The 107,975-nt window shown below is 48.6% G+C and overlaps 5 protein-coding genes across 7 annotated transcripts; 2 read left to right on the forward strand and 3 right to left on the reverse strand.

Annotated features, from left to right (window-relative positions):
* Window positions 1-13,429: 13,429 nt before the first annotated feature.
* Window positions 13,430-33,774, forward strand: THRAP3 (thyroid hormone receptor associated protein 3; the record flags this gene model as incomplete). 2 transcript variants are annotated; one of them, XM_084243900.1, is made up of 10 exons in its annotated part: window positions 13,430-13,611; window positions 17,855-18,757; window positions 20,521-21,231; window positions 22,004-22,176; window positions 23,534-23,645; window positions 24,653-24,737; window positions 26,624-26,811; window positions 32,483-32,678; window positions 33,124-33,267; window positions 33,553-33,774. In XM_084243900.1, the coding sequence occupies exons 1-10, from the start codon at window positions 13,475-13,477 to the stop codon at window positions 33,772-33,774; spliced, it is 2,871 nt and encodes a 956-aa protein (XP_084100026.1). In that variant the 5' UTR covers window positions 13,430-13,474. The 2 variants fall into 2 exon arrangements, with proteins under 2 accessions (XP_084100026.1, XP_084100027.1); XM_084243901.1 differs by having other exon boundaries at window positions 33,127-33,267.
* A 2,452-nt stretch (window positions 33,775-36,226) lies between these two features.
* Window positions 36,227-47,612, forward strand: SH3D21 (SH3 domain containing 21; the record flags this gene model as incomplete). Its single annotated transcript, XM_084242270.1, has 16 exons — window positions 36,227-36,230; window positions 36,386-36,543; window positions 36,631-36,694; window positions 36,923-37,041; window positions 37,283-37,373; window positions 37,537-37,592; window positions 37,678-37,723; window positions 37,872-37,972; window positions 38,101-38,187; window positions 38,341-38,383; window positions 45,738-45,837; window positions 45,933-45,985; window positions 46,111-46,205; window positions 46,361-47,319; window positions 47,409-47,472; window positions 47,541-47,612. The coding sequence occupies 16 exons, from the start codon at window positions 36,227-36,229 to the stop codon at window positions 47,610-47,612; spliced, it is 2,112 nt and encodes a 703-aa protein (XP_084098396.1).
* A 985-nt stretch (window positions 47,613-48,597) lies between these two features.
* Window positions 48,598-50,037, reverse strand: EVA1B (eva-1 homolog B). Its single transcript, XM_084243729.1, has 3 exons — window positions 49,984-50,037; window positions 49,489-49,586; window positions 48,598-49,192 (listed from the first exon to the last, which is right to left on the reverse strand). The coding sequence occupies exons 2-3, from the start codon at window positions 49,553-49,555 to the stop codon at window positions 48,756-48,758; spliced, it is 504 nt and encodes a 167-aa protein (XP_084099855.1). The 5' UTR covers window positions 49,556-49,586; window positions 49,984-50,037; the 3' UTR covers window positions 48,598-48,755.
* An 8,634-nt stretch (window positions 50,038-58,671) lies between these two features.
* Window positions 58,672-77,616, reverse strand: STK40 (serine/threonine kinase 40; the record flags this gene model as incomplete). Of its 2 annotated transcripts, none has more annotated exons than XM_084243038.1 (10): window positions 58,672-59,153; window positions 60,492-60,576; window positions 61,576-61,695; window positions 61,841-61,985; window positions 64,889-65,004; window positions 70,413-70,465; window positions 71,283-71,510; window positions 73,762-73,905; window positions 74,277-74,362; window positions 77,502-77,616. In XM_084243038.1, the coding sequence occupies 10 exons, from the start codon at window positions 77,611-77,613 to the stop codon at window positions 58,935-58,937; spliced, it is 1,308 nt and encodes a 435-aa protein (XP_084099164.1). In that variant the 3' UTR covers window positions 58,672-58,934. The 2 variants fall into 2 exon arrangements, with proteins under 2 accessions (XP_084099164.1, XP_084099163.1); XM_084243037.1 differs by having other exon boundaries at window positions 74,277-74,389; window positions 77,502-77,613.
* A 23,048-nt stretch (window positions 77,617-100,664) lies between these two features.
* On the reverse strand, window positions 100,665-101,036 carry LSM10 (LSM10, U7 small nuclear RNA associated; the record flags this gene model as incomplete). Its single annotated transcript, XM_084244255.1, has 1 exon — window positions 100,665-101,036. The coding sequence occupies one exon, from the start codon at window positions 101,034-101,036 to the stop codon at window positions 100,665-100,667; it is 372 nt and encodes a 123-aa protein (XP_084100381.1).
* Between the last annotated feature and the right edge of the window lie 6,939 nt (window positions 101,037-107,975).

Raw genomic sequence — 107,975 nt, forward strand, 5'->3', positions numbered from 1 at the left:
TTTCTAAATTTTAGATAGCTTTGAATGGTGCCTTAATTTTACATGGAAACAACAAGTTGGAGTCTTGATTTCTTCTGTAGACCCAGGTGTTCAGTAAAATCTGAAATGATAGCAGATCTTAGTCAATTTTGGTTTCTTGTGTGGAAGTATGTGTGTGTGTAAGACACCCCCCCCCCCCGCCCGCCCATTTACTGGTAAGTGTACATGTAAGTGAAAAGCTATCGGGCTCAACAGGAACAGGAAGGTCTTTGTGCATTGTAGAAACTGCTAAAGTAAATAATGAATTTAAAAGTGACTACTGTTAGGTCTGGTTGAGAATTTGAGCATTTGAAAAGACATTAATTGTCCTGTACTACTGTGCTGTCCAAGAGAAGTCTAATGTGAGCCACATGTAATCTTGAATTTCTAAGAAGTCAATATTAAAATAAAATAGGGAACTAATTTTAGATGTATATTATGTAATTTAACATAGCCAATACACACTCATCTCAACATGTAGTTAATGCAGTTAATGAGATGTTTTACACTCTGACTTTTGTACTAAATCTTTGAAATTTGTATTTATTTTACACCTATAGTTCACCTCAGTCACATTCAGGTGCTCTCAGTAGCCAAGTGTATATTAAACAGTGTAACTCTGAGATATTTCTGAAGGAAAGATAAATTTTAATGTGTATCGTTAAATAGTATCCTGCCTTGGGCCTCCCCAGTGGCGATGCGGTTGAGTGCTGGGTTGCGAAGCTGCCTGCAGCCTCTACAGGGCCGGTTCGATCCCCGGCTGCTCCCTGGCCACCGGAGGAGGGTCCCGCAAGGCGCTCAGACCTCTCCTGCCGCCCGCTGCTCCCCTCAGCAGTGTGCTTCGGTCCTTCTGCCTGCCCTGCTCCCCGCTCTGGCTCTGGTGAATTCTCTCACCCTCCCGCGCTTCTGACTGTACCCAGTGCTTGTATAAATAAGTAAAAATTAAATCTTAAAAAAAAAAAAAATAGTATCCTGCCTTGTTCCAAACACAATTCAAAGCAGTGATTGATTAACATAAAAAGGAAACACACACAACCCTGTGTGATAGGCTTGTTTGGGGAAGATAATTTGATCTTGTAAAGAGCAATACATATAAAAGATGTCAAATAACTAATTTGTGGGGTTGTAAACAAGCTTTATGTTTGAGCTCCTTGTAAAACAGTGGTGGATGTCTCTGTATAAATGTTGGGTTGATTACTTAATGGGAGACCACAATCCCAGTCCTTGCAATCTATAAAGAATGTCCATAACTGACTGGTTCTGAAGCCCTTACCAAGTTTCCTGAATCAGAATCTTGACAGACTTAAAACACTCTGAAGGTGATTGTAACATGTACCACTCTTTCAGCCCAAGGTCTTAGCAATGATAACTTCATTTTAAAAAATTGTTAAGTGTCACAATTGGCTGTTTAGCTTTTAAAAAGGTTTATCATGGAGAAACCCCACCGACTGGGAGAACATTTTTGCACACACCACTAATGATAAAGGACTGGTCACAAAAATCTGCAAAGAGCTGATGAGACTCAACAACAACAAAGAAAATAATCCTGTTAAAAAAATGGGCAGAAGAGCTAAAAAGAAACTTCTCTGAAGAGGAAATGCAAAGGGCCTACAGGCATATGAAAAAATGTTCAACATCACTTGTAATCAGGGAAATGCAAATCAAAACTACCATGAGATACCATCTTACACCAGTGAGAATGGCACATATTAAAAAAACTAGCAACAACAAATGTTGGCGAGGATGTGGAGAAAAAGGAACTCTCCTGCACTGTTGGTGGGAGTGCAAACTGGTCCAACCACTATGGAGAGCTGTGTGGAGATTTCTGGACCTGCTAAACATAGAGCTTCCATATGATCCAGCAATTCCACTCCTAGGTATTTACCCAAAGGACACAGAAACATCAATTCCAAAGAGCACCTGCACCCCTATGTTTATAGCAGCACTATTTACAATAGCTAAGCTTTGGAAACAACCCAAATGCCCAAAAATAGATGACTGGATCAAGAAGATGTGGTACATATACACCAAGGAATATTACTCAGCAATCAAAAAGACAAATTTATGCAATTTGCAGCAACATGGATGGCGCTGGAAGGGATCATGCTCAGCGAAATAATCCAGAAAGAAAAAGAAAAATACCGGATGGTCTCACTCATAGCAGGAATCTAGAAAACTTAAATAAGGGACCAGGAAAATGAAAATGAAAAAGAAAGTGAAAATCAAAATCAACAAACAACTATGAACCAGAGACACTCTATGGGGGGTGGGAGGGGGGAGGGATTGGGGTCAAAATAAGGGGATTGCAATTGTATGGGGAATATAAGAATAAAATTTATTTAAAAAGAAATAAATAAAAAGGTTTATCATAGAGCTGGAAGAAAGCCATAAGTCATTAGTTAGCATAGGTTGTAGAGCTTTAGTTAGAAAGCTTGACTATTCTAAAAATTGAGAAGAAAATACTCCCCAGTGGAAACACATACCACTTAAAACTGGAACTAAAATTACTGTTACTTTCCCTTGAGGATATAGGAGAGGAACCTCTGGGGTAAATCGAAGATTATTTAAGCTGCTGGACTATGCTGTTCATTCTGTTCTCTGATAATGAAAGATTAATTGCACAGTTGATCCTGAGTTTAATAGATACCTGTTGAACAAATTCTCAGGAGAAGATACCACGGGTTGCCCACACTGGGAATATTGTGATGAACAGCTTCTAAATGAGTGGTCCATGACCTTAGAGTGTGCTGTGTAGGAAGATAGCTGATTTCTTACTAATAGCAAGAAAATAGAATGATGATGAAATCTCTCTGGTCTCATAAAAGTTCCTAAGTGTTTCCTTCTCACCATGTAGGGGTTGTAACTAAGCATAGATTAAGGTGTGAACTCGCTGTGTGCAAGTTTGTATACACTTAATTCCTGTAGTGCTCTTTTGAGGTGTAAGATTGAGTCAGAAAGTATCTCATGTCTAGCTAATGAGTGAAGATATGAGCCCTGTTTTGTTTTGGTGCCAAAGTCACTTCTCACGCAGAACTGGCCAAGTTTTATAAAGTGACTCTCTAGGACTCTTGGTTTGGGAGAGAGCATTTTATTTTATTATTGTTATTATTATTTTTAAAGAAAGTCTTTTTAAGATTTATTTATTCATTCATACAAGCATTGGGTACAGTCAGAAGCGCGGGAGAGTGAGAGAACTCACCAGAGCCAGAGCGGGGAGCAGAACAGTCAGACTGACGAAATACACTGCTGAGGGGAGCAGCGGGCGGCAGGAGAGGTCTGCCCTCCATGTGGGACCTTCGCCGGCGGCCGGGGATCGAACCGGCGCTGCAGAGACCGCAGGCAGCTTTGCAACCCAGCACTCAACTGCGGCGCCACCGGGGAGGCCCTATTATTATTTTTAAAGATTTATTTATTTATGCAAGAACTGGGGTACAGGCCAGAGACATGGGAGGGTGAGAGGATTCACCAGAGGCAGAGTGGGGAACAGAACAGGCAGACGACTGAAAACACTGCTGAGGGGAGCAGTGAGACAGGGGAGATCTGCCTCACTATGTGGGAATCTCCCTGGCTGGTGGGAAATCGAACCCATGCTGCAGAGGCTGCGGACAGCTTCACAGTGCTGTGCTCAACCCGCTGCGCCACCGGGCTGTCCTGAGAGCATTTTATTTTATTTATTTATTTTAAAAGATTTATTTATTTTTTTATTTATGCAAGCGTTGAGTACAGTCAGAAGTGCAGGAGGGTGAGAGAATTCACCAGAGTCAGAGCAGGGAGCAGAGCAGGCAGAAGGACCGAAGTACACTGCTGAGGGGAGCAGCGGGCGGCAGGAGAGGTCTGCGCGCCATGTGGGACCCTCCTCCGGTGACCGGGGAGCAGCCGGGGATCGAACCGGTGCTGCAGAGGCAGCGGGCAGCTTCGCAACCCAGCGCTCAACCGCTGCGCCACTGGGCATATGTTTGACTTTCTGAGGGGGTGAGAAACAGCATTTTGAAATAATGAATAAAATTGTTTTTTTCCAGCATAGGTTTTTCATTATGTTGTTATTTAATATTTTCTCTAATATTCAAAAAATAAAAGCTTTATGAAACTTTGATCCTTTTGTGGAAATTAGGTTTGCATGCTGTATTCTGCGTGCTGTATTTTCTGCATGCTGTATTCTATATAGCATGAATTGAATTTTTCCTACCTTACCAAGTCTTTGAGAAGTTATATGTTCTGTTCCTTTAAAAAATGAAAGATGAAAGGGGTGGAGTTTGCCATGTCTTTGGGACATGAAACTAATTTAGTCACTGAAGAGTGGGAAGGAAATGTGACCTCTTACTAACTCTGTAATGGAAAGAAGCTAGCAGCAGTGTTCCTCACTGGATTTTGTAGCAGAGCCTGACTTGCTCTGTAAACTCAGTCTTTCCTAAGTAAGCTTGGTGCTGCCTGAGCTGGTATAAGTGGATTTTCCCGACACCAGTGGTAAGTTTGAGTGCAGGCAGAAAAGGTAAGTGGCCATGGTCCTGGTCAGCTTATACCTAAGCAGACTAGTATTATTAATATTAAGCAGAATGGCTAATTTTTATAAAGGAGTGGAAGATGATTAAAATTTTTTAAAAATTTATTTATGCATATAAGAGCTGGGGTGCAGGCCAGCTTCCTACTTGGTAAGGTAGGAAAAATTCAAATTATTTACTCTCATTTAAGGTACTCTAGTGCTTGTTCGGTATCCCCCCCCCCCCCCCCGCGCCCCCTCCCCCAGCTTTCCATTGCTCACCAGTGGCAGTGAAAAATATATTTTTCAGAGTTGTTGGAATGGGGTGTGGGTCTCCCCTGGTGGTGCAGTGGTTGAGCCCTGGGCTGCGAGGCTGCCCGCAGCCTCTGCAGTGCCGTTCGCGAGGATTCCCCCCCCCCCACATACACAAAAGATTTATTTATGCATACAAGAACTGGGGTATAGGCCAGAGGTGCAGTAGGGTGAGAGGGTTCACCAGAGACAGAGTGGGGAGCAGAACAGGCAGATTGACTGAAATACACTGCTGGGGGGAGCAGTGGGCGAGCCAGGAGAGGTCTACTGTGATATGTGGGCAGCTCCCTGGCTGGCGATCGAACTCCTGCTGCAGTGGCTGTGAATAGCTTCATAGGTTGCATCTTCACTCTTTGTGCCACCAGGGAGGCCCGGGTAATTCTTTTTTTAAAGCAAAAAGTTTAACCCTCACCATTTAATCCCATTTTTTAAGGCAGTAGGGATGTTCTGCACAGTTTGTGCAAACTTAAGTTTTATGGTTGGGAATTAAGCTGTTCCAAATCCTCATAGTGGAAACATAGTGAGGTGAAAACCCTTGCCACTAATAATTTCTGTGCTATTAGGATTATTAGTGTGTTTAGCTTTGGCTCCTCTCATTTAAGGTACTCTAGTGAGTACCTTAATACCTTGTTTGGTATTCCCCCGCGCGTCGCGCCCCCCCCCCCAAGCTTTCCATTGCTCACCAGTGGCAGTGAAAAATATATTTTTAGTCTTCCCATGGTGGGGAAGAAAGCAGTTTGCAGTAGCTAAACAGGAGGCTAGAGCAACATCTGTTTATTAGTTGATGGTTGATTTAAAATGATGGAAGTTAACAAGACTTTCTGAGGTGGGGCTTGCCCGTAGCCCTCATCCCCTTTTTAGAATATAGAGCACCAGGAAATTTTTGGAGCTCTTTGAGAACAGGTCTTGTTTGCATTTGGGAACCCAAAGCTTCCAAATAAGTAGCAATAATATCCAAATAAGTAGAAATACAATTACCCTTTTTCCTCAAGCTTAACAGCAAAAAAGTCAGTTTTTTCCTTCTTTTGCTGTGCAGTTTCAGTTGAATTTTCTAAGAGACAGATTCCTGTTTGCCATCAAAAGAAATACTGGTGCTGGGAAGGTCAGAACAGAGATCAAACTTTTTGGAGGTTTTGGAATCAAATTTTAGTGTATAAGAGCTGACTCAGTATTTCCCACACTGGCAATATTCTTGACGTAGGAAAAAGAAGCGCTTTTATTACGGTGAACAATCCATATGTATGTTTATATCAGGTTTGCTGTACTTTTAAACTACTTCAGAGCTTGCTTTTGGAAATTTTTTAATGTTCCCTTAGAAAAGCTATCTGTGTGTACATGGATAACTAACACAAGTTTTCTAATGTAGTGAAAACAATAGAGAGTTGGGGCTTCTTGTTTCTGCAGTTACCGTGATGACTCAAGAACCAAGGCCAGATACTGTTTCTCTGAGGGTGTGGGCTTGGCTTCATTGGCTGTTCTTTAACCCTCCAGTTTCTGAACACAAAGGGATCAATGTGAAATTTGCCTGACTGGTTGCTTCTTTGAATCTTCCTTCCAGTTCAGCAACTGTTAGGAAGGATAATTGAGAATTGGTTTTGTAAACAGGTCCGTTGTTAGAATAAGTGATATAAAATGCATGCTGTATTTGCTGAGGAAGTTATTTTCAGGAAAGTTGATAGTAAGACTAGCACAAAAACCCACTGGTAAGAAATCAACAATTTTAGGCCTCTATGGTGACCTAAAGGTTAAGTTTCAGCGCATCAGCCTGAGTTTGATCCTCTGCCTGGGAGCTAACCCTCTCCTGTTTCTCCTGCTGCTCCCCTCAGCAGTGTAGTTCAGTAGATCTGCCTGTTTGGCTCCCCACTCTGTCTCACTCCCCACACCTCTGGTCTACACCCCAGTTCTTCCATGCAAAAATAAATAAGTAAGATCTTCTAAAAAAAAAAAAAATCACAGTGTCCAAATGATTGCTCAAATGCCAAACAGCTGAACTGAGCTCACGGTTTTTACAGTAGCTTTTTGGACTCCTTAGAGTTAGAACCTTTAGCTTTTGGGGGGACTTGCTAATCGAAAAATGTAGTTTATGGAAGTATGTTTTCTCCTCTATCATAATTTTCTCAGCTGTTATGAAGTATTCACACTTCTAAAAACAAGTTGATGAAACAGCTCACTATGACGGTGATTTTGGACTGCTCATGTTATATAATTAGATTAAGGTTGCACTTTGGAATTTACTTTAAATGTGTTTGAGCTTAACTTGGAGTGATTGTTACTTGTGGATCAGTGATTCTCCTTTTAGACTTATTTGCAGAGCACACATGGGGAAGACTGTAGAGGTGAATCATTTGAGTCCTTTTATTGCATTTTTTAAAAATATGTAAGGAATTTCTTATTTTTTTAGAGAAAATGTATGGGAAAATAGTTTCAGAGATTGATTATAGCTCCTCACACATGCTAGGACTGACTAATTTTTGAAGCTACATGATTCGTACATTATTTTATAAATGCTTAACTCAATATTTCCATTAAAAAAACATTTTAGGGGCCTCCCCGGTGGCGCAGCGGTTGAACGCTGGGTTGCGAAGCTGCCCGCAGCCTCTGCGGCGCCGGTTCGATCCCTGGCTGCTCCCCGGCCACTGGAGGAGGGTCCCACATGGCGCGCAGACCTCTCCTGCTGCCCGCTGCTCCCCTCAGCAGTGTACTTCAGTCCTTCTGCCTGCTCTGCTCCCTGCTCTGGCTCTGGTGAATTCTCTCACCCTCCCGCGCTTCTGACTGTACCCAGTGCATGTATAAACAAAACAAACAAACAAATAAATAAATAAAAAAACATGCCTCTTAAAAAAAAAACAAAATCAAAAAAACATTTTAAAAGAATAGAACCCACTTGGCTGTAAGGTTGATTGACCTTTCTTAACCATCTTTGAAGTCATAAAAGAGTAAGATAGCTTCATTATAATTAGGTTCTCTGAAATACTTACGTAATTAAAATGCAATTTTATTTATTAGTGTTATGTGGAAATTGCTATTTTAGATTTTTTTTTTACTGAGAAGAATGTGAAATATTTGATATTTGAAATATTCTACATTCGAGGTGAAAGCACCATTGAATCTATGAATAGCAACATCTTTTGTAGAATAATGGATGGAAGTCACTTATGAAATCACTAGCTAAAAAATAGTTATATAATAACAGGTGCTTCTACCTGCACCATTTAGTTTCCCCCTCTTCTGCCCTTTCCTCCTCAGATCGTTCCAGCTCCATAGAGGTAAAACCACTGTAAGCAGTTTGCTGCTTGTACTTCTATACATATGGCTTATATGTACACCTGTATACCTGCATATTATACGTCTTTAAAACAAGTTCTGCCAAGTTTCATAGAATTCAATATTTAAAGTTTAAGAATTTTAGGGGGCCTCTCTGGTGTTGTGGGGGGGGTTAGGACGCAACCTCAGAAGCTATCTGCAGCCACTGCAGCATGAGTTTGATCCCTGGCTGGGGAGCTGCCCACATGGCGCAGCAGACCTCTTCTGACTTGCCTGCTGCTCCCCTCAGCAGTGTATTTCGGTCATTCTGCCTGTTCTGTTCCCCGCTCTGTTTCTGGTGAATTCTCTCACCCTCCCATGTGTCTGACCTATATCCCGGTTCTTGTATGTATGAATAAACAAATCTTTAGGGAAAAAAAATGTTTTAATACCACCAGACTAACTGACATTTTAATAACAGCAAATAATGAGACAAGCTTATTATTATGTCTTTAAGTTAAGCAATAAATTGCCATTCTCTCCAAAGGACGCCCCATGTACCCTTTTGGGAAAGTGGTTATGTATATGAAGGTATTCTCGTCTATAAATATTAAGTCCTCAGAATTGAAATTAGTATTATGTTTACAGGTTTTTTTTTTTAGTAATTTAAGACAGCTACTTAATACCAGAGTATGTATCACGGAGGAGAGTCTCAGATTAGGTTTCTTTGGGGATGTGAGGTCCTGGCAGAGTTACCCTAGTGATGGTCACAGCTGCTCTTGATTCTCTTTTCTTCTCCCTCTTTTACTCGGGAGAGGATAATCTCCAGAGAAAAGCCATAAAATAGTAAACATGTTTAATATTTCACCTGAACTCTTGCTTTCCTACCCCTCCCCTCACTATCCAAAGAGCATAAACCAGGCGCACTGCTTTGCTGCAATCCTTTATGAATGATAAATTTCTTTCTTGTCATTTTTGTATCTATATCTCATTTTGTGTGTTGTTCACCAGAAATATTCTATTTCAGAACAGTGGAACACACTTAATTTTATTCTGGAACTGGATTGTTAATACTTGAACCAATTTTTTTATTGTTCCTGTTTGTGTGTTGGAAATGATGGAGAATGATGAGTAAGTTTGAAAAAGGCTGTTCATTTTAAGCAAATACCAAGTGTTTACTCCCTGGCTAAACACTGCAGTGAAGATAAATTGGAGAACAAATCAGATAACCTCTTTGATCAGTCTGCCTGCTCTGCTCCCCGCTCTGGCTCTGGCGAATTCTCTCACCCTCCTGCACTTCTGACTGTACCCAGTGCTTGTATAAATAAATAAATAAATCTTAAAAAAAAAAAGATTATGGGAAGGCAAAGTTTCTCATCTTCTTAATTACAAAATTCAGTTTCAGTCAGTATCTCCTGGTACTGTTACTTTTAGTTTTGAAGGTAAGTAAATCCAGTGGGTCTGTATCATGTTTTTTTTTCAGTGTCTGGTATATTACAAAAACATCTTGTCAGCTAGCCAAAACAAGTGATTTCAGCCTCTAAAGATGACTACTACAAATAATAGATTCTAGAAATTGATCACCCCAACTCAGAAAACCAGTGCCACTTGTTGAGAAAAAGCAGATTTCCTTTTTGCTCTGTTTTCACACTTCATTAAGTGATTTTACATGTTGAATTTTGTTTTACTGTCTATTTCAATTTCTCATTACTGTGGTTTTCTATCCTATTCTGGTTAATTTTAAAAGCAGTGCTGTTCTGGAAAAGCCTGGTAGACAATCTCTACAGCAAAGAATCCCCTTAAAGCTGCCCCTGTGGCAGATGCCTTTCCAAGTATCTTTCATAACCCATTGTTTTGTTCATGTTTCTTGTTCCTACTCTCTTATTACATGAAGCTGTTTGTTCTCATGCTTTCCTACTTTAGACTCTAAATCCAACAGCAGAAACATTCCTGTTCCTTGGCAAGAGACTTATTTTTGCACTGGAAGTTCTGAGAGAGGTTTCAAGACAGAGGCTGTTTTTTCTATTTTTTGCATATGTTAGGATTTAGAGATGGGGAGGGGAGAAGAGAGCTCCGTATGCTTGAATAGTCAGAACCCTTCTATTAGATTGTCTAGTGTTAGTTTGTTTCCTAGCACTGCTGCTTTAATGTCTTATCTAGCACTGGTTCAGAAACACATATCTCCAGTGTCTTTTTCTGCTAATTTCTTTGGTATGGTGTCTGTCCTCTTATACGTAGACCTGAAGTTGAAACACGTGCTGTTCAAGGGTCAGCTAGCTGTATGTGACAGTGTGCTGTAGGTGTGACTCAGTACCATCACCAACTTCACCTGGCCCTGGTCTGGCTGCTGTGCCAGCTGAAAGACATCTGTAACTGGCAGCATCCCCTGCTCATGTGGTGCCAGGGCCTGGCCTCTATGAGCCTCTCTGGCCTGCAGCTGGTCTGGTTCATCAGGGTGAAAAACTTATTTTTTAAATGACTTTAAACATTGGGAAGACTTTAGGTCTGTTTAAATTATCTTGTTTTCAGGTTATAGATGTTTGCCTTACATTTTTATTTACTTGTCTAGTAAATCAGTTTTTCTATGAACAATTATGACACCTTTTTAGAGCTTTTCCTACATTAATGGATTGAAACAATAGTGTGATTGGTATGTAGCTGGTGGTTTAGGGTTGCTAAAAGTTGCAACCCTCATGGCAGCCTGTTAAGAGGTTATATATTTGCCGGAGCCTCCCCTGGTGGTGCAGTGGTTGAGTGCTGGGGTGCGAGGCTGCCTGCAACCTCTGCAGCGCCTGTTGGCTCCCCGGCCACCGGCGAGGGTCCCACAAAAAAAAAAAAAAAAAATATGTTTGCCACTTTCAGGAACCTAAACTCTTGCTAAATATGTTATCATTAGGCTATTTGCAGGGTTACAAACATGGGGCAAGTAGAATAAATACTCCCAAAGTGTTTGCTCTGGCGAATTCAACAAGCTACCTATCAAGTGCCAACCACAGTGCTGGCATCGTCATTAGGGACATCGAGAAGAAACTTCACAATCTGGAGTGAAGAAGGAAAGGAGTGGTTGAATTCTTCCTTATCTTTGATAGTTTTTTTATTTAGGAAGCTTGCTTTAGTCTCTGCCAGTATCATTCCTTTTTCTCAAGAGTTGAAAAATAAGATCTGCTCCAAATTAAAATATCTTTGACCTTGTTCTAGCGCACCAATCAGTGAGTCTTTGGGCAGGATCTAGAATGTGGGTCTTTGCTACCCTCGCTTAGCAACCTCTTATGCATCGCCCTTTGTTTCTGACTTGCTTGCGTTTTCTCATCCTCCTCTGAATCATGTCTCTGAGATTATGGTTATTTCCGTAAGGGCTGTTGAGCTATAGCAGCTCCCTGGACTTTGCCTTCCCGAATGCTCGTTAGAGTCCAGTCTGAAGCTTGAATGTGCTGATTAGAAACACCCTATTCCAGTTCGTCTGCTTACGCCCCCTTCACCAGATTCCAGATTTAGTAAGAGTAGAGGTTTGCACTTACTTATTCATTCCACAAGTTTACAGGTGCCCTTCTGAGTGATCTAGAGACACTGTAATAGTGGCGACGAGCACTGGCTTGGAACCAGGTTGCCTGAGTTCAAATCCCAGTTCTGCCACTTAAGCTGTGCCCTTGAGCAAGTGCTTCTGTACGTTTTGATCTCCAAATCTGTAAAATGAGATGTCATTGTGCATGCCTTCCTTGAGGATAAGATAAATTAATGAAAATACTGTTTAAGCATTTTCTGTTCTGGGCATTGAGGATACAGTAGTAAACTATAATGATGTGATTTTTGCTGGGGGGAGTCCTTTTATATTCCGCTTGGGTAAAAAAATAACAAAAAAGTAAATAAGACTGTTTCAAGTACTGAGTTCAGTGCTCTGGAAAACAAACAAAAAGCAGGGTACTGAACTAGACCCTGGAGAGTGACTTGAGTGGGCTATGTTAGCGTGTGTGGCCAGGCTAACCTCTGAGGAGATAACTTTTGAGCTGAGATTTGAATAACAAGAATCTGAGAGAGGAAGGTGAAGTGTTTCTTGATGGTTATTTTCCTGTTGAGCCAAGGGCAAAATCACATTAAAGCTGTTAACTAACTTTGTGATCTTTGACAGATCCTCTGTTCTGAGTTTTGAACTGTCCTTCAAATTTTTGCTGCACTTCAAATTTTTGCTTCTCAGCAGATGCTCAGAGTTCTGGTTAGGTACAAAAGAAAAATAGATTGTTTGATAGAGCACCTTGAAGCTCAAACCCAATAGACTTTTGTCAGGACAGTTCTGAAGCTGTTCTTTGCAGTGGAGAGATAAAGAAAAAGACAATCTTGTTTTCTTGGGGAAATGACCCTGAAAGAAGTTTTTTTTTTTTTTAATATATTATTTATTTATTTATTTATATAAGCACTGGGTACAGTCAGAAGCGTGGGAGGGTGAGAGAATTCACCAGAGCGGGGAGCAGAGCAGGCAAACTGAAGTACACTGCTGAGGGGAGCAGCAGGCGGCAGGAGAGGTCTGCGTGCCATTTGGGACCCTCCTGCGGTGGCCGGGGAGCAGCCGGGGATTGAACCGGCGCTGCAGAGGCTGCGGGCAGCTTCGCAACCCAGCGCTCAACCGCTGCGCCACCGGGGATGCCCAGAAGTTTGACTCTTAATGCTAATAAAGAGCTAGAAGAAAGTAACAGTTCTTTGCCTCATAAATTATGTCACTCCTATGTTTATGGATTGACACCCTATGTTTTACAGGATGTAGATAGATAGTGTATACTGTCATGAATATTTAATACTCTCACTTTTTTTTTAAATTTATTTATTATTTTTTTATTTATACAAGCACTGGGTACAGTCAGAAGCGTGGGAGGGCGAGAGAATTCACCAGAGCCAGAGCGGGGAGCAGAGCAGGCAGAAGGACCGAAGTACACTGCTGAGGGGAGCAACGTTGGCAGGAGTAGTAATACTCTCACTTTCTTAATTGTTTCTGTTGCATATCAGTATTATGGACTTGCCTGTGGCCTTAAGATTCAGGGAGTGATGCAATGGTCACATATGTTACAAACTATAATATCATTGCATAGGTTTTCGTTTGTTAGAACCAGGAGCCCTCTCTCAGTACTTTATAACTGCTGATTTAACCCACAAAACCTGCTGCTTATAGAGAAAAGACTGAACTAAACTAAGTATAGCTTCCTTCATTTTTCCCAGGATTTCATAGGTTTTCCATTTGCTACTACAACCTCTTCTGTTTAGGATTGTGCTGCTCAGAAATCTCTTTTGTGGTGGTGTCTTTTTATTCAGTCATTTCATATTTTTAAGCATTATTTTTATGTGTTCAGAGGAGTTTGAGTTTACGAAAGAACTCTCATTTGTTTCGATCTATTTTCTTACATTAGGTGTAATTGAAAAGTGACCCTTTCTTCAGAGATGTCAAAAACAAACAAATCCAAGTCTGGATCTCGCTCTTCTCGATCAAGATCAGCATCAAGATCTCGTTCTCGTTCATTTTCAAAGTCTCGGTCCAGAAGTCGATCAGTCTCTCGTTCAAGGAAGCGCAGGCTGAGGTAAGTGGGTGTGGTTGTATGTTGACACAGTCATTTCATTGGTCAATGTGAGGCTTTAAATATTTTATTAAACTCTTTCAGATGGATGTGGGGGGTGGAGGATGAGTTTGACTTGAGGTTAAGAGTTGAGGTGTAATTTCCAGGTTTCTTCAAACATTAAAATCCAAATCAGCTTTGATTGCGATGGTGTTTGCCTAATTCTTTGTCTTTTCTGCCATCACATACTGTTTCTCATCTACTTTGGAAGAAAGAACGTTTAATTTTATTTGAACTGCTTCTTTCAAATGCTCTCACCTGATTATTTTTCAATGAAACACTTTTGGAGTCTTGAATCAAAGTTTATTTGCCTTATTAGCAAAAGAAATACAGCTAAGAGTATTAATAGTATGATCAACATTGCAGAGAAGTTATAACCCACTAAAATAGATGTTAAAAAACTCACCAGGAATCATTTATACCTGATGTTCTGATTACTAACAAGCTACATCTATTTAGTAAAACACATCTTAAAATTATCTAAAAATCACTATTATAGACACCACTTTGTCTTACTAAATGTACAAATTTTATTCATTGCCATTATTCTTTCAGTCAATTTTCACACCTTTAGGTGGATTTCCCTATTTCAGTTATGTCTTCGAATAGAATGCTAAACCTCCAGCATCTCTTCTTTTGATGTGTTGTGAGTTGGGTTTCTCATTCTTTAAAACTGTTTTCATTTTCTTTTGTGAGTAGGTAAGAACTTTTTGGTAGATACAATTTTCTCTATGTGAGGTAGGGAAATAACTCATAGTTAAATATCAAAAGGGGATCTTTGTATAACTTCGTTCCTTTTGTCAGAATTGCACTAAGCAGGGCCTCCCCGGTGGCGCAGTGGTTGAGCACTGGGTTGCGAAGCTGCCCGCAGCCTCTGCAGCGCCGGTTCGATCCCCGGCTGCTCCCCGGCCACCGGAGGAGGGCCCCACATGGCGCGCAGACCTCTCCTGCCTCCCGCTGCTCCCCTCAGTAGTGTACTTTGGTCCTTCTGCCTGCTCTTCTCCCAGCTCTGACTCTGGTGAATTCTCTCACCCTCCCGCGCTTCTGACTATACCCAGTGCATGTATAAACAAACAAATAAATAAATGAAAATACATGCCTGTTTTTAAAAAAAAAAAAAAAAAAAAAAAAAGAATTGCACTAAGCAAAGGTTTCTCATTTTTTCCAACTGGAACCCCTGCTATTTAATTCGGATGTGTTCTCTAGAATTCTTAAATGAATTATGAAATTTAAAATAAACCACAGGAAAACTAGTTACTAAGCTTTATTCTTGGAGGTTTCCATTCCCTTATAGTACTTCTGAAGGGTCTTTTAAACAAATGGTTGGTGGAATATCCTCTCCCCCAACAAGAACAAGTTAATTTTTAAATAGACACTGTATGAAGCCTGCCTGGAAATTAATTACAGATCAGGATTGAACAAAAAATATTTATACATAAATATTGATGACACCAATATTATGTAGCACATTATAAATTTTGTCTCTTCCTCAAATACTAAATTTTTTTTTAAAGCTAATACTACACCTTTGAGGATAAGCAGTCCTAGTTTTTTCCTCTTCCCCAGGCTTTTTGAGCATACTTACTCATGATTAAATTTTGATTAAGCCTGAGGCGAGACTCTTGCTCAATTATGTCAGAGTCTATGTAAGAAAAATTCTATCCCAGCTTTTAACACCCTCTAAAAGAAGAGGGAAAACTTACTAAATAAATTTAGTTGCTGTCAAGGCCTTGGGGCTGAATAGGACCCTTAGTATCTCCTACCTTGTATCCAGAGTCTTTTGATTTGAACTATTTAAAATGCAGTTTTAGCTCAATTGGTTCGAAAGGTAATGTTTTTAAACAATCTAGTAAATGGAAATTAAGTTCAAAAACAAGGTGTTATATAGACAAAACTGAGACAGAAATTGAACTGATAGAAACCAAATTGAGAAATGTTAATAAACTTTAAAGTATTTATGATAATTAGAATTCTGAGCAGATCTCTCTGGACAGATCTCCTTGTTCTACAGATCATTTGGCATGGTCAGTGACTTGGCAAGTGAGGGGCAGATGTCTTAAGCAGCAGTTATGTGCTGGGTGGGTCTAGAGCCACTTTATGTGCTATCTTATACCTGTACCTTTAAGATTGTTATTTTGGAGGGATTTTTCCACTAGAAAACATGTTTTAATACTTGATTCTAGTTGACATCTCTGTTTTTTAGAAACAGATAAATTTGCCACTGGATGTTCAACTTTTGTTTCTGGCTTATCTGTTTCATGATTTTTTTTCCCCTTCTGTTTTCCCTCCTACAAGGAATGTATACTATCCAGAGAGTTTGAGAAACCATGTCTTTAAATTAACTTAACTGCTGAGTTCTACAGAATTGGAGAAAATTGATTGTTTCCTTGTATTTCACAGGCTGTATCCTTTTAAGTGACTTCTTATAAAAAACTTCACTTGCAATCTGCAGGGATTCATGTTCCTGCATCTGCGCAGTGACTGTGGGGGTTTGGATGCAGTATGCTACAGGGTCCTCACTAGTAATTGATGACAGAAGCATCAGTGGCCTCTGAGGTTGGGAACATGAGTTAAGCCTTTCACCTTAGTGCTGGTGGTGCATCACCTCCTTATGTGTAGCCATTTCATTGGGTCTTAATCAGTTTTGTAGCCTGCATCTGCCTCTCCCTTCTTTTCTTTATAATGTTACTATTTTCAAATGAAAAGTGTGGAAGGTAAGGTTTTTTTTGTTTGTTAAATTGTTCTTAAATAGCAGCCATTAACAAACAGCAATAAGATGTCTTTGCCAGTTGCTACTGTTCTTGAAATAGAAGAGCCTAAGCATTATGGGTAAATATGTAGTAGTAAACCCATCTCACTTTATCTTCGTTAGATTAAATAAAAATTTAAAAATACTGCTTTGTTCAGTAATTAAAACTTGTCACATTTGCAAAGTGGAGTTACTTATAAAATGAACAAACAAAATGGATCTGTTCCCATTCAGGCTTGGAGTGAGAAAGCCTGCCAATTAACTGAACAGTTTTTATTCTATATGTAAAGAGTAATTTTGGAAAGAGTACTAGTAACTTTGCACATTTCTAGCTACTTAGGAGTGGTGGTGAATGATCTATTCTTTGCTGTATCACAGCTATCAAGACTAGCAGGATCCAAGTCCCCAGTGAATTTTTATACCAGCAAATAGTATTCTAGGTTTTTTGATGGAAACAAAACTCCCTGTTATTAACAAGCCTGACATTCATGAACCATAATTTTTACAAAGTTAGGTTAATGTTGAATCCCTGTGATTCTGGAATTGTACCTTGCTAAAAGAGTTTTATATTGTTAAATGAAGGAAAACACAATGCTAGCTTTATGTTGACTTGAAAATACATAGACGAGGAGGGCTTGCTTTTATAGTTTCTCTTTGCTAACCCCCGGGGTGCTTGGGTGTCAAGATCGTCATGGTCAGATGGTGCCCTCTGGTGGCATCTAGGTAATATCTTATAGTTCAGTCACAGAAACTTGACCTAAATAATGAGACCATTTCCAGACTCCAGTAAAAAAAAAGTTGTTATTTGTATGCTTTGCTGATCAGATTTCAGTAAATTATTTTATACTTTGAATAGATGCATCCTACAAGCCCCCTTTTAAGTGTTCTTTCGTTTAGACCTGCTGTAATTGTACTTTTACAGTCTCTATATCTTTTAAGAAATTAGCCTGGCACAGAAATGGGTAGAATGGGGAGTAGTAGAGTATTATAACAGTGTAGGGGGTCAAAGGACCTAATAATTACCTGTCTACGTACTACACCTTACAGGTCTTCTTACTTCCAGTGAGCTAGGATGGGTAAAAGCCCCTGTGCCTTAAGCAGTTAGTATACTATATGAAAATGGTCTTTATTATCTATCAGTTTATGACATTAAGGACATAGATATTCTTTCACTGTAGAGTTATATCATCATTTAAGATATGCTGCAGTGTTATTGAGGAAGTCTTGGGTGTCTAATTTTTGAAATGATTCTTACAGTTTTATACTTAATATGGACCATAAGCAGTGAGATTTTTGTTCCCTTCGAAAACAAAACTGAAAATAAATGATACATAAGTGCAGGGATTTCACAATGTTACTTATTTGTTGGCAGGTTTTTGTTTTATTAATTTTTTAAAATTAAAATGCTTGTCAAAAATTCAAACATCTTCCCCCCCTTCCCCCAACTCCCCCTTTCAGTTCTAGGTCTCGTTCCAGATCCTATTCTCCAGCTCATAACAGAGAGAGAAATCACCCAAGAGTGTATCAGAATCGAGATTTCCGAGGTCACAACAGAGGCTATAGAAGGCCCTATTATTTTCGTGGGCGCAATAGAGGCTTTTATCCGTGGGGCCAGTATAATAGAGGAGGCTATGGAAACTACCGTTCAAATTGGCAGAATTACCGGCAAGCATACAGTCCTCGTCGGGGCCGTTCCCGATCCCGGTCCCCAAAGAGAAGGTCCCCTTCACCAAGATCCAGGAGCCATTCTAGAAACTCTGATAAGTCTTCCTCGGACAGATCAAGGCGCTCTTCTTCTTCTCGTTCTTCCTCCAACCACAGCCGAGTTGAGTCTTCTAAGCGCAAGTCTACAAAGGAGAAAAAGTCCTCTTCCAAGGATAGCCGGCCGTCTCAAGTTGCCGGGGATAACCAGGGAGATGAGGCCAAGGAGCAGACATTCTCTGGAGGCACCTCTCAAGATACAAAAGCATCTGAGAGCTCGAAGTCATGGCCAGATGCCACCACGTACAGTGCTAGTTCTGCATCACGGGCTTCAGCTTCTGAGTTGAGTCCCCGGGAGCGAAGCCCTGCTCTTAAAAGCCCCCTCCAGTCTGTGGTGGTGAGGCGGCGGTCACCTCGTCCTAGCCCTGTGCCAAAACCTAGCCCTCCGCTTTCCAACACATCCCAGATGGGCTCAACTCTGCAGAGTGGTTCTGGGTACCAGGCTGGGACACACCAAGGTCAGTTTGATCATGGCTCTGGGTCCTTGAGTCCGTCCAAAAAGAGCCCTGTGGGTAAGAGTCCACCGACTACTGGCTCCACGTATGGCTCATCTCAGAAGGAGGAGGCTGCTGCTCCAGGAGGAGCAACCTATACAAAGAGGCAAGTATCTGTCTCTGCTGCCTTTTTGTGTTTTCATCTCACCAGCTGGCAATTTAATTGTGATGTGGCCTAAGTTAGAGCTCTGATTAGCGGTAATAAGGCAATCCCCATTTCCTAATTTTTTCATTAGCATACTTTAAAAGCATTACCCCAGGAAACCTTTAACTTCACTCTAGCTTTCCTACCTTCCTGAATTTGTATTGTAGTATAGAGTTACTTTAGACTACTCAGTGATGTTTTCACATTTAAAATTTGCCTCGGGGCCTCCCCGGTGGTGCAAGGGGTTAAGATGCAACCTATGAAGCTATCTGCGGCCACTGCAGCATGAGTTCCATCCGCAGCCAGGGAGCTACCCATATGGTGCAGCAGACCTTTCCTGCCTGGCCCGCTGCTCCCCGCAGCAGTGTATTTCAGTCAGCCTGCCTGTTCTGTTCCCCACTCTGTCTCTGGTGAATTCTTTCACCCACTGCACCTCTGGCCTGTACCCCAGCTCTTATATGCATAAATAAATCTTTAAATAAAATAAAATTTGCCTCGGATTCTACCACTAAAAGCTGTAGAACGTAGAGATTTGTAGGTCAGCTATCAAAAATATGTCTTTGCTAAAATAAATAGCCATTGGAACTGTTAGATCTTGTAGGACCCAACATCTGTTGTGATCGATCTCTAGCCACACTCACACCCAACACCCTTAGCTGAGGAGTCTGGGCAGAATGGGAACGCCCAAGGCTTAGTCCAGAAGGCTTTGTTTTAAAATTATAAGGTTGCTGTATGTCCAAGTAGAAGCAAGTCAGGCTGCATGTTAGGAGAGGACATGACAGTGCTTTCGTCTTTCTGTTCTGGGGGACATGGTGAGTTGGAACCAGAATTTTTGTATAGTTGGTTGGATTGGTATGGTGGAGATTTAGCAGGGAAGTTGCCCCTGGGATCAGGTTGTCAGGAGGAACTTAATAGGCAAGTGGTTTCCTCTTTTCTTTTTCCCTTAATAGCATATTCTTTGATGCCCTGCTGTCCTTTGAATCTTCTTTGCCATAGTAATGCAGCTATGATTTGATTAGACTTTCTCCATTAATGGTACAAATGAGATGTTCAGAATCTGTACTTTCCAGCCTCCAGTAAGTCTACTTTAAAATGTAAGTCTGTTCCTTGCCAGGACTGTGAATCTCAAAAGACTATAGGTATGAGCTCTGCTTTTCCATAAGAAAGAGTAGGATGATTTTGCCCCCTCCCCCAATTAACCTATATTTTGTTTTTATTTGTGTTTGCAGTATATTTCATATTAGATCTTCTAGGTGACTTGAAGCAAATTTGAAGTCTCTTTTGAGACTTGTTTTTCCAAATGTGAGTTGTATAAAGCAAAACTGTCCAAGGTTGAACATTCTATGTTAACTTTGCTGAAAGCAGATTTTAAGTGACTGAGTGAAGGTTGGATAAGACCTTAATTTTTTTTTTCCTAGACTACTTACAGGTAAGTAAGTTTTTATTCTTTAGTATCCTAAACATTACCTTTGCTGTTTGGTTTTTGGTTGCTTTTGTAAGACACAACTATGTGGACAATATATTTTTCTTTTAAATGCCAAGTTCAATGAAGCGCAATTATTCAGAAATTATTAGAAAGTCACCAAGTAGAAAGTCCTTTGGTAACATTGGAATCCACAAGACATGTTTATTCAGAGAACCAAAAACCCAAGACCATATGGTATTGTTTTAGATCAGGTTGCTTAAGAAGCTCTTGTGTGTCTCCCTTTTGTTTTTATAACTAGGTACCTAGAAGAGCAGAAAGGAGAGAATGGAAAAGATAAGGAACAGAAACAAACAAATACTGATAAAGAGAAAATGAAAGAGAAAGGGAGCTTTTCAGACACAGGCATGGGTGATGCAAAAATGAAATCTGATCCTTTTGCTCCCAAAACTGATAGTGAGAAGCCTTTTCGAGGTAGCCAGTCTCCTAAAAGGTATAAACTCCGAGATGACTTTGAGAAGAAGATGGCTGACTTCCACAAGGAGGAGATGGATGAGCAAGATAAAGACAAAGCTAAGGGAAGGAAGGAGTCCGAGTTTGATGATGAACCCAAATTTATGTCGAAAGTCATAGGTGCAAACAAAAACCAGGAGGAAGAAAAGTCGGGCAAATGGGAGGGCCTGGTATATGCACCTTCAGGGAAGGAAAAGCAAAGGAAAACAGAGGAGTTGGAGGAGGAGTCCTTCTCAGAGAGATCCAAAAAGGAGGATCGGGGCGGGCCCAAGAGAACCGAAAGTGGGCACAGGGGGTTTGTGCCTGAAAAGAATTTCCGAGTGACTGCTTACAAAGCAGTCCAGGAGAAAAGCTCATCACCTCCTCCAAGGAAGACCTCTGAGAGCCGAGAGAAGCTGGCAGCCAAAGGAGACTTTTCCACGGGGAAGTCTTCCTTTTCCATTACTCGAGAGGCGCAGGTCAATGTCCGGATGGACTCTTTTGATGAGGATCTTGCAAGGTGAGATGTAGTTCTTGATCTCAGGGCTTTAGTGGCCTAAGTCATGTCTCCAAACCACCCCTCATGCCCCCACTTGCAGTGCACCACCCCCCCACCCCACCCCACCCCCGGAGATTGTCGTGCATTGCCCTTAGGAAATTCTGGAACCAGATCAGGCCTTTTTTGTGGGACCCTCGCTGGTGGCCAGGGAACGAACCAGCGCTGCAGAGGCTGTGGGCAGCCTGGCAGCCCAGCTCTCAACCGCTGTGCCACCAGGGGAAGCCCCAGGCCCCTCTTATATTTCTCCTGCTGTCCAAGTTTCAGTGCAGTACCTGTTTTCAGTAGAAAGTGTCATTGGGTGATTACGTGTTTGGATTAGTATCACAGCAGCGGTGAAGCTTTTTTTTTATTCTTTAATCACTGGCTCTCTTGCTGCTATGTACCCTCTGCTTCTCTCTTGCCAATCCATTATACCCCTTCCCATCCCAAACTCCCCGCCTTTCCAGCCCTACCCTTGTCATCCTGTTTCTTTGTATATGTTCCGATGATGTCCTTTTCCTTTGGAGCTATCCAGGATCCATTTCTCCATTCTTAGCCAGGTCACCAGAATCTTAATTACATGCCTCTACCATCAAATAATAGAGTAGTTTAGAGTTGGACTAGGGAAGTGGGGGCAGAACTTTAGGAAAGAATGGTGAGACCCAGGCTGGCTGTTTTGTATTTTTAAAGTTTAAATCTTTTGACTTTGTGTGTATCTTGTTACAATTGGGCCTCCCTGTGATTTCTTTTTCAGACCCAGTGGCTTATTGGCTCAGGAACGCAAACTTTGTCGCGATCTAGTTCATAGCAACAAAAAGGAACAGGAATTTCGTTCCATTTTCCAACACATACAGTCAGCTCAGTCTCAGCGGAGCCCCTCAGAACTGTTTGCCCAGCATATTGTGACCATTGTTCACCATGTTAAAGGTGAGTGTGGACCCAGCCTGCTGCCAGCCTCCTTCCTGTGCACTTAGTGAAAGGATAAGTAAGGGCATTGGGGCTCTTTATCTCATGAAAAGGGCCTTTGAAGTTAGGGACTGACTTGAAGGAGATTCTTCCCAGGGAGGAGTTTCCTTTTTTTAGAAAAAGATAGATCTATCTATCTATCTATCTATCTATCTATCTATCTATCTATCTGTCTATCTATGCAAGAGCTGGGGTGCATGGGCAGAGGCGCGGGAGGGTGAGAGGATTCACCAGAGACAGCGGGGAGCAGAGCAGGCAAAATGATCAGAAGCACTGCTAAGGGGAGCAGCGGGTACAACAGAAGTCTGCCACACCATGTGGGTATCTCCCTGGCTGGCTGGGGATGGAACTTGCGCTGCACAGGCTGCAGACAGCCTCACAGCGTTGTGCTCAATCCGCTGCGCACTGGAGAGGCCTGTGTTCCCATTTTTTTTTTTTTAAATGCTGTATCAATTTTTTTTTAAAGATTTATTTTTATTTATTTATACAAGCACTGGGTACAGTCAGAAGCAAGGGAGGGTGAGAGAATTCGCCAGAGCAAGGAGCAGAGCAGGCAGAAGGACCGAAGTACACTGCTGAGAGGAGCAGTGGGTGACAGGAGAGGTCTGTGTGCCATGTGGGACCCTCCTCCGGTGGCCAGGGAGCAGCTGGGGATTGAACCGGCGCTGCAGAGGCCGCAGGCAGCTTCGCAACCCAGTGCTCAACCGCTGCGCCACTGGGGAGGCCCAGTGTGTTTCCATTTTTTAATTATACCGCTGAATGTTTAAAACTAAACGTTTTAAAAATCTGTGGTCATGAGAATAGGTAAAATACTTCATGTGAAGGCTTAAAATGCATGAAGAAAGAGGGAAGAAAATTGGCTTTTCCAGTATCTCTTGTCTTTTTCTGTCTAGCAGGTGGAAACCTCTACAGTTTTCTTGTGATATGGTTCTTCTACACATTATTCTCCCATTTCCTAGCCCCATGGAGGTGGGCAGGTTGGGGGATGGCGAGAAAGAGTGACTTCGAAGCTGGGTTAGGTCAGTTACAGGTTCCATCTGAAATTTCAATTCAAAGAGAAGTTAGTGCTGGGATTCAAAGGGATATAAGATCCAGGTTTTGCTCGTGTATATTCTAAGATATGGGAGTTGCAATGGAAACCCAGTGCCCAACATTGAAATATGTCTGAACTGGCCTGTTTTCCTTCATCTTTTCAGTACGTTTGTTGTATGGATTTGACTAGTTAAATCACATCTCTGCAGCTGCAGGTTCATGCAGAAGAGTTGGAATAATATATCTGCCGTTGGTAGAATAATGTGTTTTCTTTGTATTCCCACAGAGCATCATTTTGGGTCCTCAGGAATGACATTGCATGAACGCTTTACTAAATACCTAAAGAGAGGAACTGAGCAGGAAGCAGCTAAAAACAAGAAAAGCCCAGAGATACACAGGTGAGGACCTTGCCTTCCACTGGAGTTGTCATAAAAGACTGCTCATCAGATGTTAAAGTATCTTATTTTTGCCATGTTAAGTACATTAGCAGCAAAATTTAGGGTAGCACTTTCCAGACTACTGGATAGCAATTGGTACTTGTAGTTGTGAGTTGAAAGGACATGTTTTGATGACCGGTTTCTCACCTTGGGCATGAAAAAAAAATCTCTTTTGACATACATGAACCCTTGTATCTTTGGGAGCTGACAAATGATAACCCAGGGTCACTGTGAGGTAGAGGAAATGTTTTTTAAGAGACTGCAGTTATTTTGGGGAAAGAATTTGTAGTGGGGTGGGGTCCAAGGGTGAGGGAGCTTATAGGATTATGTCAAAAGAATTTAAAAGCCCATCCAGCATGTTTAAAGAATATCATATTTGGTTATGGGAATCTTTTCAGCAAATAGGGACTTTGTTGAGAAACTAAGTTGGCCTTAATCTTAGATTCCTTAATAGTCAACTTTTGAATCTTGCAGTAGGTAAAGATTTTGAACAACAGTCTTAGATTTAGGGGCTTTTGAGTGGTGTGTATATGCCAGGCAGTTGTTTTTCTCATCTAGAACTAATTCCATAGGTGATTAATGGAAACTGTACTTACCAAGATGATTCTCTTTGAGGTTAGCAGGCCATAGATAGCTGTGATGTGAACTTGAAATTATAGGCACAGGTCTAGGTGAGTGTGTCTTCCTGGCTGAGAGGGAGTAAGAAGTTTCTTTTGTTTGAATTTAGACAGTTTGCATTTTGTGTGTGTGTTGGGGTGGGGGGTAGGTTGTGTATGCACCCATGCACGCATATATACATGCAGGTCGATGGGAAAGGATAAGTATAAAGCAAAGAATATTAGTAATACATATGTAAGTCATGAAACATAATAGAAAGGAACACTTGCATGATTCTGTTACCCAACTTACCAGTCGAAATTCATTCACACTGTGGAATATTAAACAGTTTTTTGTGTTTTTAATTTTAGGAGGATAGACATTTCTCCCAGTACATTCAGAAAACATGGTTTGGCTCATGATGAAATGAAAAGTCCCCGGGAACCAGGCTACAAGGTGAACTGTTGCTTTGATCAGTAATTCCAACAAAATGAGTGCGTTGGGCATGAACTTGACAGAAATGTGTTTGTTTAAATTACTCTCTACTTAAGTTTGTGTTTTTCTTTTAAGGATGGGCATAATTCTAAAAATGAACTACAAAGGGTTAATTTTTATTAAATGTATCAACAACCTTTGTGAAGTGGTTAGAATATGGTAAATGACCCCAAAGTCTATTGAGGTGAGCTTGAGAAAAAAAAGAGAGGAGTTTTGGAACAAGTGCCCATGATGAGAGAAGAAACTTTTTGTGATATTTTTCTGCTTGTAAGTATTATCAAATCAACTATATACATGCACTATTTCCAACCATGATTTCAAAAAGACATGCATGTCAGAGAAGAGGGAAATGATTCATATCTTAACTTAGTAGACTGTTTTAAACAGCTAGTCCAGTTTTTTCTAACATTGTACCATATCTATCATCTGTTGGTTACTGTTACTTTAAAGCTAAACATTACTTTGATAACCCAACTACATTTGCAATGATGTGCACGTAAACAGTGTCATTAAGAGGTTAAAGCTTGTATGCAATCTTTTACTATGAAATACTAGATTTGGGTTTTTTTAAAATCTTAGTATTTATTGGCCTTGGTTCACATAGACCATTGAAACCTCTTATAGACTTATTAATTTTCAAGTTTCCAAACAAATTTGTCTTGTTTGTTGAATGTGATGAGAGGTACTCTTGCACAGTCTCTTTCCCATCCCCTTTTTCTTTTTTCCAAGTACCCACCAGCTTGGCACTACCCATGTGAAACCAAGGTTTTGAAACATGTGAAAGTCAAGGTTTTGAAACATCAGAAGAGATCTCGTCCTCTATGCCTCATAAAGCCAACTCATTAGAGGTGCTGTCTGCACTGCCTAAGGGAGCAGTGACCGCAGTTTTCCTTTTTTGTCTTTGGAGGATGCACAGATCCCATTCCCTGCGCAAATACAAAAGAACGTGATAAAATACAGTTACTATTCATTACCAACCTTATTAATTAAAATCAAACTATTTCCAAAAAAAAAACTTCTATTAGTCTGTAAGTAACATTTTAATGCAGAGTGGGCCACTCATTTCTTCATCTTTTAGGGAAGTTTTACTTCCAAGAGAAATCTGAGTACATAATGTCCCTAAAGTCACCTTGCATCCTGCTCTGAGTTGCCTAAGAACTTTAGGAAGCCGTTGTTAATGGTAGCTGGGGGCGTGGGAGGCCATTGCTGCTGCTGCAACTGGGTTCATTGTATCTGCATGTCAGCTGCATTCATACCCTTATAGTTATACTCCCTAGGAAGTTAGCAAAAAATGGTTTTTCTTTCTTCTTTTCCAAAATACACTTCAACCTGGTATTTTCACTTTATGAATTCCATGTTATGGTTTTTGCTATTCCCTCTTTAGAGAAATTTCTCAGGCTACTTAAGTCTTTAATTTCCAGTGGAGGAGAATAAACCCAGGGTGGCTGCTCAGTGTAGGTAGGGTAAGAATGCCTTGAGCATTTCCATTCCTTCTAGTAACTAAGCCTGAGGCAATTCGACCTAGTCACCTTCCAGAACTCTTGGCTATCTAAACTTGTAGCTTAGCCAGTCATTGCTGGGCCACAGACAAGACAGGCAAAGCAAGGTCAATATATATATGTAGCAGTTTCAGAAGGCTGTCATAAGAGAGCTGGTTTGGCCTTGGAGGGATCATCATGAAGTGACTTCAGTGGGACATCCTGTATCCCTCCCAGCCTTGGGTGAGGTACCTCACAATTTCCAGTCCTTCCTCTATACCACTCCATTGGAGTAGAAACCACAGTTGTGGGGTGGTTGAGATGATAGCCCTGAATCCCAAAAACCTTAATTTTGATTTCTGTTGGCAGACTGAGGGAAAATACAAAGATGATCCTGTTGATCTCCGCCTTGATATTGAACGTCGTAAAAAACATAAGGAGAGAGATCTTAAACGAGGTAAATCAAGAGAATCAGTGGATTCCCGAGACTCAAGCCACTCAAGGGAAAGATCTGCTGAGAAAACAGAGAAAACTCATAAAGGATCAAAGAAGCAGAAGTAAGCCCCTGTGTTTGACCACATCCAGACTCCTGAATGGCATTTCTAGTCTGCTCCCTTTAGGCTATACACCAGACCTTCCAAATCACAGAATTTTGGGGTTAGGAAGGATAGCAGTTTGTGTATTTTCTTCTTTCATACCAGGTAGCTTGAAAGCAAAACTTTTGCATTCAAGAAAGTGTGATCCTTGTCCACAGAATGTTCCCCAGGAGATCGACCATTAATTTGGCTATATGGACAGCATGGAGAAACATTTGGGGATTCCTTTTACAGTTGTTTTAAGCATACTATTTTTCATCACAAATCTTCATGGAGGGTTTGTGGGCTTTTTTTTTTTTTTTTTTTTTTTTTTTTTAACAAATGACTCAAAGTCTTCATCAGGTAATAACACTGTTTAGTCATAGAAGCAGGGTGGTACCAATAGGACAAGATTGTTGATCTTAAATGCCCTGTAAACAAGTTTCGTAGACACCTCCAAGAGGTTTTTAAACAAAGGTAGCATTGTTGATCATAGGGCAGCATTCATGCCAAGGTTCCTGTTGTTTCTGTTTATATTTTTGGAAGTTCCATGACTTTTCAGTCATGTCTCAGTGAATGAAAAAGAACTGACGTTCCATACCTTCCCATAGAAGCAACACTTCTGTTTCTGAACTTGAGCTGGCAAACATTTTCATGCCCATTTTCTGATTGCAATCCATTGAGACAAGTTATAACTACTTTGCCCATTTGAAAGATAAAGACGCTAAAGCTCAGAGTGATTTAAGATCACATAAGTATCAGCTGACATAACACTAAGATCTTGTGTTCCACTTAGTCTCACTTTCCACTGTGCTACTTACGTGTTAGGAGTCCTAGCAGCTTCAGAGCTGCACAAAGATAAAGACCTTGATAATCCTGAAGAGGGACTGGAAGTGATAGTACAGTAATCCTCAACACTGCTGTTTGTGGAAAGGAAACACAACCTTCCTAAGCATTTCAGAGTCGGATTTGAATTACTGATCTTGATTTCCTAGAACACATCCTTTCTACCATGGTATGCTATACCTTGAATGGATCTCTTGGAATCCTTGTGTTTGCAACTTTTATGATTGACACAAGAACAAAATTTGTGTTTTTGTTACATGGTAGTTTGTCACTCAGTATATATCACACTACATTTCACACAAATTTCTTCATGACTAAGGAATGATTTACCCGAAGTCCGTATAGTTAATAAGCAGTGCTAGGACTCAGTTCTCTGGCTTTTGTGATTTATTTTTTTCAATCGAATTTTATTGATACTCATTTACAAGACTATAGTTTCACAGGTGTAGTTTCACACCTTGATATGTATATATGTTACACTCACCCACCAAAGTTCTAGTGTAATTGCACTATCTTATCAATCTCCTATACCCATTGAGCTGTCCTGTCTCTCTTATAAGTCTTCAGTTTTTTGCATTTTTCTACAAGTGGAAGCTATCTGACTATTGCCTTTCATACTCTGGCTTGTTCACTTAGCATAATCACCTCAAGTTCCATCTGTGTTGTTGAAAAAGACAAGATTTCACCTTCGTTAATGACTGAGTAGTGGTCCATTGACATAAAACACCATTTTTAGGGGCCTCCCTGGTGGCGCAGGTGGTTGCATGCCGCACTGTGAAGCTGTCCGCAGCCTCTGCAGTGTAGGTTCAATCCTGGCCGGCCAGGGGGAATCCCACATGGCGAAACAGACCTCTCCTGCCTCGCCCTCTGCTCCCTGCTCTGCCTCTGGTGGATCCTCTCACGCCTCTGGCCTGTGCCCCGGCTCTTGTATAAAAATAAATCTTTAAAAATAAATAATTAAATAAAACACCATTTTTATCCAATCCTCCATTGATGGCATTTGGACCTGTTTCCATGTTTTTGGCTATTGTGAAAGTAGTGCTGTTAGGAACATAGGGTTGTATATATTTTTTCATATTGTGTTTTCATATTCTTCAGATAAATACATAAGAGTATTGCTGAATCATACAGTATTTCCATTTTTATATTTTTAAAAAAGATTTATTTATGCATACAAGAGCTGGGGTGCAGGCCAGAGATGCAGGGGGTGAGAGGACTCACCAGAGACATTGGGGAGCAGAACAGGTGGATCTAATGAAATACACTGTTGAGGGAAGCAGCGGGCAAGACAGAAGAGGTCTGCTGCACCATGTGGGTCACCTCCCTGGCTGGCTGGGGAATTGAACTGGTGCTTCAGTGGCTGTAGACAGCTTCATAGCGCTGCATCTTAACATCTTGTGCTACCTGGGAGGCCCCTCCATTTTTACATTTTTAAGGACTCTCCATACCACTTGCCATAGAGGCTGTACCAATTTACATTCCCGCCAACAATTAATGAGGGTTCCTTTTCGCCAAACCCTCACTAATGATTATTGTCTATAGTCTTTTTGATACTGGACATTCTCAGATGTGTGGTGATAACCTCATTGTGATTTTGATTTTTATTTCCTTTTTTTTTTTTTTGATTTATTTATTTATACAAGCACTGGGTACAGTCAGAAGCACGGGATGGGTGAGAGAATTCACCAGAGCCAGAGTGGGGAGCAGAGTAGGCAGAAGGACTGAAGTACACTGCTGAGGGGAGCAGCGGGCGGCAGGAGAGGTCTGCGTGCCGTGTGGGACTCTCCTCCGGTAGCCGAGGAGCAGCCGGGGATCGAACCAGCGCTGCAGAGGCTGTGGGCAGCTTCGCAACCCAGCGCTCAACTGCTGCGCCACCGGGGAGGCCCTCCCTTTTATTTTTTAAAAAGATTTATTTATGTATATAAGAACTGGGGTACAGGCCAGAGGTGCAGGAGGTGAGAGGATTCACCAGAGACAGAGTGGGGAACAGAACAGGCAAATAGACTGAAATACATTGCTGAGGGGAGCAGCGGGCGAGTCAGGAGAAGTCTGCAGTGCCATGTGGGTAGCTCCCTGGTCAGGGATTGAACTTGTGCTACAGTGGCTGCAGACAGCTTCATAGGTTGCATCTTAACCCCTTATGCCACCAGGGAGGCCCCTCGTTTCCCTTTTAATAGATGATGTTGAGCTGGTTTTTTTTAATGTGCTTATGTTCCAATCTGTAGGTCTTTGGAGCTATGTCTCCTTGGATCCTTTGCAAATTTTTTGATTGGGTGGTTTGGTTTTCTTGGCTATTCAATTGTATGGGTTATTTTTAATTTTTGGCAGTATGTCTGCATGAATGACATGCAGCTATTTTCTCAGTCAGTAGATTGCATTTTTGTTTTTGCAGTGGTTTATTTGACCATACAAAAGCATTTTAGTTTGATGTCATCCCATTTGTTTATTTTTGCTTTTGTTTCCCTGTTTGTTAGGGTTGAGTCTTCAAATACATCTCTAAGGTTGATGTCCAGGCATGTGTTGCCTGTGTTTTCTTCTGTTTTATGATTCCAGTCTTATAACCCATTTTGGAGTAATTTTTGTGTCTGGTGTTAAATAATGCTCTAGTTTCAATTTTTTCACGTGACTGTTCAAGTTTCCCAAAGCCATTTGTTTAGAGGCTTTTCTTTGTCATAGATTAACAGTCCATCTTTGTGTGGGCTTATGTCTGGGCTGTGTTCTTTATTCCGTTCATCTCTGTGTCTGTTTTTGTTCTAATACTTTACTATTTTGATTACTGTCACTGTGTAATATAGTTTGAAGTCACGGAGTGTGATACATCCATTTTTTCTTTTTTTCTCTCAGAATTGCTTTGTCTATCTGTGGTCTTTCATGGTTACATACATATTTTAGACTTGTTCTATGTCCTTGAAAAAATGTCTTTGGGATTTTGATAAGAATTGTGTTGAATTTGTAAGTTGCTTTGGGTAATACGTCCACTTAAGCAGTGTTTTTTGTTTTTTTCCCCTCAAGATTTATCATACAAGAACTGGGGTACAGGCCACAGGTGTGGGGTGGTAAAAGGATTCACCAGAGACAGAGTGGGGAGCAGAACAGGCAGATTGATGAAACACACTGCTGAGGGGAGCAGCGGGCGAGACAGGAGAGGTCTGCTGCTCCATGTGGGTCACCTCCCTGGCCGGGGATTGTAGCACAACCACTTGTGCTACAATGGTTGCAGACAGCTTCATAGTGCTGTGCTTAACCCCTTGTGCCACCAGGGAGGCCCCGGTGTTCGTTCTTTTATTTATGAACACGGTATTCTTTCGTGTCTTCTATTTTAAAAATGTTTTATATTTTTCAGTACTGTAACTCCTTTGTTTTGGAGTCTTTAGAAACTGAAATAGCATAGATTTTTAGGAGCCACTTACACATCTGATCTAAGAACACTTAGATCAGAAAATAACTTAAATTTTTCCTTTTTATAAGTAGATGCTAGAACTGTGGTAGGATTCACATATTTAAGTTCTTGAGGTCATCAAATTTGTGTGGAAAAGGATGGTTAGGACTGAGGGAGGGAGGACACCAGCAGGTTACTAACACTTGGCTGGTTTCTCCCTGTAAGTAGTCTATTCCTGGGAGCCTGGCCTTCCACCTTAGAGGCAGCTGGTAAACTCATCTACCAAATGGCAGGACTGGCACCGACCTCTAGAATATAGACCATGATTCATCATATTAAGACAATTTGCCCTAGTCTGTAATTTACCCCAGATGAAGGGAATGGAGGGAAATAACTCTGGGAAGAGTTTCTCCAGCTCCTGTGCTTAATAACATGACCTGTTTGAGCTTAGTGGGAGGTGGGGTGTGGATTAGTGGTATAATTAGAGCTGGATTTGAATCCAAGTTCTGTTTAGTTCTTTCACCTGATCCCTGTCTATAAAATGGATCTGGTACTGATTTATTTTACTTACCATTTACTGCATGCTTGCTACTTCATTGTAAAACATTTGAGTGCTTTGTTTAATCTTTAGAGTACCCCCACAAGACTGTTCTGGCTATAAAAAAGAAATTAAGGGCCTCCCCGGTGGCGCAGCGGTTGAGCGCTGGGTTGCGAAGCTGCCCGCGGTCTCTGCGGTGCCGGTTCCATCCCCGGCTGCTCCCCGGCCACTGGAGGAGGGTCCCGCTGCTCCCCTCAGCAGTGTACTTCGGTCCTTCTGCCTGCTCTGCTCCCCGCTCTGGCTCTGGTGAATTCTCTCACCCTCCTGAGCTTCTGACTGTACCCAGTGCTTGCTTGCATAGACAGATAGATAGATAGATAGATAGATAGATAGATAGATAGATAGATAGATAGATAGATAGATAGATAGATAGATAGATAGATAGATAGATAGATAGATAAGCAAGTAAATAAATAAATAAAAATAAGTAAATAAATCTTTAAAAAAAAGAAAGAAAGAAATTTAAAGCACAGAGTAATATATAACTGTCTCAGTACAAGATACATAGTGGTTCTCAGTACTGCAAAGTGCTAGTAAAATACTAACCAATATTTTAGTTTCCTTTTGCCTTTCTAATTCATGCTTGTGTACCAGAGGCCATGGGTTGTATTCTCCCTTCTGTGTATGTCCTGTATTCATAGATGTATCACTGAACATGATTGACAGAATTACCCTGGGAGGGCAAGATGGGGGTGAGTTGGGTGTTTTTAGGTTACTTATTCTCATCACCAATATATTCCTGATTGTTCTGTGCTGCTTAACCATGAGACCCCAGGCAAGGGCTGTACCACAGAGGTTTATTGATTTCCCTGCCTCTTCTCTTCCCATAGGAAGCACCGGAGAGCACGAGACCGGTCTAGGTCATCATCCTCTTCCTCCCAGTCATCCCACTCCTACAAAGCAGAAGAGTACACTGAAGAGACTGAGGAAAGAGAGGAGAGCACAACGGGCTTTGACAAATCAAGACTGGGGACCAAAGACTTTGTGGGTCCAAGTGAAAGAGGAGGCAGAGCTCGGGGGACCTTTGTAAGACCTCTCTCCTTCCTCCTCTTTAAGCCTCTGCTTCCATAATTCTTAACTATGCATTTCCCAGAATACTAGTTTTGTTGACCTTGATACAAATAATCCATTATAGATCATATTCTGTGACTCCCATTCCCTAGGCTTTCCAGTTTTAGTTGTTTCTCCGTTCATAAACATTTAGTTACAAAGCCTCAGGGTTTCGGGCATTGAAACTTCTCCCTTTGTTACTATTGTATTTAGGGAGGTCCATGTGCCATATCGACTGCTTATACTATAGACTTGAGTTGACGAGAGCAGAAAGGGATGGCTGGAAACCAGTTGGCCAGCACATGACTGGGGGATAACTGTATTCTGTGGCAGAAAAGTGTTTGAACAGCATGCAAGGATTTTTTCCCCTCCATTCCTGAGATGATTCTTTGTTATTTTTCCCCTCCATTTATTGCCACAGCAGTTTAGAGCCAGAGGGAGAGGCTGGGGCAGAGGCAGCTACTCTGGTAACAACAACAGCAGCAGCAACAATGACTTTCAGAAGAGAAACCGGGAGGAGGAGTGGGACCCTGAGTACACACCCAAAAGCAAGAAGTATTACTTGGTATGTATCTGGGGATAACCAGTGTTCAGTGGCGGTTTCATCACCACCAAGAAAGTTACATTGCCCAAGCCTACGTAGGCCTTAGAATTCCTGAGGCACCCAACTAAATACTCTCTTAGAGCTGTGCGAATGGCATTTGGAATGGAGGGCCAAGAGGAGGACAGAAAAGGAGCAAAGGGATGGCTGTGGCGTAATCTGCTTGGGAAAGGCACGTTTGGGTGGGTGCAGGGCAGAAGGTTCTAGCTACTCGTAAGCTTGCATTGATGGCGTTTTCTTCCCTCTCAGCATGATGACCGTGAAGGTGAAGGAAGTGAGAAGTGGGTGAGCCGGGGCCGGGGCCGAGGAGCCTTTCCCCGGGGTCGGGGCCGGTTCATGTTCCGGAAGTCCAGCACCAGTCCCAAATGGGCCCATGACAAGTTCAGTGGGGAAGAAGGGGAGATTGAAGACGACGAGAGTGGGACAGAGAACCGAGAAGAAAAGGACAATTTACAACCCACAACTGAGTAGGGTCCATTCTAATGGGAGCCCTGCCCAGGGGGGAGAATCGCTGGGAAGATGGCTGATGAGGAGCTAAACAGAGGAGCCTCAAGAAAATTGCGAAAATCCTATCTCTACTCCCCAGCAGCCATGCAGAATCCTATCATGAAAGTATCCCTGGCGCTGTGTCCCAGTGGATAGGGGTGGCTGGCAGTGGTCAGACCCAGCTCTTGAGCAGAATACAATACATTGGGCTCTCGCTGTTTCTCGTTTGTTGTTGGTTGTGTGGGGTGGGGGCTGGGTAGGGAGGGGAGAGCAATATTTGGGTTTTGGTTTGTTCCCTATTAGAAACCAACAGTTTTTGTTCTTAAATTTCATTTCATTTGGAGCTACGAGGAATAATTTGATGATTTTCAGTCTCCTTTTTCCTGATTTTAAAAGCCCCTTTTATCCTTTTCTTAGGCATATGTAGTAACATTAGCAGAAAGATTTAATTTGAACAACTTTGATTCTTAAAAAGCATGTGAATAAATATTGACGTGTTCACCTCAGTTTGGGACCAAACTGCTTGGATCTTTGTAAAAATCGGTTTTGTATGTCGAGGAGTTCAGGGCCTTTCTGACCACCTGTGTTCCCCTTTTCTGCACAGCCATGTGTCTTGTCACACGTGGTGTTGCTCCTAATCACACCCCATGTGTACACCCCCCCCCCCTCAGTATTTCTGATTTCTTCTGGGCTGGGCTTCCCATTCTCCACCAGCAACTCCAGTATCCCAAACTTTCTAGTCCTGCTGATCCTGAGCTCAACAGGGGTGGAAACTGGATGGCAGTTTCTGGTCTGTTTTCTAAGAAACTTCTGAATTCTATTATCTTTACAAATATAAGATGAGAAAATAATTTTTTCAATATTTTTTATTAATCTTTTTATAAAATGAAACTCCTATGATCGATTAAGGAAGGTGGTTATGGCTGGGTGGCTTTTTTGGTTTATTTTTGGTTTTGTTTTCTTTTTACCTTTTTTAACCTTAAGCTTTAAGTTGAAACATTCTCAGATGTTTGGGGGAAAAACATCCTCTTAAAATGGGTCCTTGTGCTTGCCTTCTGGGGAGGCGGTCCTGAGCAGGTGAATCATAAGGCATTTATGCATATGTTATATGCGGACTGCATCCACTTTGGCTCCCTCTCCGCGCCCCCCCCCCCCCAGCCTTTGCCTCTTGGGTTGTTGTGCTACTCTCCCTTACTTTGCTACATTTCTATAGTTAAGTTGGTTTTACTTGAATGATTCATGTTTAGGGGGAAAAAATGAAAACACCATTAAAATTTGTTTCAACTCCTCCTGCAAATAAAAAAATAAATGAAGTGGCAGATGTAAATGAGCTCTGGTCATTGTCATCCCGAGTGTGTGTATGCATGTGTGGGTGGGTATCTCCAGGGAACTTGAAAGAAAAAACGTCAGTGGGGGCCTGGCCCAGACTGTTACTCAGCCCCACACAGTTGTTAACCTGGGAGGAGCCTCAGCCATCCCTCTGCCAGCTAGTAACTCCTCATTCCCACCCTTGTGATTTTGCTTTATCCTGTACCTTGGACACCCCAGGAAGACCAAATTTATTCATTGTGGTGTCATAACCAGGGACTTTGGCTTCCAAAGTGGTGGGGGCAGGGGTCAAAGTGTGTGGTTAACAGGCTCAGCCTTTGGAGTTGACCCAACAAGAAGATTGCATTTAACTAGGCCCACTTGAGACTGGCTCTAGGAGGACCCCAGCCTTCAGTCCTTGCCAGCTCTGGGCTTGTCTGTGACCAGGAGGAACCTTATAAAGTCCTAAACTTTCTGCCTTACCCCAAGAATCCCAGAGGTGTTTTCGGAAGCCAGGGTACGTCCTTGTGGCTCGAAGAAGGGGCCTAGGGGTCCTTGGGTTCTTTCTCTTTAATCGGTAGTTGGTATTAGCCCAGCGAGGGATACACCTCCCAGGGAAAGAAGTTTGGAGTGCCTTTGTGTGCGCAACCACACCCTTCACCCACGGCCCCCGCCTTAGAGCGGTTGGTGCCTGCTGGTGCCTCCCCGCCCTCCCCCCCCACCCGCCCTGGTATCTGGTATGTGCCTCTCCCCACCTCTTAGCCTGCAGCTAAAAGCTTCCCGGCGGGTAGGCCAAGGAAGGCTAGTGCCGTTGGTGGGTGGGAGCCTCAGAGCTAAGACTGGACCTTTATTGACTAGACAGGGGAAAAGCACGTGGGAGCTGTGACCCCAACACTGGCCCGAGACCCTGGAGTCATCTTCACCCCCGGGTGGAGGGCCAAACCTGCTGAGCCGGGCCGCCCCCTCCAACACCCACTGCCGGCGCCTGGAGCCTGACCTATCGGCTCCTGTCTCCGCCTCCTTCGCTTCGTAATCTCACATCTCGTCCCACCCCACCCCAGCCCAGTACTACTCCGCAGCCAGCGGGACGGCACTGTCCTGCCAGCCGGACTCGGCCGCCCCGGAAGCCATGGGTATGTCCAGAAGGTCTGGGGTGGCCCCTTTGGGAAACCGTGATAAAACGGCAGCAAAAGCCTACATCACCACCCCCCTCCCGCTGCCTCTACACGGAGCCCGGGACTACTTGTGCCCTTCTGAGCCGCGCCTCCGCCCTGTCCTCCGTCCGCAGAGGTGCTGGTCTTGTCCGGATACCGTGCGCAGAAGGAGGGCGAGCTGAGTCTGGCGCCCGGGGATGTGGTCCGGCAGGTGTGCGAGGGGCCCGCGCGGGGCTGGCTGCGCGGAGAGCTGGGGGGCCACTGTGGCCTCTTCCCGGAGCGCCTGGTGCAGGTGAGGCCGGGCCGGAGGTCGGGCTGGGGGTCTCAGCGGGCGCCTTGCCGGGCTGAGAGCCCCACCCACCCATGCCCTCATTCCCAGGAGATCCCCGAGAGCCTGCGCGGTGCTGGGGAGCCCCGGAGACCGCGCTGTGCGCGCCGCCAAGGTGAGCGCCGGGGGGCGGGCGGGCGCGCAGAGCCGGAGGGACCTGGGCCGGCGCACGCAGTGACGGGCGCGGCTCTGGGCGGGGCCGTGAGCCCTCTGCGGCCTTTGATTGGTGCTCGAGTACAATGCTCCGCCCCGGAGGCGGGGCCTGTAGGTACTGCGATGGGCGCTCTTGACTCGCCCCCTCCCCGGGCACCGGGTTCAAGCTGCCTGACTCGTCCCTCCTTAGGTCACCTTGCTAAATCGCGGGGCCCCCAAAGATGGTGCAAAGTGAATTTCAACTACAACCCGGAGCAGGAGGACGAGCTGAAGCTGCAAGCTGGGGAGATTGTAGAAGTGATAAAGGAGGTGAGGGGATGAGCTGCTGAGAGGGTTTTAGGGGAGATGAGGGAGCATGGGAGGGGGTGGATGTAGTGAGGGTGTGGGCCATTGGATTGGCGGGATGGGGGGTGGGGAGGACAGAGATGGGAAAGTGGAAGAGCAAGGGAGGGGCTCATGGGGCAAAATAGGACAGAACCATGGATGTAAGATTTCTAGACAGACCCTTGGGGCAGAACCAGAAGCTCCTCCGTCCTACCCCCTTCCCCAGATTGAGGACGGCTGGTGGCTGGGGAAGAAGAACGGGCAGCTGGGAGCCTTCCCATCCAACTTTGTGGAGTTGCTGGACAGTGGGCCCCCAAGTGAGACCTGGACCCTGTGACCCCGTGAACCCCTGTGACCAGACTCTGCAATCTCCAGTGACCTGAGCCTGTGATCCATACCTGTCCTGCAACCCCTTTGACCTCTCCCATGATCCAAGATGCAAATTAAGACCAACTTTCTAATCTCACTGTCCCCCACCAGGCCTTGACAATCCAGACATGCCTTCAGTCAGCCCTGACCCCCAGCGACCTCCCAAGGTAATCTGGGTGGAGTGGGCCGAGGTGAGTTCTTCACAGGGCAGTGGGAAGCTCAGCTTGTTTTTGTTTCCCCTGCCCCCACTAGCTGAGCAGCCTGACCTATGACAGCCCTCCAGACTATCTTCGCACAGGTGAGCACCCAGCTCAAAGGGTCCCTGGGAATTCCTTCCCCCAAGCCACTCTGACTTGGGGGCTGGAGGGGAGGGTGCACCTATAGGTTTATGGAGGAAGGAGCTGCTCTGTGATTTGGACACGGTGATTTGACTCATCTTCCCTTAGTCTCCCACCCTGAGACCTGCAGGGTCCTGTTCGACTACCAGCCCGAGGCCCCGGACGAGTTGGCACTACGGAAAGGAGATGTGGTGAAAGTCCTGAGGAAGGTGTGAGGGCACAGGGCAGGGGTGGGTGCAGTGAAGGGCAGGGAAGGTTATGGTGAGAAGGGGTGGACCCCAGAAAGGAAGAAACTTAGGGACCTGACTCACCTGTACACCACATCCTTCTCTCACAGATCACAGAGGATGAGGGCTGGTGGGAAGGTGAGTCTCAAGGCAGAAGAGGAGTTTTCCCAGACAACTTTGTGCTTCCACCACCCCCAGTGAGTACAGAGTCATTCAGGTGGCCCAAGGGTGGGCTACTCTGGACTAAGTTGGGGGACATGTACTCAGAATTGGAAGGTTCTGCCAAAATGAAGGTAGACCTAGAAATGTGGGTGCTCCTCTTCAGATTCTGATACTTCTTTTCTGCACAGCTCAAGAAGCTGGCCCCTCGGAAAGTGGCATCTCGGAAATCTGGTAGGCCCCTGGGAAGCCTGGACTCATTCAGGGGAGGGGAATCCTCTCTGGAAGACCCAATATTCCAGCTGTCTATAAACAGCTGCAGCTCCCTAATGGTCCAGTATACCACTTAGGAGCCACTCCCTATAGATTAATGACCTGGTAGGAATGTATTTCTGTAAGTGGGAATTTGTCAGTTTATGTGTTAATATAGTTATGTTTCTGTGTGTCTTGAAAATGTAGCTGTCAATGCATTGAGATTTATTTCATTTTGTGAGATGGGTCTGTGAGACCCATCTGTGTGTGTGTTCACTTATCTTATGTCAGTGGATAATTATCTGTGGGGATGTGTATCTTTTTATTTTTAATGTAATATTTCACATGTGCCAAAGTATATGTCACATATATATTTAAAACTTAATAATGAACACTTATACACACCCATGGTCTAGCATCCAAACCCAAGAATTAGAACATTGTTGCTCCTCTTTCTCATTCTGCTACTTCCTTTACACCAAAGGTGATCACTATCCCAGATTTGGTGTTTATAATTCCTTTGAGCGTTAGAGTTTACTTGTATACTTTATTATATAGTTGTATACGACTTAATTTATTTTTCCTTTTTTTTGAGCTTTGGAAAAGTGATACCATGTTTACAATCTTCTGGGACTTACTGTTTCCAGTCAGCATTATTTCTAAGATTCATCCATGTTGTGTGTAAATGGGGTTAATTTATTTTTCTCTGCTATATAATATTCCTCAAAGGGAATTTACCAAAGTTTGTGTATCTGGCTTCCTGATATTGAACATTTTCACTTTTTCTGGTTTTTACTATTACAAATAGTGCTCCATGAACATTTATATGCCTGTCTTCTAGTATGTAGGGATAACTGCTTCTCTGGGATATAACGCTAGGAGTAGCACTACTAGATTATAAGTTATGTGGATATTCAACTTTTATGAGATTGCCAGCAGCTACAAGAAGCTAAGAAGAGGTACATTTCTTAACTAGAACTGTGAGAGTTTAAATATCTGTTGTTTTTTAAAGCACTCTCCCCAAAAAAGAAAGAAAAACATAGAACTTTAGCCATACTTGTCTATAACTATAAAATAAATTAAAGTAGTTTAAAATCTTCCCATAATAGGAAAAAAAACAAAGCCAGGTGAATTTACAAAGTTTTACTAATTCTCAAGGAAAAATGATTCCCATCTTATGTAAGTTCTACCAGATAATTCATTCATGGGACCTGTATGACATAGATAACCAGATGAGAACAGTAAAAGTAAGTACAAAAATCATAGGAAAAGGGGCCTCCATGGTGGCACAAGAGGTTAAGACGCAATCTATGAAGCTTACTGTAGTCACTGCAGCACAAGTTAGATCCCTGGCCAGGGAGGAGCAACCTCTCCTGACTCACCTGCTGCTACCCTCAGCAGTGTATTTCAGTCAGTCTGCCTGTTCTGTTCCCCTCTGTGTCTTGAGAATCCTCTCACCCCTCGCACCTCTGGCCTGTACCCCCATTCTTATATGCATAAATAAATAAATCTTTAAAAAAAAATCATAGGAAAAGAAAAATTGGGAAAGTGTTCCAAAGCATATGAAAAGATGATAAACCCTACCAATCTGAACTTATCCAAGGAATGCAAGACTGGCTTAATATTAAAATATTCTACAAATATCATTCATCATATTGACTGATTGAAAGAAAAACGCTTTTAGTCATTCCAAAAGATTCATATAAATAGAGAAAATTCAACACCCACTCTTGATAATAATTCTAAGTTAACTAGAAATAGAAAAGACCTTCCTAAGCCTGACAAAAAGGTATCTACAAAAGATCTAAGCAAATATCATTGCTAAGTGGGAAAAGTTAGAAGCATTCTGTTTAAAATCAGGGATATGTTGATAATGTTCAATATCACTACTTCAATATTGTTTTGGTCCTAGCCACCATAAGGCAATAAAATAATTAAAAGATATAAGGAGTGGAGAAGATAGCACAAAATTGTCATTACTCACAAACAACATAACTGTTTTCACAGAAAATGAAAATCTAGGGGCCTCCCTGGTGGTGCGAGGGGTTAAGTCTCAGCACTATGAAGCTATCCGCAGCCACTGCAGCACAAGTTCTGTCCCTGGCCACTACTCAAATGGCTCAGCAGACCTCTCCTGTCTCACCCGCTGCTCCCCCAGCAGTATATTTCAGTAGATCTGCCTGTTCTGCTCCCCACTCTGTTTCTCATGAATCCTCTCACCTCCCCCCACACCTCTGGCCTATACCCCAGTTCTATGAAAACAAACAAATAAAAAGAATTCAGTAGAGATAAAAACTACTGATGTGAGGAAACTCCCAAGATGTATATAAAAATAAATAAAATAGGTAAAAGCACTTAAAAAATGAAAACAACACTTTAATAAAGGTCTTTAAAAATATGTAAATGAAAAAACATCTACAAATGATAGCTTGGGGTGGGAAGGATTTCTTAAATAAGGAAAAAACCTAACCCTTAAAGATTAACATGTTTGCAGTAAAATTCAGAACTCCTGTTGATTAAAAAAAAAGACAAGCCACAAATTGAGAAAATATTTATAATATGTATAAGACAAAAGGTAGGTATTATATATATATATATATAAATCAACAAATTCTTACTAACTAGGAAAATGCAAATTAAGTCCACACTGAGATGCTAGATTCACAAAAATGATGAAATCTGATAATACCAAGTATTGAGGATAATCACTTTGGAAACCAATTTCTTAGCTTTTGGTAGTTGCTTCTTTGCTTCCAGTATCTGCTGGCAATTCATAAAAGCGGAATATCCATATAACCTACAGTCTAGGTAGTGTTACTCTTAGGGTTATATCCCAGAGAAGCAATTATCCCTACATAGCCTTGACTTGTAGATGCATCACTTCATTCTCTGCCTATTTCTTCACATGGTCTTCAGCCCTGTGTGTCCATGTCCAAATTTCCCTGTTCTGATAAGGACACCAGTCCTTGGATTAAGACCTACCCTCATCCAGTATGATCTTATCTTAATTTGATTACATCCGTCAAGACTTATACAGCTGCTCTTCAAATGATTTCATCTTGTAGCTCAGAGGGGAAGAAATCTTGTATCCTGACAAGACAGTATTTTGTCTTTTGCCCAGTCCCTGGGATAACAGTGTCTGGCCAAAAATCAGGCTGAAATTATTATTTTTGAAAGATTTATTTTTATTTATTTATGCATACAAGAATTAGGGATGTAGGTCAGAGGTGAGGGGTGGGAAAGTTCACCAGAGACAGAGTGGGGAGCAGAACAGGTGGAGCCACTGAAACACATTACTTAGGGGAGCAGCAGGTGAGACAAGAAAGGTCTGCTGAGTCATGTGGGTCAGCTGCCTGGCTGGGTGATCAAACTCAGGCCACAGTGGCTGGCGATAGCTTGATAGTGCTGAGACTAACTCCTGTGCCACTGGGGAGGCCCCAGGCTAAAATTCTTGAATCATTTTTAGTTATATTTTTAACAGTATCCATTTAGCTGATGTTTTTTAATTGTGTAAGCTGTTTGTAATATTCTAATTTTTTAGTCTTATCTGTTATCTGTAGTTGTAGACTTTTTTTGGAATAGTGTTTTTCTTCCCTCTATTCTTGTTCAGTGTCACCAGAGTTGTTAATATATTCAAAGAGGGGCCTCCCCGGTGGGGCAGCAGTTGAGCGCTGGGTTGCAAAGCTGCCTGCAGCCTCTGCAGCACCGGTTCTATCCCCGGCTGCCGGGCGAGGGTCCCACATGGCACGCAGACCTCTCCTGCCACCCACTGCTCCCCTCAGCAGTGTACTTCGTCAGTCTGCCTGTTCTGTTCCCCACTCTGGCTCTGGTGAATTCTCTCACCCTCCTGCGCTTCTGACTGTACCCAGTGCTTGTATGAATAAATAAATAAATAAATAAATAAATCTTTAAAAAAAGAAAATTAAAATTTAAAAAATATATATTCAAAGATTTTTAAAAAAACCTTTTCTATCATATCTTTGTGTTTTTTCAATTGAGGAAAAACAAAATCTACAGTGTTAACCATTTTAAAGTATACAGTACAGTAGTGTTAACTATATGTACATTGTTTGCAAAAACCTCTAAAAATTACCTTTGTTTTTTTACTCTAGTCTGTCAGTCTTTGGTGATAAATTGGTGAGTTTAGACTATATGAGCCATAATTGCTTTACAACATTTTTAAATGGTTCTTATCTTTATCTTATTTAAAATTTTCATTGATTTATTAAATTTGTACACTTTATTTTTATTATTTTAGTGGTTACCTTTGAAATTTCTCTTGTATAGCTAACATTACATATCTAAATTCATAGTCTTAACCTTCCTCTTTAACAAAATCTTGTTATTTCTTCTTTCAGTTCGATCAGTGTTTGCTTCATATATTTTGAGACTTTCTTGTGAGACACATACACATTTATAATTATCTCTTCCTGGTGTAGTTATCTGTTTATCATTATGATCTCTCCCTGTTTGTATCTAGTAATTTTTCTTGTCTTCAATTTTGTTTTATCTGATATTATAATCATACACTTATGCTTACCATTTGTGTGGTATCTTTTTCGAGCCTTTTACCGTCAACGTATTTGTGTCTGTCTATTGTACACAGTATATTGTTAGATCTTGCTTTTCTTATTTTGACAATCTCTGCCTCTTTGAGTATTTAGACCAGGAATTAATTAGAGTCTGTGGGCCAAAGCTGTTCCGCATCCCTTTTTCACTTGAGACAGTATTTTGAGATGTAATTCACATACCGTAAAGTTCTCATGTGAATTCAGTGGTGTTTAGTGTATTCATAGAGCTCTGCAACATCACCACAGTTGATTTTAGAACATTTTAATCACCCCAGAAAGAAACTCTGCATCCTGTATAGCCTTTACTCCACCAGTCTCTCCATTCTCCCCTCACACTCTTTGACAACCCATTAGTCTACTTTCTCTTGAGAGATTTGCCCTCATTTCATATACATGCTATCATATATGATCTTCTGTAATGGGCTTCTTTCATCTTACATGTTTTCAAGGTTCATCACTTTATTTTTTTTAAAGATTTATTCATTTATGCATATAAGAACTGGGGTACAGGCCAGAGGTGTGGAGTGGTGAGAGGATTCACCAGAGACAGAGCGGGGAACAGAACAGGCAGACTGAGTGAAATACACTGCTGAGGGGAGCAGTGGGCGAGACAGGAGAGGTCTGCTGTGCCATGTGGGTAGCTCCTTGGCCAGCTGGGGATTGAACTCATGCTGCAGAAGCTGCGGACAGCTTCACAGTGCTGTGCTTAATCCCTTGCACCACCAGGGAGGCCCTTCATCACTTTATAGTATATGTTGTACTTCACTCCTTCTTGTTGCCCAGTAGTAGTTCACTGTGTGAACGTACCACATTTTTTCCTCTCTCTGCCTAGGGTGAGCTGAGGGAACTGAAGCTAGGACGCCTGTTCTTTGTCATAGGCCCCAGGCTGAACATGCACACAGAGGTGCTTCTCACCACTTTCCTAGCCCCCTTTTTTTGTGGACCTCCCTTACAGTGCCTCAGAATTGTACCCTGAACAGGATAGAATTACTCTCTAGGGGGAGGGTCCTACAGAGCACCTAATTAACCATATGACAAGAAACATTAAGTCAAAGCTAATGTTTACTGTAGTTTCACTACAGCCATACCTCAGAGATATTGTGGCTTGGTTTTAGACTGCTGCAGTAAGGCGAATATTGCATTAAAATGGGTCACAACTTTTTTGGGATTCTGATACATATAAAAGTTATTTCCACTATATTTTAATCTCTTGAATCTGCCAAATCATTATATCACAGCACATAGTGTACATACCTCAATTAAAGGTGACACGAGGACATGAAGTGAGAACATTAGAAAAAATGGCTCAAATAGGCTTGCTCCATGCAAGGTCTCCACAAACCTTCAATTTGCAAAAACCTGTGAAGCAGGGTAATGAGGTATGCTTGTGTGTGCCATGCCAGACACCCTTCTGGGCACCTCACATGACTTAATAGTCAGTCAAGCCTCCCAACAGCCCTACAAAATGTGTAATATTTTTTCCATATTTTACCAACGAGGATGTTGGGGGTCCAGAGAGGTTAGGTTACCTACCCAAGTTCTTACACAACTGGCGAGTAATGCAGCAGAATTCATAGTCTGGTGTCTCGCCTGGTGTTCCATCCTCTTGCCCACTAGGACACGCTGTTGCAGGTTGTGTATCTGTGTGTGATGATGTGTGTGTGACTAAATGCCAGCATGTGTACAGATGCTAGTGACAGTTTGTTGTGTCCATGGATGTGAATGTCACTGTGTGTGACTATTCACTTTGCTGTCATCTGCTCAGTGTGGCTTTCTCTGACACCCCATTTCCAGTTGTACAATCCATGCATATATTGGTATTTCCTCAGTAACACTTAACAACTCTCTAACATGCACATGTCCTACTTCTTTTTTTTTTTTTTTGTCTGCTTCCCCAGAACGGGACCTCCCTCTGGCTGCTGTGGGAAGAACACACTATAGGCAGGGTGAGTGCAGCCAAAGCCAGGGGAGGGCTGTTTGCAGGAGTTCAGGGAGGGATCTAGAGTGCTTTGTGGTGGAGATGGGGGCAAGGGGTTGGATCCAGGACTTGTTTTGAAGGTAGAACAAACAGCATTTACTGATGTTTTGGAAATGGAGCCTAGGGGAATAAAAGGGGGTCAAGAATGACTCCTCGTTTTGACATCTGAGCAAGGGGGTGAATGGGTGACACAGAGAAAACTGGGAAAGGGGTAGGTTTAGGAGTTCAGGGGATGGGAAGCAAGAAATGAGTTTTGCGTATGTTAAGTATGTTGATGCCAATTAGCTCTCCATGTGGAACTATTGAGAGAGGTCACTCGGGGGTGAGTCTGGAGTTTAGGGAAGAGGAAGATCCGGGAGTTGTTGGCTTACTGATAATTCAACCCATAAGACAGGTGAGAGCTCTAAGGGAGTAGATGAGATAGAGAAGACAGAGGGTCAAGGGAAGGTGGATTGGAAGGGGAAGGTTATTGCTGTGGATCCAGGAAGGAGATGAAGTTTGAAACAGGAAGCAGCCATGGGCACAGGGGACAGGACTTACAAAGGTATAGATAAAAACCAGCAGGCTAAGGAGCCATCTCCCACATAAAGCCTGGTAAGTGCTAGGTGTACCTTCAGGGTGACACTTCAGGTCTCCTAGTTCCCATATGCCCATGCGGCCTCAGAGTGGTCTCCTGTGATTCATCTTCTGTCCCTAGTCCCCTGTGCACAGCACGGGACAGGGCCAGCAGCTGCTTGCTGGACAGATAAGGAGTGAATGGATACCATGCCCTTGTTTTCTCTCCCAGCTCCTATAAAGGAACCCAAACTGAAAAAGATGGTGCCCAAAACAACCCTCCCTACAGCCAAGAAGCTGGTCGCAGTCCCCACCGGGCCCAGCAAAGCCAAGTAAGGAGCAGGGTGAGGGTGGGAGAAGGAAGAGGGTATGGAGGAAATGCTGCTTCCTGCCTCCCACCCCTGGGTCTGATGGGGACATGTTCCAGGCCATCTGGGACACCCAGTGGAGATGGTCAGAAGCGCTCCTCCCGGAACCCTGGTAAGTCTTGCTGCCTCACTCCAGTGGGGTAAGGGCTGGGGTATAGGGATAGGGTGGTTGTGCGGAAGGAAAGAGATGGGGGAGAGACCCAGCAGGCTTGGGTCCCTGAGGTTCTGCTCTCCTAGGCTCCAGTGGCAGCTTCCTCAGTGGGAGTCCTGGTCACTCTGGTAGAAAGCGACTCAAAACCCAGGTTTCCAGGCAATGCCCTGCATCCAGTCAGGTGAGAGGCCCCAATACTCAAAACAGGAGAGGGGGTTGCTGGAAGAGTCTGGTTTGCCCAGCAAGGGTGAAGGTGTGGATCCCAGGCTAAGGAGGATCCGGACTCCGAATGTCCAAGCACCCAGTACTCAGCTGAGATCTCCCCCATCACCACAGGAAGAAGAGCAGAGCAGCCTCTCAGAGGCCCATCCTGTGAATAAAAACCCCACTCTGGATGAGACCCCCACCCCCAAGAAGACTCCACCACCAGAAAAGACCTCTACTCGAGAAGAAACCCTGACAACAGATCAGGTTCCTACCCCAGAGGAGACCCCAACTCTGGAGGACAAAGCCCCCACCCCAGAGAACCCCACCCCAGGGGAGACCCAGACTCTGGAGGACGAGACTGTCACTCCTGAAGAGGTCCCAACTCTGGAGAACAAAGTCCCTGCTCCAGAGGTGACCCTGACTCCGGAGGCCCAGGCCCCCACTCTAGAGAGGGTCTTTTCTGTGGAGGAGGACCCTGCCCCAGAAATCCCACCTAAAGATGAAGCCCTTGACCCAAAGGTGGCCCCTCTTGGGGATGAGGCCCTCACCCTAGAAGAGGTCTTGACCCCAGAGCAGGTGCTCCCTGAAAAGGTCTCCACCCAAGACAACACTGGGTTGCATCACTTCACTCCAGAGGAAGACCTGGAGAAGGTCAAGTCTCTTGTGGCCAATAAGACTCAACCTCAAGAGGAGGTCCACATACCAGAGGACCCCCTCCTTTCCATAAGGAAGCACTCCCTGAGTAAGAGGGACAATCTCCCTCTCCATTGTGAATGCATACCTGCCCATGGGACGGCCCAAACCCTCCTGGAGGAGGCTCCTTGGAAGGATGAAGCGATCCTGCAACTGGAGGTGCCCCCCAAAGAGAGGGCTCCCCCAAAAGAGGTGTCCCCCCAAAAGATAACCCCCACTCAAAAGAATCTGCAACCTATCAAACTGACTCCAGACTCCCAAGAGGCTCACCCCTTCCATTCCCTGGTCCCCCCAAATCCCACGGACAGCAGAAGTGACAGAGAAGAAATAATAATGCTAAAGGCCGAGGTGGAGTCTTTAAAGATGTCTCTGGAGCAGATGGGGGTGCAGCTGGAGTAAGTGGGGAGGGTAAGGAAGGGAGTTTGGAAAAGAGGTGGGGGCTGTTAAGTCGTCCTGCCTTACCACCCCCTTGTCTTGTCTGCAGAAGTAAGCTGAACAACATCTGGGAGGAGCTGAAGAGCGAGAGGGAGAAGCGCCAGTGGCTGGAGGTGGGTGGGGTGCAGGTCTGGGGTGGGGGCTGGTAGCTGGCCCTTCCCTGACACCCTCTCCTGACCAGGTTCAACTGAAGCAGAAGAGCCAGGAGGCCCGAACCAAGGGCTCCATCCACTCCCAGACGCAGACGCCCTGAGGGCAGGCCCGGGAGGGACTACTGTGGGACCTGATGGGAGCTCTGGCTGCGGCCACCCATGTTCTTGAAAGCCGACTTCGGGACACTAAAGTAAACTGTGGTGTACGCACGCGCGCAGCGCCTGCCTGGTCCGTGTGGGGGCGGGGCCAGGCTGGGGCGCCCAGCTCTCCGCATTCCTGGCGGTCACCCCCCCTCCTCGGCACATCTGGCCAACATGTGGCTCCCATTACAGTTCCCAAGGCCTGAGCACTGCTATTTTTATCCACCGGATGGGGGGCAGGGCTTGTGGGAGAGGGAGGCAGTGTCTCCTTGGGACGCCAGCCTCTCTGGAGCAATGACTGGCCGCTGGGGCCCTGGCTAGTTTACCCGAGGTTCATTCCGGAATCCAGCTGTGCGCTGGGGAGGGGCCTGGCGCTGGGACCCCTCCCAGTTCTGTCCTCTCTTCACCCAGGACTCACAGCAACGCACCTCTGTTCAGACGCACACACCATTACACTAGGACTAATGGTGCCTCCGCGTCAAGGTCAGGGTCCTGCAGCCTGGTGTGTAATTGCGTGAGGCCTGAGCCCAGGGCATTTGTAGGGACAGGGGTGACGCGTGCCTGCCCAGGCGGCTGACAGAAAGGAACGCATTTGTAAGGCTGCACGTGGTACTGTACTCTGAGAGACTGGTGAGGTGGTAGAGTTTGGGTGTGGGGGGGTGTTTTGCCCTCTGTGAAGTGAACACAAGCTTGTGTCCTGAGAAGTCAGGTGAGGGGCTGAAGGTGGTCACCCTGGTAAAGGAGTGTAGGGGGAGGTCTCAGACCAGGGATCCCCTGCATGACAGGACTTTAGGGGCAGAGGTAACAGAGGGAAACTGAGTCACTATGAATATAGCTTTCATTGGTCACTTCACCTCTTAAAGATCCCCCAGAGAGAGGATGGGGCCCTTGCTTCCTTCCCTCCCCCCAGGGCCTTCTGGCAGGAATGGATGAAGGGTGCCTCCCAGGGGGTGGGGATCCAAGCCCAAGAGCACTGGGGGGAAGCCGCGGGAGTGGGGCCTTTATAGCACCGTGCACAGGAGCAGTAGAAAGGTCCTGGGGCAGCTCTGAGCTCAAGTGCATGTCCAGTACCCACAGCGTCTTGCAGTGGGAGTGGGTGCCAGTCAGTAATAGTGCATGCGGCCCAGGGTTCCTGTGGCAGAAGGGCTGGGCCCAAGGGTGCCAGTACCCAGCAGATCAGGCTGCCCGGTGCGCCAGATCTCCCGCAGGATCCGTTCCCGCTCCTCTAGCCGCTGTGCCCGCTCCAGCTCCTCCGCAGAAGTGAAGACGTTGACACTGAGAGGCCCATCGGGTTCGGTGGAAAGCTCCGGGCTCTGTAGCATGTCTTCTGGGCCCAGCCGCGTCACCGTGTCCTCCTCCTCCTCCTCCTCATCGTCATCCTCGGGCTCCAGTGTGCTGCTGCGGGGGTCCCTTCGAGAGGCAGGACCCCGGGGCCTTGGGTGGGGCGCGCAGGAGATGGTGATGACTAGTAGGCACAGGGTTAGCAGCAGGCCAAAGCAGACGCCCAGCACGAAGTAGAGGCCAAAGCTCTCGGGGTTAGCTGGGGGTCAGAGGACAGAAGTTATGGGTGCTGGTGGTGGGAGGCATTCCATTCTGAAAAGACTCCAGGTTCTAAGTTTGGGGGCAAGGGACAGTGCTCCTATTTGAAGGACACTAGGTAGCCACCATCTGGCAATAAAGGACCTTGGGGATGGAGGAAATTGGGAGTAGGTTACTGGCTGGAGGAGGAAGGTTATAAAGGCAAGGGCAGGAGGGTGGGCAGAGGGGTGGAGTGGGCAGGGGTGGGGTGGGGCCTGAGTGGGAGTGAGGAATCCGTGCCAGGGGGGCCACCCTCACCACGGATGTGCGCGTAGGCCGCCAAGCTGTTGCTGAGCAATTCCATGTCTCTCCGGGGGGCATCCATGCTGCTGGAGTGTGTGGGGGGCTCCCCCGTTCTAAGAGGTCAGTTAGGACAGCTCCTAGTCCTCAGCCTGGGGCTGACGCTGACCCCACCTCCGCCTCCTGGGGCAGTTCTCTCCCTGGAAGAGCAACCCCAGGTTCCACCCTGGAGAGAGAGGCTCCTAACTTTGTTGCAGACCTTGGCCTGTCTCGGGAACTTTCCCAGGGGCACAGCCGCCCTTCCAAGCCAGGGGAGGGGGGCGCAGGAGGCGCCCCTTCCCGCCCCGTGGGATTCCCGGCGAGGCCGGGTGGCCGGCCCTCGGGCGGGATGCAGGAGCGAGGCGCGAGCGCTTCGCGGCTCCCTGGGCGGGCTCCGGGCCGGGGAAGCCGCCTCCCTCTCCCCTCGCGCCCGCCCGCGGGGCCCCAGCGGCTCGGGGGCCCCAGCTCACTCACCGTCGCCGTCCCGCTCCCCCGAGTCCGGCCGCCGCGCACCCCCGGGGCCCGGACGCTCCCGCCCGTCCGGTCCCGGCGCGCCCCACCCGCCCGGCTCGATCCCAGGCCGCGGCGGCGCGGGCCGGACACGGGCCGAGGGACCCGCCGGCGGAAAGTTTCCTCCGAGGAAAGAGGCGGGGCGGGGCGGGGCGGGGCGGGGCGGGAGGAAAAGGCCGCAGAGGAAGGGGAGAGCGCGGCCCGGAGGAGGGGAGCCGGCCCGGGGGCCGTCGGCGGCTCCAGAGGAAGCCGCGGGGGAGGCGGGCGGCGGGGACCCGCCCCCAGGCCGCTGCCGCCGCTGCCCTGAGAGCCGAGCTCTGCCCCGGCGCCCGGCGAGAGCCTAAGCCCTTTGCCATATTCTTTCATGGGATCGTTTCCAGCAGCCCTATAAGGGGGTGGGGGCACCATGATCCCCACCTGGCAAGTAAGTCAGAGATCGAACGACTTTCCCACAGTGGTCAGGATTTGAACCCGCTGCGCTGATCCTAGCGCCCGGCTGTGCCCCTAAGGACTTGCCTGTACCCTGCTCTTCCTCCTCTCTCAGGGGAGACGGCCCCCCTCCGTGGCCCACCCCCTTCGCGTCCCCTCTCGGGCCTGGCCGGGCGCTGGTGAGTGTGACCAGCTGGCAGGACCCTGGTGGCGCAGGGTTAATGAGTGTTGGACTCTGGTTTCCAGCCAGGGCCGGGCCAGCATTGCAGCACCCGGCTCTCCTGCACCACGCAGTTGATGAGTTTCCCATCTGGCCAGACCTGCCCCAAACGGGTTTGCATTTCCACCTGGGCAGTGTCTAGCATGATCAGAGTGTGCGGCTGGGGTCTTCTTCCTGACCAGACTCCCAACCCCCCCTTGCAGGAGGCCCCCTTCCTGGGCTGGGGTGAGGGGGAGGCCTTCTTGGCGGGAGCCTCAGAGAGGAGGAGGGAAGGAAGGGGGAGAGGAAATTGCAGACATAGCTGAAGGCGCTGCCTGAGGCCTGTGGGCCAGTGACCCCCCCCCTCTGTCCAGGATGGAGACCCCCCCACTCCCAGTCCTCAGACTGGGTTCATGGAGAGGGCAAATCTAGATGGGGAAAGAACTAGGATGGATGCTCCAGGGGATGAAAAAGGGACTCTGGTGTCCTTGCGGCTGGTCTGTCTGTTTTGGGAGCAGGTGTGGACTCACACTTCTGCCTGAGTCTGAATGTGTGTATTTTCATGTCACACTGCTTGGGCATTCTGGGGGGAGGTGTCCAAGCCCATGGAGCTGTTTGCTAGTCACAAACGCCCAGCACGGATGCCTGTACTTCCTAGTCATGCGGCTTCAGCAGTTAATAGGGCAAAGAAAAGAAATCTCTGCCCTCATGGCGCTGACAGTACATGATAAAGATGATCTTGGGTGGAGGGTGATGGACTAGAGTAATGGGGACACCAGGGGAGACTCTCAGGGGGAAATCTGAGGTGACACCTGACTTCCAAGGAGGGGGCAGGCACGCCAGGATCTGGGGGTGGGGGGCTGTCTAGACAGGACAGAGGCAAGGGCACAGGCCCTGAGGTAGGTGCAGACACCTTTCTCCCCGGCACCTGTGGAGAGTAATGGAGGAAGGAGCTGGGGTTTGTTGTAAGCAAGTAAGGAGCTTTTGGAGACTTTTAATCTGGAGAGAGTTGTGGTTGTGGTTCCTGGTGCACTTCAGAAAGATCCCTGGTGGGTGGGTGGGTGGGGTGCTCAGCTAAGATGAGCCACAGCAGGGCAGGGAGAGCAATGTGCAGGCTGGCGGCCATCCAGCCTAGCAACGGCCCAGGGCTGGGACAGGTGGGCCTAGTGGAGGGGATGAGACAGGTTTGGATCAGGTGGTATTCGGACAGGACAGGGTGCCTGGGATGTGGATGTGAGGGAAAGAGGCAGGTAGGCAACTGTTTGATATCTTCATGTCTGGCCTGAACATCCGAGGGAAGCTATGTGGGGAGCAAGTTTTGGGAAATCCAGATTTCACTTTACTTAGTTCCATTTGAGATGTCAGGTAGGAAGAGAGACCCCTTAGGAGTCTGGGCTGGGGACGTATTTGAGAATCCACAACACATAAGATGGCTTGACATCGGGCCTCCCTGGTGGCGCAGCGGTTGAGCGCTGGGTTGCGAAGCTGCCCGCGGCCTCTGCGACGCCGGTTCGATCCCCGGCTGCTCCCCGGCCACCGGAGGAGGGTCCCACATGGCGCGCAGACCTCTCCTGCCGCCTGCTGCTCCCCTCAGCAGTGTACTTCGGTCCTTCTGCCTGCTCTGCTCCCCGCTCTGGCTCTGGTGAATTCTCTCACCCTCCCGCGCTTCTGACTGTACCCAGTGCTTGTATAAACAAAAACAAACAAACAAACAAATAAATAAATAAATAAAATACGTGCCTCTTTAAAAAAAAAATCTTAAAAAAAAAAGAATTAAAAAAAAAAAAAAAAAAAAAGATGGCTTGACATCTCCCCACCACCAGCCAATGGATGAGTTCACCTAGGGAGCAAGGAGGGAAGAGAAGCTGCCAGATGCCTGAGCCCTGGACACTTCCCCAGTGGAAGGTCTCCTGGAGTCAGCCGGGAGAGACCAGTCAGGAGAGAGACCTGGCCGGCACAAGCCGCGATCAGCTTGTTACATCGGGCTGAGAAGCCTAGCACTGACTGATGGGGACGTGTCCCCATGGGGCTGCACTGCCATCTGAGAGGCTCCCATCCATGCGAATGCTGCTGTGTGCCATGACTGTGCTCATTTGACCACAGGGACTTGTGTTGAGGGACTTGTCCTCAGTTTGTGGGACACACACGTATCTCTGTTAGGTCCCACACATACCTCTCTGTATGTGGGGCTATGTGATTTTGGATATGTTTGTGTTGTTCCTGCACATGCCTTGAGGTCTTTGGGTGCCAGGCAATGTCTGGATTGCCATGTGGTATGTGTGGAGTGGGTCAGGTATGGCCTAGCCCTGGTGAAGCAGGTGGCCAGCTGCAGCAGGGTGGGGGGTGGCGGGGGGAGGTGACTGCTAGGCCCTTCAGAGAGGGGAATGCCTGCGGCCAAGCCAGGAGAGGAGTGGCAGTCTGGAAGGAGCCGAGGGCTGTGCCTAGAGGTCCTGCAGAGGTGCCCAAAGCTTTGTATCTTCCCCACTGCCTGCGGGCTTTCCTGGCCGCCTGCCTATCTGCTTTTCTGCCTGACTCTCCCTGACACTGACCCGCAGGCCTACCCTGCTGCCTGCTTTCTGACTGCGGTGGAATCTGCACATCTGTCACCTGCCTGCCTGGCTTGCATCCCACCTACCCACCTGTCGACTTCCTTTCTGCACTGTCTGCCAGTGAGACTAGAGATTCATCACTTTGGGAGGCACAGAGAGGGATGAAACACAGGGAAAAAGGACTTGAAGGAGGGGTGGAGGAGCCGAGACATCCAGAGCCCCTGGCAGTGGCTTTGGGGGACTGGCATATTCAGGGCCCAGTGCAAAGCCCAAGCAAGACTCTGCCCCCTTCCTCAGTGGCCAAGGGGGAGGCTGGCCGTGGTTGTTCTCTTCCTGACACCTGGGCCTCTCGCCCCTGGGACCTCAAGAGCTGTCTGGGTTTTGGATGGAGGGAGCTCACTCAGGCCTTCTGAGACCTGCCCAGTTCTCTGAGCGCCCTCTCAGCACCCAGGACAGCTGCTGGAAAAAGGGCACAGTGAACATTTGCAAAAGGAATGATAGTTATGGATATGGACTGGCGACTGGCACTCTGCAGCTCACTGTGCACACCCCGACTTTCAGACCCCCAGGGAAGCCTGTGTGGTCGGCAGCACCATCCCCCCTTGACAGAGAAAAAAAAGGAGGCTTGGGAGGTTAAGTCGTGCATGTGCGGTCACACGGATGGAAGTGGAACTTCAGAGCCCACACTGCCAGCCAGTCTACCACTAGGCAGCTCTGGGTCACCACTCTCCACCTGTCGGGCCCAAAGCTGTCTTTTCACACTTATGATACCTTGTTGTGTTGTACCCGCTGATGTTCCCGACATGAGATTTATGGCTAAAATGCCCACCTCCATCTATATTAATATATCTGTATCTAGTTCATAATGTAAAAGAAATAAAGGATAATGGCACGTTTGTAAAGCAGGCAACAGCAGGAGGTGACAGGTGCCTGTGCAGCTGACTCTGGGCTGTGATGGTGTCGCTGTCTGGATGGGTGGAGGACTCTCAGTGAAGTTCTGAACAAAAGTATAGGTTTCCTCTACTTTACACAGCAGACGCGTCCCCACAATCTCGGTGTATTTTATGTACTGCCACATCCTTTGTGTTTATGTGTCAAATGGAGTTAGATTCTTGGCTCTAGGAATTATAAACAAGTTTTCCATTTCTGTGCACAGGATGTGGAGTCTGCCTTCCTGTGGGGTTGTCTGGAGCCGCTGGCTCCCCATCCTGCAAGTGCCAGCAGCACCCCGCAGGCATTGTGATGACCAGCCCCCCTCCTAAACTTCCCACCCCCACATGGACACAGAAAAAAGATTACTGTTCTCATGAGGGACATATGGAGTAGGGGAGAGAGATAGTCATCAGATATATGATGTCAGGCTGTGATCAGCATAAGGAAGAAAAACAAAGCAGAATAAGGGGTTAGAGAACACCAGGGAAACCCTCTCTGAGGAGGTGGCATTTTGAGCAGAGGAAAGTGAGGGAGGGAGCCTTGTAAATAGCTAGTGGAAGAGCCTTCCAGAAAGAACAGCCAATCGATAGGGTAAACGAAGATGGTGAGGCTTTTACCCTGCTGGCCTCTGTGGCTATCACCTGTAGCCTTGAATGTAGAAGGCGTGGGGCACGTGTGCGTGATTGTGGACACCTGGAGCATGGGCGTGGGCATGCGCAGATGTGCACACCTGAGCCTGGAGGCTGAGAATAGGACGGCATCATTGAGAGACAGGAGAACAGCTATGGCGGGATGGCTGTGAGAGGGGGAGACCCCGAGAGAAAGCCAGAGAGAGTCCAAAGAGGAGTCAAGATTTGCCCAGGTTTGGGAGGCCTGCCTGCCTAGCCAGCCTGCGGGCTTGCCCCACAACAGTTGGCATAGAAAGAACATTAAACCCTGAAAAAGCCACTGAGGGCTCCAGGACTTTATCCATCTGCCTGAATCGATAGAGAACCTTGCTGCCAAAACACAGTGCTGAGGCCTTGAGGTGGAGGAGTGCTCGGTTCCCACAGGATCAGCAGGTAGGCCTGCGTGGCTGGGACCGTGAGTGAGGAGTGAGTGGTTCGAAAGTGAGAGAGGAAGGCGGGTGCGGAGCCCTTTCTAAGCTGCACCGGTGGGAAGCCCTCAAGGGGTGCAAACAGGAGAGGGAGAACTGAGCTTCCAAAAGCTTACTTGCTGCTTGTCTCTGGGCTGTTGAAAGGAAGAGCGGAAGACGTAGGGTGGTCGCAGGGAGCTGGGAGAAGTGGTCAAATTCTGCCCTGCTGGCTGTCAGGGTTAGCTGTGGATTGAATATGGGGTATGAGGAGGAAAGGCACCAGATGGAGCGGGGAGAGGCAAGAAGACAAGCCTAACTTGACTTTGGAGCCTGAACAATAGTCAGAGACTCCATTTCCTCACTTCCTTCCCCACTTCAGATAGCCTCAGAGCTGCAGTCTGGCCTCACTGAGGCTGTTCTCCCTGAGGACAGTGAGGACCATGCAGCGGCTAAACCAATGGAAACTCCACATTTCTTTGCGTTTTGGGAGCCATAGGAGGCTCCTGAACGTCATACCTTTCTGGAACGTTCCCTTTCCTCTGCTTCCAGGACTCTCAGTAAAAACTTGTGAAGTGAGATCTAAGAAGTTTAGATCAATAAACCAATAGTTTTGGAGTGTCAGCCGCATGCCAGGCCAGTTGTAGGTGCTGAGGATCCGAGGGAGCAAGACAAAGTCCCTGCCCATGGGCAACTGCTGGTATTGCCAAGTGTAAGCCTGACCGGGCGGGTGCCCCGGGGTATCTGTGCATGGAACAGGCTGACTGGGTTGGGGGACAGGGGGGAGGCTGCAAATGGAGACAAGAACCAGGGTGGCAGCTGGAAGAGCCGCAGTGTGGCTCTGTGGGCTGGAAGTGAGGGCGCCTGCTGGTTGTGCATCCCGGACAGCTGAGGTATGGGCCAGATGGAATGGGCAAGGCTTGTATCAGTGTGGGAGAGGCTGGGAAGATGGGTGGCCACTTGGCTGCTGGGGTCCATCTGGGTGGGTGGGGTGGAGGTAGGGACTAGGGGCCTGGGAACTGCTCTGAAGTGTTTGCGGAGAATCAGGGCCTTCTCACATCTTGGAGAGGTGCCACCCTCTCTTGCTGTGTGGACCATTGACTGGGAAGGGGTTCCGCCTACCTGAATGGCTCTCTACTCCTTTAGTGACCTGGACCTATGCGTGGGTTCCTGAACATAAAATTAGGCCTCCCATGTGCCATGGGGTGCCAGGGGTGGGCTAGCTACCTCTAGTTTCATTGCCCTGATGTTCAGGGCAAAGTCTAAATTTAGGTGAAGGAAGGAAAGAAGAAAGGAAGGAACCCACTTTGCTTCCTATGAAGGGCAGGGGAGGGAGGTGGTGCAGGAAAAGGCCAGGCCTGGCTCTTCTGCTTACCCCCCTGTCCTGGCTTGTGAGTACATGGATCCCCCACCTCAGCTGGGAGCTTGACAGGGAGAGGATCAATGTCTGCCAGGTGCGGCTGCTCTGGGTGCACGGGTCTGGGGCTAAGCCAATTGGGGCATCTCCACCTGGGCGCTTAGCTGGAGGCTGGACCAGTGGTGTTGGGAGAATGCTGGGTAGTCCTAGTCCCCTCCCCCATCCAAGACCGTGATGGCAGAAGAGCCTGCACTGTCTCGCTGGGGCAGGTGAGAGACGGCGCTGGGAGGCAGAGAGGGAGACACAGGCGAGGGGGCAAGAACTGCAGTCCATACAGGCCACAGTGGCTCCAGATCAGGAAGTTTTATTGCTAACATGCAGGAAGAGTCCCCATGTAGTACAAAAATATGTCTTTATACAAACTTTTTTGTGACTTTTTCCATTTGTTTTCTTTACAATAGGACTTCTCTCAGCGTGTGACACCCAGTGAGGGCAGACCCAAACTCCTCTCATTTGCTTTGCCAGAAATGTAATCAGACACATGGATTGACCTTGGGAGGGACCAGTCTGTCTGATAGGGCTTTGCAGAACCAGAGGATATTGCTTTGAAAAGGAGGAAAAAGACCACACGTGGCAAGCAGGCCCGGAGGGTCTGGGCAGGCTGCTGGCACAAGGGGCTCGGCCTGGCCCCTGACAGGACAGTCACAGGAGCCAGGAGCCCTAGGCCAGACTGCACTTCTACTCCCTTAGGAGACTTCTTTTTGAAATAAATAGAAAAGAGGGCATCCCCTACCCCCACAGCACGAGACCCTGGCTCTCAGCGGCTGTACTGCTGATGGAGGCAGATCCGGGAGCTCAGGGGTATAAGTGCTGGGCTGGGCTCAAGTGGGCTCCCACAGGCCCACTGAGGCAGAGGCACGAGACGCCCAAGTGCTGGGATGGGGGCATGGGGATGAAGGGGCGTGGGTGGCCCTGCTACTGCTGGCAAGAGGTGGCCCCATTTTTTCCAGATGGGGAAACTGAGGCACAAGGAGGTTTGGGAACTTGCCCAAGTCACTCACAGTGAGTCAGCTTTTGGGGAGGGGACAGCTCACACTCTGGGAAACAAGGTCCTGGAGGCCTTGGTCACCCCCCACTGGGGAGCAAGGACAGGCAGGCAGGGTCTGAGGACCCAGGGCTTCCTGGAGGGGTACACCTGGCCTCTCCGAGGTCGGGGGGCAGGGTCAAGTCCAGTGAGGGGGAGTGGGAGCGGAGGGCGTTCTGGTGAGAACAGCATTTCTGGCAAGACGGGCATCCACTTCAAAATCTCGGCTCAAAAAGGGCAGCAGGGCTGTTCTCAAACCAGGCAGGGCCCCCTCCCTCTCCCCAAAAGCTCCCACCCCCAGGGTCCACTGGGAGACACCATATCTTTTATGAGGCAGGGGCAATGCCCCCACCTTCTTTGAACAGAGTCGGGTGTTCTCTTGTGGGGAGGGTGTGCAAACTGGGCCACCTGTTCTCAGGCAGCCCCACCACCAGGTACCCCCCACGTCTCTGTCAGCGTTACCACGGTACCACGGTGAAGGGTGGGGAGGGAGGTCAGGGTTAATGCAAGTGAACAGCACCTCAGAGAAGCTACTGAGATGGAGAAAAGAACCAGGTCTAGAAAGGTCTCCCCATCACCAGAAACAAAGAGGGACTGGTGGCTGGAGGTGGAGGGGCCGGCAAGAAAGGGCTTCTCTGAGCCTGGGGGAGAGAAGGGGCCATCTGTGGGCCGTGAACACCCTGCTTCCAGACAGGCTGGGGGCAGGGAGTGCCCATGGGCTGAGCCACCTAGAGATGGGAAAGGAGGTGATTTCAGTACAAAAATAAATATATTTGAATTCCGCTTAAGATGAGGTGAAGGTTTCCCAAAGCTTGGACTGAGGGGTCTAGGGACGAAAACAGACTGTGGGAGAGGCCTGGGAGAGCAGTGGGGTGGGTATCATTTGGGAGCCAGCACTGAGCTGCACTTTCAGCTTATTTGGACTGTAGGGCGCAGCTGCCCCGGGTGGGTCAGGTGGGCAGGGTGGCTGACCAGGCCCCTGGGTGGGCAGGCGGGCTCCCTCCTCCTCCCTCTCACTCAGTCCAGAGACAGCATGGTTAAAGAGACAGAGGTAGATTAAAACGTCATGATTAAAAGCAGATTAGTTATCTAGGATTCTCAGATTAAAAACCAAACAATCAAGCAATCATTCCAAAAGGTAGCTTCGTGGTACCTCTGCTGACCCCATGTGTGACCTGGGCTGGCCTGCCTGTCCTTGCTGCAGCCTGGGAGAGAGTTCAGCACTACAGACCCGACAGCCAGGACACTGGCTGGGGGCTGGAAGAGGTGGCGGGTGGTGCCCCTGCCTGAGGCTACTTCCGCAGGTAGCGCTGTGCCAGGATGGCTGCGTCCAAGGGGTTCATGGGCTGCGCGTCGTGGCCAAGCCGTCGCACTGGTGGCACGCTGCCGAACTGCCGCTTGGGCACCCAGCTCCGGGCCTCGTGGATGGAGCTCTTCTCCTCGGCCAGCAGCAGCTGCTGCCGCATGTAGTTCTCAAACTCGTACTGGGAGCACTCCTCTGTCACCTTGGCCTGCGTGGGAGGGGAGGGAGAGGGAGAGGGAGAGGTGGAGCGAAGAGCAGGGCAGTGAGTGAGGGACAGCCTGGTCCTGAGGCCTCCCTCCCTGGGTGCCACACCCTTAGGCCTGTAGTCAGGCGGCTGACAGTGTGGGTCTCCTCTGGAGCCCTCCAAACCTGGAGCCTGCGCTGCTGAAGCACAGATCTGTGATCTGAGCTGCATGCTCCTCTTCCTAACTTTACTGACCTTGGGAGATGGCACGTTACCTCAGAAGTCTTGGCCTCCTCGCCTGTGAAGTGGGGCAGTAATCTCCTAGGGGTTCTCAAACCCCTGGGGAGCCAGGGCCTGTCAAGTGTTAAGAGCTGGGGTGCATAGCACCCAGGAGACCCTGTTTTTTCTCTTTGCCGAGTGCTGAGCTCCCTGGACTGGCCCAGTCAGAGAGTAATAAGCTGAAGTGCCAGGTCCTTGCAGGGCTCAGCGAAAGGGAAAGCAGGGCTTTGGAATCAGACTTGAGGTCAGGGTTCAGCCCCACTACTTGCAAGCTGTGTGACTTGGAGAATTGCATATTTCTCTGAACCCCAGTTTCCCTTTTTGTAAAACTAGGCAAAAAACAAAGGCCACACAGGCCTATAGTGAGAACTGTGTGAGATGCACTCATGGCATGCTAGGGGTGATTAATTTTAGTTGCTGAACTGCCCTTGGAGAGGGTGGGAACTGTGGGGTAGGACCTAGAACTTTCTTCTCAAGAGCCAGGAGCCTATGTTGTGGTTCCAGACTTGTCCTTTCTGGTTGTAACTGCCCTGTGCTTGGAACTTCAGAGAAGCCAGAGAAGGGAGGGCCTTTCAGCATCCCTTCGCTGGGCCAGGCCCTGCCTCCAGGGGGCACCCCTGCCAGGTGCTGTCTAGCACTTAGCTCTCGGCCCCCACCCTGGCCCAGCACTTTCTTCAGTGCAGAGAACAGGGGAGGAGAGAAAACTAGGAGAAAATGAATCATCTGAAAAAATGAAAAGCAGGAAGGGTGAGAGAGAAGCCTGTGAGTCAGAGGGGCAGAGAAATGTGACTGTTTAAAGGGCTAGCACGTGTAGAGTCAGGGCCTGGGCAGGGAAAGGAAGCTAAGAAGGGGCCAGGCTGGGCCATGGGGAGGCCTTCCTGCTGTAGGCCTCCTCCTCAGCTGTCCCACAGCCCACTCTTAGGCCACAGAAACTGCCTACTGAGCCAGACACAGGGTTATGGCCCAGGCTGAGGATTTATGTCTCACTTTTTTTGTGCCAAGGCTGGATAGCAGGCAAAGAGGCCCAGTGGTCTGCCAGAAGATGCTCCTCTGCCCCTGGGTGAGGGCCTGTCTCACACTCACCTCTTGGGAGCTGTCTGCACTGCTCATTTGGTCGTCGATGTCAGGAACCACTTGCAAAGGGCCACTCAGGGATGACAGAGACTGCCTGCAGGGAGGCAGATAAGTCAGCCTGGCTCCAGGACCCCTGCTCCCTAGGCCGGGCTATTAGGAGCCCAGCAAGGCCAGGTGCCCACAGCTTCCAGACTTGTTTGGAGTCAACAGCTCCTTTCTGACATGACTGACCTGGCTTCTCTGAGCTGCAGTTTTTTTTTTTTTTTTTTTTTAAAGATTTATTTATTGGGCCTCCCCGGTGGCTCAGCGGTTGAGCGCTGGGTTGCGAAGCTGCCCGCAGCCTCTGCAGCGCTGGTTCTATCCCCGGCTGCTGGGTGAGGGTCCCACATGGCGCGCAGACCTCTCCTGCCACCCGCTGCTCCCTTCAGCAGTGTACTTTGTCAGTCTGCCTGTTCTGTTCTCTGCTCTGGCTCTGGTGAATTCTCTCACCCTCCTGCACTTCTGACTGTACGCAGTGCTTGTACAAATAAATAAATAAATCTTTTTTTTTTAAAAAAAGATTTATTTACTTATACATATAAGAGCTGGGGTATAGGCCAGAGATGGGTGTGTGTGTGTGTGTGAGAGAGGATTCACTAGAGACAGAGTGGGGAGCAGAATAGGCAGACTGACTGAAATACACTGCTGAGGGGAGCAAAGGGCGAGTCAGGAGAGGTCTGCTGCGCCATGTGGGTTGCTCCCTGGCTGGCCAGGGATCGAACTCATGCTGCAGAGGCTGCGGATTGCTTCATAGTGAGGTGCTTAACCCCTCGCACCACTAGGGAGGCCCTGAGCTGCAGTTTTCTTATCCAATAAAGGGGCACCATTTCTACCTCACAGTCTGTGTTAACATGGTGAGCTAATGCCCATCCCATAGCTGGTATCCACTGGCATGCAGGAGATGCAGGAGATGCTTGACCTGAGTCCTGCCTTTACTCTCCCAATCTTGCCCATGTCAAAAAATCTGGAAATCTGACAGCAGACTAACAGGCCCACCCTCAGGCTGCTTTTTTGGATGGGATGGGCAGAACCCGGCCCAGCGCCGCCCACTCACCATGATGCAATGATGGCACTGAGGGCCTCCAGGACGTCGGTGGCAGCGAGGCGCTGCTGGGGGTCGAGGACTAACAGTTTCCGGATGAGACACACGGTGTTCTCGGAAACCCGCCCATCCCTGACGCAGGAGAAGGAGAGGGCTCAGGTGGGTGGGCTGGTGCTGGGGCTCCTACCCAGGACTCCGAGCCTCGCTGTGTTGTCCCCACTCCTCGAGCCGAAAGGGCTGGGCCTCCCTCCCGCCGCCCCAGGGAGGCAGGACTCACTCAGGGATGGTGTATTCGGCGGCCTTGATCTTGCGGAAGAGCTCCTGCGGTATGCTGTCGTAGAAGGGGAACTGGCCGTACAACATGGTGAACAGCACCACACCCAGGGCCCACATGTCGCTCGGCTTGCCCCGGTACGGCCGGCCTGTGGGCACATGAACACACACACACTCAGCCCAGTGTCAGGAGAGAGGATGGGCCTGCACGTCATCCCCTTGGGTACCGGACTGTGCCCGACAACTACAATCCCTCCTCTGTATCCCTCAGCCTCCAGGATGGCCTGAAGGTGCATTTGTGGCAGGGACATTGGGTCTAAAGGACTCCAGTACCCCTGAAGGTGAAGCAGTGTAGTATGCGTGCACGTGTGTGTATGTGTGCATGTGCCTGCGTACACAATACCATTATAGGCCTTGGCCTGTGCCTTTTGAAGGCCCCACAGGCCTCCCTCCCTGAACCTGCACTTCATCTTTACAGCTCTAGCAGGCTGCTGTGGGAGTCCGTTTCTGCCCCGGCTGGCATAGAAGCGGTGTTGTGGAGATGAACCTCTGCCAAGCTTTCTCCAAGGCTGCATTACCCCTGACCCTTTCCAACCCTTAAAGACCGAGAGCGGCTTGGGTGACCTGGTGCAGCTTGCCCTAGTCACTCAAGGGCAGTCGCTCCCCATGACCCCACTCTACCACATGCGTCCTCAATGCGGAGTCCATCAAGTCACAACTCTTGCTCTGTATGGTTTCCAGAAGGGCCTGCCCCACCTCCTCTGCAGCAGCTGGGAGGTGTTTCCTGCCTAAGATAGGATCATGGGCCAAGGAGGGAGGGTGCTGTTGCCTGGGGGGTGCGGTATGTGTGTGTGGACTCTTGGCCTGGGCCAGTCCACAGGGAGAGACCCACAACTTCAGTCCTGACTTGGAAAGGGATGATAAAGACAGGCTCTCCCAGAAGCTCTAACTGGCAGGCGACCTTTCCCTGAATTTCAGCTTTTGAGATCACAGAGCTTCAAGCTTTTCTTTTTGTGAGGCCAATGTTCATTGAGCCAGACACTAGGTAAAAGATCTTAATCCCACAGGGACCCACTGAAGTAGGGCATTTTATCACGACCATTTTATAGATGAGAAAACTGAGGCCAAGGAGATCACTAACTTTCCTAAGGTCACCCAGGTATTAACCAGACTATAAACCCCATGAGCACAAGAGCACGTCTGCCTTTTTGTAGCTCCACGTCCAGTGCCCAGGGCTGTGCTTGGCGCACAGAATATCAAAGTGGTATTGCAGCCCACATATCAGCACTTACACTTAATCATTCCACTCCATTCTCCTAACACTGCGGGAGGGAGGGCTGTCTTCAGCTTTTAGCCCAGGAGGAGTCTGAGGCTCAGAGAAGGCCAAGTCACACAGCTGGTTCAGTAGAGCCCAGATCGCTGGCCTCTCAGTGTAGGGCTCTTTCTGATGCAGGTTCCTTTGCTTCATCTTGCAAGACTTGACCAGAGAGAGGCCATGGAGGCCACCATAGCCTGGCACTGCTGAGGAGTCAGCCCTCCTCCCCTGGGCCTGACACCAACACAGACTCTACCTCACAGACCTGGGCTGAGGGAAGGACCTACTACTTCATCCTCCTGGCTCTGTCACCTACAGTGTGGCTCTGGGGACTCTCCTGGAGCATACAGGCTGGGCTGGGAGATGGAGAATTAGGGTACATCCCACATCCAGATCTCTCTAGCAGAGGCTGCAGTGACCCCAACCAAAATCCCCAGGCCTGGGAAGTGGCACCACTCGCTCTGCACATAGGAAGCCCCAGGAGAGGTCTGAATTCCAGCAGAAGCCTCTGCTGGGGTGCCAAGGGGGAAGGGAGAGAAAAAGCCTACAGTCAGATAGGCAGGAGGCAGACCTAAGATGGAGCCTCAAGCTACTAGTTTGTTCTTTTTTTTTTTTTTTTTAAGATTTATCTATTTATGTATACAAGAACTGGGGTACAGGCCAGAGGTGTGGAGGGTGAGAGGATTCACCAGAGACTGAGTGGGGAACAGAACAGGCAGACGGACCGAAGACACCGCTAAGGGAAGCAGCGGGCGAGTCATGGAGAGGTCTGCTGTGCCATGTGGGTTGCTCCCTGGCCTGCTAGGGATTGAACTTGTGCTGCAGTGGTTGTGGAGAGCTTCACAGGTTGTGTCTTAACCCCCTGCACCTCCAGGGAGGCCCCTACTAGTTTATTCTTAACTATGACTTTGAATAAGAGATGTGTTCTCTCCCTCTCCTGTGTAAAGAAGAGACTTGGAATATTTCCCTCACAGGGTAGCTGTGTGGTTTAACAGCACAAATCTCGTGTTCACACAGTGCCTGGGACTTAGTGATGTGGGCAGTAGGTAAGAAGTACACAAGTAACTTACTCGTTTGTGTATTACCTGTCTCAGCTCTTAGAAAGTCAGCTCACCTCTAAGGAGGCAGGGATGTTTGTGTGCCTGCTCACTGCTGTATCCAAAGTGTCTACAACAGTGTCTTGTACACAGTAGGACCCCAGAAAATACCAGCAGAATGACTGGACCAACGAACAAAGGGAGTTAAGTCTCTGAAATGAGAATCTTACCATGGCACTCAGGACCTGGTGAGTGGCTTCCCCCCGCGCTTGAGATAAAGGATGGTGTTTCTCAACAGGACCTCCCCGGGGCCTGGTGTGGGCTGGCACTGCCCACCTCTCTGGCTTCCCCTGAACCAGGCTCACTTTCTGAGCAGCAGCCACCCATGGGTTTCTGTGCCACCTCTGCCCAGCCACACACCTTAATGGATTCCTATTTCTCCTACAATCTCCGCCCAAAAGTGACTTCTTCAGGGAAGTCCTTTGAGTGCCAGTTATTTGTGCTCACAGAAATCATGTTTCTTTCCTTCTAAGCAATAATCACAGAGTGCAAACCTGCAGAGTGTGACAATGTTCTCTTCCTCCATGAGACCCCAAACTTTGTAGCAGGAGGTAGGGTCCCAGTTTGGCCCACTACTAAAGTCATGTCCCTGGTTTGTGGCATGAAGGAAATGCTGCAGAGCTTGGCACCACGCACATACCGCTGAGCACATCTGGACTGATATAGGCGGGGCTCCCCCTCTGGTCCTTCAGCAGGTCCCCCTCACTCACGAGATGCTTCCCGAGGCAGAAGTTGGTGATGGTTATCCGATGCGTCCTGGAGCGAGAGGCAGAGAGTGAGCAAACCTCTGTGTCTATACCCTTGGGTGCCCTGGCTGCCCCTACCCCTCATCCAGGAAGCTAAGGGATCAAGCCCATAGCCGTTTCTGCTCCCTGGCCCTCAGTATGGCTGCATGAAGAGTGCCACCAAGTGTGTTGACAGAGGCCAGTCACCCTGGGATGCCACCCCTGGAGCTGTTCTGGCAGGGATCTGAGTCATTGTGACCAAGTAGGTGTTTCAGGAGTGCCCTCTGAACCTGTTACCCTGGCATAGGACTTGGGGATAGCTTGCAGAGACTTCCCAAAATGACCTCACATTAATGCCCACATTGGAAACAACCTGAGATTTGTTCAATTCCCCCATTACACGTGAGCAAAAGGCAGGCCGCTGGACTGTGCAGCACGCTCGGGTATGACTTCAGTTCCCCTCTGCTGAGTCCTGGCAGAGCGCGATGCTACAGCTCGCTGAGCACTTGGGGGCTGCTCCCAACGCAACCTTCCACCTGCCTCACAGCAGCAGGGGAGGGGCATTCTCACTGCCCAGCTATTTCCCAGGTGATGTGACCCTGGCACGGACAAAAGGAGGCCAAGCTGAGGATCAAGCGGTTGCCGAGTGGTGTAGCAGGACCCAAACCCAGCCTGTACTCTGGGCTGACCCCTGCTGGGTACCCACTGTGTCCCTGAAGAGTGCCTGGGGCCTAACTTTCCCTTCTGCCCCATCCAAGTTGACTCATCTTGTCTTGGACTTTAGACTCTGCCCTGACTTAGAAACCAGGCACTCCCCCAACTCAAGACTTAGTCAGAGTGGCTATGGGTTATGACCCTTTCTAGGAAGCTTACAATATGAACAAAATAAGTGGCCCAGAGAGGATGCCTTACTCCCTACCCAGGAAGGCAGGTGGGCAGGCCCCCCTGAAGAGGCCCAGGGAAGGTTTCCTCACCCCGGGGAAGGACCTGAGAGAAAGGACACCTCCACCTCACAGGCGTGCTCCCTTGTCAGCCAGCAGGGCAGAAAAGCCAGGGAGGATGGCAGGAAGGGAAGCCCCATGAGGGCCCTGGGCCACCTCTCGCTAGAAAAGTCTCAGGTTGGAGAGGAAGCTCAGCTCAGGGGCCTCGGGTATGTGTGGCTGAGGGTGGAATTCCCCAGGCGTGGTGTCCAAGAGGCTCTGAGAGCCCTTTGCTATCTCGGGGAATTCTGCTGGCAGATCTTGCCTGGTGCAAAACAAAGGCCAGTCTGTCCTCTGCCTTCCAAACGGAAACATTGACTCTAGCTCTCCATACAGGCCTGTCTGGTCAGATGGCACAGAAATCTGACTGGTGGCCTCTAAGGTGGCTAGAGTCCCGGGGGGTAGGCAGTGTCTCTGTCAGGGATACTTGTACGCCAAGAAGTGGCCTGTTCCAGCTCTGACCTTCCATGTCATTGTGGAACGTGGAACTACTCAGGCCTCTTGGCCGGATGTCCCCATCGAGCAGCAACACTGTGCTTGCTCCCCAGTGAGAGATGGCCACTTGCGGCTGGAATGTGTTCTCCAAGGCGCCAGACGTGGGAAGATGGCTCAGGAAGTCCAGGGGACTTGGGGGTCAGATTCTTGGGTTTCTGTCCCAGCCTGGCCACTCCTGGCTGTGTGACCTTGGCCATGCTATTTTTCCTTTTTTTTTTTTTTTTTTTTAAGATTTACTTATGCATATAAGAACTGGGGTACAGGCCAGAGGTGGGGGGCGGTGAGAGGATTCACCAGAGACGGGGTGGGGAACAGGACAGAGCGAGGAACAGAACAGGCAGACTGACTGAAGTACACTGCTGAGGGGAGCAGCGGGCGAGTCAGGAGAGGTCTGCTGCGCCATGTGGGCAGCTCCCTGGCCAGGGATCGAACTTGTGCTGCAGTGCCTGCAGACAGCCTCATAGGTTGTGTCTTAACCCCTTGCGCCACCAGGGAGGCCCACTATTTTTTCTTTTTCTAACCTCAGTTCCATCATATGTATAACAGGGAAAATATTAGCACTTAGATCCTGGGACTGTGTTAGGCTTTAACAAGATAAGACCATCCCAGGAAAAGTACTGGGCCCAGCAACTGGCAAGTAGTAACTGATTACTTATGGTGACAAGCTTATATCCTCATCCCTCCTCAGATGGTAGGGGGGGTCCGGCAGAGGCTGCCAATGGGAGACCCCAACAAAGACACCACGTCCGAGGTGGCAGGTGTGAGGGGTCACACTGTAACAACAATCCACAAGGGTGTGTGGGCTCAGCTTTCTGCTCGATGCTGCTGGCATGACCTTCTGACCCTCTGTGCCCAGGGCAGGGCAGGCGGGGCTTGAGAAGAAGGTAGCTGAGACTCTGTAGTGCAGGGACATAGCTCTGAGCAGGCCTGTGCTGTGTGGCTGCGGAGGAGGCTGGTCTCTCCCAGAGGAAACCACATGGTCAGCCTTGAGACCTCCTGGAGCTTGGCTGCGCTCCCTGCACTGCCACCAACTCCCACCACATGCATCCAAGATGGCTGGGTGTGCACAGATCACCGGGTGTCCCAGACCCCCCAGTCTTGTCCTGGCAGCGAGGGCTCCTGGGAGAGAGCTGTGCGTCAACAGGAGCTGCTCTGAGTGAGTCATTCTTTAGATATGGCCCTCTGGGCTACCACAGTGTTTTTCTCCTTCTCTAGGAACTTGGTGTGCAACTTGCCTACCCAAAGCAAGGCGGAAGGAGAAAGAACCCACAGCAAACCTCACATAACCCCAAAAGGGGATTTCAGATTTCAACCTTTGTCTTTTATCCAAAGCAGGGTGAATGAACTCGTCCTTGGCAGCTGCCTCACAAACACATTTCCCTGTGTCCTCCCCGGGGGTAGACAAGGCTTCTAGCGTGTCTGCTGCAGCTCCGGCTGGGGCAAGGGCACACTACCAGGGCAGGAAGGTGCACCCCCTCCTCCAGATCAATCTTCAACTTCCAGGGATGAAAGTGAGGTCCTGGAGTAGGGGGTGTGGAGCAGGCACCAGCCATCATTGGGCACCAGCCATCCCTGCCCCATACCACCCTGCTTCGTCCTGGAGCACCCATGACGAACATGACAGGAGGCCGGACCTCTGACTGCCGCAGGACAAAGGGATTATTGGACTAAAGGGAGTGCAGCCAAGACGCAGGTATTGGTGCTCTGCAACCTGAGAAACACATGTGCACAGCGTATACGCACACCACACACACACGTGCACGCATGTGCACACACCGGCATTTCAGTCTACAAACAGCCTCCATTTTGTGCAGGTCCTTGTGGCACTTAGATGGGATGCCGCCTAATCCATGAATCATTTAATAAAGCCAATTAGACCTCTAAGAAAAGGACACAAACAAATGAACACATGCATGTCCATGTGCACACAGAGACAGACACACACCACACAGCAGAGTCACTAAGCTACACTGGCCATACTTGAAAGGTGTGACCTTTTGACTACATTCCCAGAACCTGGAGGCCTGGAAAAATGGTACTGGAAATAAACCCTCAGGGAGACAAAGGTCCCTGAGTGCTGGTGGGGTTAGCAGCTGGGAGCCTCAACTGTGTGTTTCTGTGACACACAGGGGATGCTCATTTAGAGCCACAGTTGCACAGAGGGCTGGGGAGGTCATGCGCTCAGCAGCCAGAGGACTGATGTGCCCTCTGTGCACAGTGAATTGCGGACAGTGGGATGGTGACTGGCCTAACTTCCTGCAGAAGTCCAGGCCCCAAGTCTCCTGACTCTTAGACAATGTGCTCTCAGGGAGGGGACAGTCAGCCTCCTGGCACCATTCAGAGTTGGGGCCGGGGCACCCTCAGCCACCCCCAAACAGTGGGCCTCCAGTCCCCGGCAGGTCTAGTATGGGAATGCGCTTATGACAGGCCAACCCTGTCAGGCAGTTTCATGTCGCAGGCTAATCTCTGCAGGGAGGGAGAACCACCTCCACCTTCATAGGTGAGGAAATGGAAGCTTTGCGACAGCAGCTTCTCAGCACATGAATGAATGAATTCATGGTCTCAAGGGTATTTATGAGGCAGTTCTGGGCTGCAAGCCAGGGTGACCCAAGTCCTGTCCCTCTCCTCCTTCACTAACTCTCTCAAACAGTGCAGAGTTGGAGCAACCCTGGAATTTCCGTTCCCTTCCCTTCTCCCTGTAGAGCACGACAGGTCACATTTTTATCACTTCTCAGCCTGGCAGATCTTGACTCATCTTTCATGAACTGATTCAGATGGCAGAGATGCTGCCTCTCCGCTCCACACGCCGACCCCCAAACGGTGCTCTCCGCTTTCTGGCCAGTGCCCTGTCGGATGCTGGGTTCCTGGACACGTGGAGATGCACTGAGGTACAGCAATGTCCTGCTAGCTTCTCAGGCTGGCGCTGCAGGAGCTGGGGCCCCCAAACCCCTTTCCAGAGGCCCATCTCCCTGCAGTTTCCTTTTCACTGTGCCTTTGGGCATTTCACTGGACAGTGGACCAAGGGTCCTGCCAGCGTCGGCAACCCATTATGGAACAAATCCCACCAACTCCTTCTGCCTGCCTGCCTGCCAACTGGTGAGCCCTCCGGCTCACTCTAACAGATGAGGGGCAGGGTGAGAGGCTCAGGGGAGCAGGTGAGGGAGATGTGCCCTCTCAGTTCTGCGCTTTGAGGGTGGAGGTGGCGCATAGAGAGGGGCCTCTTCCTGTTGCTCCTAAGCCTCTGCCATGCCTGGCTGGTGATCCTCTGGTGCTGCCCCAGATCACTGGGGAAGGGCTCAGACGCTGTGCCTGAATGGGATAGGGTGAGAGCCTGAGGCAGGGACCTCACGTGGTCTCCCTCTGTCACTGGTTCACCGAGGACACTGGGGTGAGCCCAGATCCCCTCCACGATTGCAAGATCATTCCTTCCCACGGCTGGGAGTGCTGGCTCTGTCCAGTTGCACCTTGTTCTTTTCCAGGAAGCCCCCTTGGCCAAGGCTATGCCCCACCCCAACACAGCCCACATTCACTGGCAGGTCACAGTCGGGGCACAGCACCCCATACCCCCTACCCTGATGTGGGACATCAGGCTCCCACGATGTCCTGTCATGACCACACCTCAGGTCAGTCACACCTCCTTCTCCCTGAGAGCACCCTCTAGTAAGTCTGCATGGACATCTCAATCTTCTCCTCAGAACTCACCAAAGCATGGCCTCAGTTTTCTCACTGAGAGCACGTGAGGCCTGACAAATGGATGGCATGGGGGGTGGGGGCTCTGAAATCTGAACCCATTCCCACAGTTCCTTCTATGGCCTTCAAGACTCCCATTCTTAGTGGTACCATATTCCCATAGGGCAGAAGACAGAAGCAGATACCCCATCCCTCCTGCTGGGATTCCTGGGAGAAGAAGCTGTTGGGGTCAGATCCCCATGAGGAACCACGGAAGAAGAAAGGCAAACCTTACCTCTTGTTGAGCACCATGTTCCCAAGCTTCAGGTCTCTGTGCACAATGTTTTTCTGGAAAACAAGAGGTACGTGGTTTGTTCCATGAAGGTGAGAGCTGTGGTGGCACCTGGCTAGCCTGTAAGATGGGGGCACTCCAGGTATTTGGGAAGGCAGGAAAAGTGCCAGGATATGTCTCTTTAGTGTCGTGCTTTGATCTGTAAGCCACAGGCAGATCAGGACCATGCTGAGGCCTCATTAGCCAGGTGACGAATTGGGTAATATGGGAGCCCGGGCAGTCTCCACCCCACCCAGGGAGGTTTCCCAGCTCGTCCTCCCTCAGGGCAGCTGATGAGGAAACCACCCCTCTCTTCTCTTCGACTCCACCAAACATCACACATCAAAGAAGCATCTGCTGGATCTGGGGTCAGCAATGAACTTTCAAGATTCTGGGGATGGGCCTGTAGAAACTGGCCCTCGAAGAGGTCCAGGCCCTTCTAACTTGTGCCTTGGGGTACCTTTCACCCCTAATCCTGGGAAAAGTTTAGACAGGCTGTGGCCAGTCGAGTGGCTATTTCATTGTTGTCCCCCAAGCTGGAACTATAGTTTAACCTTTCTGACGGGGAATTACTGTGCTGCTCAGTTGCCCTGGAGTGCTCCCTGGGAGCTGGGCTGCGGCTGGAGCGCTGGGCCTCAACTGGTGCGCATGTCACTCTGCTTTCCTCTGAACACTTAGCTGTAAAGCTCCTCTGGGTGAAGGCAGGAAAGAGCTGCTCCCACTGAGCTTCAGTAAGAAGGTGGCTTTCTGTATCATGTGGGGCCCAGAGGCCTTTGTCAGGGGGACCCAGGATGCCCTGGGCCAGAGGATGGGCTACAGGGGAGCGGGGCTCACCTGGTGCAGGGCTTCCACCACGCGCACCACGTCATAAAAGATGACCACGGTCTCCCGCTCGCTGAGCCTCTTCTCCTTGATGACGTAGTGCTGCAGGTTGATGAGGTCGGCGGTCTTGTCGCTGAAGTCGTGCGCACACAAGCAGTCTAGGACAAGGCAGATTCGCTTTTTCATCTTCTTAACCATTCGGCTGGATTCTGTGTCCTCAACAATTTCACACGTGCGGTCCTGGGAAGGAAGGGAGTGGACCAGGGTTGAGCTGCAGGCCCTGCAAGGACGGGGCTTGGAGCTCTCATCTGGAAGGCAGCACAGACCAGTGAGAGTCTGGAACAAGCTGTATATGGGGTGGTGGAGCGGTTGACGCCCAAGGCCTAGGCAGCATGGACCACGGGCTGTTCAGAATAGCCTAGTCGGTGGCTGAAGTTAAATCAGCAAGGGTTCAGGCTTCGCGCTTGGTTCCTAATACAGATTCTGGATCAGGAATGGGCATTTAAAGCCAAAGGGACTTTGAGCTCAGTGTGTAGGCAGCAAACTCAGGGCCCTGTACATCCTCCCCCGTCTATCACACTCCTGGGAATTCCAGCAATGACCAGTGTAAACTTCCTTCCAATGTCCATGACGGAAGAGGTCAAGTGTTTTGTGCATCCAAGAACTGCCTTCACATGGAAGCCAGGCTTCTGGGCAGCCATGTAACAGTGGTTTAAAGTGGCAGTGGCCTGTGACAACTGGGTTCACACCCCAGCAATGCCCTGTCCTAGCTGTGGGACCTGGGGCAGTTCTGCTCACCCCATCAAGTCGCTCATTGCTCCTCTGTAAAAGGGAGCTAGCAATGCCTACCTCACAGGTTGTTGAGAGAGTAATAAGACAACCAAGTGATTAGTCCTGTCCCAGCCAGGGCTCATTAAGGAGGCTTGCGAGTTCTGGATCCATTTCCTTACTGAAAAGGATCTCAAGTAAGGCAAAATCGGGTCCTGCTAGCTTGAAGAAGCCTTTGGTCTCATCCCCAGCAGGCTGACTGTGGCCACTGGGGAACTCCTGAGGACCAAATATCATTTTTCCCCTTAAAGCAGGATCAGGTCTCTTAGTCTTGATCTCCGAGAGGACCAGCCCAGAGTCTGAAACACAGATGAGTCTAGAAATACTGTTAATCATCCAGGTTCTCCTTCCCAAAATGACAAAAACCAAGGCCAAGCTTTGGAAGCTTGTCAGAGATGAAATACTAAGAAATCGGGCCTCCCTGGTGGCGCAGCGGTTGAGCACTGGGTTGCGAAGCTGCCTGCAGCCTCTGCAGCACCGGTTCGATCCCCGGCTGCTCCCCGGCCACCGGAGGAGGGTCCCACATGGCGCGCAGACCTCTCCTGCCGCCCGCTGCTCCCCTCAGCAGTGTACTTCGTTAGTCTGCCTGTTCTGCTCCCCGCTCTGGCTCTGGTGAATTCTCTCACCCTTCTGTGCTTCTGACTGTACCCAGTGCTGGTATATATAAATAAATAAATAAATAAATCTTTAAAAAAAAAACAAAAAAACGAAATACTAAGAAATCACAATCCCCCTCAATTTGAGTTCATCTTGAAGGGAAACCAATTTTTGGAGTTGCCTAATGATAATGAACTGCCTCTGGTTGGGGACATGTGTGTGAGTAGAGGCATTTTCTATTCATTTCAGAAAATCAGGTGGACAAGTTTTTATTGCCAGGAATAATAACGAGAGCATCTCGGGGTAGCGTGCTATTTGGCACTTTTCAGTCATCTTTCCCAGCACCTTCCGAGGTGGGCACCATTACTATTCCCACTTTACAGAGGAGGAATTAGGGGCTTAGGGGCCGGGACCACCACGACCTGAACCCAGGATTGTCGGTCCCAAAGTCTGGATGCCCTCCGTGATACCATCTGCCTCTGAAATTCCAGCTCCATCTTAGCAAGGGGCAGCCCGGTCAGCAGCCTGGCTCAGGGCTGTGCAGAGGTGCTGCCAGAGCCTGAGCTTGAGGCCCCTGGGCATTCTGAACCTGGTTCTTCATTTTACAGACACAATTTCAGTCCTGTCCGCAGAAGGGCTCTTTGCAGGGTACAAGTTGCTAGCTAGTACCTCTCCTCAGGGTCCTGGTACACGCAAGCACCAGGGACACTGTGGAACAAACTAAAATGCCTGAGCAAGTAAAAGGACTGCTGGCACCGAAACAACTGTGGAGACCTACAGGCAGCACCGAGTGCCTAGTCTTCCTCCTTGCCCTCCCTTTGACCCTAGCCGAGCTAATTCCTGACAACACAGCCACAGCCTGTGTCTTTAAGCGACTTCCTGCTTTCCTCTTTTCTTGGAAAAGCATAAGCTGTGGGTTATTTGCCATGGTGACCGTCAAGCAGAGGGCTGCAGTGCTAGCCCAGCCCCGGGCGGACCTCCTGCCCGCCTGCCCAGGAAGCCTGATGCACCCAGCCTGCGGGGGCACCAAGGGTTGAGAGGGCAGGGCGCGCCCTCTGCCACTCACCTGGAAGAGCCCATGGTGGTGAACCACGCCATCCTGCGTGTGGAGGAGGGAAAGCAGAGAGTACTCGGTGTGTAACAGCATCTTGCCTTGCCTTTCCTCTTGGCTTTCTATTCCTTGGTCCCCCCTCTCCTCAAGGGTAAGGATCTTTAGGAAGACACACACACACAAAAAACAAAACAAAACCAAAAACACTTTAGAAAGCAGAGCGAGGAGAACAGGAAAAGCAGGGGGTTCATGTTCCACCATGCAACACCCCCCCCCAACACACACACACTCACACATGCATACACGAAACTGAAGTTTTTCTTAATGTGACAGCAGTGTAATTTATGCACAGATAAAGCTCTTGAAATCAAGTCGTTCTGAGTGAGACTGTGTGAACTTGATTGCTTCCTGGGAAGAAACGGTGCTACTCTTGTTCACAAGTGGCGCAGGTGTGAAGGTGGAGAGGGGAGGATTCAGGCTGACAGGGCGGCCCCTGGACCCTGAGCTTCCCGGTTAGGTGTCTCACTTACCTTCAGCTGATAGAAGTCATCCGTGCCGTCTTTCCTCGCCAAACACTGCACAATGCTTGGCACCGGTGAGTTGCCCAGACGGGGACCTACAGCAAAGAGAAGCTGCTGGCTTACTTTCCAGGACCTGTGTTTGTGGCACCATGTGGTTTTTTGGCTAGATCTTCTCTTCAGGAGGGCACCACAGATCATGCCCACTGTAATCACCTCACCTCCCCGGCATAGAAGTTGTATGTGCATCTGCCTGAGGTACACCTGGCGTTTATAGGCACACTTCTCCAAAAAAGGGACTCCAGGTACATGCAGGAATCTCTGGGGAGCATGTGTTCAAAAAAGAAAGGTCCCAGGTGCAACTTGGATGCTCTCAATCAGCGGCTCCAGGGTGAAGATCCAGAACACTGTGGCTGTAACACGTTTCCCTGGCAGTTCTGATAGAACTGCCTGGCCCTTGTCCAAGTACCAGCTTTAGGAAACCCCATACTCCTGGAGACACAGACTGCTGGCTGTCTTGTGATAGTGCCCTGCCTGAAATTTCTGAGCATAAATCAGAAAATGTCACTGTCACCATGCAGTGAAAGTCTTATTAGAGTTCCGAGGCTCTTAATACATGAGCAACTCCTTTTTTGCATGATTTTGTTCTTATCTCCTTTCTAATTGATTGCACTTCCCCACCCCACCCCCACCAAGCTCTAGCTATACTGGGCTCTTAATTGCTAAGGCTTGTTTAATTCCTTTCCTGCCTCTGAGCTTTAGTACTTGCTGTTCCTTCTAGAGTGCTTTTCATGTGGCTGGCTCCTCATCCTGGGGTGTCAGCTCAGAGGTGACCTCCCCATACAGACCTTCCTGCCTACACTATCTTTAAGCCCTTTTAACACTCACATACATCATCTTGTTTACTTCCTTCCAGGCACTCAGTGGTCTGTGATGATCTTGTGTATTGTTTACTGTTTCTTTTTCCAGCTAGAATGTTAAGTTCAGTGAGGGTGGAACTTGTCTATCTTATCACTGCTGCAAACAACACAGGCCTGGTACACAGCACTGTTAACTATTTGCTGAATGAGTGGAGCTGTGCTCACAAATCCAAGGTGCTGCCCCAAAAATTCATGCCCAGTCTCTGGCTGCCAGGAGATTTGGGGTGCTCACCCTGTAACTCAGTTCTGCAGCACCAGAGGCCTTGGGTATGCAGATTGTCAGGGCTGAGATTCTCCGCCTATAGGCATTCCCCCTTTCCCAGTGCCAGCCAAGTTTGAGTGTGGGAGACCCGAGGCTCTGGGGGCATCCACTTGGACAGCAGTGGCAAGAATTTCCCTGCCTGTTGCTCAAGTGCGCTGCTTTTGGGCAGCGGTGGTTCCCATCCTGCCTTCTCAGGGCATGTAGCCCCACTGGGACTGCAGCTGCAAGGTCACACCTCCAGCAGCTGCTCCTGGACAGGTGTTGCTTAGAGGAGTGTTGGGCCCTGCTGGTATAACCCCAGCACCACAGCAAGCCGCAGGCACTAGAGGCCCACAAAATGCCAGGTCAACACGGTGGGCTCCCAGTGGCGCACTGGTGCACCCTGCAGTGGCAGGGACCTGTGTCCCAGTTCTGCTGCAGATTCTCCCACCCCACCCCCCGCCCCCAACCTTCCTGCATTGTTACACCAGGCCCTGCTGAAGGGGCTCTGGGTGTAGTGTACCTCTGGCCTCACTGAGGCTGGTCCTGGCCATGGGTCCTCCCAGCCCACCCATGAACCTACCCTAACCTCAGGGCCTGCCGAGTCTGTGCAGGCACTGGATTGTATTTGTGTTTGATCCCTGGATTGTAAATGGAATCGATTCAAGATATGAACCAATCAGATTTGAGTTCAGTTTGTGACTTAATTATTCTAATTGAAAAATCGAAGCAAACTGATTGGTGCCCTTAGGATTGAAAATGGTCTAATCAGGCTTGCAGTAGGGTAGGGAACCCTGAAAGAGTATATAAGGCAGGGCAGAAGCCAGCCTAGATTCATTCTACTCTAGGTCTCGGAAGAAAGGACTCAGGATCCAACCTCTAAAAGGATTCAGCAGATGAGCTCCAAAGAAGCATGGAGCAGACAATCTCTGTGGGACTCAGCAGACTTGCAGACCTCTGTAGATTGCAGAGACTAGGCTGTGGCACCTGCCTCTGACATTGCCTGCAGGGGGAACCACTGACAAGTGCTAACCAGTGCTACTGACTCTGTGTCTGGCCACCTTTGAGCAGTCCACCGCTTGTGATGTCCAGCACAACTTCCTGGTGCTGCTGCCTCCATTGCTGTCCAGTTCAGTGTCCAGTGCTGTCCAGCCCAGCCTCGAGACTGTTGCTGTGAGCTGCTGCGGTGTCACCTCAAGGGTCCCACCTGTGAGCACCTCCAGCTACCAAGGTGAGTTGGACTCTGGTGTACTGCTGACTGGTATGCCACCAGCTCCAGGCCCTCATCGACCGGATAACACCATCTTGCGCGAGTGGCCTTTGGTGGGGACTACTGAACGCTCTGGACACTATCTGGGATGACATAGCCAGCCACTTGTGGTCTTAAAAAAACTCTTTATTTCCCCAGCCTCCTGTTTGTTAAATATATCCCACTGTAGTTGCACCAGAGTATGAGTGGTCTTGCAATTGTTAGCACATAGGCAAGAAGCCACAGTAACCTGTCCCAACCATGGCATTGTCTTTGGCACTGTTTTAACCCACATGCAAGCCTGAGCACACATGACTGACCTCCCGGGCCTCTGACATCAAGCAAAAAACGAAAAGACTGTGGCTCTCTGGGCCACTGGGAACACCTATTCTACAGGATTTCTATGCCTATTTTACAAGCAGTTTGTGGGTTATATCACTTTGTGAAATGAATTCTGCCCTCCAAAAAAGTTCAAAGAGTACCCTGAATGGTGGCCTCGGGTTCTAAAGCTGCTGTCCACTGCCCCTGTGTAACACTGTGGGGCACACACAGGATTCTCTAGAGGAAGGGACAGAATTTAGTTCTCAGTTGAAACTGGTCTAAAGCATGCAGCTTCAACAAAAATGAGTGACCTAAGGTTCCAGATTTTCTGCCGACATAAATTATACTGCATTTAAAGTGGTGAAGCTAGGGCCAGGCTGAGGGCTGGTCAGGACCCCACGCTGTGCGAGTGTCATGCCTCGCTCTGCCTATCACAGTGAGACTGTGCAAGCCAGTACCCGCTCCTGCTCCCAGCATAACCAGCTCACCGGAGGGCAGAGGCTTACCAAGGATGAACGGTCCAGCTCTCTTTGCATTATTTCCGGAAATCCCACTTCCTAGAGCCTTCGCCCTGGCCGACGTTTCCCCAGCTCCTCTGTCTGATGCTCTCCGCTTCATTCTCAGCTCTAGACAGACAGAAAAGGGCCTTTTCACTGAGGAAGTCAGCGAATTTCCTTGTGCTAACCCAGCCTGAAAATCTCTAACTTGGAGATGTGTCACGCAGCTGCTGCTGCCACCTCCTCCCCTTCCTGGGGCACATCCAAGGCTCCCAGGGACAAAGAACTGCAGCTCCTTTACTTGGGGTTAACGGGAGGCTAAAGGTGGATGTGCTCAAGGCAGCAAGGCAGTAGTCTGCTCAGGCAGCAGAAAGTGGATTTGTGTAGCTGTTACGGCCAGACGGGCCCCAAGAAATTGCCAGACATAGGAGAGCTGATGTGACTGTTCCCAAAAATGAGGCCTCCTCCCCCAAGCCCCTAAGCCGAGGGGCCCGAGGGGCGTGCCACTTCCTGGGTTCCACTGCACCTGTACTGATTTCGTCTCTGGGGAATGGTGGGAACTGGGCCCGGAAGTGGCATGAGGACATGAGTCTTGCGGAGAGGCGGGGTGGGGGGTCTTATATCCATGGAGTATGGATAACTGCCCTGAGGGTCTCCGCTCTCAAGCTTTCCTTCACTCTCTGGTTCTCTCAGACAGAAAGAACACCTCCAAATTGTCAATGAGGGTTTTACTCTCTCTTCCCTCACTCCTATTTTCAGTTTTTCCTTAATTACTTGTAAGGGGAAAAATACATATTGTGCATGTATATGAGTAAGTCCCAGTAAGTCTCTTTTCCCTCAGAACACGTCCCATATTTTAAGATTACGTATTTATTCGTATATTTGTATGCTTAACATCTGTCTACCACCACTAGGGTAAAAATTCCATGACGTAAAAAAGTAAAATAAAGCCACTGCACACCAGCAGACAGCATCGTGGCCTGGCCTGGCCCAGCAGACACTCTGTGAATGGAGAGAAGTCTTCCCTTGGGTCTGGTGACGGTTCTTCCCTGCTCAGCGGTCCTGTGCCTGTGGGCTTCAGGCAGCTCCTGGTAAGTTGGTTTCACTACCATTCCAGCCCCCGTCTGTCTTCCCTAGAGCATCAAACCTCCTCTCCCTTCCTGGTTCCCTGGAGAGCAGCATGGAGGCGTGTCACATCTGTGTAGACGCTGCCTGGGCGCCTACGCACAGGCTCGGTCTAGACAACAGTTTGCCGGGAGCAGCTGCAGCACAGACAATGAGTGGGCTCAGCCTGACCCCACCCGCCCCACTCAAGATTCAATACAAGCAAATGGCATGGGAATTGCTTCAAAATGTAGATAGACAGAAGGACGGGGCAGAGGGGCAGGGAGAGGGAAGGAGGCTGGCAGGAGAAGTGGGAGAAGGTTGCTTCCCTTCCTGGCCATCCCCTCATGTCACCCAGAGCTGGAGGAAGCAGCGTGAAGAGACAGGCCTGGAAAAGTGGAAACTGTAAGCAGGACCACTGATGGAGTGAGCAAAGTCAAACCCTGCTGGGGCCACTCCTGTCCCCTGACCCTGCTGATGCACAGGGAGGGTGTGCCCCACCCTTACATCTCCCAGACGAGTTTCCCTCCAGAGACACACCTGCAAACGGTCCACAGATACTCCCAGGGGAGGCCACTTTGAGGGCTGCTGCCTTCATACTAAGATCTGAGATTCTCAGGCTCTGGTTACCCTGGTCTCAGGACTTGGGCCCAGAGACACTGGTGCTCAAACTGGAGTGAAGGGCTCTGACCGAGCCTGGTTTGGCCCATGGCTCAATCCCACAGGAACTCTCAGTCCAGGCTTAGAAGTTTCTGGAGCTTTAAATCTGTCAACTATTCCATGTGCTATCCTCCCAAGTCAGCCCCAGTGACCTTAGAACCTGAACTCAACAGGAAGTTCAATGAGGCAATAATGGAGGATGAAGCGTAGAGGCCAGGAGGGAGGTACTGAAAGAGAACCCAGCCTGGTACCCCCGCCCCCTGCATGGCTGTGATCCTCAATCCTGAAAACAGGGGTTCTATTTGCCAGCCCAGGCTGGGGAATGAGGTGTGGTCCATAGTACCAGAGGGCCTTGGTTCTATGACAACCATGAGGACATGCACAGAGAAGGGGTTGCCTGACCTACCTTGTCAATTTGGGGTTGGGTAATGTGATCCCAACTCTCCCAGAAGGCAACGAAGGCTGGGTTATGAGCACCACATAGGGTTCTAAGGCCCATGATGCCAAGTCCAGGGGTGCGGTGTGACAGGGCATGGAAGTTAGTGTGTGTGGGGGGAGAGCCAGGCAGAACACCCTATGGCTGAGCAAGGTTCAACATGCTGGATCTACCACCAATTTCCAAAAGGAGGTAGGCTGCAAAGAGGGATGGTCCTGGGGCGGAACTTAGTCTTTCCTCAGCTCTACCCACCACAAGGCGGGTGAAACCTGGCCAAGGCAAGGCCCATCACTCACATCCAGAAGCATCTCCACAGGAGCCCAGACACACATGGGCCAGACACACAGCCCATGCAGAGGACACACACCTGCAAAGCCAGAGTGAGCCCGCCCTCACAAACATGAGGGGCAGCCATGGGGCCTGCCACATAGGTGCAGAAGGTTCTGCACTCAACCACGTTCTAGGCAACCTCTGCATCCCTGGAGAGATAGGTGAACCTATAAACCAAACCCAGTGAAGGCAGACTGTAGGGCAGCCCCTGCAGGGAGCAAGCCATACACCTTGGCCAGCGCAGTGCTCACTGTGTGGGCTAATAACCACTAGCTGGTAGCCACAGTCTGTCAGCTTCCAATGCCCACCAGGAGGCCAAGGACTGAGTCTATACTGCAGGGGCAGGCTGAATCACCCGTGTCTGCCTGCTGGCCTGAGGCTGTAGGCCTGGGGGTCTGCTAGCCAGCCTAAGTGGCAAGCTCAACTTGTGGTGGGGAGGACAGGAGGCCTGCGGTCAGCTGAGCTGCTGAGGAGGTAGAGGGCTGCTGGACAGTGACAAGGCACATCTTGCAGTAGAGGGCACAGTACAGTTGGGGAGCGCCTGCCCTTTTGGGCAGAGGCAAACAGCATCTCATCCTCCTGTTTACTTGTCTGTGGGGGAGCAGAGGCTGGAGCACCAGCTGGCAATCATGAACTAAAGGCACAGGAAGGGACTATCCATGATGATGAAGCCACCTGAACGGGCCCTTCATCATATTCCAGCTGGAGGTGAGTGTTGGGGGCAGAGAGGACTCAGTGAGACATGGAGCCACCAGTCTAAGATCTCCAGGAGCAGGACTGGGGGGAGGAAACAGCATGTGCACTGGGCTGTAAAACATTTTTTTTAAGCTTTATTTATTTATGCATACAAGAACTGGGGTACAGGCCAGAGGTGTGGGGGGTGAGTGGATTCACCAGAAACAGAGTGGGGAACAGAACAGGAGGAATGACTGAAATACCCTGCTGAGGGGAGCAGTGGGTGAGTCAGGAGAGGTCTGCTGCTCCATGTGGGTAGCTCCCTGGCTGAGGACTGAAATTCTGCTGCAGTGGCTGTGAATAGCCTCACAGGTTGCACCTTAACCCCTTGCGCCAACAGGGAGGCCCTGGGCTGTAAAACTTTTATAGTGAAAGGACATAACTTCTGGATGTTGTCAAAGTGAATGACACAGTTAAAAGATATGTGAAATTCACTGTGTGTAAGTATACCTCAATTAAAAAAAATAAAAACAAGTTACAGTTTTAACCAAACAGTCAACCTGATGTGATATGCTGAGAAGGACACATCACTTATTTTTTTGGCCAGAGCGCACAGACTGAATCTGATCAGGAGACAAACCTATATTGAGGGGCATTCAACAAAGACAGGCTGTATACTTCACAACAGCAATGTCAGATTGTTAAAGATTGAAGAATTGAAAGAGATTAAACACATATGCTAAGTAAATATGACAGGTGATCCTGGAGGGCAAACATTGGAAAGAACATGATTGCGGCCTCCCTGGTGGTACAAGGGGTTAAGTCTCAGCCCTATGAAGCTATTGGCAGCCACTGCAGCACGAGTTCAATCCCTGGCCAGGGAGGTGATCCACACGGCGCAGCAGACTTCTCCTGTCTCTCCCACTGCTCCCCTTGGCAGTGTATTTTAGTGGATCTGCCTGTTCTGCTCCCCACTCTTTCCCTGGTGAATCCTCTCACCCTACTACACCTCTGGCCTACACCCCAGCTCTTGTATGCATAAATAAATAAATCTTAAAAAAAAAACAACATGATTGGATGACTGGCGAGATGTGGGTCTAGGCTGCACTGGGCTGCATGCAGGCCAGGAAACAGTGGTGCAGCCATGTTCAATTTCAAATTTCAACTTGAAAACTGCACTGTGCTTATTCAGGAGAGTATCTTGCTCTTTGATGATAGAGGGTGAAGTGTTTGGGGGTAAAGGGTCACAATGTCTGCAACTTAATCTCAGGTCCCTGAAGGCAGAGGAGCAGGTGCTGGAATAGCTCCCAAGGCCCTGGAGGAATCTGCTGTTCAGTTTTGAAGGCACACAGCTCAGGGTGGCAGAACGTGTAATCTCACACTTGTTAGGCACAGCCAGTCTGGTATAAACAGTTCAGTCTTGTATGCCTCCTTCTCCCCAATTAAGCAATCAGGGGTAAAAAGGAGGCTTTTGTGCAATCTCCAGGCCCACCACCTGGTGGCGTCTCTCTGCAGTACATCTTGAAAGGGTTTCTCTGCACAGGTGCAAGATGGTGGGCACTGCCCGCCATCAGGAAGTATGCAGAAGACTCCCTTCAGTTACTTGCATAATTGGGGACAAACATTCCAGCAGGTTGCCCTTTCTCCTCTGCTGGGGGGCTTGGGCATGCAGTATCTGTCTCTGCTATGGGACAGATGATGAGGGTCCTCCAGTGCTTCCATCCTAAACTCCACACTGACCCAGGTCACCTCTGTAGCCTCACTGCCCTTACATGCCCCTGAAATTCAGTATCACCAAATGACTCACAATTCTCTGCGTGTGCCATGATTACCCTTGCCCTGCCCACTTTCTCTCTCTGGCTGGCTCGTTCTCCCTCTGTCCTAACTGAAGTGTTACCTTCTGCATAAATCCTCTCTTCCTCCAGCTCTCAGAGTGCCTAAGCACATCTCTGTCCCCCCAGTGCTGTAACCACTGGTTTATCTAACTCTACCCGCGTCCCCAGGCTGTGGGCTTCCCTGAGGGAGCTACTCAAGTCATCTCTGCTTCCCTGTATCCGAACTCAAAGCCTGGCAAAATGCTGAGAAAACAGGGTAGAATTATCTCCCCAGATGGCACTAAAGCCCATATTGAGGCACCCAACTAAAGGCCAGGGATTGAAGGTAGCCCCCAAAACTGGAGGGCCACAGCCAAAGGTGAGTGGGCTGCAGTGGTGCTGAGAATAGCTTGTCCAGGAAAAGTCCCAGGTCAGAAATGCAAGCCTGGGGCAGAGCAGGTTCTAACTGGCAGCTAGCCAGGGGCTGTCCTTTCCCAGTGTTTGCTGCTGAAGAGCAACCCCCACTGAGGAATGAAACCCATTCACAACCTGCCTGCAGGCCTGCAGCCCATGCCAACCCCCTCACAGACAGAACAGCCCCCTTTTTGCTGCATCTAGCAAAAAGACTTGCTTTCTTACAGTATTATGTGGGAGCAAGTAAGTGACAGCCTGCTCTGCCCCCTCGTACCAGTGACGGATCCTCTGGGCCACTCTAGATTTGTAGTGTGGAGGTCCTTCTGGTAGTCAGAAAAATTAATGCTACTCCTTCTTCCCCCAGAAAAGCACTGGCCCAACCATGCATTTAGCTGACTGCCCCCGGAGTGAAGTGATGAGGCCTGAGGTAAGAATGTGAGATCTGAATATGCCATTCAACTAAGCTGATCTGTGGGTCCCTGCTTTCAAGACTAGACCCTTTCACATTAAAGGGCTTGTAAATTCCCTGGGCCCTTTTCTAAATGGTGAGCTTCAGACTGGGAACCTACTTGGGAGGCCCAGGCCCTCACATTGTCTATCACAACTAACTTTTGCACAAGGCAGTGTAGCTTACAAAGCACTTTCAAATACATGATTGTAAGTGATCTCCCCCCAGCCCCCAAACACATTTTTTAGAAAAAGAAACCAAGGGCCTCTCTTGGTGGCGCAGGGATTAAAGTCAGGGCTATCAAGCAATTGGCAGCCACTGCAGCATGAGTTGATCCCCAGTCAGGGAGATAAGCCACATGGCACAGCAGACCTCTTCTGTCTCGCTCGCTGCTCCCCTCAGCAGTGTATTTCAGTCAGTCTGCCTGTTCTGTTCCCTGCTCTGTCTCTGGTGAATCCTCATACCCCTGCATCTGTGGCCTACACCCCAGTTCTTGTGTGCATAAATAAAAATCAACCTTAAAAAAAGAAAAAGAAACCGAGGCTCAGAGATGCTGAGATGATCTGGCTATTGCAATTGAAAGAGTTGGGATGTGAACACAGGTTTTCCAGAAGGCTGTGTTCTTTCTACTTGACCACACTGCTTCCTCAGCTGCTCCTTCTCTACCTCATATCTACTGTGGCTCCATCCACAGAGGAGATAGCACCTTCTGGACTTCCGTATAAGCAATCATTCTCCTGGGAGCTACAGGAGGGCAGGGAGAGAGGGGCTGCGCTTGTCCCTGGGAAAAGAGGCATCTCAGCGCCTCCTGAGCAGGTTGACTCTGGAAAAAAGGGCCGAGTCCAAGCCTGGGTTACCGAGACATCCTTCCACCAGTCAACAAGGCAGTGTCCCCCATCCCTCTCTGACCCAAGCACTCTGGGAGTCAACACCAACAGCACCTCAGTGCTCACACGTAAGTGTTCCTACCAGTGCCACCAACTTCCCTAGAGACCTGCTCTCCATCCACAAGGTCAATCCACAGAACCAAGAGGGGCTTGCAGCCCACTGGAACCCAGTGTTCTAAACCATAAGCCAGTTACCCAAATGCCAGCTGAGAACAAGATGAACTTGGGGGTCATGTAGACCCGGTCCAAAATTCGGTTTCTGTGGCCAACATGCAACTGAAGCATCCAGAGGGAGGAGGGGAGAGAAGGTAGAGGGAAGGAAGCACGAAAAGACTATGGTGGCAGGCTATGGGTGACCCTACAGTGGCCATGCCTGAGGGGAGGATCCTAATGTAGCCTAGATTAAGAGTACTCGAATAGATATACAAAAAAAGAATCAACAAAAAAACCTACCTTCAGCTTCTGTCACCTCTCTTGCTTTGTGACCCTGAACTAGTAACCTACCCTGCACGGGCCTCGCTTGCCCCATCCCTGATGCTTGAGGGACCAGATGTGATCCTGCGGCTGGCAGTGTCCTGAGTTCTTTGCTAGGTAAGAGCTGAGAGCTCTGTGCCCCATGCTGAGGTAAGCTCCCCGGTAGCAATCTCTCCTGGTGCATTTCTTTCTATCTTTTGATTGGCAACAGGAACTATTCTTAGTGCTTCCCAGATTTTTTTTTTTTATTGTCATAATTTATGAAGACTTCCCCCACTTTATTGCTGACAAACCAAAGCCTAGAGATCCTGGCCCACCTCACTGGGCCACAGGAGGCTTCCTGAGGCCTGTTCTCTTCTGCTCCTGTAACCGGTTGGAAGGGGGCTCTGTTTGAAGGCTTTTCCTTTGAGTCTGAATGACAGCCATCCCTGAAGTGGGCATGGTAACCTGAAGGCTATAAGCAACCTCCCTAGAACAGCTGGAAGCCATTTGCTCAGGATGGATGCTGGGTGGGTGGGGAAGGTAGAGTAGCAATCGCTTGCCTTCAGCCAGGACTCCCCTGATGACAGAGATTCATGCAAGTGCTGTCATCCTCACTGTTCCAAAACAGAGTGATGATTTTATTCATTTTTAAAATGCGGGATATGTATAGCTCCAATTTGTCAAGAATACATAACATCACATCATCTTGTAAATGACTGCCTCAGGGGTAACCAGTGAACTGGCTGCTTCTCATGCAGCTCTCGCACAGGGTGAACCCCCCCCCCCCAACCCTCTCTGCTCTCAGGCATGTGGGAGAGTACCTGCAGCAGCCAGAGAGGAAGTGACTCAGCCCTGTGGGAAGTGGGAGGGGCAGTCAGAAAGAGGGCTCTGTGCCCAGCCGGCTCCCCCTTGTACATCCGCACCAGGCTGGCCTCTGTTGCTGTCTTTCCTCAGCAGGGCCACAGCATGCTGAGCACAGCAGTCTGGGGTCCAGCAGAGGCCTGAAGATGTGCTGCTCCCAGGGAGCCCAGAATCTGCAGCTGAGGATGGGGGTCTAGCTCGAGTTGCTTCCAGGAGGCAAGAGTCACACACAAGGAGATTATGTAATCAGCAGTGTCCCTCTTCACCCCACTGCCCTGAGAAAGTCCCTACGGGGCTCCTCTGTGACCTCCATGAAGGTGGGGGAGACTGGAGGCTAAAGGCACCAGGTCAGTCCCAGAGCATTTTGGGGAGAAAAGGGCTGGGCACACAGAGGTGGAGCCCTGGGCCCCTCTGGGGAGAAGATAAAAGGAGGAAGAAACTAGTCCCTATGGAAGGGACAAAGGGCTTCATCAGATCAGCAACCCAGATCCACCAGAGCAAAATCCAGGGCAGCATCACCAACCCCGCCACCAGCTCACCCCTCCCATGGGCCTCCGGAAGCAGCTGATGTGACAACAAATAATCCGTCACTGTGTGTGGGTGTTGGAGGAGGAAGGGACAGATTTCATAGCTCTTTCTCGGGCTGTTCTGCCCCGTATCTCCCATGCAGAGAAGCAGCGGGGTGGGGTGGGGGTAACCAAGCACTTGGCTTAGGAGACATTCCTGGTGTGGCCCCGTGGTGCTGTGGGGGGTCTTCTGCCCTGTATAATGACCAAAGACTGAGTCACTGACAGCCCTGCCTGGCTTATGCCTGCCTGCCCTGCCTCACTGGGGTTCGCAGAGAAGACTGCAAATAGGGGCACCCTGGTGTGAGCATGTGATTAAGGGGCTCCACAGCTTAAAACAGTCCTTGCTTTTTGCAGTCATGTGGCCCCAAGAAAAGGTGTGCCATGTGTGGAGTTTGGGTTCTTCCCACCCACGACCCAAATCAGGCAAGGAGAAAGCAGCAAGCGACCGAAAAATGGCTGGCTGAACCCGAGAGCCACCTTTGTGCTCATTCTGTGACCTGGACATGATTTCCTCTGCTCTGCAGCCCCCTTGCCTAGAGGAGGGGGACAGCGCTGCCCCCACACAGGGTTCCCTGAGGACTGCCGGGAGCCAGTGTGGGGAGGCACCAGACAAATGTTAAGTTTCCTTTCTTTCATTCCAGATTTCCAGAGCGACAGACGGGAAAGCCCGGGCCAGGCCCAGGTGCATGTGATTCTCTCTCTTTATACAGTTTTTAACAGCAGAAATCACAACAGTCATCCTGTGAGAAAGGCAATTTGGACTGGGGCCAGCCAACTGCCTTTCCTTAACGGCTTCTATCAAAAATTCAATTCCATTTCACAACTTTGACAATGAACAATACCGTTCACTTTCTGCTGTTCTACTGAACGCTGCTGGCTGTGGCTGCTCAGAGGGCCGAGATCACAGAGGCAGACGGCAGGCTTTGACATCAGAGCCCCTCAGCAGGCTGTTCAGATGGGTGGGCCGCTGAGGCCAGCCAGAGCCGATCTCAAGGGCCACGAGCCACCACCGACACTTGATCCACTCAGCAGCAGAGCATGCTCCCTTGCTTGCCTGTGTCTATCAAAAGGCTGAGTCCCGGAGGCAGGGTCTGGGACCGTGTCCACCTCAGACCCCCTGTGCAGGTCTGGCAGATGGGCAGAAAACATGTGAAGCCACTGTTGAAAAGAAGGCGCACATAACTTGGGGCCAGCAATATTGGTTCTAGGGATTTATTCTACAGATACAATTATGTGTTGTTCAACAACAGGGATAATTCTGAGAAATGCATTGTCCTTAGGTGATTTCGCCACGTGAATGTCAAGGAGTGTAATTACACAAGCTTGGGTGGTAAAGCCCACTACTGGCCTAGGCTATATGGGTGAGCCTGTTGGGATCACCGCTGGATAAGGGGGTTTATTGCTGCTGAACAGCGGTTACTCGCCCAAAGTGACAAAGATAAATGTGCATGAGGGCCCCTGTAGTACCATGTGCAGTGGCCAAAATCCCACAAAAGAAAAAAAAAAAATCATGAAAATCAAAGCACACACACACCTCAGAGAGGAAACCACCGAAATGTCCACCAAGAGAGGACTGGTCCATTATGTGTTGTTCTATCCAGATACTAGAACACTACGCAACCTTTTAGAATTAAGTCCACACCTGCCAATAGATCAAGATGCCTTGACACTTAATAAAAAAAAGCAAAAAGCAAAGTGCAGCACTAGTTGTAGAACATGACCCCTTTGAGTAAAGAGATACCATTGAATATGCATAGGAAATTTCTAGAAGAAACTTAACAGTGATACCTCTAGGCAGTAGAACTGGGGGCCCAAGGAAGGGAGGGAAGGTTTATTTTATATTCTTTAGTACTGTTTAATTCTTTTATCATAGACAACTCTACTAATAATATTTAAAGCTCTGAACATTTGCTGAATCCATTATAATTGTTAAGAGTAATGGAATCCAGGGAGGCTGGCCTCCAAGGTGCACACTAGAGGGAGTATGGTGGGACACTCTCACCGCAAGCCCAAGCACCCCGAGGGTCCAGGGCAGGTTGCCGGTGCCAGGCTGCATCAGAATGGGGACGAAAGGGACAAAAGCACCACTCCTGGTACAGGTAAGTGCTCCCAGGTAACTTGCAAACACACCCATAGGGAACTTCCTGCTCGCCACCTGGCACCTGTAGGGCTGGGAGGATTACCAAACTGCAGATCTGGAAGCTGACTCGTGACACTTCTTTGGGACACTCACCGACCTGCTAACAAAGAACTCACCTGGGCCTCACCAGAGCCTGCCTGGGCCCCGACTGCAGAGCAGGCACCAAGCTGAACCTGCTACAGAAAATAACACCTTGTGTCCAATCCTCATTGCTGCCTTAGGAGCAGGGAGCATTGTTTCCCTGTCACAAAGGAGGAAACTGAAGTTGGAGATAGGAAGCGACTTGCTCAATGTCACTCAACTAGCAAGTGGCAGAAATGGGTTCTGAAGCCAGGTCTGATGTGAGCCAGGTCCTTAACTGCTGGGTGACATGGTAAAAGTCTCCTCACCCACTACCCATGGGCAGCAGGAGGAGAGGCTTATTTCCAGGCAGTGACAGATTCCAGTCTTTTGGCCAAGTGGGATGGCTTCAGCTTTGTCATTGTCCCTTTCAGCTCTACAACTCTGAGTCCAAGATTCCATGTGGGCTGGGATCCCTAGGGCCAAAGCCTGGCCAGCACGTAGGCCTGGGATGGCATGAGCTCGGGAGTCACACGAGGGTGGGCTGGAAATGCTGCCCTTACTGGCTATGTAACAGTGGACTAATTACTTAAACCCTCTGCGTCTGGGTGTTCTGTGTAAAACAGACACCCGTCCTTTCTTAGGCTGTGAGAGGGGTTTAATACATATTAGGGCGATGGGGATCCTTCTTTTGTGGCTGGTTTCCTTCCTGTACCTTCAGGAGGGGCCACCTTGGAAGAAAAGTCAGAAGAGAACATGCCCCGTGGAATTCACCCCAAACATAGTAATGCCAGGAGCGCCACACCTATAGCAAAAAGTGGCAGGACTCTTGCTCTCTGGAGCCGGCAGATGCCCGCAGTGAGGGTCCAAAAGCCCCAAAGGTCTCCCAAGGGGCTGAACTGAGTCTCTTCCTAGAAGGACCTGTTGTTTTTCATACCCCCAGAACAGCTTTGCCCAAACCCAAAGACAAATGATAGGCACCATGCGTCCTGCTTTTGCCGGTGCCCACTAAAACATCTAGGTCATTCGCTCTTCCTTCTGGAAGCTTGGATCACGGACACCCTAAAGATGAAAGGTACTTTATCTCTGTTGCCAAGTGGTCTATAAACATGTAGAGCTTCAATTTAAATGACAAGAGCCCCTCTTAGTTTTGCTACCTCTGGTCTTTCAAACAACTAGCCTTTCTTTGATATCAAAGCCTAAATATATTGCTTACACATAAGCTCTGGGGAGCCTGAACTCACACCCAAGCCAGACTGCCATTAGCTGGGAGGGGATGTCTACACTGGGATGGAGCTTCTTCAGGGAGAGGGGTTCACAGTATCCCCTCAGGAAGATGAACCTCAATCCAAAGACTAACTTTGCTCTTTAACGGGGTGTGTGTGTGTGTGGTAAGCTGCACCAATATATTAAAAGGGGGACCAGAAATTCTTTTTAAAATAACGTTAATAAAAGGTATTCCTTGAGGTAGCAACCCCTTTTCTAGGAATTTATCCTGCAGACACCTAAGATGGGCATAATCATATGATGCAGAGATTCCTTTCAGCCTTGTTTGGAGAGCGTAAGCTAAGAGAATAGCCCACGTTCATCAACAGAGAGCTTGCTGGATAAATTACACACACGACAGGAGACAACATCACCAAAGGACCCAGACATGCATGTGCCAAAAGGGCACCGCGTCTGAGAGAGTGAGTAATCAAACACCACCCTTTCCTCTGGGATCCTGATTAGAGTCCAAGGGGATATGCATGCTCGCTGTGGGCACTGGGTCACCTTCAAGGCCACAGTCTCACCTGAGCAGGTAGAGGACGAAGAAATGCTCTTGTTTCGTATCACTTTCTCTTCTACTTTCTTTATACCACAAATGCAAGAACAAATCCTGCGATAATCTCCTGAAGTCCCACCCGCCAGCAGCCTTCCCACAGCCTAGTCAGACTGCGGTCTGGCTCCACGCACCCGTCCCATAGAGCTCAGAGGTAAAGGGCACCAGAATAAGGGCTCCCCTCACTTCCCTGATGATTCAGAGTGAGTCCAAGGTGGTCTCTGGCAGATACTTCTTCCTGAGAAGGACTGACTGCAATCTGACCTCAAGATCTCTTTCTAGGCAAGATCTCAGGGGAGCACTGGGGAAACTCTCTCCCCTGTGAGGGAACCCTACTGTCTAGGGCCCCATCTAGTTGTCTCTCCTTGCTGAATCAGTGTGGATAGTTCAGCTTGATGGGCTGCTCTTTAAAGACATCTGAAAGCTGAAGAAAATATATTTTGCAGACTCAGTCCCTTGAGTTTCTGAAAAACTAAATAAGTATAATTGAGACGAACGGGAGCAGAAGAAAGGTGAAGAGGAATGCTGCCCTTCTCAAGCTGCTGACTCAGGTAAAAGCAGAGGAAAGCCTGGCCCAAAGCCCGACAGGGCACCCCAGGACTGTAACTGATCTCTCCCGTGAGGGTGAACAGGGCCTGCTGAATGGAGCTGGCAGTTTTCACTGGCCATTATCTTCTCCCAAGCTGTCCTATCTCTGCACTGTCATTCACTCTGTCACCCAGACCAGGAATCTCAGGGTCACCTGCCACTCTTGCTCTTCCCTCAACCCTCATTTCCAAATACTCACAGAGAACAGTTGACTTTCCTTCCAAACAGCCCTGATCTCTCCAACCAAACAGCACTCCCTGTGGGGGCTCCAGACTCACTGTCTCCCCAGCCCATCCTCCACCAGCAGCCAGAGGGTTCTTGGGAAGATGTAGGTCTAATGGTATTTCCTTCGCTTAAAACAAAGCCTCGACAACAGAATAAGAAGGTAGCACTGGTGCCCACCTCTGGCATGTCCCGCCACACTGTGTGCTAGAATCCCCTGTGGTTCTTTGGTGCACACGCCAGCACGCACCCATGCCTATGCTATGCTGCTCTCCTGCCTGGAGAGCAGGAAACCCTCAGATAATTCTATTCACCCTTCAAGATCTAGTTCATTCACCAAGGTCCAGTTCAAGTTCTAAGGTCTCTCCAAAGTTCTTTCCAATCTTCCAGACCCTCCCTTCTCCCCACCACCCCAAACAGGGAATCATTTCTTCCTCTAAGCCCCACTACATGCTGGACAGACTTCTGTGAGAGATTCACTAAACTCTATGCAAGTGTTAATTGGTTAGGAGTCTGACTGTCCCTGCTAGACCACAAGCTCCACCAGGGCAGAGCTGCCTCTCCCCCCACTGCCACACCCTCGCCCCTTGGCCCAGCATATCCCTAGTCACACATGCTCATGTGTGTGGATCTGAGGTATTCTGAATTTTGAGGCACATCAATGTGTGTGATACTTTCTGATGTTATTAATTCAGATACCAGACTAGGGAAGCTAACAGGGACATGCATGGAAGAAACTCTAAATACTTTTTCTCCCATGTATACTTTAAATGATTTTTTTTTCCCTCAGCAGTCCTACTTCTATTTTAAAAAACGGTTTAAAGAGCCAAGTTGAATCATCCGCATGGCTCCCATACAGTCTTGGTAAACTCCCCACAGATTTCCTTCTCAGAAAGAATACAATAAAATTCTGTGATCCTCTGATCCCTGAGGACACTTCTGACAGCTCAGTGGGACACAGTTCTAGCTGCCACTAATTGCTTCAACTAATTCTTAGGAGTTCTTTCCTGCAGCCTGTAATAACAGCTAACCCTCACCAAGCATTTCTTACTCGGTGTATGCTAAATGTTCAATCTACAACATTTTACTTCATCCTCACACCTGCTCTACTAGGGAGGGGCTCTCACGGTTCCCATTTTACAGAGGAGAAAACTGGGCATGGACAAAGTAGCCATTAGTGGCTGGCAGGGCTGAGAACACAGATCTATGATTGCAGAGCCAAATAGGCTCCTAACCACTACAATCTGCTATCCTCTCAAGAGGTCAAATTAAATGCACAAGGGAGCAGATGCAGCACCCCTCCCCCCAGTGACCTTCTGAGAGGGCAGGCTCACTCCCCAGCTGCTCCAGCAACCTGCAGTCCTAGGAAGAGAGAGGAACATGTGGGAGCATCACCTGTCACCAGCTGCATAGGTCCTTTCTCTAGGTCCTTTCTCAGCAAGGACCTAGCACCCAGCACTAACTCTCAGGGGCCTGCGGTGGCCTCTGAAGAGGTCTCCATTAGTCTCTCTTCTCTTCTTTCCCTCCTCTGGAAATAACTGTAAACCACAGATCCAACTGTGTCACTCCTCTGCTTTCTCTCCACTGCCTGGACATAAGACCCAAATTATTTATGTGGCATTCCTTTGTCAACCTATTGTGCCTCCCCTGGTACTTTGTTGACTTCCTTACCACTATATTGATCAAGCTGAGTTTTCTGGAATAAAGCATGAGTCTACTTGTCTCTCTCTTTAAAGGAGGACACCGTGCCCCTTCATTTTCAGCTAAGTCTTCCCATCCTTCTAGATACAACTTCAGATTACTTCAGCCAAGCCTTTCCAGGACCCTTCTCCAATCCAAGCTGAGTAACAGCTTCCTCCATTGGACTCCCACAGCCCTCTGTTCCTCCTGATACTAGCTTTTTTAGACCACTTTTCAACTATATGTTTACAGGTCAGCATTCCTTAACCGGACCACGAGCATCCTGAAATAATAATAGCTAACATTTACTGAACTCTTATTATGTGGCAGACATGGTTCTATGTGTTTCATGGGTATTAACTTTTAAAATCTTCCTTAACAACTCTCAACCACTGCTTTGTAGATAGGGGCACTGAGACACAGACAACTTAAACAACGAGCCCAAGGTCACACAGCTCTAGAAAGTTGCAGAGCCAAAATTTGAACTCAGGGAAGTGTGTCTCCAAAGCCCACTCTTATCCACAACGCCCTATGGTATACCTCCCTCTTCAGGTAGGGCCACTGCTGTCCTCATGTGATGAGTGCATGAATGAATGAATGAAAGTTCCCTCCAGACTGTCTACATCTACCCCACGACTGACACAGCAGTGCCTTAAGGAGCCCTGCAGCAGTTCACAAACACTGTTTACAAACAAGGATGCTTTTGCCTTTACAATTACATATTCTGCTCTTCCTTATCTCCTGCAAAACCAAGCCAAGAAGGAAATGCACACGGTCCAGAGTGACTACCCTTTTCAAAACCAAGCAAAGTCAAGCAGTTTCCTCCTGTGATTTAAACAAAACAGAGCAAAGTCTATCCTGTCACAGAAGGTGGCTGTCATCTCCTTCCCCCAACGAACGGGCATCAAACGGAGGGAGCAGGAGGTGGGAAGGCGCCCCGGCCGTCGGGAGTCCCCAGGTCCCTACCTACCGACTACAAGGTGGGACTAAGCGCCTGGGGAGCGCGCGGGCCTGACCGGCACGGCAGGTGAAGTCCTACCTGCAGCAGAAAGCCCTGACCTGGGACAGGCCGGGCCGGCAGGCAGCGCCGCCCGCACCTGGGCAGCCCGGTGCCCGCGCCCCCGGCTGAGGGACGCGGGGAAGCCCTGGCGGGCTCTCCCGGGGGACTCGTTCTAACTTTCCCGTCGCTCTCGGGATCGGGGGGACGCGGGGGGCGCGGAAGGGGTCCCCCGCGAACCCCGGATGGAGCTCGGCGCCGGCGTCCTCCCTGACGGGACGGGCCGGGGGCTCCGGACGCGGCGGGCAGCGCCCACCCCCGGCCCCCGCGGCCGCCCGCGCCCGGCGCGCAGCACCCCGCCCCCGCCGGCCGGCCGGGCAGACCCCGCGGGGCACCGGGCGCTCGCGGCGGCCCCTTCGGCGCCCCCGGAGGGCCCGGGGCTGTCAGCGCGGTCCCACCCCACGGCCCCCGCGGCCCGCCTCGCCAGCTCGTGCCTCCCGCCCGGGACCCCCGCCCTCACCTTCCCCCGCTGATCAACGCCGCTCGCCCATAGTCCGGAGCCCGGAGCCGGGGCTGCGCGGCTCTCCGTCCCGGGGGCCGGGGCCGGGCCGGGGGCGTGGGAGCCGATCACCGCTGCCTCCCAGCGCAGCCGCCCGAGCCGCCGACGCAGCAGCCGCCGCCTCCCTCCATGGCTGCGGCGCCGCCACCTGACAACGGAAGTGACGCACCGCCCCCGCCTCTCGGCCCGAGCCCCGCCCCGCCCCCGCCCCGCCCCCTCCCGTGTCCGCAGCCCCGCCGGGGGCAGGGTGGGCGCCATCTTGACAGTGGGCGGAAGCCTTCAGGCCAGCGGCCAGAGTCCGAGCGAGGATTGGTTCGGGGTGGGGCCTGGGCCGAAACCTGTAAAACGATTGGAGGCTGGGACGCTGAGGAGGCGGTACTTACCGCTTATCTATCTCTGAGGTGAGGCTGGGACAGAGGCACCACCCCCGCCCAGACTCACACAGCCTCGCTTGCCCTGCTCTGGCTTGCCGGCTGTGGAGGACGCTCCAGGAGCTGGAGGATCGGCCAGTTGTCATGTAATGTATTTAGGAGAAAACTGGCTCTTCTTGGAGCCCCATTCCTCGGTTTCTGGACCTCTATATGGAGAGCGCTGCAATTTGGCTCAGTACATGACAGGAATTCCTGTCGTAACTTTCACAGTTCATTTTTCTCTGGGCCCCGGGCCTTTGTAGAAATCCTGCTTCAACCTGACGATGTCTGGAGTCTTGACCAGGAAGATTTACAGGGAAGAGTTTCTATTAACGATTCAGCCTTCTAACCTCCTGCTGCAGTTTCGGTCCCTTTCTCCTCCTCCTCCGCCAGCAACCACGCCCTCCATGAATCAGCTTCTTGCACCAGCGGATGAGCCCTTTAAAGGGATTGCATCAGGTTGGTGACTCACTGGGGCCCTCTGAGAGCCTGGCTTCCCTCCTCTGGCATGCAGAGCAGCTCGAAGGGCTCGGTGGCAGCAGCACCAGTGACCGGGGCCTCACTCCTTTGTCTCAGAGGTGTGAGCCAGGGTGCTGGCTGCATGTGACTGTAATCCCAGGTGGCTTTCCAGCTGTCTCTGGGTCACTCTATCCATGTGTGGGCACACGTATCCAAGCTTGTGTGCACTGCTGGGTTTTCCTGGGGCCTGTGGCCAGGCACTACGTGTATGCACATTTGTCATCTCCACGCAGGCAGAGCCAGGACATGAGTTGGTGTGAGTGAGTCTGGCTGCCTCCTCCAGTGTCCATTTCTTTGTCTCTGGGAATACCTGGTGCCCGCTGAATGGATAGGACTGAATAACAGCAGTAATCAAAACAGCTCCCCTTGTTGTGTCACACGTCGTGTTCAGCACTTTAGCGACAATAACCTTAGCAGTCTGTTTATAGGTAAAGAAGCTAGAGCTCTAAGAGGGAAATTAACTTGCCCAAAGATGCACAGCTAATAATCCCTTGATTTGAGGCAAGTCTGGCAGATTGCAAAAAGGCTAAATTTGAATCTTCAGCCTTACAAGCAGGGTTTATATGTGCAATTTCCTTAACCTTCCCTATCTGCCAGAATAGGGCCAACCCTTGGTAGGATCACTGTGAGGACTCAGTGAGTATGGAAACAGCTTCTCACAAGACCTCCTCTCTGTTACAGAGCTGCGAGGAAGTGGATGACCAAAATCAGGCATAAAGAAGGCAGGCCCTGGTCCCCCAAACTCCTCGCTCTGACAAAGGGAAAAGCCTAGGGATTCCGGAAGCCCTGACTTTGACAGGAATGAGTGTTGGGTTTTCCAGAGCTCTAATTATCAGCTAGATGAGTCACTTGAAGCTGACACCACCATCCCCACCCCCAGGAGACTCGCGCAGCTGATTCAAAAGAAAGGATTTTAACAAAGGAGAGGAGGAGGAAGAGAAAGAGGTAGAAGACGTAATGAATAGAAATGAAAGGTGCCAGTCAGAGGAAATGAAAAACTGTCACCAAGACACCAATAGGAAGAGACCACTCACACACACACACACACACACACACACACACACAGACGAATTCTCCTGCTGGCTCTCCAACTCTGGGCATACGGCACATAACGCTGCCATAACAAAGTGACTGACGCCTGTCACAACAGCATGAGATGGTTGCTTGACAAGGTACAGGCAGATCTGCCTCTCACATAAGGAGAGGACACCTTCAACCCGGAGGAGCTCCCTCAGGCTTCTGAAAGTCAGCAAACCCTACTAACTGGCTTCTGATTTCTGACTTCTGATTTCTCTTTGGGTCTAAACCCCAAGGCCTTGATATAGTGAGTTTTGAGTGCCAGGCCCACATTGTGGGGGGCTGAGTACCACCACTGAGGTGAGCAGAGGTGATGCTTGTCTTGGTCATCACTAGGATGTCAGGAGTGCTGGGAAACAGATTAGTGTGTGTGGAGGTTAAGATCATGGAGTTTGAGTCATATACACCTGAGTGCAAATCCTCACTCTGCCATTCACTGCTACCAAATCACATGGCCTCTCCGGTGTGTTTGCTCATCTGAAAAGGGGGGCTATTCACATATACCTCCAGGGTTGTGATGACGACATGAGAGGATTCTTTCATTCCATAGAGATTTATGGAGTACCCGCTATGTTCAGGGCACTGAGCTAGATGCTGGATGTCCAGTGGGTCCAAACAGACCATAGCTCTGCCCTCTGGGGGCACCCAGAAGCCCTGGCATGGGGCCTGGCATGCAGTGAGATTCATCAGAAGTAGCTCTTTATGATGACCGTCTTGGCAGTCTGCCATTCTCTTAATCATGAACCTGGAGAGAGCCCTTCCCTTTCTCCCTGAGGAAAATGGATCTGTTTCCTCAGTTGTAAACCAACAGAGTTGGATGGGTCAGTTCTCAACCTCCTCACCTCCAAAGCCTCTTGTCATATTTTCCCTCCATAAGAACCTTCCGTTACTAAGATATTGTGCCCCATATATCTGCACTGAGTCATTTCTTTTGATTAATTATAGCTCAGATGATAGCCATAAGAGCTTGTGATCAGGAGGAGCAAGGCAGTGTGACCACCAGGCTGTCGGTCTAATTCTTGCCCAAAGCAGAAAGCAAGGCAGCTCGGTTACCCTTCACATTCTATGTGCTGTTTCTCTGGGTCCTTCTGAAACCTTGAATGACCTTAAGGGAACCCCTATTGCTGTCAGGGACCCTTCAACCAAGGGTGCCAAACTGGAAGCTACTGAAATTCAGGTCCCTTCAAGTTCATCCAGCTAATGTAACTTCAAGCTGCATGTCCACCTCGCCCTCCTCAGAGCTGGGATAGCCTCCTCTAATGAGTGACCCTTGTCCTCTTCCCTCCAGGAATGGGACAGGAGTGAGGGGATGTGCCGTGTCCCCTGAGCAGTCAGAATCCTGGGGGCTCAGTCATCATTTGGGACCCCTCACTGGTGTATGTGCAGGCTTGAACTAAAGCCCTGTTAATGGTTTCCATAAAACCCAAATTCTGATGGAAAGTAGCATTCTGAAAGACATTTTTCATATTTTTTTTTTTGGTGTCCCTGGGCCCTTTCTTTAAGCAGATGTAGAGCATTAGGTAACTGCGTTTGTTACTTTAGGAAACAAATGATCCAACAGAATGCAGGGTTCATTTTTAGCTTCTGAATTCCCAAAACTTAGCCTTCAGGGATGAGTGGAAAGAATTTCTGTGCAGAAACAAATTTAGAAAACTGTGTAACAAGGGGGATCTGGGGGCCTCCCTGGAGGCTCAAGGGGTTGAGCACCGCACTAGGAGGCAATCCACAGCCTCTGTGGCATCAGTTCTATCCCTGGCTCGGCAGGGAGCGGCCCACGTGGCGCAGCAGACCTCTCCTGACTCTCCCGCTGCTCCCCTCAGCAGTGTACTTTGGTCAGTCTGCCTATTCTGTTCCCCACTCTGTCTCTGGTGAATCCTCTCACCCCCTGCATCTCTGGCCTATACCCCAGTTATTGTATGCATAAATAAACAAATCTTTAAAAAAACAAAAAACAAGGGGGCTCTGGGAGCTAAGACTGGTCTTATTACAGGATAGGGAGAGGAGCACCCCAGAACCTCCAAACCTGCCTAATCTAAATAGGTTCTGTCATCCACCACATCGAGACAAAACATATGGACCTTTAATGGAAAGGAACTTTAATACCCTTAGTGTGCAATACAGAAAAGATAAAGAATGTAGTTTCCAAATCAAGCACCCAAAGTTACCCACCCCTTGAGGGTAAAAGCCCATGCAAACAGGACTGGCCCAAAGAAAGGCCCAAAATCCTGCTTTTAGTGATGTTATTTGAAGACTTGCTGTACTTGTGATTGCCCCAACCCTATAGGCTTTCCCACCTCAGGACCTTTGCACTGGCACTTTCCTTCCTTGGCTCTTTACTTTTTTAAAAAGATTTATTTATTTATGCATACAAGAGCTGGGGTACAGGCCAGAGGTGTGGGGGGTGAGAGGATTCACCAGAGACAGAGTGGGGAACAGAACAGGCAGACTGGCTGAAATACACTGCTGAGGGGAGCAGCTGGCGAGGCAGGAGAGGTCTACTGTGCATGTGGGTTGCTCCCTGGCCGGTGATCGAACTAGTGCTGCAGAGGCTGCGGATAGCTTCATAGGTTGTGTCTTAACCCCTTGTGCCACCAGGGAAGCCCCCTTCCTTGGCTCTATAAATTTCACTTCTTCAGATCACACTTTCCAAAACAAAACAACCTCTACATTCTCTCTCAAAGTGACATTGGTAAATATATTTACTGTTTCTGTTTATTGGCAGTTTCCCCCTCTACACTGTTAGCTCCATGAAGGCAGGGCCCTTGCCCATTGTTGTGCTCCCTTGGTAACGCACTGTGACTGGAGTTACTGGTGGAATGAATGACAGGTGGGAGTTAGAGAATTCCTGACTTGCCACAGGCTGGTGGGCACTGAGTTCTTTTGGACCCTACCTGGGCCCAACAGCATTCCCCAGCAATCCAGGACCAGATGCCAAAAGATTTATAGCCTTGGGGCTAGAAGACTTAGCTGTGCTCCACCAGGAATTCAATATGTCTCACTGGGGCCTGCTTCCCTTCCCTTTTATCTATCCAGTTCCTTGCCTAAGAATGACAGAGGGCCCAGTGGGGTCTGGTGCGCAAGTTTACGGAATTTGTCCTGAGTTCCTCTTGCCGGTAATCCACACTAGCCCCATCACTTCCCTTCCTGGCCTAGTGGCTCTCCCTTGCTCTGCTAAGAATGTAGAAGCTTCTAGGATACCATTTCAAAGACTCAGAGCTAAACCTCCCCAGCTTTCCTAGGCTAAACTCCCAGTACAAGTCCTCTTCAAGTTTGGAAACATGTATACTCATGGGAAATGTCTGCAAGAGAAGCTGCAGTGGGTGTGCCTTGCAGCAAGTATGTGAACATTTCCACAGTGAAGCCCTCCCTTCTGCCCTTAGACACTTAAGGCAGGTAGGACAGTCTCTAATGAAAGTTAAATGACCAGCTATACCCAGGACACCAGGAAATAATTGTCAGAGCCAGTAAAGCCCGAAGAGCCACAGGCAGCTGGTCCGTGGATGTTTGATGAAGACAAACTCAGCAGGGCTGAGCTGCTTTTACTGAGGTGACTGTTAGCCTACAACAGGGCTGGTGTGACTGCAGGGCAGCTACAACGACTTGGGTCCTAACCTCAAGAACCTCTTCTTTCCTGAGGACCCAATGATTCTCAGAATTGGAGCAGATTTCTTGCTATTGGATGAACTCCCACACTTGAGGGGAGGGCCCAGGATTACTCCAAAGTCTCCACCTCAGGAAACAGAGAGGAGCCTTAACAGCCTCTTCAACAGGGAATGTGAACAGAAAAGCCACTTGCCACCTGAACAGACTCTCCTACTACAATGTTCTAACTTTGCTGCATGTTGGGATTACCTGGGAAGCAAAAATCCTGATGCCCAAGTCATACCTGTACCAGTTAAATTCAAGTAGCCAGGCGTGGGATGGGTGATTCCAATGTGCAGCCAAGTGAGACCCGGCACCCTATAATGCAAAACCACCAGGGACCCCGCCATTCATCCCAGAAAGCATGCCACATGGACTTGCTTGTATCCCAGTTAAGGTTTTTGAGAAAATGAACACGACTGCAAAAGCAACAGGGACACATAAGAGGTGGCTCAGGCTGAGCACATTTAATAATTGTCATTAGGAAAGTGTTGAAAATTGACAGATTTTCTAAATCAGTAGATCAGATATTCAGATGCACTTGATCCAAGGGGAAGGGGGTGGGGGGGATTGTCATCTACGCCAAGGCCACAGACAGATAAATAGGATTCTGAGTCCCAGGGTGAGTCTGGGACGCAGACGCTATGAAAGGCAGCTGTGACAGGTGGTGTCTATCAAATACCAGTGTCCAGGCCAGTCCTGCACAACTTCCAGGTCTAGGCAGAGCGGGGTAGCAGGCTGCTGGTTTAGTAGAACTCTGGAGGAACCTGAGTGGGGACTGGGGCTTGCTGGCGGGATAGGCTCACTTATACTTTTTGGAGAGAAATTCTCGCCGGCCCTGGCCCTGGCCGCCAAAATTGCGCACACGATGGATGATCTGCAGCTGCTGCTCGATGGTGGCGGTGATGTTCACGTCATCTGGGATGTGGACGTAGCGGACATTACGGCCTGTCACAAAGAGGTCATCCAGCTCCACCTGATGCCCCCAACGGTCCGTGTAGGTGACGCCGGCCAGACGGATGTTCATGAAAGCGTCCACATTGTCTATGCGTCCACGGGCCACACTCTCATCCCGCAGGTCTACGGTGGTGACCTGGCCCTGGAGGCCCTGCAGCAGGATGATCAGGCTGTTCTCGGAGATGGTCCGCTCCTTCACCGAGTGGCTCACGGCCATCCTTCCACGCCACTGGCAGCGCGCTATGACAGAAGCACAGATGGGAGCTGCAACAGGGGAGAGGGTACAGTTGCCAACTCACCTCTTTCAAGTTCTAGCACAAAATTCCCAGCACAGATTTCCCTAAGCCTGCCACCTCCCCCATTTTTGTGTCTGTGTGTCACCCTTAGGAGGCAGGTACTTTATGCACACATCCCACAGAATCCTCATACTATCTTGCAAAATAAGGATTATTTATACTCATTTTATAAATGAAGAAAATATGGTTAGGATAGGTTAAATTAACTTGCCCAAGGTCACACAGTTGGTAAGTGTACTTGCTGGGACTGAAACTCATGGCTGCCCAACTCCACCCCAGTGGTTCTGCACCCTCACCTTACTTCGGAATCACCCAGTGCATTTTCACCTGGCCACCACACCCCAGAGGTTCTGACTCATTTGGCCAGGGGTGGGGTGCAGGTACAATATTTTTTAAAAGCTTCCCAGGTAATTCTAATGTGTTTTCAAGTTTGAGAACCATTGCTCTAAAGTGTAGTTTACACTCTTGCTTCTCAAAGTCTGGTCTGTAAACCAGCATTTTCAGCATCATCCAGGTAGTTGTTAAAATACAGAATCTGTTCTCTGATCTCCTGAAGGAATCTGCATTTCAACATGACCCCTAGGTGAATCACCGGTTCGCAAAGGCTAATATGCATTGAAATCACCTGGAGAACTTGTTAAAACAGATTGCTGGATTCCCTTTCCAGTTTATAACTCGTTAAGTCTGAGGTGGGCTCCAAGAGTGTACATTTCTAAGATGTTCTCAATTGATGCTTTGTTGCTAGTCACATTCTAGAATGACTGGTCTATATCAGACAGCTGCCACATTCAAGTAGCTTAGGCAATTATTAAAAAAACAAAGATTTTGAAAGTGGAGAAACCTAGGTTGGAATCCTTACTCCACCCACAAACTGTAAACTTAGTTAGTTAACGTCTTTGAACATGTTTCCACATCGATTAAACCATAGGCTAGAGTCTAACAGACTCTCACTTCATTGAATGTACTTTCCGTTGCTTTCAAGATGCCCTGATACTGTATTAACGGAACTCTGCCATATCTACCTCCTATTTTCAGGCCCCGAGAGGAAGGTGGTGGAACTTTCTCACTCAGAATCCCAACAGGGCTATGTAGAGTGGCATCAGGTGTGGGAAGCCAGACCCCATCACTGAAGGAGGTTGGAAGCTGGGCTCCAGCAAGAGCCTACTGGCTCCACCCGGATCCAGGCATCACCAGGTCTGTGTGATCAAGCGAGTGACTGATTGCAAAGAGGCAGGCCTAGGTTCCAGGTCCGGCCTTAGCTTCTTCATGTCTGTTAGACCGTCTGTAAAATGGGGGTGGTGACAACCCTTTACTCACAGAGCAATCGCAGCGGGCTTGGGGCGATGAGCTACACTCGGCAAATCTGGAAGACAGCACTTCCCTGCTCCCGCCGGCTCGCGGGGTTGAGGCTCTCCCGCGCTCCGCCCACGCGCTTCCCGGACCCACCGCTCCGATTCCTTCCGCTTCCCCGATCCGCGTTGCGGCCGAAGCTGGCTGGAGCACTAGCCGGCTACCCGCCTCGGGCCACCCGGTAAGCGGTCATAGCAACCTCGGGGCCGCTCTGTCCTCCCCGGGCATAGAGAGCGCGTCAGTGCGCAGGCGCCGAACCGCCGCGGGAGGAGGTGGTGGTGGGGCGGAACTACAAGTACCAGAATGCCTTGCGGGACGCCGCGGCTCGCTTTCCCACAAGCCCTGGGCCCCCGTCATTGTTGTTGCCCCTTCATTTGGAGCCAGTCATTCGTCCATCATCCATCCATCCACTCCTGCATTCATTCATTCAGCATGCGTGGAGCCATCTCACTTGTTCAGGCCCTTTCCCAGACTTTGGATATAGAGTGATAACCAAGGAGAAAACTCCTTCATTTCAAAACTCAGGTCTTTGGGGAATGGGGATTTCCTATATGAAAACAAGAAAATTATGTTAACAGTTCTTGAAAGAATTAAAATAGGGTGATGTGATAGTGACTGGATGACCTTCACAATGATGCCCTGAGATTGTGACATTTGAGCCAAGACAAATGGCATGAAACTTAATCTTGTGAAGGCTGGGAGAGGGATATTGTAATTAGAAGGAACAGTTTGCACCAAGGACAACGTGGAAATGAACTTGACAATGTGGAGAAACAGGAAGGTCCCTAAGACTGGGGAGAGCGGTGTGAGTTGAGGTCGGAGAGGAAAGGAAGAACCAGGGGATTTAGGACTTTGTAAGCAAAGGTAAGGAATTAGGAGTTTTTGGTTAGGAGTGCAGGTTTTGGAGATAGTGCCTGGAGTTAAGTCTGCTCCTCGCTAACTATATGACTTTAGACATTAATTATCGTCTCTGTGCCTGGGTTTTATTTTACTAGAAGTGCAATGATGGACTATCAAAGGGGAGCATATTATCTGATTTACATTTTTAAAATATGTAGCCTTGGAAAAGCTGCTTGTCTTCTGTTAGCGCCAGTTTGCTCAGTAGAAAAAAAAAATATAATGCCTATTTTCGAGACCTGTTGTCAGGTTTGAGTGACCTTCATTACCATATTAAAGCACCTGGTACATAAGAGAAGCTCCCTAAGAGTTAGTTTTTTTCATCCCTTCCCTCTTCCTTCACTGATTCCCATCTCTCCAGTTGTTTTTGTCTAGTTGTTTTTCCCTTGGAAAACATTGTTTAAAATATAAAACAATAATTCTTTTTAAAAAAAATCTTTTTATTTATTTATGCATACAAGAAATGAGGTGTAGGTCAGAGGTGTGGGGGTTAGAAGATTTACCAGAGATAGAGTGGGGAGCAGAACAGGTGGATCTACTGAAATACATTGCTGAGGGGAGCAGCGGGTAAGACAGGAGAGGTCTGCTGTGCCATGGGGTTAGCTCCTTGGCAGGCAATATCTTGATAGCTCTGAGACTTTAACCCCTGCACCACCAGGGAGGCCCCTAATACAAACCTGAGGCCCCTTGCCGTACTCTCCAGTCAGACTCAGCCACTCGGCAACCCTAGATGAACCCTATGCTCTTGCCGCTGATTTTACAGTCCCATACCTCATGTTTATCTTTGGATGTTAAATCTAATATGTCTTTCAAAGCCTGGCACAATTGTTACACTTTTCTGAAGTCTTCACTGATTATCCCATTGGAAGTAATGTCTCTTCTCCAGCCGGTCCTATAGCATATTTCTCGTTACATGTTTGCTGTTGCATGCAGATTCACTGTAGTTATTTACATAAATCTTACTTCTCCTACTTGTATCCTGGGTGTTGGGACAGGGAGAAGACCTTAAGAGACCCAAATACTTCCTACTCCAAACCACAGTCACAGGAGAAACACTAGTTTTGTAAGTGTGGTGAGGAGGGGATAGGGATCTGAATGAAGATAGTGGCAGTGGAGTGGAAAGAAAGGGGGAATGTTAAAGATTCTGAAAAGAGCTAATGGGAATCTTTGGAAGCTAATCTGGGGTATAGGTAGGAGGAGGAGGAATCAATGATTTAAACAGAGATGGTGGTCACTGATAAGAGGGGAGGGTGGGGGTGGGGTGATGCCTCTCATATTTTACTAATAGGTCTTTGAATTCCTGTCTCCAAGTTTGGTAAAATCTAACATTCCATGATTTTCAGCAGAAGATGGGATTTTGTTTTCCGCTACTGATGATTTGAAGGCCAGGTTTTGTCTCTGGACCTTTGCAGCTAAGCAAGGGCTGGTGATCTAAATTCAGGTATTGGGGGACTTTAAATCTGGAGGACACAAGCCAGCAGGGATCATCTGGGCTCTGTCTTAGTGTCTGTCACCTACTTCACCTAGTATCCTGGTCCCAGGGGTTGTGCTGGTCCTGTCCTATGCTTTCTGCCTTTCCTTGGTTCCTGGCGATTTTCTCATGACATGGTTCTCCAGTCTTCCTGACAAGTCTGTCCTTTGTCTAATGCCCATTCAGAAACTCTTTCTCTATTAAATCAGCTAGAATTGGTTTCAATTTCTTGCAACCAACAACCCAGACTAGTACAGAGTCCCTTGAACTGAGTTCATTTCAGGAGACTTGAATTTCTCTGTTTTCTTTAGGTGAAGTCGGCTCTGGCTCTGTCTCCAGCTGTAAGAGAATCCTGACGGGGTGATTCCCAGGTCACCTGCTCCCACTTACCACCCAGTGCCTAAGTCCCCTCTATAGCACCCCACACAGGCTCCCATAACTACTGCCCAAATGCCCAACCAACCCCAGGGCCCAGCAGCTTACTTCTTTCCCAGGTTATTGACTCTATTACTAGGAAATTTGGGGTAACTTCCACCCGTTGCTGCCAAGTCTTTCCTAAGTATTATATTTAATTTTAAGTTTCTTCATGCAGTTCAAAAGTGAAACAAATGCACTAAATAAATCAAAACTGCATCAGTGTTAGACACTAAGCGGGAGGTGATGTGGAACATTTCAGAGAAAGCGTAACTGCCATCCAGGTGCGGGGGACCAGGGAGATTTGCAAGTCAGTCCTCATGGATGGAAGTAATAGCTTCTGAAAAAAGTGATGAAAAGCAACTTGTAGGGGAATGCAAACTAAGCTGGCAGGGCACGGAAACCATCTGGTCTAAGTGGTATGCGGTAAGGGGATAGGGTGAAGGTGAGAAGCAGAGTGAGAGTGACAGATGAGGTGAGGGTGAGGAATAAGGGGTAGGGGGAGACAGGGATGAAATAAGGATCATCTGGTAGGTGACCTGGCCATTTTGACAGACCTTTAATAATGGCTACACCCACCTCTCTGTAACACACAGGGTCCTCTTTAATCAGAAACCACTGACGGAGAGAGGGGAAATGTGGTCAGGTAATAGTCTGACCTGTGCCACCAAGGCCAGAGGGTGAAAGAGTTTAAGAAGAAAAGGGTGTTTAGTCTGCCAGGAGCTTTGAAAAGTCAAGAAGGGGGAGGAGAAAAGCTGTGGAGGCTAGCGAAGTGGGGCCTGACCTGTAGTGGTGGAGCAAGAGGTGTAAGGGAAGGCCGCATGGAAAGGCAAGGAGGAAGCCTGGCAGGCTGGACAGGAACCTAGCAGCATCCAGAGGAGAATTAGGATGGAGAGAAGCTGCCTCAGGAGGGGGTGGGGTGGTGGGGTGTGTGTGTGTGTGTGTGTGTGTGTGTGTGCATGCGCGGTGGGGGCGGGGGATCCACCTAGCTAGGAGGAGATCCTTAGTCATCCTTAGTCAGATAAACACCTGACATCAAGGTAGAGGGGTAGGTGCAACTGAGGAAAGGGGCATAGATGAAAGATATGCTGGGTAGAGAGGAGAGTCAGGGAGAGTAACCAAACAAAGCATTAGCTTCTCCATGGTAACCAAAGCTGAGGTCATCAGGAAATCTAGATACCTGAATCAAATGACCTTGGCTGATGCCATGACTTCCCCATGGAAACCTGAGCAAACATTGGCCCCAAGGTTTCAAAAGATCTTCGGGGTTTTATAAGAGAAAGGAGGAGAGAATGATCCAAGGCACATGCGCGTGCCTGGGGTTTGGGAGTCCTGGCTTCTGCCCCCTGCTCCTCTGGGCCTGTGCTGCTATGTGTGTCCTCACATGGCGAGTGCAGTTGAAGTTTCATATTGTTTGGGGAATTAACAGGAGTTAATGCTATTTTGTCAGGAGGGCACCACTGGTGAGCAGGGAGTGTGTGTGTGGGGGGGTGTTAAGATAATCAGATAATCCAAAATGGTTCCCGGGGCCCTTGGTTTTTGCATTGGAAAAGGGGTGAGTTATGGTCTGAGAATTTACATCAAGTCATTGGGGACGGGGCAGCTGTGAAGGGACTGCCTTCTCCCCACCCCTTGTACGCACTCCCTTTAATATCCTCTGTCAGGTATCTGGCAAGTAAAAAGGCGTTATCTGGGACATAATTTAAAGGGCGTAAGGGGAAGGAAAAGATGATATCAGTTTTCAGATTTAATTTGGGTGTTTATGATTAGCTATCGGGGTCACTACATTTTCTAAAACTTGCGTCTTTCTGTGGTTTCTTGTCTCTCATGGAATGTCAACTAGAGGGTGGTTCTTTCTCTTTTCTTAGAGATGAGGGAACTGAGACTTGGTGAGGATAACTGCCCAAGACGACAAGGTGAATTTGGGGCTGGGGTCCCAAGCTGTGCATCCCCTGAAGATGGGCTTTGTTGTATGACATGCTAGTACCCAAGGCCTGGCTTTAAATGTCCGCTGATGACGCTGTTTATGCCGGTCTGCGTTCTAGCCTCCTCCCGACTCTTTGCTTTCTTTGTCAGCTCTGAACCTCCATGCAAATAAACTTGTTTTTCTCAATATTTGTGCAAGTCTAGAGACATGAAACTCAAAGATTGCCTCATCACTAGGCTGCTTCACCAGAGATCTATATCTTGTTTATTTACGGAGAGGACAGATAGGTTTGAGATTATCAGAGTCGCCTGGGCTAGGTGGAGGGAGGAGCCTATTTGTCAGCTGCTCGTGGCCCACCTCCAAGGCCCTGGGACATGCTGGAGCAGACAGATAGCTACACATGCGGGATATGTGTAGCTATGTGGTGGGATCCAGACTCAGAACAGGACAGAACCTTCCCCTTCATCTGTCGCCCAATTGGGCCACCCTTGTTAGTGGCCAGCTTGCTTAAAAGAGATGAAAACAGAGGCATGTTGTAAGCCTGTAACAGGCGACTGCCAACTGTTTCTCCTCTACCCTCTGTCACTCTGCATATTCCTCCCATAGGATTCAATGGGAATCTTTAGCTTTGGATGTTGGCTGCCTGTTACTTTAGCTCTGGATGTTGGCCGCCTGTTACTCAGTTCCAGGTGAGCGTGTGGTGGAGGGCGGACACTCTTTCCTGAAACAATTAGGGCAGCCCTGGTCTGAGACCGTCTACATGAATTTCAATTAGACTTGGTATCCTGCCAAGTGCACACC

The sequence above is a fragment of the Talpa europaea genome (genome assembly GCF_964194135.1).
Source record: "Talpa europaea genome assembly, chromosome: 9".
In the NCBI taxonomy this organism is placed as follows: Eukaryota; Metazoa; Chordata; class Mammalia; order Eulipotyphla; family Talpidae; genus Talpa; species Talpa europaea.

Coding starts and splice junctions, on each gene's coding strand:
- EVA1B (XM_084243729.1), bottom strand. CDS start 49,555: ATGGATGCCCCCCGGAGAGACATGGAATTGCTCAGCAACAGCTTGGCG. Junction 49,193..49,488: donor GGCCTACGCGCACATCCGTG/GTGAGGGTGGCC, acceptor TCTGACCCCCAG/CTAACCCCGAGAGCTTTGGC.